General features: G+C 57.3%; 7 protein-coding genes and 1 long non-coding RNA gene across 11 annotated transcripts; 3 read left to right on the top strand and 5 right to left on the bottom strand.

The window, feature by feature from the left end:
- Positions 1-60,314: 60,314 nt before the first annotated feature.
- Positions 60,315-61,531, bottom strand: LOC135460689 (uncharacterized). The gene is made up of 3 exons (XR_010443279.1): positions 61,438-61,531; positions 61,248-61,355; positions 60,315-60,427 (listed from the first exon to the last, which is right to left on the bottom strand). It is a non-coding gene; the product is annotated as an uncharacterized LOC135460689 (long non-coding RNA).
- A 2,481-nt stretch (positions 61,532-64,012) lies between these two features.
- On the bottom strand, positions 64,013-72,825 carry LOC135460683 (mucin-2-like). The gene is made up of 11 exons (XM_064737592.1): positions 72,480-72,825; positions 72,210-72,354; positions 71,540-72,168; positions 69,770-71,459; positions 68,682-69,487; positions 67,143-68,479; positions 66,430-67,007; positions 65,920-66,382; positions 65,344-65,816; positions 64,718-65,302; positions 64,013-64,637 (listed from the first exon to the last, which is right to left on the bottom strand). Exons 1-11 carry the CDS (start codon positions 72,823-72,825, stop codon positions 64,013-64,015), a joined length of 7,677 nt encoding a protein of 2,558 aa, XP_064593662.1.
- A 7,431-nt stretch (positions 72,826-80,256) lies between these two features.
- On the top strand, positions 80,257-89,412 carry ACHE (acetylcholinesterase (Yt blood group)). 2 transcript variants are annotated; one of them, XM_064737605.1, is made up of 5 exons: positions 80,257-80,321; positions 83,807-85,373; positions 86,967-87,133; positions 88,633-88,799; positions 89,126-89,412. In XM_064737605.1, exons 2-4 carry the CDS (start codon positions 83,818-83,820, stop codon positions 88,752-88,754), a joined length of 1,845 nt encoding a protein of 614 aa, XP_064593675.1. In that variant the 5' UTR covers positions 80,257-80,321; positions 83,807-83,817; the 3' UTR covers positions 88,755-88,799; positions 89,126-89,412. The 2 variants fall into 2 exon arrangements, with proteins under 2 accessions (XP_064593675.1, XP_064593674.1); XM_064737604.1 differs by lacking the exon at positions 89,126-89,412 and having other exon boundaries at positions 88,633-89,091.
- A 543-nt stretch (positions 89,413-89,955) lies between these two features.
- On the bottom strand, positions 89,956-93,850 carry CUNH17orf49 (chromosome unknown C17orf49 homolog). 3 transcript variants are annotated; one of them, XM_064737596.1, is made up of 6 exons: positions 93,712-93,850; positions 92,996-93,090; positions 91,060-91,161; positions 90,786-90,955; positions 90,104-90,196; positions 89,956-90,003 (listed from the first exon to the last, which is right to left on the bottom strand). In XM_064737596.1, the coding sequence occupies exons 1-6, from the start codon at positions 93,730-93,732 to the stop codon at positions 89,996-89,998; spliced, it is 489 nt and encodes a 162-aa protein (XP_064593666.1). In that variant the 5' UTR covers positions 93,733-93,850; the 3' UTR covers positions 89,956-89,995. The 3 variants fall into 3 exon arrangements, with proteins under 3 accessions (XP_064593666.1, XP_064593667.1, XP_064593668.1); XM_064737597.1 differs by having other exon boundaries at positions 89,956-90,000; XM_064737598.1 differs by having other exon boundaries at positions 92,996-93,103; positions 93,712-93,849.
- Positions 93,851-94,054: 204 nt separating this feature from the next.
- RNASEK (ribonuclease K) lies at positions 94,055-96,557 on the bottom strand. The gene is made up of 3 exons (XM_064737599.1): positions 96,310-96,557; positions 94,955-95,034; positions 94,055-94,349 (listed from the first exon to the last, which is right to left on the bottom strand). Exons 1-3 carry the CDS (start codon positions 96,385-96,387, stop codon positions 94,211-94,213), a joined length of 297 nt encoding a protein of 98 aa, XP_064593669.1. The 5' UTR covers positions 96,388-96,557; the 3' UTR covers positions 94,055-94,210.
- Positions 96,558-98,229: 1,672 nt separating this feature from the next.
- LOC135460682 (solute carrier family 2, facilitated glucose transporter member 4-like) lies at positions 98,230-110,213 on the top strand. The gene is made up of 11 exons (XM_064737591.1): positions 98,230-98,435; positions 100,457-100,618; positions 101,829-101,989; positions 102,543-102,667; positions 103,060-103,175; positions 103,947-104,106; positions 104,750-104,931; positions 106,315-106,419; positions 106,954-107,049; positions 108,189-108,392; positions 109,791-110,213. The coding sequence occupies exons 1-11, from the start codon at positions 98,397-98,399 to the stop codon at positions 110,001-110,003; spliced, it is 1,563 nt and encodes a 520-aa protein (XP_064593661.1). The 5' UTR covers positions 98,230-98,396; the 3' UTR covers positions 110,004-110,213.
- Positions 110,214-112,179: 1,966 nt separating this feature from the next.
- EIF5A (eukaryotic translation initiation factor 5A) lies at positions 112,180-123,194 on the top strand. The gene is made up of 7 exons (XM_064737607.1): positions 112,180-112,313; positions 115,309-115,480; positions 117,898-118,002; positions 121,184-121,315; positions 122,205-122,272; positions 122,821-122,855; positions 123,005-123,194. The coding sequence occupies exons 2-5, from the start codon at positions 115,316-115,318 to the stop codon at positions 122,265-122,267; spliced, it is 465 nt and encodes a 154-aa protein (XP_064593677.1). The 5' UTR covers positions 112,180-112,313; positions 115,309-115,315; the 3' UTR covers positions 122,268-122,272; positions 122,821-122,855; positions 123,005-123,194.
- Positions 123,195-123,460: 266 nt separating this feature from the next.
- On the bottom strand, positions 123,461-134,381 carry GPS2 (G protein pathway suppressor 2). The gene is made up of 11 exons (XM_064737603.1): positions 134,178-134,381; positions 133,408-133,517; positions 132,448-132,560; positions 130,976-131,052; positions 129,786-129,862; positions 128,028-128,205; positions 125,975-126,067; positions 124,754-124,833; positions 124,244-124,312; positions 123,872-123,961; positions 123,461-123,784 (listed from the first exon to the last, which is right to left on the bottom strand). The coding sequence occupies exons 1-11, from the start codon at positions 134,269-134,271 to the stop codon at positions 123,728-123,730; spliced, it is 1,038 nt and encodes a 345-aa protein (XP_064593673.1). The 5' UTR covers positions 134,272-134,381; the 3' UTR covers positions 123,461-123,727.
- Between the last annotated feature and the right edge of the window lie 2,747 nt (positions 134,382-137,128).

The raw sequence follows: 137,128 nt of genomic DNA, 5'->3' as shown, positions 1-137,128 counted from the left end.
TTTCCTTTTTATTCTTTTTTTTTTCCCCTTTTTTTTACCTCCGGCGCCTTTTTTTGCCCAAACTTGGCCAAATTCGTCCCATTGTGGGGGCGCGGCAGAGGAGTCAAAGGAGAGGAATTTCCTCAGGAACCCAAAATCGCCGTTTTTCCACCCAAAACAGGGGAATTATTCATCATGGGGGTGGAGGACGCGTCTGGTCACGTTCGGCCACGCGTGTGACAAAGGGGGGGACAGACATGGGGACATCCCCTTCCAAAAAATCCCAAAAAACTCAAAAAACTCAAAAAATCCCCAAAAAAATCCCCCCAAAAAACCCAAAAATCCCCCCCCAAAAACCCAAAAAACCCCCCCCAAAAACCCAAAAATCCCCCCCCCCCAAAAACCCCAAACCCCTAAAAAACCCCAAAAACTCAACCCCCCCCCAAAAACTAAAAAAAAAAAAACATAAAACCCCAGAAATTCCCCAAAATGCCCCCCGAAAAACCCCAAAAATCCCCCCCCAAAAAGCCAAAAAAAATCCCCCAAAAACCAAAAATTCCCCCAGAAACTGCCCCAAAATCTCCCCCCAAAACCCCCCAAAATATCCCAGAACTTGCCCCAAAATCTCCCCTAAAAACCAGAAAACCCCAAAAAAATCCCAAACCCCCTAAAATTCCTCCCCAAAACCCCAGAAACCCCCCAAAAAATCCCAGAACCTGCCCCTAAAACCCAAAAAAACCCTTTAAAAATCGCAGAACTGTCCCAAAATCTCCCCAGAACCCCCCAAAAATCTCAGAACCCCCTAAAATTCCTCCCCAAAAACCCGGAAACCCCAAAAAAATCAGGACCCCCCCCCCCAAAAAAGAATCCCAAAATTCCCCCAAAAATCCACAACTCATCCAAAATCCCCAAATTCCTCCTGGGATCCCCCAAAAACCCCATCCAGGACCCCAAAATTGCCTCTGGGACCCCCAAATTCCCTCAGGGACCCCCAGACCCCACCCAGAACCCCCCAAAACCCCTTCAGGGACCCCTCAAACCCCCTCTGGGACCCCAAAATCCTCCCTGGGACCCCAAAAATCCCCCTCGGGACCCTCCCAAATCCACCCAGGACCCCCCCAAACCCCACCCAGGACTCCCCAAATCCCACCCAAGACCCCAAAACCCCACCGAGGACCCCAAAAATCCCCCCAAGCTCCACCCAGGACCCCCAAAATCCTCCCTGGGACCCCCCCAAATCCACCCAGGACCCCCCAAATTCCCCCCCAACAGCCCCCAAACCCCACCCAGGACCCCAAAAATCCCTTCAGGGACCCCCCAAATCCCACCCAGGACCCCAAAATTCCCCCCAAATTCCCACCGAGGACCCCAAAAATCCCCCCCAAACCCCACCCAGGACCCCCCAAACCCTCTCTGGGACCCCAAAATCCTCCCTGGGACCCAAAAATCCCCTCAGGGACCCCCAGACCCGACCCAGGACCCCCCAAACCCCACCCAAGACTCCCCAAATCCCACCCAGGACCCCAAAAATCCCTTCTGGGACCCCCCAAACCCCACCCAGGACCCCAAATCCTTTCTGGGAACCCCCTAAATCCCACCCAGGACCCCAAAAATCCCCTCTGGGACCCCCCAAACCCCACCCAGGACGCCCCCCCACCAGGGCTGACTCATTTTTGGGGTGACTCATTTGGGTTTCGGCTCCTTCCTGTGGGGTCCCCGGGGATGTGGGGGGCGTCACGTCCAGCTCATCCCAAATTCTTCGTGATTCACCCCAAAAACGGCCACCGGGCCCTGGATCCATCCCAAAAACCTCGCTGTGACCCCAAAGCTGGAGGGATTCACCCCAAAAACGGCCACCGAGCCCCGGGAGTGCCACCAGCCCCTCATGGGTCATCCTGACCCCGTGTCCCATGTCCTGACCCCTTGTCCCATGTCCCCATCCCGTGTCCCCTGTCCCTTGTCCCCAGTCCCACATCCTGACCCCGTGTCCCATGTCCTGACCCCTTGTCCCCATCCCGTGTCCCCTGTCCCCTGTCCTACACCCCCACCCCATCTCTCACATCCCCATCCCCTGTCCCTTGTCCCCTGTCCCTTGTCCCCATCCTGTGTCCCTTGTCCCCAGTCCCACATCCTGACCCCATGTCCCACATCCCCATCCTGTGTCCCACCAGGTCCTTGTCCCTTGACCCGTGTCCCCATCCCATGTCCCATGTCCCCATCCCGTGTCCTACTTCCGCACCCCATGTTCCACATCCCCATCCCATGTCCCTTGTCCCCTGTCCCATGTCCCATGTCCCATGTCCCCTGTCCCACACACTGACCCCATGCCCCACATCCCCATCCCGTGTTCTCCCCATGACCCACGTCCCCATCCTCTGTCCTGCCAGGTCCTTGTCCCATGTCCCACATCCTGACCCCATGTCCCCCATCCCGTGTCCCACCATGTCCTTGTCCCTTGTCCCCTGTCCCATGTCCCCATCTCATCACCTATGTCCCCATCCTGTGTCCTTTGTCCCTTGTCCCCCATCCCATGTCCCATGTCCACATCCCGTGTCCCCTGTCCTGCATCCTGACCCCGTGTCCCACCTCCCCATCCTGTGTCCCTTGTCCCGTGTCTCTTGTCCCATGTCCCCATCCTGTGTCCCCTGTCCCCTGTCCCACATCCTGACCTCATGTCCCACACCCCCATCTCATGTCCCACCATGTCCTTGTCCCTTGTCCCTTATCCCCTGTCCCGCGTCCCCATCCCGTGTCCCACCAGGTCCTTGTCCCTTGTCCCTTGTCCCCTGTCCCTTGTCCCCTCTCCCACCCCCCCACCCCGCACGTCCCCACGGGATCAGAGCACGACCTTGGCCACACCTGCACCTTCCCCACCTTGGCCACACCTGCACCTTCCCCACAGTGCTGACACCACAAGGAACCTCCTGAACCTGCCGGGAGTGCCACCACCAGTGTCCCCTCAAGGCCACCTGGCTGCTTGTCCCATGTCCCCATCCCGTGTCCTCTGTCTCCTGTCCCAAATCCTGACCCCGTGCCCCACATCCCCATCCCATGTCCCACGTCCCACACCCTGTGTCCCACCCTGTCCTTGTCCCTTGTCCCACCTCCCCATCCCCTGTCCCCTGTCCCCATCCTGTGTCCCTTGTCCCCTGTCCCACACACTGGCCCTGTGCCTCACATCCCCATCCCGTGTTCTCCCCGTGACCCAGGTCCCCATCCTGTGTCCCACCATGTCCTTGTCCCTTGTCCCCTGTCCCATGTCCCCCATCCCGTGTCCCACCATGTCCTTGTCCCTTGTCCCCTGTCCCACCTCCCCATCCCATGTCCCTTGTCCCACACACTGAGCCTGTGCCCCACATCCCATCCTGTGTCCCACCAGGTCCTTGTCCCTTGTCCCCTGTCCCATGTCCCACATCCTGACCCCATGTCCCCCATCCCGTGTCCCACCATGTCCTTGTCCCTTGTCCCCTATCCCGTGTCCTCATCCCATGCCCCACATTCCCATCCCGTGTCCCATGTCCCCACCCTATGTCCCCATCCCAAGCCCCACCGTGTCCTTGTCCCGTGTCCCACCTCCCCATCTCGTGTCCCATGTCCCCATCCTGCGTTCCATGCCCCCATCCCTTGTCCCCTGTCCCATCTCCCCATGTCCTCTGTCCCCTGTCCCCATCCTGTGTCCCTTGTCCCCTGTCCCACACCCTGACCCCCGTGCCCCACATCTCCATCCCATGTCCCATGTCCCCTGTCCCACACCCTCACCCCGTGCCCCACATCCCCATCCCGTGTTCTCCCCGTGACCCACGTCCCCATCCTGTGTCCCACCAGGTCCTTGTCCCTTGTCCCCTGTCCCACCTCCCCATCCCATGTCCCACCATGTCCTTGTCCCCTGTCCCCTGTCCCATGTCCCATATTCCATGTCCCATGTCCCACACACTGAGCCTGTGCCCCACATCCCCATCCCACATCCCACCAGGTCCTTGTCCCTTGTCCCCTGTCCCATGTCCCACATCCTGACCCCATGTCCCCCATCCCGTGTCCCACCATGTCCTTGTCCCTTGTCCCCCATCCCGTGTCCTCATCCCATGCCCCACATTCCCATCCCATGTCCCATGTCCCCACCCTATGTCCCCATCCCAAGCCCCACCATGTCCTTGTCCCTTGTCCCATGTCCCACATCCTGACCCCATGTCCCACACCCCCATCCTGTGTCCCACCAGGTCCTTGTCCCTTGTCCCTTGACCCTTGTCCCCATCCCATGTCCCTTGTCCCACACACTGAGCCTGTGCCCCACATCCCCATCCTGGGTCCCACCAGGTCCTTGTCCCTTGTCCCCCATCCCATGTCCCCTGTCCCCCATCCCTTGTCCCTTGTCCCCCATCCCATGTCCCCTGTCCCCCATCCCCTGTCCCCTGTCCCCCATCCCCTGTCCCCTGTCCCACACCCTGTGTCCCTTGTCCCCTGTCCCTTGTCCCCTCTCCCACCCCGCACGTCCCCACGGGATCAAAGCACGACCTTGGCCACACCTGGACCTTCCCCACAGTGCTGACACCACAAGGAACCTCCTGAACCTCCTGAACCTGCCGGGAGTGCCACCACCATCTCCCCAAGGCCACCAACCCGGCTGTCCCTTTGCGGTGCCACGTGCCAGGAGCGGGGCGGTGGCACCTGCCTGGCACGTTCCTGGCAGCACCTGCAGCGCCGGTTTCGTTTCTCGCCCTCCTTTTATTGTGACCAAAGGTTCCCTCTGGGTGTCCCCAGTGTCCCCAGTTCCGCCGCGCCCGCCCTCGGGGACGGATCCTCGTGTCCCTCTTGGTGTCCCCAACTCGGGAGTTTGGGGGGACATGGGGCGGCTCTGGGAGCACCTGGCCACGCTCTGCGTCTGCGTCCTGCTGGTCTTCACAGGTGGGACACGGCGGCGTCGGGACCCCTCCCCTCCCCTGGTGGCACTGGGACATTCCCCTGACCCCGTGGTGGCACTGGGACATGTCCCTGATCTGTGGTGGCACTGGGACCCCTCCTGACCCCGTGGTGGCACTGGGACATGTCCCCCACTCCGTAGTGGCACTGGGACCCCTCCCCAGCCCTTGATGGCACTGGGACATGTCCCTGATCTGTGGTGGCACTGGGACCCCTCCCCGTGGTGGCACTGGGCATGTCCCTGATCTGTGGTGGCACTGGGACCCCTCCCCACCCCATGGTGGCACTGGGACATTCCCCTGACCACGTGGTGGCACTGGGACATGTCCCCCACTCCGTAGTGGCACCGGGACCCCTCCCCATGGTGGCACTGGGGCCTGTCCCTGATTTGTGGTGGCACTGGGACCCCTCCCCTGGTGGCACTGGGGCATGTCCCCAACCCGTGGGGACCCCTCCCCTCCCCGGGTGGCATTGGGACCTCTCCTGACCCCATGGTGGCGTTGGGACACTTCCCTCACCCCATGGTGGCACTGGGACACGTCCCCCACCCCAAGGTGGTGGCACTGGGACTTGTCCCCAACCTGTGGGGACCCCTCCCCACCCCATGGTGGCACTGGGACATGTCCCTGATCTGTGGTGGCACTGGGATGCTTCCCTGACCCCGTGGTGTCATTGGGACCCCTCCCCACCTTGTGCCCCCTCTCCCCACCCTGTGGTGGCACTGGGACCCCTCCCCACCCCATGGTGGCACTGGGACCTGTCCCTGACCCCATGGTGGCACTGGGACCCCTCCCCATGGTGGCACTGGGACATGTCCCTGATCTGTGGTGGCACTGGGACCCCTCCCCACCCCGTGGTGGCACTGGGACACGTCCCCCACCCCAAGGTGGTGGCACTGGGACATGTCCCCAACCTGTGGGGACCCCTCCCCACTCCGTGGTGGCACTGGGACCTGTCCCTGACCCCATGGTGGCACTGGGACCCCTTCTCACCCCATGGTGGCATTGGGACATGTCCCCCCACCCCATGAGGGGGTCTTTGGGAGGGTCCAGGGGCCTTTGAGGGGGTCCAGAGGTCTTTGGGGGTCCAGGGGTGTTTGAGTAGGGGATCAATGGATCTTTGGAGATTTGGGATCCATCTGAGGGTCTTGGGAATCCTTGGGGCATATTTGGAGAACCACGGGTGGGATTTTGGGGGGATGTCCATCTTTGGTGGGCGAGGGTCTTTGGGGGTGCGGGGGTCTTTGGGGTGGATCTAGGGGTCTTTGGGGTGGGTCAAAGGATCTTTGGAGTTTTGGGATCCATCTGGGGGTCTTTGGGGGTCCATGAGGGGGTCCAGGTGTCTCTAGGGTGGGGTCCATATCTCCATGGGGCTTTGCAGGTTTTGGTGGTCCATGAGGGTTTAGGAGATGTTGGTGAAATCGGCATGGGCAGGTCCTTCACATTGAGGAGATGGTGGGACGGCCATCTTCAAGGGTGTGGCCATGTCTGTCTGGGGATGACACGGCCACCACTGCTCCAGCAGGGAGGAGAACCGTGGACACCAGCGCCATCAGCAGCTCCGATGCCACCACCACCACCAAAACCAACATGGATGACAGCCAGAATGGAGCCCGATCTCCCACCACCATCTCAACAACCTCACACACCTTGTCCCAAGAAGCAACCACATCACCCACCACCACAGGCACGTCCACCACCACAACCACCACAACCACCACAACCACCACAACCACAACCACCACACCCCCCACAACCACCACAACCACCACAACCACCACAACCACCACAACCACCACAACCACCACACCCCCACAACCACCACAACACCACAACCACCTCATCCCCCACAACCACCTCATCCCCCTCATCCCCCTCATCACCCTCAACCACCTCATCCTCCTCACCCTCCTCATCGTCCTCCACCACCTCAACAACCTCACCCTCCTCATCCCCTCATCGTCCTTAACCAGCTCAACCACCTCATCCCCTCATCGCCCCAAACCACCTCACCCTCCTCATCGTCCTCACCCTCCTCATCGTCCTCACCCTCCTCATCGTCCTCACCCTCCTCATCCTCCTCCTTGCTCTCAACCACCTCAACAACCTCATCGCCCTCACCCACCTCATCCTCCTCATCTTCCTCATCACCCTCAAGCACATCAAGCCCATCAAGCACATCAAGCACCTCATCCACTCCAACAAGCTCAACCGTCTTGACCACCTCAACCACCCAATCCTCCTCATCCTCCTCACCCTCCTCATCCTCCTCATCCCCCTCATCCTCCTCATCCACCTCATCACCCTCAACCACCTCAACCCCCTCCAGCTCATCAGCCACCTCAACCACCACAACCACCTCACCCTCCTCAACCACCTCATCCTCCTCATTGCCCTCAACCACCACAACCACCTCACCCTCCTCATCCTCCTCCTCCCCTCAACGTCAACAACCTCATCCTCCTCATCCTCCTCACCCTCCTCATCCCCCTCATCGCCCTCAACCACCTCACCCTCCTCAACCACCTCATCTTCCTCATCGCCCTCAACCTCCTCATCCTCCGCATCGCCCTCACCCTCCTCAAGCACCTCAACCACTTTAACTCCCTCATCCTCCTTAACCACCTCAACAACCTCACCCTCCTCATCCTCCTCATCCTCCTCATCCCCTCGTCCTCCTCATCCTCCTCGTCACCCTCAACCACCTCACCCTCCTCAACCACCTCACCCTCTATCGCCCTCAACCACCTCATCCTCCTCATTGCCCTCAACCACCTCACCCTCCTCATCACCCTCACCCTCCTCCAGCACCTCAACCACCTCAACCACTTCAACTCCCTCACCTCCCTCATCCTCCTCAACCCCTTCACTCTCCTCACCCTCCTCACCCTCCTCATCGCCCTCAACCACCTCATCCCCCACAACCACCTCATCCTCCTCACCCTCCTCATCCTCCTCCTCCCCCTCAACGTCAACCACCTCATCCCCCTCATCCCGTCATCCCCCTCAACCTCCTCATCGTCCTCCACCACCTCAACAACCTCATCCTCCTCATCCCCTCATCGCAGTCAACCACCTCAACCGCCTCATCCACTCCGACCACCTCACCCTCCTCATCGTCCTCAACCAGCTCAACCACCTCATCCCCTCATCGCCCCAAACCACCTCACCCTCCTCATCCACCTCACCCACCTCATCCTCCTCATCTCTCTCAACCACCTCAACAACCTCATCGCCCTCATCCTCCTCATCCCCTCAACCACCTCATCTTCCTCATCACCCTCAACCACATCAACCACATCAAGCACATCAAGCCCATCAAGCACATCAAGCACCTCATCCACTCCAACAAGCTCAACCGTCTTGACCACCTCAACCACCCAATCCTCCTCATCCTCCTCACCCTCCTCATCCTCCACAACCACTCCAACCACCTCAACCACTCCAACCGGCTCAACCACCTCACCCACCACCTCACCCTCAACCATCTCATCCTCCTCATCGCCCTCACCCTCCTCAACCACTTCAACTCCCTCACCTCCCTCATCCTCCTCAACCACTTCACCCTCCTCAGCCTCCTCACCCTCCTCATCGCCCTCAAGCAGCTCAACCACCTCTTCCTCCTCATCGCCCACAACCACTTCAAAAACCTCATCCTCCTCAACCTCCTCATCCCCCTCATCGCCCCAAACCACCTCACCCTCCTCATCCTCCTCAACCTCCTCATCCTCCGCATTGCCCTCACCCTCCTCAACCACTTCAACTCCCTCACCTCCCTCATCCTCCTCAACCACCTCAACAACCTCACCCTCCTCATCCTCCTCATCACCCTCAACCACCTCACCCTCCTCATCCTCCTCACCCTCCTCATCGTCCTCCACCACCTCAACAACCTCACCCTCCTCATCCTCCTCCTCCCTGTCAACCACCTCAACCACCTCATCCACTCCGACCACCTCACCCTCCTCATCGTCCTCAACCAGCTCAACCACCTCATCCCCCTCATCGCCCCAAACCACCTCACCCTCCTCAACCACCTCACCTCCTCATCCTCTTCATCCCCCTCAACCACCTCATCTTCCTCATTGCCCTCAACCACATCAAGCACATCAAGCACCTCATCCACTCCAACAAGCTCAACCGTCTTGACCACCTCAACCACCCAATCCTCCTCATCCTCCTCACCCTCCTCATCCTCCTCATCCCCCTCACCCTCCTCATCCTCCACAACCACTCCAACCACCTCAACCACTCCAACCGGCTCAAGCACCTCACGCACCACCTCTCCCTCCTCACCCCCTCATCCTCCTCATCACCCTCAACCACCTCAACCACCTCATCCTCCTCATCGCCCTCAACCACCTCACCCTCCTCAACCTCCTCATCCTCCGCATCGCCCTCACCCTCCTCAAGCACATCAAGCACATCAACTCCCTCACCTCCTCATCCTCCTTAACCACCTCAACAACCTCACCCTCCTCATCCTCCTCCTCCCCTCAACGTCAACCACCTCATCCCCCTCATCCCCTCATCACCCTCAACCACCTCATCCTCCTCATCGTCCTCAACCAGCTCAACCACCTCATCCCCCTCATCGCCCCAAACCACCTCACCCTCCTCAACCATCTCAACCACTTCAACTCCCTCACCTCCCTCATCCTCCTCAACCTCCTCAACAACCTCATCCTCCTCACCCTCCTCATCGCCCTCAACCACCTCACCCTCCTCAACCACCTCATCTTCCTCATTGCCCTCAACCACATCAAGCACATCAAGCACATCAAGCACATCAAGCACATCAACCACCTCATCCACTCCAACAAGCTCAACCGTCTTGACCACCTCAACCACCCAATCCTCCTCATCCTCCTCATCCCCCTCACCCTCCTCACCCTCCTCATCCTCCACAACCACTCCAACCGGCTCAACCACCTCACCCTCAGCCCCCTCGCACTCCTCATCCTCCTCATCACCCTCAACCACCTCAACCACCTCCAGCTCATCAACCACCTCAACCACCACAACCACCTCACACTCCTCAACCACTCATCCTCCTCATCGCCCTCACCCTCCTCAACCACTTCAACTCCCTCACCTCCCTCATCCTCCTCAACCACTTCACTCTCCTCACCCTCCTCACCCTCCTCATCGCCCTCAACCACCTCATCCTCCTCACCCTCCTCATCCTCCTCTCCCCCTCAACGTCAACCACCTCATCCCCCTCATCCCCGTCATCCCCCTCAACCTCCTCATCCTCCTCACCCTCCTCATCGTCCTCCACCATCTCAACAACCTCACCCTCCTCATCCTCCTCCTCCCGTCAACCACCTCAACCACCTCATCCACTCTGACCACCTCACCCTCCTCATCGTCCTCAACCAGCTCAACCACCTCATCCCCTCATCGCCCAAACCACCTCACCCTCCTCAACCACCTCACCCTCCTCATCCTCTTCATCCCCTCAACCACCTCATCTTCCTCATTGCCCTCAACCACATCAAGCACATCAAGCACATCAAGCCCATCAAGCACATCAAGCACCTCATCCACTCCAACAAGCTCAACCGTCTTGACCACCTCAACCACCCAATCCTCCTCATCCTCCTCACCCTCCTCATCCTCCTCATCCCCCTCACCCTCCTCATCCTCCACAACCACTCCAACCACCTCAACCACTCCAACCGGCTCAAGCACCTCACCCACCACCTCTCCCTCCTCACCCCCTCATCCTCCTCATCCTCCTCATCACCCTCAACCACCTCAACCCCTCCAGCTCATCAGCCACCTCAACCACCACAACCACCTCACCTCCTCAACCACCTCATCCTCCTCATTGCCCTCAACCACCACAACCACCTCACCCTCCTCACCCCCCTCACCTCCTCATCCTCCTCATCCCCTCACCCTCCTCACCCTCCTCATCCTCCACAACCACTCCAACCGGCTCAACCACCTCACCCTCAGCCCCCTCGCACTCCTCATCCTCCTCATCACCCTCAACCACCTCAACCACCTCCAGCTCATCAACCACCTCAACCACCACAACCACCTCACCCTCCTCAACCACCTCATCCTCCTCATTGCCCTCAACCACCACAACCACCTCACCCTCCTCACCCCCCTCATCCTCCTCATCCTCCTCATCACCCTCAACCACCTCACCCTCCTCATCCTCCTCCTCCCCTCAACGCCAACCACCTCATCCTCCTCACCCTCCTCAACCACCTCATCCTCCTCATTGCCCTCAACCACCTCACCTCCTCACCCCCTCATCCTCCTCATCTCCCTCACCCTCCTCAACCACCTCATCCACTCCAACCACCTCATCCCCCGCAACCACCTCAAAAGCCTCATCCTCCTCAACCTCCTCATCGTCCTCCACCACCTCAACCGCCTCACCCTCCTCATCCTCCTCCTCCCCCTCAACGTCAACCACCTCATCCCCCTCATCCCCTCATCACCCTCAACCACCTCATCCTCCTCACCCTCCTCATCGTCCTCCACCACCTCAACAACCTCATCCTCCTCATCCCCTCATCGCAGTCAACCACCTCAACCACCTCATCCACTCCGACCACCTCACCCTCCTCATCCACCTCACCCACCTCATCCTCCTCATCCTCCTCTTCCCCCTCAACCACCTCATCTTCCTCATCACCCTCAACCACATCAACCACCTCAAGCACATCAAGCACCTCATCCACTCCAACAAGCTCAACCATCTTTACCACCTCAACCACCCAATCCTCCTCATCCTCTTCACCCTCCTCATCCTCCTCATCCTCCACAACCACTCCAACCACCTCAACCACTCCAACCGGCTCAAGCACCTCACCCACCACCTCTCCCTCCTCACCCCCCTCATCCTCCTCATCTCCCTCACCCTCCTCAACCACCTCATCCACTCCAACCACCTCATCCCCTGCAACCACCTCAAAAACCTCATCCTCCTCAACCTCCTCATCCCCCTCATCACCGCAAACCACCTCACCCTCCTCATCCTCCTCACCCTCCTCATCCTCCTCATCCCCCTCATCCCCCTCATCCCCCTCATCGCCCTCAACCACCTCATCCTCCTCACCCTCCTCATCGTCCTCCACCACCTCAACCACCTCATCCTCCTCATCCCCCTCATCGCAGTCAACCACCTCAACCACCTCTGCTACTCCTGCTGTGTCCACCACCTCCACGTCCTCCACCACCTCAGCTGCACCTACTGAATCAACCACGTCCATCACCACCTCGACCTCAACCACGTTGGCCACCCCACTGAGTCCACCACCAGCACCTCAACCACCTCAACTATGACCGCTTCTCCCACCGAATCAACCACATCCACCACCTCCTCAACCTCCTCCACCGAGTCAACCATGTCCACCACCTCGTCCACCTCAGCCGGTCCCACCGAGTCAACCACGTCCACCACCTCAACCACCTCTGCCACTCCCACCGAGTCCACCACCTCCACCTCCTCCACCACCTCAGCTGCACCTACTGAATCAACCACGTCCAGCACCACCTCGACCTCAGCCACGTTGGCCACCCCACTGAGTCCAGCACCAGCACCTCAACCACCTCGGCCTCTCCACCGAATCAACCACATCCACCTTGTCCTCAACATCCTCCACCCCCACCGAGTCAACCACCTCAACCACCTCGGCCGCGCCCACTGAATCAACCACCTCCTCCACCTCCTCGTCCACCTCCACTGACTCCACCACCTCCACCTCCACCTCCACCTCTTCGGCCATGCCCACTGAATCAACCACCTCCACCACCGGGTCCACCACCTCAGCTGCCCCCACCGAGTCCACCACCTCCACCACCACCTCAACCACCTTGGCCACCCCACCGAGTCCACCACCTCCACCACCAGCACCTCAACCACCTCAACCACCTCAGCCATCCCCACCGAGTCCACCAAGTCCACCACCTCCTCAACCACCTTGGCCACCCCACCGAGTCCACCACTTCAGCTGTGCCTACTGAATCAACCACGTCCACCTCAACCTCCACCACTTCAGCCGGTCCCACCGAATCAGCCACGTCCACCACGTCCACCACCTCCTCCACCCCACCGAGTCCACCAGGACCTCAACCACATCAACCACTTTGGCCACTCCCACTGAATCAACCACGTCCACCACCTCAACCACCTCTGCCACTCCCACCGAGTCCACCACCTCCACCTCCTCCACCACCTCAGCTGCACCTACTGAATCAACCACCTCCAGCACCACATCAACCACTTTGGCCACTCCCACTGAATCAACCACGTCCACCACCTCAGCTGCCCCCACTGAGTCCACCACATCCGCTACCAGCACCTCAACCACCTCCACCACTGAGTCCACCCCCACCTTATCCATGATGTCCACCTCAACTTCAACCACCTCTGCTGCACCCACCAAGTCCACCACGTCCATCACCACCTCAAGCACTTCAGCCAGGCCCACTGAATCAACCACGTCCACCTCAACCTCAACCACCTCCACTGCTCCCACCGAGTCCACTACCTCCACAACCGAGTCCACGCCCACTGAGTCCACCACCTCCACCACCAGCACCTCAACCACCTCAGCCGCTCCCACCGAATCAACCACATCCACCACGTCCTCAACGTCCTCCACCGAGTCAACCACGTCCACCACCTCAACCACCTCTGCCACTCCCACCGAGTCCACCACCTCCACCTCCTCCACCACCTCAGCTGCACCTACTGAATCAACCACGTCCATCACCACCTCAACCACCTCAGCCAGGCCCACTGAATCAACCACATCCACCACCTCCTCCACCACCTCAGCCCCATCAACCACCTCCACTAGAACCACCACCATCACAACCAGGACCACCAGTACACCCACCCCACAACGTCACCCACGAGTCCAGGTGAGTCTTCCTCTCTGGTGGCCCTCCATAGCCACGTCCCTTGTCCCCGTCCTCCTCCCAGCATTCTCCAGGTGGCTCCTGGAGTTTTTCCGGGCATTGTCACATCTCCCGTGTCCTCTCCTCCCTCTCCCAGGCCAGTGCCAGAATGGTGGCACCTGGGACGATGGCAAGTGCGTGTGTCCCGACGGCTACCAAGGTGACTTCTGCGAGGAGCTCATCTGCCAGAACGGGGGCACCTGGGCCAACGGCATGTGCCAGTGTCCCCCCAATTTCCAAGGGGACAGGTGCGAGACCGCCAAGGACATCGTGGAGATCAAAAATGGTGAGGAACCACCCCAAGGTTCCGTGAGGAGGCCACCAGACCAGGACCTGGGCTGAGGTCACCTCTGAGGGGTCAGGCAGGGGTTGGAGTGAGGGTATGGCCTGGGAATGGGACCACCATGGAGGGACTGACCCTGGGATGATGCTGGGTCACCACAGAGACACCAACCGAGAAACGGGGTCACCTTGGTGAGTCTGACCTGGGTTTGGGGTCACCATGGAGGGACCAAGGTGGTCACCTGACCAAGGACACCAGGGGTGGGATGGGGACACCAGGGTCTCCTCCTTATGGGTCTCCTCTGCTTGGCCAAGTGACGATGGAGGCGAAGGTGGTGATGAAGACCAAAATCGACCGGGAATTTGATAAGAACCTCAGCAATCAATCTTCAGATGCTTTCCAGAGGTTCAACAACACGTTCCAGAAGCAGGTCAGGACACGGTGGTACCAGGGGTGACCTTGGGGACAACCCCTTGAGGGGGTTACGTGGACCATGACGGGAACCTGGATCTCCTGTGGCTTCTCTTTGCCTTCCAGATGCAGGAGCTTTATAAAGATATCGAGGGCTTCGATTATGTGAACATCACAAATCTGAGGTGAGCCTCCGCTGGTGGCCAGGTGGGGTCCTGACCTTCTCCAGATCTTTGGTGGGGATGGTTTGGGGTGAAGGGACCCATGGGGGTCAGTTTGAGGTGATTCTCTTCAAGCTTGGAGCATCCACATCCTCCAAGCCACGTTGTGTCCATGGAGTTCCTCCAGGACGGTCCAGTCCCGTGTAACTGTGGTGTCCCTCCATACTGGACATCCCACACTGGTCCCAGTTTGGTCCAGAAGCAAGCGCTGCCCTTTCTCCTCACAGCTCCGGCAGCATCGTGGTGGACTATGACGTCATCCTGAAGATCCCCGCCAGCTCCAAGGCCGAGGAGGTGGTGAGCGTCATCTCGGAGAACATCCTCACCACCACCAAAAACTACAACTGCAGCGAGAACTGCACAGGCGACGACTGTGAGTCACCCCCACCATCACCAGGTCCTCGCTGAGGGTGGGTGGCCTTGGTGGTGGTTGCCCACCAGCAGCTCCTCTCTCCACGCCAGGTATGTGCTTCAACACCAACGGCACCTCTATGGTCAGCACCGACGTGCAACCACTGGAAGGAAGTAAGTGAAGCCCATGAGATGTTTGGGTGTCCCTCACCCCTCTGGAGAACCCCAGAACCTGAGCTCTGCTTCTCCACCCTCAGATCTGTGCGACAGAGTCATCCAGGAGGAGTTCAGGAGCTTCTACACGCCGTTCCTGATCGCCGATGGTGTCATCTGCATCACCCGCTGTGATGGACGCCACGCCGAGCCCCTGCCCTGCGTCCACGGCCGCTGCTCGGTGGGACGGCAGGGGCCACAGTGCGAGTAAGGACACGCCCCCCAAAAAATGGGTGGTGGCCCCCAAAAATGGAGGGTGGCATCCAAAATGCCATGGGTGTCACCAGCATGGTGTGCCCACCATGGTGACCTCACAATGGTGACCACCTATGACAACACCACTGCCATGACCATGGTGACCCCATCACTATGATGACCATGGCCATCACCACCATGACTATCATCACCACCATGACCACCACGACCATAGTGACCCCACCACCATGACCACCATGACCCCCATGACCACCATGACCATGGTGACCCCACCACCATGACCCCCATGACCACGGTGACTTCATGACCACCATGACCACCATGACCATGGTGATCCCATGATCATGATGATCCCATGACCACCATGACCATGATGACCCCACCACTATGACCACCATGACCACTATGACCACCATGACCATGGTGACCTCATGACCGTGATGACCCCACCACCCTGCCCACCATGCCCATTCCCACCAGGTGCTCGGACCAGATGGCCTTCTGGTATCAGGACAAAGCCTGCAGTTCCCGCGTCAGCAAGGTCGGCGTGGCCGTGGGCGTTCCGGTGGCCGTCTTGGTCCTGGTCACCATCATCTTCACCATCCTCCTGCTGAGATCTCGGAGGCAGAAGGAGCAGTTCAGGTAAACGTGTCCACCATGGGGTGAGCTGGGTGGTCCCATGGGGGTCTCGGGTCTCATCTCCATGGGTCCCACCACGCAGGATGAAGCTGAGGTCCCGCTCGGAGCTCTACAGCAGCGATGATGGCAACTGGGATGGACCTCAAGGATTTGTCGTGACCAACACGGCAGCCACCTGGGAAGGTAAGGGGCACGGAGGTGGGGATGGAGGTGGAGATTGGGTGGGGGTCTCTGTGGCACCCAGGAGGGTCCATGGCACCTCTTTCTTCCACCCCACAGACATGGAGACCCCCAGCACCAGCAACATCAACCTGGAGAGGGTGGACACCTCGAGGACGGTGGGTGACACATCCCTGATGATGTCCTCCCATTTTTCCCTGTGTTTTATGGTGATGGTGGGACTCCATCATCATCCTCCCATCTGCTTCCTCCCCAGATGCACATCCAGAGACCCACCATGATCCCCTGAGCGAAGCCACCTGAGATCCAGCAGAGACAGGACACAGGGGAAGGGGACAAAGGGACACAGGGACACGAGGGTGACCTGAATCAAGGATGTCCCCCATCCTCTTCCTCCCCACGCAGAAGTTTGCACACAGAACTATTTATAATTAAACACATCCTTAACTTTATTGTCACCCATCCAATTCCTCTTGGGGACACAAGGTGGCTCCGTGACCAAGGCCAGGTCTGGGCTGGGGACAAGGTCCAAACCCAAAGGTCTAGAAAATGAAATGTTGGGAGTGAGGTAATTATTGACCGAGGGGTGGGGAGCCGCCCTTGGGACACCCCGAGCTCGGCCGGTGACGCGTGCGGGAGAAAACGTCCCCACGTCCCCAAGGCTGGAACGGAATGTCACCCTGGAGGTTCTCCACACCTCCTTCCCACGGGGACAAAGGGTGAGGAGGAGGAGGAGGAGGAGGAGGAGGAGGAGGAGGGTGGGGCAGATGTGGCGGCACCAGCCAAGGTGGCACCATCCGTGAATGGGGGACATTGAGGAGGTCTCAAGGTGGCACCACCCTTGGTTGTTGGGGACATTGAGGGGGTCTCAAGGTGGCACCACCCATGGACGGGGTCCCAAGGTGGCACCACCCATGAGTGGAGGGGACATTGAGGGCATCCTAAGGTGGACAATGGACCACCATGACCACACTTCCCACCACCATTATGACCACCACTATGACCACCATGACCTCCATGACCCCCACCACCACCATGACCACCCTGTTGCCCACACCAATCCCTTGACCACCATGACCACTATGACCCCCATGACCACCATGACCACCATGACCACCATGACCCCACCACCCCCATGCCCACCCCAGTCCCATGACCACCATGACCCCACCACCCTCATGCCCACCCCAGTCCCATGACCACCATGACCACCATGACCACCATGACCACCATGACCCCACCACCCCCACCACCTTCTCCCACCCCACAGCTGGAGCAGGAGAACACGTCCCACCCTGGCGTTGGACCTTGGACTTCATCCAATTCCCGCCTCACCCTTCCAGGCTAAAATCAACATTTTCGTCTCCTGGCAACCGGGAACGGGGACAAAGTCCCCAACACCTGGAGGTGTGGCCAGGTGTGGCTCCAAACACACCTGGCAGGTGCTGGAATGCGGTGGGAGTGTCCCCACTTGCAGTAAGGTGGTCATGTTCTCACCTCCAAAACCAGCTCCACAAAGGTGGTGGGAGATGTTTGTCCCCTCCCCAAGCCGTCACTGGGGTTGTCCCAGTACAAACCAGTAAGACCAGAGATGTTTGAGTGGTTTCATTGAGACAGAGAAGGTCCAGCCCCTTTTTTGGGTGGGGGGGAACTTAACCCTTGAATTTGGGGACTCAGGGAGGTGGGGACATGACCTTGGAGATGGGGACATGATCTTGGAGATGGGGACATGAATTTGGAGATGGGGACATGATCTTGGAGATGGGGACATGATCTTGGAGATGGGGACATGATCTTGGAGGTGGGGACATGAACTTGGAGGTGGGGACATGAACTTGGAGGTGGGGACATGATCTTGGAGATGGGGACATGAACTTGGAGGTGGGGACATGACCTTGGAGATGGGGACATGACCTTTCAGGTGGGGTCAGCACCCAAAAGTGCTGCTGGAGGTGAGGTCCTCATGACCTAAAAGTGCTCAGAGGAGGAGGATGAAGGATACAGGAGGAGGATGAAGATGAGGGCAGGAGGTCAAGGAGCCCCCCCAGGAGAAGGTCCAGGTTGTCCTACAGTGCTGGAGGGGTCAACATCTTTCCATGAGGTTGGTGATGGGGATGATGATGATGATGATGATGGTGTTGGTGGAAATCGCGATGATGATGATGATGGTGATGATGGTGATGATGGTGATGATGGTGATGGTGACCATATTGGTCATGATAACAATGATGGTGATGATGGTAATGGTGTGATGGTGGTGATGAAGAAGGTTTTGATGTGGATCACGGTCATGATGATGATGACATTGATGATGATGATGGTGGTGATGAGGTTCTGGTGGTGGAAATCACCGCCCCACCGTATCTCAAAGCTCCTTGAGGAACTTCTCCGGCCGCGGGATTTGGATCTGTTGGGACGTGCCCAAGAAGATCTGGTGGAGAACGGGGTGTCAGGAACATCTGGGGTGTCCCCACTGCCCTGGTCCCACCACGGCGGGAGAGCGGGAGGAACTCACTGGCACTGAGGTGTCCACGGCCTCAAGGTTGACTGAATGGTCATCCTCGAGCTGGACATCTGTGGGACAGGAGGGTTCAGTGGTGGTGTTTGGGGTGGGGATGGGGGCCACCAACCATCCCCACCACCCCTGTGGGGTCACCAGAGACCCCCCACCCACTCCACACCCACCTTGGTTCCGGAAGTTGAAGGTCCCTTGGGGGCTCCACTCTTCACTGATGTTCTCGTACCAATTCTCCATCATCTTCTGCTCAGCCCTGGGGATGGGTCAGGGGGTGTGGGGGGTCACCATCAGCAGGTCCATCCCTGCCTGGACCCCCTCAGCTCCTCCACACCCCCACAAAGAACCAAGGTCGCCCCACTGCCAACCCTCAGGACCTCATTGAGGATGAGGAACATCTTGGAAACCACCAACCCAACGAGTTGTCCCACCACATGAAGACCCCTCCACCCTGTCCCCTCTCACCTGTCGAAGGACCCAGATTTCCGAGCTCGGAAGAGGAAGATGGAGAGGACGATGACCACGACCACCAGGATGGCCACGGCCAAGCCAGGCCCATGGCCACTTTGCTGACCCGTGATGCACAGCGGTCACCTTGGTACCAGTACAGGTGGGTCTCATCACAACTGGTGGGGTGGGACAAGGGAGGTCAACCCAAAGCTGAGACCCCCTAGAAGAAACCCCTCCCACCCCAACCCCATTTCTGCAGCCCCAAGCCCTGCTTGAAGCAAGACTTGAGCTCCACCTCAGGGGGTTTAACCATGGAGGTGAGATCCACCAGAAGGTTTGGATCCACTGTAGAAGAAGACCCTACACTAAACACAATGATTTTTTGACCTCTTGTTCTGCACAGAAAACCTTGGAGGTGGGCCTGGAGTTACACCAGAAGGATTGGATCCAGGTTGGACCAAGACCTTGCTCCAACCCTGATGATTCTTGACCCATTTCCAAGCAGAAAACAGCTTGGACATGAGCATGGAGATCCACCATGTTGGACCAAGACCTTGCTCCAACCCTGATGATTCTTGACCCATTTCCATGAAGGAATCAGCTTGGACATGACCATGGAGATCCACCATGTGGACCAAGACCTTGCTCCAACTCTGATGATTCTTGACCCATTTCCATGCAGGAAACAGCTTGGACGTGACCATGGGGATCCACCACGTGGACCAAGATCCTGATGATTCTTAGCCCACTTCTGTGCAGAAAACAGCTTGGACGTGACCATGGGGATCCACCTGAAGGGTGGGACAGCTTTGGAGGAGGAGGAGGAGTTTCCTTCAGTCCTTACAAGCACTGAGGACCTCCTCGGGTGACGTGGCATGTCCCATGGTTGCAGTTCATGGTGCTGGCCGTGTCCGGCGTGCAGTTGGTCATGCAGAACAACCCAGAGATCGTCAGGTTGGGGTAGTAGAATTCTTGGAGGTCCTCAGATATTTCGCCCCTGCAGTAGGCTGGAGAAAGGACAGAGGTCACCTGGAGGTCCTCTGGAGACCCCAAACCCACCTGGATCCCCACCATCCACTCACTAGCTACATTGAAATCGCCCATGATGGTGGTGATGTTCAGCTGGGAGGAGTTGAAGCACAGGTCACCTGCAAGAGAGGTCGAACAGGTGGAGGACACCATGCCACAAGCCCCTCTCTGGGTTGTCCAGGGTGGTTTGGGCTGGTGGGAAGGTGTCCCCCACCCCACGGACGGCCCTGGTTGTCCCCAGCCCCGCGGTGGGAAGGTCACAAGGTACTACTGGTGCAGTTGAATTCCACTGCCGCCGCCTCGATCTTCTGCTTCAACTCGGCCGTGATGTTCTGGAGTTTCTCCTGGGTCTCGGAGGTCATCTTCAGGGACACGGTGAAGAAGTGCTCCACCACCACGCTGCCATTCCTGGACAGAAACGTCACCGTCCTGATCAGAACCTTCTTTTCCCACGGAATGACCCCAAAATCGCCGTCCTGGTGACCCCGGCGCTCACCTGAGACCGGTCACCACGATGCCCGTGTAGCCCTCGATGGTGGAGTAGACCGGGTCCATCTGGAAGAGAAGATGTCTCCAAGGTGGGATGGTCGGGTCCGTTCCCCTCTCACCCTCCTGGATCTCCCTCATTTTGGGTGTCCCCCCCACCAAAATCCATCCCGGTGGACCTGGAGAACACCAGGCAAGAACTTGGAGAAGTTCTTGGAGAACTTGGGATGCTCCACCAGGTAGATCCTGACCTCGGGTGGGGTCTCGTGTCCCTTTACCTGCTTGATGAATTCCTGGACGAAGCTCTGGTAGGCGGGAGAGCTGCTGTTCTCAAGGTCCTCGGTGAAGTTCCGGTTGGTGACGCGCAGCTCCACCTGCACCGTCGCGTTGGTCTCTGGGAAGGTCCAAAACCACCCCATGAACCAGGTGGGACAGAGAGACCTTCCCGGATAGGTGGGACCCCATAAATCTCCTCCTAAATCCCCTGAATTTGGGGCTTGTTGTGAAGGAACCAGGAGAAATGTCCTCCACCCATCGGAGGAGACCATCGGTGATGCCAGCAAGGACTGTGCCGTGTCCCATGTCACAAAATTCCCACCTGGTCCTCCCAGGTGGAACCTGATCCTGGTTTGGAGCTGGGTCATCACCCACGTCCCCAGAAATTTCCAGGTGGGAACCTCAGGTAGATCCCACCTCACCCTCAGGGGGCAGGACCTGGTGGAACCACCACCTCCTGCCAGATTTTGGGGTTCTGAAAGACCCTGATGGTTTTTGGACCCACTCTTTCCAAGAAGAAAACAGCTTGGAAGTGACCATGGAGATCCACCTCAAGGGTCAGAAATGACCATGGAGATCCACCTGAAGGGTTGGGAATGACCATGGAGGTCCACCTGAAGGGTTGGAAATGACCATGGAGATCCACCTGAAGGGTTGGAAATGACCATGGAGATCCACCTGAAGGGTTGGATCCATGTGGGACAGCTTTGGAAGAGGAGGAGGACCTACAGAGGATGTTGTTTGAGATATGGCCACACCTGGAGAACATCTTGAGATCTTCCTCACCCATCAGATCTCATCCCAGCTTTCTCATCCCAAAAAAGAGATGGAATTCCTACCAGCGTTGGTCTCGATGGTGTTGCTGATGTCTTCACACCTGTCCCCGGTGAAGCCCAGGGGACACTGGCAGTGGCCGTTGACCCAGGTGCCACCATTGCTGCAGATCCCTGGAAGGAGAAGACATGGAGGAGGAACCAGAAGGAACGTGGGAAGGAGCCAGGGAGGAAGGAGGGGTGGGAAGTACCTGGAGTGGTGGGGGAGTGAGGACTGGTGGTCATGGTGGTGGCCATGGTGGTGGTGATGGTGGTTGTAGGTGTGGTGGTGGTGGTGGTTGAAGTCTTGGAGGTGGTGGTCATAAGGGTGGTGTTGGTGGTCCCAGGGGTGGTGGAGTTGGTCCCAGGGAAGGTGGTGGTGGTCTCAGAGATGGTGGTGGTGATCCCAGGGGTGGAGTTGGTCACAGGGATGGTAGTGGTGGTCCCAGATGTGGTGGAGTTGGTCCCAGGGATGGTGGTGGTGGTCCCAGAGATGGTGGTGTTGGTCCCAGGGATGGTGGTGGTGGTCCCAAGGATGGTGGTGGTGGTCCCAGAGATGGTGGTGGTGGTCCCAGTGATGGTGATCCAGGGGTGGTGGTGGTCTCAGGGATGGTGATTGTCCCAGGAATGGTGGTCCCAGATGTGGTGGTGGTGGTCTCAGGGATGGTGGAGTTGGTCCCAGGAACTGTGATGGTGTCAGGGATGGTCGTGGTGGTCCCTTGGATGGTGGTGGTGGTCTCAGGGGTGGAGGTGTTGGCAACAGGTGTGGCGGTGGTCCCAGAGATGGTAGTGGTGGTGGTCTCAGGAATGGTGGTCCCAGGGAAGGTGGTGGTGGTGCCAGAGATGGTGGTGGTGGTCCCAGGGATGGTGGTGGTGGTCCCAGGGGTGGTGGTGGTGGTCCCTGGAGTGGTGGAGTTGGTCCCAGGGATGGAGGTGTTGATCACAGGTATGGTGGTGGTCTCAGGGGTGGTGGTTTCAGAGAATGCCATGGTGGTCCCAGGGGTCACAGTGGTCTCTGGGATGGTGGTGGTGGTCCCAGGGATGGTGGTGGTGGTCCCTGGAGTGGTGGAGTTGGTCCCAGGGATTGTGGTGGTGGTCTCAGAGAAGGTGCTGGTGGTGTCAGGGACTGTGGTGGTCCCAGTGGTCATAGAAATGGTCTCAGGATTGGTGGTCCCAGGGAAGGTCATGGTGGTCTCAGAGAGGGTGGTGGTCTCAGGACTGGTGGTTTCAAGGGTGGTTCTGGAGGTACCAGGGGTCGTGGTTGTCTCAGGCGTGATGGTGCCAGGGAAGGTGGTGGTGGTCTCAGGACTGCTGGAGATCTCAGTGTTGGTGCTGGTGGTCTCAGGACTGGTGTTCCCAGGGAAGGTCATGGTGGTCCCAGGGAAGGTGGTGGTGATCTCAGAATTGGTGAACATAGGGAATGTCAGGGTGGTGGTCTCAGGACTGGTGGTGGTCTCAAGACTGGTCATGGTGGTCTCAGGGGTGTTAGAAATGGTCTCAAGACTGGTGGTGGTCCATGGCTCCCTGGAGGTCTCAGGCTTGGTTATGGTGATGTTAGGGGTTGTAGAAATGGTCTCCAGACTGGTGGTGGTCCATGGGCCACTGGTGGCCACCAGACTGGTGGCCTCAGGGTTGGTTCTGGTGGTCTCAGGGATGGTCGTGGTGGTACCAGGGGTCATGGTGGTCTCAGGGAACGCTGCTGTCTCAGGGCTGGTGTTTGTCCCAGGCGTTGAGGTGCTGGTCCCAGAGAAGGTGCTGGTGGTGTGAGGGACTGTGGTGGTCCCAGTGGCCACAGAAATGGTCTCAGGGCTGGTGGTGGTGCCAGGGATGGCACCGGTGACCTCAGGGAGGGACATTTCAGGGATGGTCATGGTGGTACCAGGGGTGGTGGTGGTGGTCTCAGAACTGGTGGTCTCAGGGATGGTTCTGGTGGTCTCAGGGAACGTTGCTGTCTCAGGGCTGGTGTTTGTCCCAGATGTTCTGGTGGTGGTTCCCGGGAAGGTGGTGGTGGTCTCAGAGAAGGTGGTGGTGCCGCCAGGGATGGTGGTGATGGTCTCAGGACTGGAGGTCCCAGGGAAGATGTTGGTGGTCTCAGAGAGGGTGGTGGCCTCAGGACTGGTGGTTTCAGGGTGGTCGTTGTGGCGCCAGAGACTGAGGTTGTCTCAGGCATGGTGGTGCCAGGAAAGGTGGTGGTGGTCTCAGCACTGCTGGAGATCTCAGGTTTGCTGCTGGTGGTCTCAGGACTGCTGGAGATCCCAGGGAAGGTCATGGTGGTCCCAGGGAAGGTGGTGGTGATCTCAGAATTGGTGAACATAGGGAATGTCATGGTGGTGGTCTCAGTGAGGGTGGTGGTCTCAGGACTGGTGGTGGTCTCAGGGAAGGTGGTGGGGGTCTCAGAGGGGGTGGTTGTCTCAGGCAGGGTGGTTTCAGGGCTGGTCATGCTGGTAGCAGGGGTAGTGGTGGTCTCTGAGATGGTGGTGGTGGTCCCCGGGATGGTCATGGTGGTCTCAGGGGTCGTGGTGGTCTCAGGGAACGTTGCTGTCTCCGGGCTGCTGTTTGTCCCAGGTGTTGAGGTGGTGGTCCCAGAGAAGGTGGTGGTGTGAGGGACTGTGGTGGTCCCAGTGGCCACAGAAATGGTCTCAGGACTGGTGGTGGTGCCAGGGATAGCACCGGTGACCTCAGGGAGGGACATTTCGGGGATGGTCATGGTGGTCCCAGGGAAGGTGGTGGTGGTGTCAGGGACTGTGGTGGCAGCAGGGGTGGTAGAAATGCTCCCAGGACTGGTGGTGGTGGCAGGGATGGTGCTGATGGTCTCGGGACTGGTGGTCCCAGGAGAGATGTTGGTGGTCTCAGAGAGGGTGGTGCTCTCATGACTGGTGGTCTCTTGGATGGTCATGGTGGTCTCAGGGACGGTGGTGATGATGTCAGGGAGGGTGGTCCGAGGGAAGGTGGTGGTGGTCTCAGCACTGCTGGAGATCTCAGTGTTGGTGCTGGTGGTCTCAGGACTGCTGGAGATCCCAGGGAAGGTCATGGTGGTCCCAGGGAAGGTGGGGTGATCTCAGAATTGGTGAACATAGGGAATGTCAGGGTGGTGGTCTCAGGACTGGTGGTGGTCTCAAGACTGGTCATGGTGGTCTCAGGGGTGTTAGAAATGGTCTCAAGACTGGTGGTGGTCCATGGCTCCCTGGAGGTCTCAGGCTTGGTTATGGTGATGTTAGGGGTTGTAGAAATGGTCTCAAGACTGGTGGTGGTCCATGGGCCACTGGTGGCCTCCAGACTGGTGGCCTCAGGGTTGGTTCTGGTGGTCTCAGGGATGGTCGTGGTGGTCTCAGGGAAGGTCATGGTGGTCTCAGGGGTCATGGTGGTCTCAGGGAACGTTGCTGTCTCAGGGCTGGTGTTTGTCCCAGGTGTTGAGGTGGTGGTCTCAGAGAAGATGGTGGTGGTCTCAGTGAAGGTGGAGGTGTCAGGGACTGTGGTGGTGCCAGGGGTGGTAGAAATGGTGTCAGGACTGGTGGAGATCCCAGGAATGGTGCTGGTGGTCTCAGGAAGGGTGGCCTCAGGAAAGGAGGTGGTGGTGCCCGGGGTCCAAGGGAAAGTGGTGGTCATCTCAGGACTGGTGATCCCAGGGAATGTGGTGGTGGTCTCAGAGAGGGTGGTGGTCTCATGACTGGTGGTCTCTTGGACGGTCATGGTGGTTTCAGGGACGGTGGTGATGATGTCAGGGAGGGTGGTGCCAGGGAAGGTGCTGGTGGTCTCAGCACTGCTGGAGATCTCAGTGTTGGTGCTGGTGGTCTCAGGACTGCTGGAGATCCCAGGGAAGGTCATGGTGGTCCCAGGGAAGGTGGTGGTGATCTCAGAATTGGTGAACATAGGGAATGTCATGGCCGTGGTCTCAGTGAGGGTGGTGGTCTCAGAACTGGTGGTTTCAGGGATGGTTGTGATGGTACCAGGGGTCGTGGTTGCCTCAGATGTGGTGGGGGTCTCAGAGAAGGTGGTGGGCATCTCAGGATTGGTGGAGATCCCAGGGTTGGTGATGGTGGCCTCAGGAAGGGTGGTCGCAGGGAAGGTCATGGTGGTCTCAGGGAACGTTGCTGTCTCAGGGCTGGTGTTTGTCCCAGGTGTTCTGGTCATGGTGATCCCAGGGAAGGTCATGCTGGTGTCAGGAGCTGAGGTGGTCCCAGTGGCCACAGAAATGGTGCCAGGGGTGGTGGTGGCCCCAGGAAAGGTGGTGGTGGTATCAGGGATTGCTGTGGTCTCGGGAGTGGTAGAAATGGTCTCAGGAAGAGTGGTGGTCTCAGAACTGGTGGCCCCAGAGAAGGTGGTGGTCTCAGAACTGGTGGTTTCAGGGATGGCGGTCTCAGGGCTGGTGTTTGTCCCAGGTGTTTTCGTGGTGGTCCCAGGGAAGGTGGTGGTGGTCTCAGAGATGGTGGTGGTGGTCCATGGCATTGTGGTGGTCCCAGAGAAGGTGGTGGTGGTGTCAGGAGCTGTGGTGGTCCCAGTGGCCACAGAAATGGTGCCAGGGGTGGTGGTGGCCCCAGGGAAGGTGGTGGTCTCAGAACTGGTGGTTTCAGGGATAGTTGCGATGGCATCAGGGGTCATGGTTGTCTCAGCGGTGGTGGGGGTCTCCGAGAGGGTGGTGGTCTCAGGACTGCTGGAGACCCCAGGGAAGGTGGTGGTGGTCCCAGAATTGGTGAACAAAGGGAATGTCATGGTGGTGGTCTCAGTGAGCATGGTGTTCTCAGAACTGGTGGTGGCCTCAGAGGTCATGGTGGTCTCAGGGATTGCCGTGGTCCCAGGGTTGGTAGAAATGGTCTCAGGGAAGGTGGTGGTGATATCAAAGAAGGTGGTGGTCTCAGGACTGGTGTTTTCAGGGGTGTTTGTGGTGGTACCAGGGGTGGTGGCGGTCTCTTGGATGGTCATGGTGGTCTCAGGGACGGTGGTGATGATGTCAGGGAGGGTGGTCCCAGGGAAGGTGGTGGGGGTCTCAGAATTGGTGAACATCGGGAATGTCATGGCCGTGGTCTCAGGACTGGTGGTCCCAGGGAAGGTCCTGGTGGTGGTCTCAGGGAACGTTGCTGTCTCAGGGCTGGTGTTTGTCCCAGGTGTTCTGCTCATGGTGGTCTCAGAGGAGATGGTGGTCTCAGGGAAGGTGGTGGTGATCTCAGAATTGGTGAACACAGGGAATGTCATGGTGGTGGTCTCAGGACTGGTGGTCCCAGGGAAGGTCACGGTGGTGGTCTCAGGGAACGTTGCTGTCTCAGGGCTGGTGTTTGTCCCAGGTGTTCTGGTCATGGTGGTCCCAGGGAAGGTCATGGTGGTCTCCGAGGAGATGGTGGTCTCATGGAAGGTGGTGGTGATCTCAGAATTGGTGAACACAGGGAATGTCATGGTGGTGGACTCAGAGAGGGTGCTGCTGGTCTCAGGACTCATGGTTTCATGGGGTGTTGTGGTGGTACCAGGGAACGTTGTTGTCTCAGGGGTGGTGGGGGTCTCAGAGAAGGTGGTGGACATCTCAGGACTGGTGGAGATCCCAGGGTTGGTGATGGTGGTCTCAGAACTGGTGGTCCAAGGGAAGGTCATGGTGGTCTCAGGGGTCCTGGTGGTCTCAGGGAACGTTGCTGTCTCAGGGCTGGCGTTTGTCCCAGGTGTTGAGGTGGTGGTCTCAGGGAAGGTGCTGGTGGTCTCAGGGATTGCTGTGGTGCCAGGGGTGGTAGAAATGGTCCCAGGGCTGCTGGAGATCCCAGGGAAGGTGCTGGTGGACTCAGGACTGGTGGTCCCAGGGAAGGTCATGGTGGTCTCAGAGAGGGTGGTGGTCTCATGACTGGTGGTTTCAAGGGTGGTTCTGGAGGTACCAGGGGTCGTGGTTGTCTCAGGCGTGGTGGTGCCAGGGAAGGTGGTGGTGGTCTCAGCACTGCTGGAGATCTCAGTGTTGGTGCTGGTGGTCTCAGGACTGCTGGAGATCCCAGGGAAGGTGGTGGTGATCTGAGGAGTTGAGGTGGTCTCAGGGAAAGTTGCTGTCTCAGGGCTGGTGTTTGTCCCAGGTGTTGAGGTGGTGGTCCCAGGGAAGGTGGTGGTGGTGTGAGGGACTGTGGTGGTGCCGGGGGTGGTAGAAATGCTCTCAGGATTGGTGGTGGTCTCAGGGATGGTGCTGATGGTATCAGAGATGGTGGTGATCTCAGGGAGGGAGATTTCAGGGATGGTCATGGTGGTGCCAGGGGTGGCAGTGGTCTCAGGAAAGGTGGTGGTGGTGCCAGGGAAGGTGGTGGTGATCTCAGAGAAGGAGGTGGTGGTCCATGGCATCGTGGTGGTCCCAGAGAAGGTGCTGGTGGTGTCAGGGACTGTGGTGGTCCCAGTGGCCACAGAAATGGTGCCGGGGCTGGTGGTGGTCCCAGGGAAGGTGGTGGTGGTCTCAGAATTGGTGAACACAGGGAATGTCATGGTGGTGGTCTCAGTGAGCATGGTGGTCTCAGGACTGGTGGTGGCCTCAGTGGTCATGGTGGTCTCAGGGATTGCTGTGGTCCCAGGGTTGGTAGAAATGGTCTCAGGAAGGTGGTGGTGATATCAAAGAAGGTGGTGGCCTCAGGACTGGTGGTTTCAGGGGTGGTTGTGGTTGTGCCATCAGTTGTGGTTGTCTCTGAGATGGTCATGGTGGTCTCAGGGAAGGTGGGGGTGATCTCAGAATTGGTGAACATAGGGAATGTCATGGTGTTGGTCTCAGAGAAGGTGGTGGTGATGTCAGGGACTGTGGTGGTGCCAGGGGTGGTGGAAATGGTCTCAGGGAAGGTGGTGGTCTCAGGATGGTGCTGATGGTTCCAGAGATGGTGGTGATCTCAGGGAGGGAGATTTCAGGGATGGTCATGGTGGTGGCAGGGGTCGTGATGGTCTCTGGGATGGTGGAAATGGTCTCAGGGAAGGTGGTGGTCTCAGAACTGGTGGTCCAAGGGAAGGTCATGGTGGTCTCAGGGGTTGTCATGGTGGTGGTCTCAGAGAGCGTTGGTGTCTCAGGGCTGGTGTTTGTCCCAGGTGTTCTGGTGGTGGTCCCAGGGAAGGTCATGGTGGTCTCAGAGATGGGGTGGTCTCAGGACTGGTGGTCTTAGGGATGGTCATGGTGGCACCAGGGGTCGTGGTTGTCTCAGGTGTGGTGGTGCCAGGGAAGGTGGTGGTGGTCTCAGGACTGCTGGAGATCTCAGTATTGGTGCTGGTGGTCTCAGGACTGGTGGTCCCAGGGAAGGTCATGGTGGTCTCAGGGTCATGGTGGTCTCAGGGAACGTTGCTGTCTCAGGACTGGTGTTTGTCCCAGGTGTTGAGGTGGTGGTCTCAGAGAAGATGGTGGTACCAGGGTGTCAGAAATGGTCTCAAGACTCATGGAGGTCCATGGGCCACTGGTGATCTCAGGACTGGAGGTCTCAGGGATGGTCGTGGACAATTCAGGAATGGTTGTGGTGGTCTCAGGGTGGGAGAAATGGTCTCCAGACTGGTGGTGGTCCATGGGCCACTGGTGGACATCCATTGGTCACTGGTGGGCTCAGAACTGGAGGTCTCGGAGCTGGTCATGGTGGTCTCAGGGATGGTAGACATGGTCTCAAAACCAGTGGAAGTCCATTGGTCACTGGTGGTCTCAGGGATGGTGGTGGTGGTCTCAGGGGTAGTGGAGATGGTCTCCAGATTGGTGGGTGTCCAAGGGTCACTGGTGGTCTCAGGGATGGTGGTGGTGGTGTCAGGGATGCTGGAAATGGTCTCAAGGCTGGTGGACATCCATTGGTCACTGGTGGTATCAACACTGGTGGTCTCAGGGGTGCTGGGGGTGGTCACAGGCATGGTAGAAATGATCTCAGGGCTGGTGGTGGTCCATGGGTCACTGGTGGTCTCAGGACTGGTTCTGGTGGTCTCAGGGGTGGTGGAAATGGTCTCCAGACTGTGGAAGTCCATGGGTCAGTGGTGGTGGCCCATGGGTCATCAGTGGTTTCAGGAATGGTTGTGGTGGTCTCAGGTGTTGTAGAAATGGACTCAGGACTGGTGGATGTCCATGGGTCACTGGTGGTCTCAGGACTGGTGTTCTCAGGAGTGGTCATGGAGATCTCAGGGATGCTCGTGGAGGTCTCAGGGTGGTGGTGGTGGCCTCAGGGGTGGTGGGAATGGTCTCCAGACTGGTGGCCATCCATTGGTCACTGGTGACCTCTGGACTGGTGGTCTCAGCACTGGCCATGGTGGTCTCAGGTGTGGTGGAAATGGACTCCAGACTGGTGGCCGTCCATGGGCCACTGGTGGTCTCAGGGATGGTGGTGGTGGTCTCAGGGGTGGCGGAAATGGTCTCAAGACTCGTGGCTGTCCATGGGTCAGTGGTGGCATCTGGACTGGAGGTCTCAGGGATGGTCGTGGAGGTCTCAGGGATGGCTGTGGTGGTGTCAGGGTTGGTAGAAACGGTCTCAGGACTGGTGGTGGCCCGTGGGTCACTGGTGGCCTCCAGACTGGTGGTCTCAGAGATGGTTCTGGTGGTCTCAGGGTTGGTCGTGGTGGTTCCAAGGGTGTCAGAAATGGTCTCCAGACTGGACGTGGTCCATGGGCCACGGGTGATCTCAGGGCTGGAGGTCTCAGGGATGGTTGTGGTGATCTCAGAACTCGTGGTGGTGCCTGGAATGGTAGTGGTGGGCTGAGAACCGGAGGTCTCAGGGATGGTGGTGGTGGTGTCAAGGATGCTGGAAATGGTCTCAAACCCAGTGGACGTCCATTGGTCACTGGTGGTCTCAGGGATGGTGGTGGTGGTGTCAGGGATGCTGGAAATGGTCTCAAGGCTGGTGGACATCCATTGGTCACTGGTGGTCTCAGCACTGGTGGTCTCAGGGGTGGTGGGGGTGGTCACAGGCATGGTAGAAATGACCTCAGGGCTGGTGGTGGTCCGTGGGTCACTGGTGGTTTCAGGACTGGTGGTCTCAGGGCTGGTTCTGGTGGTCTCAGGGGTGGTGGAAATGCTCTCCAGACTGGTGGAAGTCCATGGGTCAGTGGTGGTGGCCCATGGGTTATCAGTGGTTTCAGGAATGGTGGTGGTGGTCTCAGGTGTTGTAGAAATGGACTCAGGACTGGTGGATGTCCATGGGCCACCGGTGGTCTCAGAACTGGTGGTCTCAGGAGTGGTCATGTAGGTCTCAGGCATGGTGGTTAAGGTGTCAGGGTGGTGGAAATGGTCTCCAGACTGGTGGCCGTCCATGGGCCACTGGTGGTCTCAGGGACGGTCGTGGAGGTCTCAGGGATGGCTGTGGTGGTGTCTGGGTTGGTAGAAACGGTCTCAGGACTGGTGGTGGCCCATGGGTCACTGGTGGCCTCCAGACTGGTGGTCTCAGAGATGGTTCTGGTGGTCTCAGGGTTGGTCGTGGTGGTTCCAAGGGTGTCAGAAATGGTCTCAAGACTCATGGACGTCCATGGGCCACTGGTGGTCTCAGGACTGGAGGTCTCAGGGATGGTCGTGGAGAATTCGGGAATGGTTGTGGTGGTCTCAGGGGTGGGAGAAATGGTCTCCAGACTGGTGGAAGTCCATGGGTGACTAGAAGTCTCAGGGATGGTCATGGTGGTATCTGGGTTGGTAGAAATGGTCTCCAGACTGGACGTGGTCCATGGGCCACTGGTGATCTCAGGGCTGGAGGTCTCAGAGATGGTGGGGTGGTCACAGGCATGGTAGAAATGATCTCAGGGCTGGGGGAGGTCCATGGGTCACTGGTGGTCTCAGGGCTGGTTCTGGTGGTCTCAGGGAAGGTCGTGGTGGTCTCAGGGGTCTTAGAAACCATCTGAGGACTGGTGGAAGTCCACAGGTCACTGGTGGCCTCAGGAGTGGTCACAGCGGAGTCAGGAGTGGTGGAAATGCTCCCAAGACTGCTGGTGGTCCATGGGTCACTGGTGGGCTCAGGACTGGTGGTCTCAGGATGGTGGTGGAGATGCCAGGGAAGGTTGTGGTGGTCTCAAGGGTGGCAGAAATGGTCTCAAGACTGGTGGAAGTCCATGGGTCAGTGGTGGCATCTGGACTGGAGGTCTCAGGGATGCTCGTGGAGGTCTCAGGGGTGGTGGTGGTGGCCTCAGGGTGGTGGAAATGGTCTCCAGACTGGTGGTAGCCCATAGGTCGCTGCTGGTGGTCCAAGGGGCAGTGGTGGTCTCAGGGATGGTCATGGTGGTCTCCAAGGTGGTGGCAATGATCTCAGGAGTGGTGGTGCTCCATGGGTCACTGGTGGCCTCTGCATTGGTGGTCTCAGAGATGTTTGTGGTGGTTGCAAGGGTGTCAGAAGTGCTCTCAAGGCTGGTGGAGATCCATGGGTCACTGGTTGCTCCCGGACTGGTGGTCTCAGGTGTGGTTGTGGAGATCTCAGGGATGGTGGTGGTGGTGTCTGGGTTGGTAGAAAAGGTCTCCAGACTGGTGGAGGTCCATGGGTCACTGGTGGTCTCAGGGATGGTCGTGGTGGTGTCAGCATTGGTGGAAATAGTCTCAAACCTTGTAGAAGTCCACCGGTCACTGGTGGTCTCAGGACTGGTGGTCTCAGGGTTGGTCGTGGTGGTTCCAACGATGTCAGAAATGGTCTCCAGACTGGACGTGGTCCATGGGCCACTGGTGATCTCAGGACTGGAGGTCTCAGAGATGGTTGTGGTGATCTCAGAACTCGTGGTGGTGTCTGGAATGGTAGTGGTGGGCTGAGAACCAGAGGTCTCAGGGATGGTGGTGGTGGTCTCAGGGGTAGTGGAGATGGTCTCCAGATTGGTGGGTGTCCAAGGGTCACTGCTGGTCTCAGGATGGTGGTGGTGGTGTCAGGGATGCTGGAAATGGTCTCAAGGCTGGTGGACATCCATTGGTCATTGGTGGTATCCACACTGGAGGTCTCAGGGGTGGTGGGGGTGGTCACAGGCATGGTAGAAATGATCTCAGGGCTGGGGGAGGTCCATGGGTCACTGGTGGTTTCAGGACTGGTGGTCTCAGGGCTGGTTCTGGTGGTCTCAGGGGTGGTGGAAATGGTCTCGGGACTGGTGGAAGTCCATGGGTCAGTGGTGGTGGCCCATGGGTTATCAGTGGTTTCAGGAATGGTTGTGGTGCTCTCAGGTGTTGTAGAAATGGACTCAGGACTGGTGGATGTCCATGGTCACTGGTGGTCTCAGGACTGGTGGTCTCAGGAGTGGTCATGTAGGTCTCAGGCATGGTGGTGGTGCTGTCAGGGGTGGTGGAAATGGACTCCAGACTGGTGGCCGTCCATGGGCCACTGGTGGTCTCAGGGATGGTCGTGGAGGTCTCAGGGATGGCTGTGGTGGTGTCAGGGTTGGTAGAAACGGTCTCAGGGCTGGTGGTGGCCCGTGGGTCACTGGTGGCCTCCAGACTGGTGGTCTCAGAGATGGTTCTGGTGGTCTCAGGGTTGGTCGTGGTGGTTCCAACGATGTCAGAAATGGTCTCCAGACTGGACGTGGTCCATGGGCCACTGGTGATCCCAGGGCTGGAGGTCTCAGAGATGGTTGTGGTGAGCTCAGAACTCATGGTGGTGTCTGGAATGGTAGTGGTGGTCTGAGACCTGGAGGTCTCAGGGATGGTGGTGGTGGTCTCAGGGGTGGTGGAAATGGTCTCCAGACTGGTGGTGCTCCATGGGTCACTGGTGGCCTCTGGACTGGAGGTCTCAGGGATGGTGGGGGTGGTCACAGGCATGGTAGAAATGATCTCAGGACTGGTGGTGCTCCATTGGTCACTGGTGGTCTCAGGGATGGTCATGGTGGTGTCAGGGGTGTTGGAGATGGTCTCAAGAATCACGGTGGTCCACAGGTCACTGCTGGTCTCAGCACTGGTGGTCTCAGGGTTGGTCGTGGTGGTTCCAACGATGTCAGAAATGGTCTCCAGACTGGACGTGGTCCATGGGCCACTGGTGATCCCAGGGCTGGAGGTCTCAGAGATGGTTGTGGTGAGCTCAGAACTCATGGTGGTGTCTGGAATGGTAGTGGTGGGCTGAGAACCGGAGGTCTCAGGGATGGTGGTGGTGGTCTCAGGGGTAGTGGAGATGGTCTCCAGATTGGTGGGTGTCCAAGGGTCACTGGTGGTCTCAGGGATGGTGGTGGTGGTGTCAGGGATGCTGGAAATGGTCTCAAGGCTGGTGGACATCCATTGGTCACTGGTGGTCTCAGGACTGGTGGTCTCAGGGGTGGTGGGGGTGGTCACAGGCATGGTAGAAATGATCTCAGGGCTTTGGGAGGTCCATGGGTCACTGGTGGTTTCAGGACTGGTGGTCTCAGGGCTGATTCTGGTGGTCTCAGGGTGTGGAAATGGACTCCAGACTGGTGGATGTCCATGGGCCACTGGTGGTCTCAGGGATGGTCGTGGAGGTCTCAGGGATGGCTGTGGTGGTGTCAGGGTTGGTAGAAACGGTCTCAGGACTGGTGGTGGCCCGTGGGTCACTGGTGGCCTCCAGACTGGTGGTCTCAGAGATGGTTCTGGTGGTCTCAGGGTTGGTCGTGGTGGTTCCAAGGGTGTCAGAAATGGTCTCCAGACTGGACGTGGTCCATGGGCCACTGGTGGTCTCAGGACTGGAGGTCTCAGGAATGGTCGTGGAGAATTCAGGAATGGTGGTGGTGGTCTCAGGGGTGGGAGAAATGGTCTCCAGACTGGTGGAAGTCCATGGGTGACTAGAAGTCTCAGGGATGGTCATGGTGGAATCTGGGTTGGTAGAAATTGTCTCCAGACTGGACGTGGTCCATGGGCCACTGGAGGTCTCAGGGATGGTGGGGGTGGTGTCTGGTTTGGTAGAAATGATCTCAGGACTGGTGGTGCTCCATTGGTCACTGGTGGTCTCAGGGCTGGTCATGGCGGTGTCAGGGGTGGTGGAGATGGTCTCAAGACTCATGGTGGCCCAGGTGTCACTGGTGGTCTCAGGACTGGTGGTCTCAGGGATAGTGGTGGAAATGGTATCAAGGCCGGTGGAAGTCCGTTGGTCACTGGTGGTCTCAGGCATGGTCCTGGTGGTCTCAGGGGTGGTGGAAATGGTCTCCAGACTGGTGGCCGTCCATGGGCCACTGGTGGTCTCAGGGATGGTCGTGGAGGTCCCAGGGAAGGTGGTGATGGTCTCAGAGGTGGTGGTGGTGGTCTCAGGTGTGGGGAAATGGTCTCACTACTCATGGTGGTCCATGAGTCACTGGTGGCCTCCAGAATGGTGGTCTCATGGATGGTCGTGGTGATCTCCGAGGTTGTGGAAATGTTCTCAGGACTGCTCGTGGTCCATGGGTCACTGGTGGTCTCAAGACTGGTGGTCCATTGGTCAATGGTGGCATCAGGCCTGGTGGTCTCAGGCATGGTGGTCTCAGGGAGGGTGGTGATGGTCTCAAATCTGGTGGAAGTCCATGGGGCACTGGTGGTCTCAGGGTTGGTAGTGGAGGTCTCAGGGATGGTGGTGGTGGTCTCAGGGGTTGTAGAAATGGTCTCAAGACCACTGGTTGTCCATCGGTCACTGGTGGTCTCAGGACTGGTGGTCTCAGGGATGGTCATGGTGGTCTCAGGGTGGTGGAAATGGTCTCCAGACTGGTGGAAGTCCATGGGCCACTGGAGGTCTCAGAGATGGTCGTGGTGGTGTCAGCGGTGGTAGAAATGGTCTCAAGACTGGTGGTGGCCCATGGGTCACTGGTGGCCTCCAGACTGGTGGCCTCAGGGTTGGTTCTGGTGGTCTCAGGGAATGTCCTGGTGGTCTCAGGGGTCTTAGAAACCATCTGAGGACTGGTGTAAGTCCACAGGTCACTGGTGGCCTCAGGAGTGGTCACAGCGGAGTCAGGAGTGGTGGAAATGCTCCCAAGACTCCTGGTGGTCCATGGGTCACTGGTGGGCTCAGGACTGGAGGTCTCAGGGATGGTGGTGGAGATGCCAGGGAAGGTTGTGGTGGTCTCAAGGGTGGCAGAAATGGTCTCAAGACTGGTGGAAGTCCATGGGTCAGTGGTGGCATCTGGACTGGAGGTCTCAGAGATGCTCGTGGAGGTCTCAGGGGTGATGGTGGTGCTGTCAGGGGTGGTGGAAATGGTCTCCAGACTGGTGGTAGCCCATAGGTCACTGCTGGTGGTCCAAGGGGCAGTGGTGGTCTCAGGGATGGTCATGGTGGTCTCCAAGGTGGTGGAAATGATCTCAGGCCTGGTGGTGCTCCATGGGTCACTGGAGGTCTCAGGATTGGTGGTCTCAGAGATGTTTGTGGTGGTTCCAAGGGTGTCAGAAGTGGTCTCAAGGCTGGTGGAGATCCATGGGTCACTGGTGGCGCCCGGACCGGTGGTCTCAAGTGTGGTTGTGGAGATCTCAGGCATGGTGGTGGTGGTGTCTGGGGTGGCAGAAAAGGTCTCCAGACTGGTGGAAGTCCATGGGTCACTGGAGGTCTCAGGGATGGTCGTGGTGGTGTCTGCATTGGTGGAAATGGTCTCAAACCTTGTAGAAGTCCACCGGTCACTGGTGGTCTCAGGACTGGTGGTCTCAGGACTGGTTGTCCCAGGGATGGTGGTCTCAAGACTGGTGGTGGTGGTCTCAGGGGTGGTAGAAATGGCCTCCAGACTGGTCCATTGGTCACTGGTGGTCTCAGGGATGGTCTTGGTGGTGTCAGGGCTGGTAGAAATGCTCTCAAGACTTGTGCTGGTCCATGGGTCACTGGTGGTGGTCCATGAGGCTCTGGTGGCCTCCAGACTGGTGGTCTCAAGGGTGGTCATGGAGGTCTCAGGTGTGGTTGTGGTGGTCTCAGGCATGGTGGAAATGGTCTCACCACTCACGGTGGTCCATTGGTCACTGGTGGTCTCGGGACTGGAGGTCTCAGGGTTGGTTCTGGCCGTCTCAGGCATGGTCGTGGTGGTCTCCAAGGTGGTAGAAATGGCCTCTAGAGTGGTGGATGTCCATGGGTCACTGGTGGCCTTCAGACTGGAGGTCTCATGTGTGGTTCTGGTGGTCTCAGGGATGGTGGTGGTGGGGTCGGGGGTGGTAGAAATGGTCTCAAGGCTGGTGGTGGTCCATGGGCCACTGGTGGTCTCAGGGATGGTGGTGGTGGTGGTCTCAGGGCTGGTAGAAATGTTCTCAGGACTGGTGGAAATCCATTGGTCACTGGTGGCCTCAGGACTGGTGGTCTCAGGGATGGTTCTGGTGGTCTCAGGGGTGTCAGAAATGGTCTCAGGACTGGTGGTGGTCCATGGGCCACTGGTGATCTCAGTGATGGTCCTGGTGGTCTCAGCGGTGGCTGAAATGTTCTCAGGACTGGTGGCAGTCCATGGGTCACTGGTGGCTCCAGCTTTGGTGGTGCCAGATCTGCTCGTGGTTCCAGGTGTCCTGGTTGCTCCGGTGGCTTCAGCAGCGGTGGTTTCTGTGGAGACAGAGCAGAAGATCCCTATCTCAGGTGGCTTTGGCGTGTCCTGTTGTCCGGGTGTTCATTTGGAGCCTCCTTGGTACCTCCAATGGTTTGGATCCATCCCATCCCACCTGGACCAGGTGGGACCTTTTGGAACCTTCCCTCCGAGCCACAACTCCTCGAGTTTGGGACCTTCCATCTCCTCTTCCTCCTCTTCCTCACCCCGAGGGTGACAAAGTCCCCATTGTCACCCTCTGTCACCCCCGATCTCCTCCGGGTGCACTTATCGACCTTAGGCACCGTTATCAATTTCAAAACCCGTTATCGATTCCAGCTCCTCCTTATCAGCCCTGGGTGCCTCTTATCAGCTCCAAGGCCATCTCTTATCTCTCTCCCTTATGATCTTTGCTTTTATTTCTCCTTTCTCCTCACCTGACACCTGTCCAGGTGAGTTCCCGCCCAGGTGAGCTCCTGATCACCCCCAGAGCCGTGGGACACTTTGCCCTCACCCCCGGGAAAAAATTTCATTTTTAGTGAGGAAAATTGAGATTTTCCTCATTGAAATGAGGGATTTTTCCTCATTAAAATGAGGGATTTTTCTTCATTAAAATGAGGAAATTTTCCCTCATTAAAATGATGATTTTTTCTCTCTTTAAAATGAGGGATTTTCCTTCATTAAAATGAGGATTTTTCCTCATTAAATTCAGGAATTTTCAGTCATTGAAATCAGGAATTTTCCCTCATTAAAATGAGGATTTTTCCTCATTAAATTTAGGAATTTTCCATTATTAAAATGAAGAATTTTTCTTCACTAAAATGAGGATTTTTCCTCATTAAATTCAGGAATTTTCCCTCATTAAAATCAGGATTTTTTCCTTCATTAAAATCAGGAATTTTTCCTCATTAAAATCAGGAATTTTCCTTCATTAAAATGAGGAAATTTTTCTTCATTAAAATCAGGAATTTTCCCTCATTAAAATCAGGAATTTTCCCTCATTAAAATCAGGAATTTTTCCTCATTAAAATGAGGATTTTTCCTCATTAAAATCAGGAATTTTTCCTCATTAAAATCAGGAATTTTCCCTCATTAAAATCAGGAATTTTTTCCACATTAAATTCAGGAATTTTCCCCCATTAAAATCAGGAATTTTTCCTCATTAAAATCAGGAATTTTTCCTCATTAAAATCAGGAATTTTTCCTCATTAAAATCAGGAATTTTTCCTCACTAAAATAAGGAATTTTCCCTCATAAAAATCAGGAATTTTCCCTCATTAAAATCAGGAATTTTCCATCATTTTAATGAAGAATTTTTCTTCATTAAAATGAGGAATTTTTTTCTCATTAAAATGAGGAATTTTCCCTCGTCAAAATCAGGAATTTTGCCTCATTAAAATCCTCTCCTGGGAAATTTTACAGCTTCGTTAAGAAAACACTGACCGAAAAAAAATTGAGTTTTTCCTCATTAAAATGAGGAATTTTTCCTTGTTGAAATGAGGAGTTTTTCTTCATTAAAATGAGGAATTTTTTCTCATCAAAATGAGGAATTTTCCCCCATTAAAATAAGGATTTTTTCCCTCGTTAAAATTCCCTCCTGGGAAATTTCACGGCTTCATGAAAAAAACCCAAATGAACAAAAATTAATGAAGAATTTTTCCTCATTAATCTCCAAATAATAAAAAATTCAATGAGGAAATTTTCCAGGGACCCCTGACCCATTCCCAGAGACCCCTGACCCATTTCCACAGACCCCTGACCCATTTCCATGGATCCCAAACTCATCCCTGTGGATCCTGAGCCATCCCCAGAGACCCCCAACCCATTTCCATGGACCCTAAACCCATTTCCACAGACCCCTGACCCATTTCCAGAGACCCCTGACCCATTCTCAGAGACCCCTGACCCATTCCCAGAGACCCCTGACCCATTTCCATGGACCCCTGACCCATCCCCAGAGACCCCTGACCCATTTCCATGGACCCCTGACCCATTCCCAGAGACCCCTGACCCATTCTCAGGGACCCCTGACCCATTTCCAGAGACCCCTGACCCATTTCCATGGACCCCTGACCCATTTCCAGAGACCCCTGACCCATTCCCAGAGACCCCTGACCCATCCCCAGAGACCCCTGACCCATTTCCTTGGACCCCTGACCCATTTTCATGGACCTCCAACCCGTCCCTGTGGACCCTGACCCATCCCCAGAGACCCCTGACCCATTTCCATGGACCCCTGACCCATTCTCAGAGACCCCTGACCCATTTCCATGGACCCCTGACCCATTCTCAGGGACCCCTGACCCATCCCCAGAGACCCCTGACCCATTTCCACGGACCCCTGACCCATTTCCAGAGACCCCTGACCCATTCCCAGAGACCCCTGACCCATTCTCAGAGACCCCTGACCCATTTCCATGGACCCCACAATGGGATCAGACCCCTGAAAGGGAGATTTCATCCACCCAATGGAGGAGCTGGGGCTGAACCTCCTTTCCACAGGAGATCCCTGCAGAAAACCCCACGAGGAGACAACCTCCAATTCTGCCTTTTTTCCCCCCAAAAAATAAATCCGAGAATGAAAAAATCCAAGAACGAAAAAATCCAAGAATAAAAAAATCCAAGAATAAAAAAAAAAAAATCCAAGAATTCCCAGCCCAACTCACCCGTTCCTCCTTCGGGGATTGAGAGGAGGAGGAGGAGGAGGAGGAAAAAATGGGGACGGAACATGGAAACTTTGATTTTCCCCATCACGGCTCCTCCACCGGCACATTCCTGGCGCAAGGAGAAGGAGAACCTTTGATCCCAGAGCTGGAAAGGGATCAAACCTTCAACCCCGCGTTGGTGACGCTGCCGTGGGGTGGCCAAAGCTCATCCAGGACCTCTCCTGGACATCAGGAACCCCTTGGTGACCCCCTTTGGATCATGGTTGGGTCATGGTTGGGTCATGATTGGTCACTAAAGGGTGACAACCCCCAAACCCCATCCCAAGAGGACCCTCAAGGTGGCCAAAACCAACATCTCAAACCTTTCCAAAATCTCCGTGAGGGAAATTTGGGACCCTCTGGAGATCCCCAAACCCTCAGGACCAACCCCAAACTCTTTGGCCGCTCTTTCCCTGCGTTTCCAGCCGGCGGGCAGGGAACGGCGATTTTTTCCGCCCAGAAAGCAAACATTGGTTTTTTATTATTTATTTATTTTCATTTCCCGGGGGATCTGGGAGGGGTGGGAAGGGCGGGAATCGGAATTTTGGGGGTGGCAGGAGGTCAGAGATTTTTATTGGATTTAAGGGGGTTCCGCCCCGCCGGTGTTTGGCAAAGGGGCGTTGCGTGGGATTTCTTCCTTCTCCGCCGCTTTTGGGTTGGTTTCGGGTCCTGGTTGGGGCTGTCGGGGTTGGGAATTCCATCCGAGCCACCCCTCGGCCCCAAAATCCCAATTGTGACCCCAAATGTCCAATCTCAACCCCAAAACTCCCATCTCGAAGTTCAAAACCCCAAATCGGTGCCCCCCAAACGCCAAATGTGACCCCAAAATCTGACCTGGATTTCCAAAATCCAACCTTGGGTTTTAAAGACTCAGCTGTGTCCTCCAGACCCCCCAAAATTGATCCCAAAACACCAAATTTGACTCCAAAATTCCAATCTCAACCCCAAAACTCTGATCTCAAAGTTGGAAACCCCAAATTGGCGCCCCAAACCCCAAAATCTGACCTGGATTTCCAAAATCCAACCTTGGGTTTTAAAGACTCAGCTGTGTCCTCCAGACCCCCCAAAATTGATCCCAAAATCCCAGTTGTGACCCCAAATCTCCAATCTCAACCCCAAAACTCCGATCTCAAAGTTCAAAACCCCCAAATTGGTGCCCCAAACCCCAAAATCCAACCTGGATTTCCAAAATCCAACTTTGCACTTTAAAGGCTCAATCGTGTCCTCCAGATCCCCAAACTTGATCCCAAAACGCCAACTTTGACCCCAAAACTCCAATGTCAACCTTCAAAACCCCAAATTGATGCCCCAAACCCCAACAGCGACCCCAAAATCTGACCTGGATTTCCAAAATCCAACCTCGGGCTTTAAAGACTCAGCTGTGTCCTCCAGACCCCCCAAAATTGATCCCAAAATCCCAGTTGTGACCCCAAATCTCCAATCTCAACCCCAAAACTCCGATCTCAAAGTTCAAAACCCCCAAATTGGTGTCCCAAAACCCAACAGTGACCCCAAAATCCGACCTGGACTTCCAAAACCCCAATCTTGACCCCCAAAACGCCAATTTTTTCCCCCACAACCTCAATCTTGACCCCCAAAATCCCAATTTTTTCCCCCAAAACCCCAGTCTTAACCACCAAAACCACAGTTTTCCCCCAAAATCCCAATTTTTCCCCCACAACCCCAATCTTGACCCCCAAAATCCCAGTTTTTCCCCCAAAACCCCAATCTTGACCCCCAAAATCCCAGTTTTTCCCCCAAACCCCAATCTTGACTCCCCAAAATCTCAACCCCCTTCCTCTGAGGAACCCCCCCTTTTTTTTGGGGTGATTTTTCAAGAGACACAATAAACGCGTTAATAAATATAATTTCCACGGAAATGACGATTTTCCACCTCCGGCATCGCTCCCAAAGCCGGATCCAACCCCAAACCCCCCCGAGATGTCCTCTCCAAGGAGAATCCCACCCAAAAAATGACCATGGGGGGATCTCTCCTCTCTCACAGAGGATCCCAATTTTGGGGTTTTTTCCCCCAAAAATGAGGGGTCCGATGGCTCCGAGGGTCTTGGGGGGCTCCTTGGTCACCCCCAGGTATGGAGGGGGGGTCACAGAGCTGCTGCACCTTCTGCCACCGCCTGGAAAATGGGGAGGGGGCTGAGGGTTAGGATTTGGGGTCAAAACTGGGGATTTGGGGTCAAAATTGGGGATTTGGGGTGAAAATCGGGGTTTTGAAGGTCAAAATTGGGGATTTGGGGTCAAAATTGTGGTTTGAAGGTCACAGTTGGGGTTTTGAAGTTCAAAATTTGGGGTTTGGGTTGGAATTTGGAGTTTGGGGTTCACAATTGGGAATTTGGGGTCAAGGTTGGAGGTTTTGGGGTCAGAATTATGGATTTGGGGGTCGAGATAGGAGTTTTGGGGTTGTGATGGAGTTTGGGGTTCGCAATTGGGAAGTTGGGGTCAAGGTTGGAGGTTTTGGGGTCAGAATTATGGATTTGGGGGTCAAGGAGCTTTGGGGTTGAGTTTGGAGTTTTGGGGTCACGGTTTGGGTTCTGGAGATCCAAATTGGGGTGGTGAGGTCACACTTGGGGGCTTGGACATTTTGAGGTCACTTTTGGGGTTTTGGGGGTCACAATTTGGGTTTTGGGTTCAAGTTTGGGGTTTGGGGTTCACAATTGGGAATTTGGGGTCAAGGTTGGACATTTTGGGGTCTGAATTATGGATTTGGGGTTGAGTTTGGGGTTTTGAGGTCACGGTTTGGGTTCTGGAGATCCAAATTGGGGTTATGAGGTCACACTTGGGGGCTTGGACATTTTGAGGTCATTTGTTGGGGTTTTGGGGGTCACAATTTGGGTTTTGGGGTCAAAATTTGGGTTCCAGATCAATTTCCAGATCTCCAGCTGGAGTTATGAGGTCACACTTGGGGGCTTGGACATTTTGAGGTCACTTTAGGGGTTTTGGGGGTCACAATTTGGGTTTTGGGGCCAAAATTTGGATTCCAGGTCTCCAGTTTGGGTTCTGGAGATCCAAATTTGGGTTGTGAGGTCATAGCTGGGGCTTGGACATTTTGAGGTCATTTAGGGGTTTTGGGGGTCACAATTCAGATTTTGGGGCCAAAATTTGGATTCCAGCTCAATCTTAGTCTGAAGACCCCCCCCCCAAAACCGACGTCCCCCCATCACCCACCGGCGCCGGCGGCTCGGCCACCTCCGAGCTGGGCTTGTAGGTGTTGTACCCATAGGGACCTGTGAGGATGAAGATGAGGATGAAGATGAGGATGAGGACGATGATGAACCCCACGAGGATTTTGGGGCGTTTTCCCTCTCCGCGAGGGTTTTGGGGCTCACCTTTGCCGGTTCCTCGGCCGTTGACGTGGTAGATGCCGGTGACGCGGCTGTTGCGGCCCCCGTCCGGCCAATTGTCCTCGGTGGTCACTCTGTGGAGCCGGGCAAGGTTCAGGGGGCTGGGGGTGGTGGGTGGTGGTCTCAACCCTCCCACCCAACCCCTTATCAATTCCAGCTGCGCCTTATCAGCTCCAGGTGCCTCTTATCAGCATCAGGTGATCTCTTATCTCTCCCTCTTATCATCTTTGCTTTCGTTTCTCCTTTCTCCTCACCTGACACCTGTCAAGGTGAGTCCCCACCCAGGTGAGCTCCTTGGTCACCCTCAGAGCCGTGGGGACACTTTGCCCTCACAGGAGGGAAAAAAAAATCTCCTTTTTTATGAGGAAAAATTGAGATTTTCCTCATTAAAATCAGGAATTTTTCCTCATCAAACGAGGATTTTTCCCTCATTAAAATGAGGATTTTTTTTCTCTTTAAAATGAGGGATTTTCCTTCATTAAAATGAGGATTTTTCCTCATTAAATTCAGGAATTTTCCCTCATTAAAATCAGGAATTTTCCCTCATTAAAATCAGGAATTTTTCCCTCATTAAAATGAGGAATTTTTCCTCATTAAATTCAGGAATTTTCCCTCATTAAAATCAGGAATTTTCCCTCATTAAAATCAGGATTTTTTCCTCATCAAAATCAGGAATTTTTCCCTCATTAAAATGAGGATTTTTTTCTCGTTAAAATGAGGAATTTTCCTTCATCAAAATCAGGAGTTTTTCCTCATCAAAATCAGGAATTTTCCCTCATTAAAATCAGGAATTTTCCCTCATTAAAATCAGGAATTTTCCCTCATTAAAATCAGGAATTTTCCTTCATTAAAATCAGGAATTTTCCCTCATTAAAATCAGGAATTTTTCCCTTATTAAAATTCCCATCTTGGAAATTTTACGGCTTCTTTAAGAAAACCCCAAACGAACAAAAATAATCCTAAATAAAAAAAAAACCACTTTGCCCCTCATGGAGCAAAGCTGGTGGACACCAAATTTTGGGGTCCCACCACCCCCAAATCCCCTTCCTGCGGTGCCCTCACCTGGCCCCAGGTGATTTCCTCGTCCCGCGGGCCAGGCGGACGGTGAGGACGATGCAGAGGATGAGGAGGATGAGGATGGTCAGGCCCAGCCCCAGCCCCACGCCCAGGCCCAGCCCCAGCTTGCTGATGTGGGTCTGGCAGCGGTCACCGGCCGAGAGGTACCAGGGCAGGTCCGGGCAGCTGCAGGTGACAGGGGACAGGTGACATGTGACATGTGACATGTGACACGTGACATGTGACAGGTCACAGATCATGGGGAGGGTCCTCAGCCCCTCCCAGGATGGGAGGAACCTCCCAGGAACCCACTGGAATCACAGGAGGTCTTCCATCATGACCATGGGTTGGGATTGGGGTTTGAGGTGGTCAAGGGGTTTGGGGGTCCAGGGTTGAGTTTGGAGATCAAGGGTTGAGTTTGGGGGTAAAAGTTGGATTTGGTCATCATTGGTTGGAGTTGGGGGTCAAGGGTTGGGTTTGAGGGTCAAGGGTTGGGTTTGGGGGTCAAGGGTTGGATTTGAGGGCCACAGGTGACAGGTGACAGGTGACAGGTCATGGGGAGGGTCCTCAGCCCCTCCCAGGGTGGGAGGAACCTCCCAGGAACCGGCTGGAATCACAGGAGACTTCCCTGGAGATCCATCACCACGACCATTGGCTGGGATTGCGGTTTGAGGTGGTCAAGGGGTGGTTTGGGGGGTCAAGGATTGAGTTTGGGGGTCAAGGGTTGGGTTTGAGGGCCACAGGTGACATGTAACACGCGACACGTGACATGTGACAGGTCACAGATCATGGGGAGGGTCCTCAGCCCCTCCCAGGGTGGGAGGAACCTCCCAGGAACCCACTGGAATCACAGGAGGCTTCCCTAGAGTTCCACCACCATGACCATGGGTTGGGATTGAGGTTTGAGGTGGTCAAGGAGTTTGGGGGGGCCAAGGGTTAAATTTGGAGGTCAATGGTTGGGTTTGGGGGTCAAGGGTTGAGTTTGGGGGTCAAGGGTTGGGTTTGAAGGGCAGGACTTGACGGGAGCCAAGGGTTGGACCATCGGGGTCAAAGTTTTGGGGTTGAGGTTTTGAGGCCGAAGTTTGGGGTCGAGGTTTTGGGGTCAAAATTTTGGGGCCAAGGTTTTGGGGCCAAAGTTTTGGGTTCTGGTGGGACCTTAACCATCCAACACTGGCGATGCCGAGGCCAAGATCTCCAATTTGGGGTCAAACTTTGCCATTCAACTTCTTCTCCCTTTTTTTACCCATTTGACCCCAACTTCAAGTCCCACCTCAAGGTGTGACCAGTGGGCGTGGCCGGGGGGTGGTGGGCGTGGCCAGGGGGTGGTGGGCGTGGCCAGGGGTGGGCGTGGCCAACTCACAAGCACTGGGGCCCGTCGAGGGTGAGCCGGCAGAGCCCGCGGTGGCAGTCGAAGGCGCCGGGGACGTTGAGGGTGCAGTTGGTGACGCACAGGAGCCCGTTGGCCGTGCGGTACGGGAAATAAAAGCGGCTGAAGTTGGCCGGAGCGTGCGTCCGGCAGAGCTCTGGAGAAGACAAAGCCTGGTCAAGAGTCCACCTGTCCTCGTCCCACCTCCCCAAGGGTCCACACCAAGGGTCCGTCCCAAGAACCATCCCAATTGTCCATCCCAGTGTCCACCCCAAGTGTCCATCCCAAGGGTCCATCCCAGTGTCCATCCCAAGTGTCCATCCCAAGTGTCCATCCCAGTGTCCACCCCAAGTGTCCATCCCAGTGTCCATCCCAAGTGTCCACCCCAAGTGTCCATCCCAGTGTCCACCCCAAGTGTCCACCCCAAGTGTCCATCCCAGTGTCCATCCCAAGTGTCCATCCCAAGTGTCCATCCCAAGGGTCCATCCCAAGTGTCCATCCCAAGTGTCCATCCCAGTGTCCATCCCAAGTGTCCACCAGTGTCCATCCCAAGTGTCCATCCCAGTGTCCATCCCAGTGTCCATCCCAAGTGTCCACACCAAGGGATCCACCAAGGAGACCTGGAACCACCCCAAGTGTCCATCCCAGTGTCCACCCCAAATGTCCATCCCAGTGTCCATCCCAAGTGTCCACACCAAGGGATCCATCAAGGACACCTGGGAATATCCCAAGTGTTCATCCATTTTTCCATCCCAGTGTCCATCCCAAGTGTCCATCCCAGTGTCCATCCCAGTGTTCATCCCAAGTGTCCACCCCAGTGTCCATCCCAAGTTTCCACCCCAGTGTCCATCCCAGTGTCCCTCCAAGTTTCCATCCCAGTGTCCATCCCAGTATCCACCCCATTGTCCATCCCAAGTGTCCACCAGTGTCCACCCCAAGTGTGCACCCCAAGTGTCCATCCCAGTGTCCATCCCAGTGTCCATCCCAGTGTCCACCCCAAGCATCCCCAGATGTCCCCAAGCCTCACCGGTGTCATTGAGCGCCATCGTGGTGGCCCTGGTGGCCCTGGCGGAGGTGGCCGTGAAGCAGAGCCCACCTGGTGGAATGGACATCCCGGGGTGGTCACTGAGGGCCACCAGAGGTGGTGGGGACCATCCCAGGACAGGTTGGGGTCACCTACCGGCCGCGGTGCTGCAGTTGTGGGGCTGGGACGCGGCGTTGGTCACGGCCAGCAGCTCCAGGGCTCGGTGCTCCAGGCTGGCGTTGGTGGGCAGGGGGCGCAGCTGGACGCGGTAACTGACCACCACGCTGCCGCGGCTGGGGGGACACGGGCGGGGATTGGGGGCTTGGGGGTCCTCAGGTGACACATCCCATCCCATCCTGTCCCATGGATCCCATCCTATCCCATCCCATGGATTCTGCTCCATCCCACTCCATGGATCCCATTCCAGATGTTCCTCACCCATCCCAGAGGTTTTTCTCCATCCCATCCCATCCCAATCCCACCCCATGGATCCCATCCCAGATGTTCCTCACCCATCCCAGAATTTCTCCATCCCATCCCACCCCAGTGATCCCATTCCATCCCAGAGGTTCCTCACCCATCCCAGAGGTTTTTCTCCATCTCATCCCATCCCATCCCATCCCATCCCATCCCATCCCATCCCATCCCATCCCATCCCATCCCATCCCATCCCATCCCATGGATCCCTTCCCATCCCACCCCATGGATCCCATCCTAGAGGTTCCTCACCCATCCCAGAGGTTCTTCTCCATCCCATCCCATCTCACTGATCCCATCCCATCCCAGGTGTTCCTCACCCATCCCAGAGGTTCTTCTCCATCCCATCCCATCTCACCCCATAGACCACATCCCCCCCATGGATTCCATCCCACCCCAGATGTTCCTCACCCACCCCAGAGGTTTTTCTCCATCCCACCCCAATCCCACCTCAGGCTCAGGATGTTGATCCCACGGTAGCCGGGGACGTTCCGGTAGATTCCATCCATCTGGGGACAGAGGGACACCGGTCACCCGGGGGGGGTCTCAGGTGGAACATTGGGGTGGAACCTTGGGGTGATCCTGGGGGTCCATTGGGGATGATCGCTTAGGTTGGATCCTCTGGATTGTCTCTTGGGGTGACCTTGGTGGATCCCTTGGGATGGACACTCGGGATGGACACTTGGGATGGTTCCTTGGGGTGGACACTTGGGGTGGACCCTTGGGGTGGTTCCAGGTGTCCTTGGTGGAACCCTTGGGATGGACACTTGGGATGGACACTTGGGGTGATCCTGGGGATCCCTTGGGATGCTCCTGGAGGTCCTCATGGTGGAACCTTGGGGTGATCCTGGGGGTCCCTTGAGATGGGCCCTTGGGATGGACACTTGGGACGGTTCCTTGGGATGGACACTTGGGATGGACCCTTGGGATGGACCCTTGGGGTGGACACTTGAGATGGACCCTTGGGATGGACATTTAGGGTGGTTCCTTGGGATGGACACTCAGGATGGACCCATGGGATGGACCCTTGGGAGGGACACTTGAGATGGACATCTGAGGTGGTTCCTTGGGGTGACCCTGGTGGTCCCCCAAGATGTCTCCACCCCCAGGAGCTCCCACCCATGGTGGTCTCACCGTCCGGCTGAACTCCTCAGCGAATCGCCGGTGGCCTGGGGACGACGTGTCCCTCATGTCCTCTGAGAAGTCCCGGTTGGTGACACGCGCCATCATGGTCACGAAGGGCCCCAGCTCTGCGGGGACAGAGGTGTCCATGACCTGGGGACACCTCGGAGGGGACAGGGGGGTGACAGGTGGGCGTGTCCCACCCCTTACCTGCCGTCAGGTTGATGGTGGTGGCACCGAACTCGCAGCGAGGACCGTCCATGTTGGGGGGGCACAGGCACGCCGTGCCCATCCAGAGCCCCCCGTTCAGGCAGGGGTCTGGGGGGGACATCAGGGGTTGGGGACATCGAGGAGGTCACCAGGACCACCAGTGCCACCCTCACAGTTCCACCAAGTTGGTCCCACCATCATCACACCTCCAGTTTTGGGGGGGAAAGCACAAAAATCCCAATTCTTGGTGTCACCACCACACCCAACCTTGGGGTGACCTCCTGGGTGGGGGGCAAGACCCCAAAATTCCTACGGATTTGGGGAGGGGGTCTTCCCATCCCAGCCAAACCCACCATCCCTGTTCCATGGGACCACCATCCCAGTTCCACCATCAATGTCCCACCAATTTTGGGGCGAAAACCACAAAAATCCCAATTCTTGGTGCCAACGGCCGCACCCAAGCTTGGGGTGACCTCCTGGATGAGGTGTCCCCCTCCCCAAAATCTCCATGGATTGGTGGGGGGGTCTTCCAACCCAAGGCAGATCCACCATTCAATTTCCGCCATCATTGCCCCTCCAATTTTGGGGTGAAAATCATAAAAACCCCAATTCTTGGTGCCGCCCCCCCACCCATCCTTGAGGTCTCCTTCTGGGTGGGACATCTCCTTCCCCAAAATCCCCATGAATTTGGGGAGGGGTCTCCCCACCCAAGGCAGATCCACCATCCCAGTTCCACCAAGTTCTCTCCACCATCATCACACCCCCAATTTTGGGGTGAAAACCACAAAAAACCCCAATTCCTGGGGTGAGGAGCAACACCCCAAAATCCCCATGGATTTTGGGGTGGCCGAGGGGTCTCCCCACCCCACCCCATCCAACCCCACCAACCTCTAGTAGTGGCCACCGTGGTGGTGGTGGTGGTGGTGGTTCTCCTGGTTCTTCTCGTCGCCTCCCTCGTCCGGCGTGGTGTCCTCACCGTGGTGGGTCTGGGGTCTTCACAGCGCTCTCCGGAGAAGCCGGGTGGGCAGAAGCACTGGGTGCCCACGGCGGTGCCCCCGTGGCGGCAGGCGGTGGCCGGGTCCGGGGTGGCGCAGCGGGGTCCGGTTCGGCCGGGCGGGCAGACGCAGCGGTCACCCACGGCCGTGCTGCCGCCGGCGCAGCGGTCAGCGGGGTCGGGGGTCTCGCAGGTGGGGCCGGAGAAGCCGGGGGGACACAGGCAGCGCGTGCGGTTGGCCACGCCGCCGTTGTGGCACACGACTGGGAATGGGGGGACAAGGACGTGGTGGGTGAGGGTCTCACGTTCATCCATGTTGGAGGAGACCCCTGAGAAGGAGACCCCTCCTCCCTAACCCAGGAGACCCCAGAACTTCATCTTCCTCCCCACCTCAGAAGACCACCAGAAGCTCCATGCTCCTCTTCCTCTCCACCCCAGAAGCTCCATCCTCCTCTTCCTCCCCACCCCAGAAGATCCATGGGAAGGACACTCCCATCCCAGGAGACCACCAGGGGCTCCACCCTCCTCTTCTTCACCTCGACCCCAAGAGTTCCATGGGATGGAGACCCCCAACCCAGAAGATCCATGGGACAGAGACCCCCACCCCAGGGGACCCCAGAACCTCCATCCTCCTCTTCCTCCCCACCCCAGGAACTCCATGGGAAGGAGACCCCACCCCAGAATCTCCATCTTCTTCCTCCCCAACCCAGAAGATCCATGGGAAGGAGACCCCCATCCCAGGAGACCCCAGAAGACCCCAGAACCTTCATCCTTTTCCCCCCCACCCCAGAAGACCCTTGGGAAAGAGACCCCCCACCCCAAAAGACTCCAGAATCTCCATCCTCCTCTTCTTCCTCACCTTCACCCCAGGAGATCCCTGGAAAGGAGACCCCAACCCAGAAGATCCTTGGGACAGAGACCCCCATCCCAGGAGACCCCAGAACATCCATCCTCCTCTTCCTCCCCACCCCAGGAGACCCCAGAAGACCCCAGGGAGGAGACCCCACCCCACCCCAGTGACCCCCCAGCTCACTCACTGGCCGGGGGGCTGGCGCCGTGGGGCAGGTAGAGGCAGATGGTGGCCATGGTGGCCATGGTGGGGACGGTGGAGCTGGTGAGAAAGTCCCCGGTGGTCCCGGCAGAGACGTGGGACAGCTCCCCGGTGGCTTCGGTGTCATTGGGCAGGGTGGTGGCCCTGGTGTCACTTTTCAGGGTGGTGGCCCTGGTGTTGTTCTCCACAGTCCTGTTGTGGCCTCCTGTGATGATCGGTGGCATGGCCGTGGTGTCACTTTCCAAGGTGGTGGCCGTGGTGTCACTCTCCGTGATGGTGGCCCTGGTGTTGTTCTCCATGGTCCTCCTGTGGCTCTCCACGGTGGTCACGCTGGTGTCACCATTCAAGGTGGTGGCCCTGGTGGTGTTCCTTGCCATGGTGGTGGCCCTGCTGTGGCTTCCCAGGTGTCCTGGTGGCACCACCATGGTGTCACTTTCCACCGTGGTGGCCACCGGTGTGGCCTCGGTGTCACCTTCTATGGGGGTGGCCTCAGTGTCACCTTCCATGGCCGTGGTGTCACCATCCATGGCCGTGGTCTCCTCCTCCATGGCCGTGGTGTCACCTTCCATGAGGTTTGGCCAAGTGACCGTGGTGTCACCGTCCATGGCCGTGGTCTCACCCTCCATGGTGGTGGCCCTGGAGTGGCTCCTCATGGGCGAGGCGGTGACGTTTCTCATTGGCTGCATCGGCGTGGTGGCCATGGGGACACTTCCCCTGACCCTGGTGGCCCTCAATGTGGTGGTGACCACGTCATGGTCCGTGCTGGCCAAGCCATGACTGACCGTGGTGACCACGTCATGGTCTGTGCCACCATTGACCACTCTGTCCCTTTCTGTGATGGTCACCACACCAGGGTCCGTGCTGGCCACGCCGTGACTGACCGTGACTGGCATGGTCACCACATCATGGTCGGTGCCACCATTGACCACTGTGTCCTCTTCTGTGATGGTCACCACACCAGGGTCCGTGCTGGCCACACCGTGACTGACCGTGACTGGCATGGTCACCACGTCATGGTCCGTGCCACCATTGACCACTGTGTCCTCCTCCGTGATGGTCACCACACCAGGGTCCGTGCTGGCCACCCCATGACTGACCGTGGTCACCACCCCGTGACTGACCGTGGTGGCACTGACCGCTCCGGTGACCGTGCCGTTCCTCCCCACCACGCCACCATGACCGATGACCACAGCGGTGGCATTGCCCTCCACAGTCCTGGCCGTGACCTCCCTGTCCCTCCTCACCGACGCCCCATCCACGGTGCCACCTCGGTGGGCGGTGGCCGTCACCGCGCCGTTTGTCCCCGCGCTGTCACCGACGTACAACGCCCTCCCGGCCGCCGTGGTCACTCCCGCCCTGGTGCACTCACACCGAGGTCCCCAGGCCGTGGGGGGACACCGGCACGTCCCCTGCTCCTCCAAGGTGCCGCCGTTGAGGCACGGCCCGAGCTCCTCCAGCTCCTGGCAGGTGTCCCCGCGGAAGCCGGGCGGGCACACGCACCGCGTCCCAAAGGCGGTGGCCCCGTTGTGGCAGGCGCTGGCGGGGTCGGGGGTCTCGCACCGGGGTCCCCCAAAGCCCGGGGGGCAGTAGCACCATGTCCCCACGGCGGTGCCGCCGTTGTGGCACGAGCTGGAGGGGTCGGGGGTCTCGCACAGGCGGCCGGAGTGGCCGGGGGGACAAACGCAGGTGTCCCCAACCGCGGTGCCACCGTTGGCGCAGGGGGCTGTGAGGGACAGGAGGGGGAGAGGTGAGAATGGGGACATCTCAATTTGGGGAGGGGGCTGCAAGGGACAGGAGGGGGAGAGGTGGGAATGGGGACACCCCAAACTGGGGAGGGGGCTGCAAGGGACAGGAGGGTGTGGGGTGGGAATGGGGACATCTCAAATTGGGGAGGGGGTGTCACCAAATTGGGGAGGGGGCTGCAAGGGACAGGAGGGTGTGGGACGGGAATGGGGACATCCCAAACTGGGGAGGGGGCTGCAAGGGACAGGAGGGTGAGAGGTGGGAATGGGGACATCCCAAACTGGGGAGAGGGCTGCGAGGGACAGGAGGGTGTGGGATGGGAATGGGGACATCCCAAACTGGGGAGGGGGCTGTCCCCAGATTGGGGACCAAATTGAGGAGGGGGCTGCAAGGGACAGGAGGGTGTGGGTTGGGAATGGGGACATCCCAAATTGGGGAGGGGGCTGTCCCCAGACTGGGGAGGGGGCTGCAAGGGACAGGAGGGTGTGGGACGGGAATGGGGACATCTCAAATTGGGGAGGGGGTGTCACCAAATTGGGGAGGGGGCTGCAAGGGACAGGAGGGTTTGGGGTGGGTATGGGGATGTCCCAAATTGGGGAGGGGGCTAGGGCTGTCCCCAAACTGGGAATGGGAACTGGGACTCTGTCCCCAAACTGGGAAAGGGACACAGGAGTCTGGTGGCCCCCAAAAACGCCCATTGGGTGCTCCAAGCCCATCACCAGAAATCCCCAAAAAGACCCAAAAAAACCCCCAAAAACTCCCCAAAAAAAAAGAGAGAATCCTGGAGGCGCCCCATCTCACCTGACAGAGCCCCCGAGGGGACGAAGAGGAGGAGGAAGATGAAGAAGATGAAGATGCCGCCACCCATCTCCATCCTCGGCCGATCCCGGAGCAGCGACTGAGCCGTGTCCGGCGGCCACCGGGACTTTGTGTCCCCAACCCGTCCCGGTCATCGACCGCAAGGTTTGGGCAGCGCCGGTAAATAATTCCCTGAGTCACCAAATTTTATCAAAAACCCCTGGAACCCGGAAAATACAAAAAAAAAAAAATTAATTAATTAAGAGAATAAAAAAAAAAAAGGGGCGTGAGAAGAGCCGGGGACATTCCCCAAGGAATTCCAACTGGCCCGGTCACTCCGGCCCAGCCCTGGCGCCGCGGTTGCTGATAAGATAACGAGGGGAAAGCCGGGGGTGGGCACCGCCTTCGGGGCGGGGCCGGCGTCCCGAAAGTCCTGGAGATGGTGGAGCCGGGAATGGGGGGAGCCTGGGGTGGGTTGGGTTATGTTGAGTTGGGTTGGATTGAGTTGGGTTCGGTTGGGTTTAGTTGGGTTGGGTTGGGTTTAGTTGGGTTGGGTTGAGTTGGGTTGGTTGGGTTGAGTTGGGTTGGGTTGAGTTGGGTTGGGTTGGGTTGAGTTGGGTTGGGTTGGGTTGGGTTGGGTTGGGTTGAGTCACCATGGGCCGACAGCCACGCGTCCCCTTCCAGTCAGGGGAGGGGTTTTGGGGTGGGAGGAGATTTTGGGGTGTCCCCAAGGGGGTCCCCAGTGGGATTTGGGGTGGTTGGGTTGAGTTACGTTGAGTTGGGTTGGGTTGGGTTGAGTTGAGTCATTGTGGGGAGGGGTTTTGGGGTGTCCCCAAGGGGTCCCTGGTGGGTTTTGGGGTGTTTGGGGTGGGGTTTGTTGGGTGGTGTCACCTTCCTGGGATGTCCCCAGTGTGTCCCAGTATGTCCCAGTTTATTCTGGGTGCCAACTCCTCCCAGTATATCCCAGTATGTCCCAGTATCTCCCAGTTTATTCTGGGTGGTATCTGCTCATTGGGGTGTCCCAGTTTGTCCCAGTGCTCCCCAGTATGTCCCAGTTTGTTCTGGATGCCATCTCCTCCCAGTATCTCCCAGTATGTCCCAGTATGTCCCAGTTTATTCTGGGTGCCATCTCCTCCCTGTATCTCCCAGTCTGTCCCAGTATGCCCCAGTTTGTCCCAGTTTGTTCTGGGTGCCGTCTCCTCCCAGTATGTCCCAGTATGTCCCAGTACTTCCCAGTATGTCCCAGTATGTCCCAGTTTATTCTGGATGCCGTCTCCTCCCAGTATCTCCCAGTATCTCCCAGTATGTCCCAGTTTGTTCTGGGTACCAGCTCCTCCCAGTCCCTCCCAGTCCCTCCCAGTCCCTCCCAGTCACCTGGCACCCCCTCCCCACAACCCCAAAAACAAGGGAATTCACACCAATTAAACCAATAAATCAATTATTTATTATCAACACCTTGATTAATTACTATAAATAAATACGGCGGGAAGGGGCAGGAAAAGGGGGCGGGGCTTCTCCCCCTCCCCCACCCCACAAGGGATTTTTAGGGGGGGGGGCTTCAACCCCCCCCTGGGGACCCTCCAGGCTCTGCCCGGTTTGGGGGGAAGTTGGGGTTTCATCACCCCAAATAAATAAATATTGAGGGGTTCCCTCTCCCAAACCCCACAGAAATTCCCAAAATTCCCCAAAATCCACCAAAATCATCCAAATTCCCCCAAAAATTCCCCAAAATTCCCCAAAGTCCCCCCAAGAAACCCCAATCCTGAGGGTCTCGCCCAGCTCCTGACGCGTCCCGCGCGCCGGAGCAAACTGGGAGCTACTGGGAGATACTGGGAGCTGGTCCCATGTGGGTTTGGGGGTCTGTCTTGGGGTTTGGGGGTCTCCAGGTCCAGGTTGAGGTCTCCTGGTTGGGGTTGGGGTCTCCTGGTCCATGTTGGGGTCTCCTGGTCCAAGCTGAGATCCTCTCACTTGGGTTGGGGTCTCCTCATCCATATTGAGGTCCCCTCATTTGGGTCGGGGTCTCCTGGTCCAGGTTGGGGTCTCCTAGTCTAGGTCGAGATCCTCTAACTTGGGTTGGGGTCTCCAGGTCCATGTTGGGGTCTCCTGGTCCAAGCTGAGATGCTCTCACTTGGGTTGGGGTCTCCAGGTCCATGTTGGGTTTGGGGGTCTCATTGGGGTCGGGGTCTCCTGGTCCATGTTGGGGTCTCCTGGTCCAGGTTGGGGTCCGCTCATTCGGGTTGGGGTCTCCAGGTCCAGGTTGAGGTCTCCTGGTTGGGGTTGGGGTCTCCTGGTCCAGGTCGATGTCCCCTCATTGGGGTTGGGGTCTCCTGGTCCATGTTGGGGTCCTCTCATTGGAGTTGAGGTCTCCTGGTCCATGTTGGGGTCTCCTGGTCCATGTTGGGGTCTCCTCATTAGGGTTGGGGTCTCCTGGTCCAGGTTGGGATCTCCTCATTTGGGTTGGGGTCTCCTCATTCATACTGAGGTCCCCTCATTTGGGTCGGGGTCTCCTGGTCCATGTTGGGGTCTCCTGGTCCAGGTCAATGTCCCCTCATTGGGGTTGGGGTCTCCTGGTCCATGTTGGGGTCTCCTGGTCCAGGTCGATGTCCCCTCATCGGGTTGGTGTCCCCTCTTTGGGGTCGGGGTCTCCTCGTGGCGCTCCAGGAGGTCCCACGGGGGGGGGTCAAAGGTCAGGGGTGACCCTTGGCCTTGGGGTCCTCAGCTGGGGGGAGGGGACAGAGTGAGAGGGGGGATTTGGGGTCCCTTTAGGGTCCTGGAAGGGGATTTAGATTCCTTTTGGGTCCTGGAAGGGGATTTGGGGTCTCTTTAGGGTCCTGGAAGGGGATTTGGGGTCCCTTTAGGGTCCTGGCAGGGGATTTGGGGTCATTTTAGGGTCCTGGAAGGGGATTTAGATTCCTTTTTGGGTCCTGGAAGGGGATTTACGGTCATTTTTAGGTCCTGGAAGGGATTTGGGATTCCTTTAAGGTCCTGGAAGTGGATTTGGGATCCCTTTAAGGTCCTGGAAGGGGATTTGGGGTCCCTTTAGGGTCCTGGAAGGGGATTTAGGTTCTTTTAGGGTCCTGGAAGTGAATTTAGGTCCCTTTAGGGTCCTGAAAGGGGTTTCAGGCCCCTTTTGGGTCCTGGAAGGGGATTTAGGTTCCTTTTAGGGTCCTGGAAGGGGATTTGGGGTCTCTTTAAGGTCCTGGAAGGGGATTTAGGTTCTTTTAGGGTCCTGGAAGGGGTTTGGGGTCTTTTTTGGGTCCTGGAAGTGGATTTAGGGTCATTTTTGGGTCCTGGAAGGGGATTTAGGTTCTTTTAGGGTCCTGGAAGGGGTTTGGGGGTCTTTTTTGGGTCCTGGAAGTGGATTCAGGATCCTTTTAGGGTCCTGGCAGGGGTGTCCGTACCTGCAGGAAGGGATCCACGCTCTCCAAGGACGGTCTGAAGGCGGGGGAACCCCCTAAACCCCCCTGGGGGGGTCCCGGGGGTCTCCTCCAGGTCTCGGGGTCCTCGAATTGGGTCTGGGGGCGGCGGGGGGGGGCGGCGACCCCCGGGTTGGGGATGACGGAGCCGCGCGGGGGGGGCCAGGAGAAATCGTCCAGCTCGTACCAAGAACCCCCCAAATAGGGGGGGAGGTCACTGGGGGAGGGGAAAGGGGGGGTGAGAATTGGGAGACCCCTCCCCAAAAATTGCCAAATTGGGAGATACCACCCCAAACTGGAAAAACTGGAGTGGGAGATACCCCCCCCAAACTGGGAGACCCCTCCCCAGTCAGAACCCAAACTGGGAGACTTCCCCCAAACTGGGAGACCCCTCCGCCAAACCCAAACTGGGAGATACCCCCCCAAAACTGGGAGACCCCTCCCCCAAAATCCAAACTGGGAATCCAAACTGGGAGACCCTCCCCAAATTGGGAAACCAAATTGGGATATCCCCCCCCCTCAAACTGGGAGATTCCCCCCAAAATGGGGAACCCAAACTGGGAACCCAAACTGGGAGCCCCCCCCAAACTGGGAGACCCCAAACTGGGAGCCCCTCTCAAACTGGGACCCCAAACTGGGAGCCCAAACTGGGAGCCCCATCCCAAACTGGGAGAACCCAAACTGGGAACTCAAACTGGGAACCCAAACTGGGAGAACCCCCCCAAACTGGGAGCCCCATCCCAAACTGGGAACCCAAACTGGGAACACAAACTGGGACCCCCCCCCAAACTGGGAACCCAAACTGGGAGCCCCCTCAAACTGGGACCCCCCAAACTGGGAGAACCCAAACTGGGAGACTTCCCTCAAACTGGGAACTCAAACTGGGAACCCAAACTGGGAGGCCCCCCAAACTGGGAGACCCCAAACTGGGAGACCCCAAACTGGGAGCCCCCGCTCAAACTGGGAACTCAAACTGGGAACTCAAACTGGGAGCCCCCCCTCAAACTGGGAGAACCCAAACTGGGACCCCCCAAACTGGGAGCCCCATCCCAAACTGGGAGCCCCCCCAAACTGGGACCCCCCAAACTGGGCTCCCCCCCCGTTTGGGTACCTGTGGTAGCTCCGGCGGCGGCGGCAGAGCAGCGCGGCGATGAGGATGAGGCAGGTGAGGAAGAGCAGCGCCACGGCCACGCCCAGCCCGGTGCCCACCTTGCTGACCCGGCCCGAGCACTGCGGGCCCGTGTACCAGAACAGCTCCTGCTCCGGGCAGCTGCCGAGGGGACACCGCCGTTGGGACCTCGTGGTGGGACCCCCAATGGGTGGTGGGACCCCATCATGGACATTGGGAACCCCCCAATGGGTGGTGGGACCCCATCATGGACATTGGGACCTCATGGTGGACATTGGGAACCCATGGTGGGCATTGGGAACCTCCCAATGGGTGGTGGGACCCCATCATGGACATTGGGACCTCATGGTGGACATTGGGAACCCTCCCAAAGGGTGGTGGGACCCCATCATGGACATTGGGACCTCATGGTGGACATTAAAACCTCATGGTAGACATTGGGAACCCATGGCAGACATTGGGACAACCATGGTGGGCGTTGGGACCTCATGGTGGACATTGGGAACCCATGGTGGGCATTGGGAACCCATAATGGACATTGGGACCTCATGGTGGACATTGGGAACCCTCCCAAAGGGTGGTGGGACCCCATCATGGACATTGGGACCTCATGGTGGATGTTGGGAACCCTCCCAAAGGGTGGTGGGACCCCATCATGGACATTGGGAACCCATGGTGGGCATTGGGAACCCATCATGGACATTGGGAACCCATGGTGAACATTGGGAAGCCATGGTGGGCATTGGGACCTCATGGTGGACATTGGGAAGCCATGGTGGGCATTGGGAACCCATAATGGACATTGGGACCTCATGGTGGACATTGGGAACCCTCCCAAAGGGTGGTGGGACCCCATCATGGACATTGGGAACTCATGGTGGGATGTGGGACCCCTTGGTGGGTTCTAGGACCCCATGACAGGTTCTAGGACCCCATGGTGGACAATGTAACCCCATGGTGGGATCCAGGACAGGTTCTGGGACCCCTTGGTGGGATCTGGGACCCCTTGGTGGACATTGTGACCCCATGGTGGGATCTGGGACCCCATGGTGGGATCTGGGACCCCTTGGTGGGATCTGGGACCCCATGGTGGGATCTAGGACAGGTTCTGGGACCCCTTGGTGGGATCTGGGACCCCTTGGTGGCACTCACAAGCACTGCGGTCCCTGCAGGGTGACGTGGCAGCGGCCGTGGTGGCACTCCAGGCTCTGGGGCCGGTTGGGCGTGCAGGAGCTGACGCAGTGCAGGACCCCCGAGGTCACCACCGGCCAGAAGAAGTCACCGTAGCCTGGGGGGGCTCGCTGGTGGCACAGCTCTGCACGGAGGGGACAACGAGGGTGGGTGAGGGACAGGAGAGGGTGGGAGAGGGACAGGAGATGGTGGGTGGTCAGAAGGGTCCATGGGATGGTCAGAAGATCCATGGGATGGTCAGAATGTCCATGGGATGGTCAGGAGGGGACAATGGGGTGGACAGGAGGGTCCATGGGATGGTCAGAAGATCCATGGGATGGTCAGAATGTCCATGGGGTGGTCAGGAGGGGACAATGGGGTGGTCAGGGGGTGGTGGGTGAGGGACAGGAGATGTTGGGTGGACCATGGGGTGGTCAGGAAGGTCCATGGAATGGTAAGAAGGATCCATGGGATGGTCAGGGAGTGGTCAGAAGGTCCATGGGGTGGTCAGGGGTTGGTGGGGTGGTCAGGAGGTCCATGGGATGGTCAGGAGGGGACAATGGGGTGGTCAGGAGGTCCATGGGATGGTCAGGAGGGTCCATGGGATGGTCAGGGGATGGTGGGGTGGTCAGAAGGTCCATGGGGTGGTCAGGAGGGGACAATGGGGTGGTCAGGAAGGTCCATGGGGTGGTCAGGAAGGTCCATGGAATGGTAAGAAGGATCCATGGGATGGTCAGGGAGTGGTCAGAAGGTCCATGGGATGATCAGGAGGGTCCATGGGGTGGTCAGGAGGGGACAATGGGGTGGTCAGAAGGTCCATGGGGTGGTCAGGAGGGGACAATAGGGTGGTCAGAAGGTCCATGGGGTCTCCCAAGGTCTCCACGTCATGCTCACCATCCAGGTCCATCACCTCCCTCATGGCGCTGACCACGGGGTTGTCCCTCAGCACCAGGCACAGCACGGCTGCGGTGGGAGGAGAAGACATCAGGGACCACCACCCTTGGACGGACCCCAGTTGGAGGCCCAGGGGAGGTCCCACCAAGGGGTCCAGGAGGATCTGGGGGGGCTTTAGGAGGTCACCCACAGGTGTTGTGCTGGCACTCGCCCTGGCTGGCCGCCACCTCCCGCAGGTTCTCCACCATCTCCTCCGTGTTCTCCTGGAACCTCTCGGTGATGTTGCTGCTCTGGGCCATGGTGAAGAACACCTGGTGTCCCACCACGATGCTGCCGGACCTTCAGGAGGAGGACACGGGAGGTCACAAGGGGGGTTCTGAGGACATCCCACCCCAGCCCAGCCCTTGGGGGTGGTCAGGGACCTCCTTACTTGAGGCTGGTGATCTTCACGCCTTCATAACCAGCGACGGTCCCATAGATCTTCTTGATCTGCAAGAAGGGCAGAAGGTCACCTCTGTGGTCACCTCTGTGGTCACCTTGGTGGCCGTGGTGGGACACTGTGGTCACCCCAGGTCCTCACCTCCTGCCGGAAGTGGTTCTGGAAGAACAGGAAGGTCTCGGAGTTGGGGTCCTGGAGGTCCTGGGTGTAGTTGAAGTTGGTGAGGGTCACCTCCATGTCCACGGCGGCCATGATGGTCCCAGGGAACCCTGGAGGAGCAATGGGGAGAAGTGGGGTTCATGTGGTGGGGTGGGATGGAGGTGAGGACCTTCAGGATGTCCAGGAACCCCAAGGAGATCAGGACCTCCAAGATGATCAGAACCACCAAGGTGCTGAGAACCCCAAGAAGACCAGGACCTCAAAAAACATCAAAACCCCCAAAACCACCAGGACCACCAAGGAGATCAGGAACCCCCAAGAAGCCCAGGAACACCAAGGTGTTGAGGAACCCCAAGGTGCCCAGAACCTCCAAGGAGCCCAGAACCTCCAAGAAGACCAAGACCCCAAAGACACCAGGACCACCAAAGTGCTGAAGACCCCCAAGAAGACCAAGACCACCAAGATGCCCAGAAGCCTCAAGATGACCAGGACCTCAAAAACATCAAAACCCCCAAAATCATCAGGACCACCAAGAAGACCAGGACCACCAAGAAGACCATGACCCCAAAAACACCAGGAAGGACCACCAAGGTGCCCAGAACCTCCAAGAAGACCAGAAACACCAAGAAGACCAGAACCTCCAAGACCAGAACCTCCAAGGTGCCCAGAAGCACCAAGAAGACCAGAACCCCCAAAATCACCAAAACCTCCAAAACCACCAGGACCTCCAAGGTGCCCAGAACCTCCAAGATGACCAGAACCACCAAGAAGACCAAGACCTCCAAAGACACCAGGACCCTCAAAGTGCTGAGGAACCCCAAGAAGACCAAGACCACCAAGAAGACCAAGACCTCCAAGGTGCCCAGAACCTCCAAGGTGCCCAGGCCCCCATCCCAGGTCCCCCAGGTGCGAGGTGGCCCCACCACTCACGCAGGTTGGTGTCCACGGTGTCGGTGGAGAACTCGCAGCGTGGTCCAGCGTAGGACGGCGAGCAGAGACATCCGGTGGCCATGGGCGTCCCCCCGTTCTCACACAGCCCTGGTGGGACACCATGGGGACATCAGGGACAACCCCGGGGACACCTCCAGGACAAGGTGGAGCTCACCTGGGGAGGACTCACCTGGTGGAGGAGGAACAGTGGTGGAGGTGGTGGAGGTCAGCAAGGTGGTTGTCCATGAGGTGGTGGTGGTGGTGGTCTCTGGGAAGGTCGTGGAGGTCCCTGAGGTCGTGGTGGTCCCTGAGGTGGTGGTGGTGGGCCATGAGGTTGTGGTGGTCTCGGGGAAGGTCGTCGTGGTGGTGGTCACTGAGGTCGTGGGGGTCTCTGGTGTGGTTGTGGTGGTCCCCAAGGTCGTGGTGGTCCCTGAGGTGGTTGTGGTGGTCTCTGGGGTGGTCGTTGTGGCCACTGGTGTGGTCGTAGAGGTCCATGAAGTGGTCGGGAAGACCCTGAGGTGGTCGTGGTGGGCTTAGGGATGGTTGTGGTGGGCACTGGTGAGGTTGTGGAGGTCTCTGAGGTGGTCGTGGTGCTCTTAGGGGTTGTCGTGGTGGTCCATGAGGTGGTGGTGGTCTCCAGGAAGGTCGTGGTGGTCCCTGAGGTGGTCGTGGAGGTCATTGAGGTAGTGGTGGACCCTGAGGAGGTGGTGGAGGTCACTGGGGTGGTCGTGGTGGTCTTAGGGGTGGTCATGGTGGACCCTGAGGTGGTCGTGGAGGTCATTGAGGTTGAGGAGGTCTCTGGGAAGGTCGTGGTGGTCCCTGAGGAGGTGGTGGTGGGCACTGGTGAGGTTGTGGAGCTCCCTGAGGTGGTTGTGGTGGGCCATGAGGTGGTGGTGGTCTCTGGGAAGGTCGTCGTGGTGGTGGTCACTGAGGTCGTGGTGGTCTCAGGGGTGGTTGTGGTGGTCACTGAGGTCATGGAGGTCCCTGAGGTGGTCGTGGTGGTCTCTGGTGTGGTTGTGGAGGTCATTGAGGTCATGGTGGTCCCCGAGGAGGTGGTGGTGGTCACTGGTGCGCTCGTGGAGGACACTGAGGTGGTCGTGGTGGTCCATGAGATGGTTGGGGAGGTCTCTGGGATGGTCGGGGTGGTCGTAGGAGTCATCATGGAGGTCCCTGAAGTTGTGGAGGTCCCTGACGTGGTCGTGGTGGACACAGAGGTGGCTGTGGAGGTCCCTGGGACGGTGGTGGTGGAGCCTACGGAGGTTGTGGACGTCCCTGAGATGGATGTGGTGGTCTGTGGGGTGGTTGTGGTGGCCACTGAGGTCGTGGAGGTCTCTGGAGGGTTGTGGTGGATCCTGAGGTTGTGGTGAGCACTGGTGAGGTTGTGGAGCTCCCTGAGGTGGTCGTGGAGGACATTGAGGTGGTCGTGGTGGTCCATGGGGAGGTTGTGGTGGGCCATGAGGTCGTGGTGGTCTTAGGGGTGGTGGTGGCGGTCACTGGCGGTGTGGTGGTGGTCTCTGGGAAGGTCGTGGAGGTCATTGAGGTCATGGTGGTCCCTGAGGTGGTCGTGGGGGTCTCTGGGGTGGTTGTGGAGGTCCCTGAGGAGGTTGGAGAGGTCCCTGAGGTGGCCATGGTGGTCCCTGAGGAGGTCGTGGAACTCACAGGGGTGGTCGTGAGTGGCCCTGAGGTGGTCGTGGAGGTCTCTGGGGTGGTCGTGGTGGTCCCTGAGGTCGTGGTGGTCTCTGGGAAAGTCGTGGAGGTCCCTGAGGTGGTGGTGGTGGTCCCTGGGGTGGTTGTGGTGGACCCTGAGGTGGTCGTGGAGGTCATTGAGGTCATGGTGGTCCCTGAGGAGGTGACGGAGGTCACTGGTGTGGTCGTAGAGGTCCATGAAGTGGTCGGGGAAGACCCTGAGGTGGTCATGGTGGGCTTAGGGATGGTTGTGGTGGGCACTGGTAAGGTTGTGGAGGTCCCTGAGGTGGTCGTGGTGCTCTTAGGGTTGTCATGGTGGTCCCTGAGGTGGTGGTGGTGGTCTCCAGGAAGGTCGTGGTGGTCCCTGAGGTGGTCGTGGAGGTCTCTGAGGTCGTGGTGGACCCTGAGGAGGTGGTGGAGGTCACTGGTGTGGTCGTGGTGGTCTTAGGGTGGTTATGGTAGACCCTGAGATGGTCATGGAGGTCCCTGAGGGGTCATGGAGGTCATTGAGGATGAGGAGGTCTCTGGAAGGTCGTGGTGGATCCTGAGGTTGTGGTGGGCACTGGTGAGGTTGTGGAGGTCCCTGAGGTGGTCGTGGTGGTCCCTGGGGTGGTTGTGGTGGTCACTGGGGTGGTCGTGGAGGTCTCTGGAGTGGTCGTGCTGGTCTCAGGGATGGTCGTGGTGGTCCTCAAGGTTGTGGAGGTCCCTGTGGTGGTCGTGGAAGTCATTGAGATTGTGGTGGGCACTGGGTGGTCGTGGTGGTCCCTGACATGGTTGGGGTGGTCCCTGAGGTAGTCGTGGAGGTCCCTGAGGTGGTTGTGGTGGTCACTGGGATGGTCGTGGAGGTTCCTGAGGTCATGGTGGTCTTAGGGAGGTCGTGGTGGTCACTGGTGTGACCGTGGGTGTCCCTGAGGAGGTCGTGGAGGTCATTGAGGTGGCCGTGGGGGTCTTAGGGGTGGTCATGGTGGTCCATGGGGAGGTTGTGGTGGGCCATGAGGTCGTGGTGGTCTTAGGGGTGGTGGTGGCGGTCACTGGCGGTGTGGTGGTGGTCCCTGAGGAGGTCGTGGTAGTCATTGAGGTCATGGAGGTCCCTGAGGTGGCCGTGGGGTCTCTGGGTGGGTTGTGGAGGTCCCTGAGGTGGTTGGAGTGGTCCATGAGGTGGCCATGGTGGTCCCTGAGGAGGTCGTGAAGGTCTCTGGTGTGGTCGTGGTGGTCACTGGTGTGACCATGGTGGTCCCTGAGGAGGTCGTGGAACTCACAGGTGTGGTCGTGGGTGGCCCTGAGGAGGTCGTGGTGGTCTCTGGAGGGGTTGTGGAGGTCCCTGAGGTCGTGGTGGTCTCTGGGGTGGTCGTGGGTGTCCCTGAGGAGTTGTGGAGGTCCCTGAGGTTGTGGAGGTCCCTGGGATGGTTGGGGTGGTCGTAGGAGTGGTCATGGAGGTCCCTGAAGTGGTTGAGGTCGCTGATGTGGTCGTGGTGGACACAGAGGTGGCTGTGGAGGTCCCTGGGATGGTGGTGGTGCTCACTGAGGTGGTTGGGGTGGTCACTGGGGTGGGCGTGGAGGTTCCTGAGGTCGTGGTGGTCCCTGGCATGGTCGTAGAGCTCCCTGAGATGGCTGTGGAGGTTCCTGAGGTGGTCATGGTGGAGCCTGAGGAGGTGGTGGACATCACTGAGGTCGTGGTGGTCTCTGAGGTGGTCGTGGTGGACCCTGAGGTGGTTGAGGTGGTCCAGGAGGTGGTTGTGGTGGTCCCTGGGGTGGTCGTGGTGGTCCCTGAGGAGGTGCTGGACATCACTGAGGTCGTGGTGGGCTCTGAGGTGGTCGTGGAGGTCCCTGAGGTGGTTGTGGAGGTCCCTGAGGTGGTCATGGTGGTCTTAGGGGTGGTCATGGTGGTCACTGGTGTGGTCGTGGTGTGGTGGAGGTCACTGGGGTGGTCATGGTGGAGCCTGAGGAGCTGGTGGTGGTCCATGTGCTGGTTGTGGTGGTCTCTGAGGTCGTGGTGGTTTCTGGAGTGATTGTGGTGGTCCCTGAGGAGGCCGTGGAGGTCCCTGGAGTGGTCAGGGTGGTCTTGGGGGTGGTCATGGTGGTCCATGAGGTCGTGGAGGTCTCCATAGGGGTTGTGGTGGAGCCTGAGGAGGTGTTGGTGGTCCATGTGCTGGTTGTGGGTGTCCCCGAGGTGGTCGTGGGGGTCTCTGGGGTGGTCGTGGAGGTCACTGAGGTGGTCGTGGTGGTCCCTGAGGTGGTGGTGGAGGTCCCTGAGGTGGTCGTGGTGGTCTCTGGGGTGGTCGTGGTGGTCCCTGAGGTTGTGGAGGTCCCTGTGATGGTCGTGGTGGAGCCTGAGGAGGTGCTGGATGTCACTGAGGTCGTGGTGGGCTCTGAGGCGGGCAGGGTGGTCCCTGTGGTGGTCGTGGAGAACCCTGAGGAGGTCATGGTGGTCTTAGGGTGGTCGTGGTGGTCACTGGGGTGGTTGTGGGGGTCCCTGAGGAGGTCGTGGGGGTCTCTGGGGTGGTCGTGGAGGTCACTGAGGTGGTCGTGGTGGACCCTGAGGTGGTGGTGGAGGTCTCTGGGGTGGTCGTGGTGGTCCCTGAGGTTGTTGAGGTCCCAGATGTGGTCGTGGTGGAGCCTGAGGAGGTTGTGGACATCACTGAGGTCGTGGAGGTCTCTGAGGTCGTGGCGGACCCTGAGGAAGATGTTGTGGTCACTGGTGTGGTTGTGGTGGACTCCAAGGTGGTCGTGGCGGTTCCTGATGTGGTCGAGGTGGACCATGAGGTGCTTGGGCTGCTCCCTGGGGTGGTCGTGGGGGTCTCTGGGTGGTCGTAGAGCTCCCTGGGGTGGTCGTGGTGGTCCCTGAGGTGGTCGTGGTGGAGCCTGAGGAGCTGGTGGTGGTCTCTGGGGTGGCCACAGAGGTCCCTGAGGTGGTTGAGGTGGAGCCTGAGGAGGTGCTGGACGTCCCTGAGATCGTGGTGGGCTCTGAGGTGGGCAGGGTGGTCACTGGTGAGGTCGTGGAGAAACCTGAGATGGTTGGGGTGGTCCCTGTGGTGGTCGTGGCAGAACCTGAAGAGGTCATGGTGGTCTTAGGAGTGGTCATGGTGGTCCCTGAGGAGGTCGTGGGTGTGGTGGAGGTCACTGGTGTGGCTGTGGAGGCCCCTGAGGTGGACGTGGTGGACCCTGCGGTGGTTGAGGTGGTCCCCAAGGTGGTCATGGAGGTCCCTGAGGTGGTCGTGGTGGTCTCAGGGGTGGCCGTGGTGGCCCCTGAGGTCATTGAGGTCTCAGATGTGGTTGTGGTGGAGCCTGTGTTGGTCGTGGAGATCCCTGAGGTGGTCGGGGTGGTCTTGGGGTGGTCATGGAGGTCCCTGAGATTGTGGTGGTTCCTGTGGTGGTCATGGTGGTCACTGGTGCGGTTGTGGGTGTCCCCAAGGTGGTTGTGGGAGACCCCGAGGTGGTCGTGGTGGTCTCTGAGGTGGTTGTGGTGGTCCCTGGGGTGGTCGTGGTGGACCCTGACGTCATCGTGGAGGTCTCTGAGGTCGTAGAGGATCCTGAGGAGGTTGTGGCGGACTCCAAGGTGGTAGTGGTGGTTCCTGATGTGGTCGAGGTGGACCATGAGGTGGTTGGGCTGCTACCTGGGGGGGTCACGGAGGTCCCTGGGGTGGCAGCGGTGGAGCCTGAGGAGGTGGTGGACGTCACTGAGGTCGTGGTGGGCTCTGAGGTGGTTGTGGAAGACCCTGAGATGGTTGGGGAGGTCCCTGTGGTGGTCGTGGAGGTGCCTGAGGAGGTCATGGTGGTCTTCGGGGTGGTCATGGTGGTCACTGGGGTGGTCATGGGTGTGGTGGAGGTCACTGGTGTGGCTGTGGAGGTCCCTGAGGTGGTCGTGGTGGAACCTGCAGTGGTTGAGGTGGTCCCCAAGGTGGTGGTGGAGCTCCCTGTGGTGGTCGGGGTGGTCTCAGGGGTGGCCGTGGTGGACCCGGCGGTGGTTGAGGTCTCAGATGTGGTTGTGGTGGAGCCTGAAGTGGTCGTGGTGGTCCCTGAGGTGGTCGTGGTGGTCTTAGGGGTGGTCATGGAGGTCCCTGAGGTCGTGGTGGTCTCTGGGGTGGTCGTGGTGATCACTGGTGCGGTTGTGGGTGTCCCCAAGGTGGTTGTGGTGGTCTCTGAGGTGGTTGTGGAGGTCCCTGGGGTGGTCAGGGTGGACACTGCCGTCATCGTGGAGGTCTCTGAGGCCGTGGAGGACCCTGAGGAGGTTGAGGTCCCTGACATGGTCGTGGTGGACTCTGAGGTGGTCGTGGAGGTCCCTGAGGTGGCCATGGTGGACTCTGAGGAGGTGGTGGAGCTCCCTGAGATGGTTGTGGAGGTCTCTGAGGTGGTCGGGGTGGTCTCAGGGGTGGCCGTGGTGGCTCCTGAGGTTGTTGAGGTCCCAGACATGGTCGTGGTGGAGCCTGAGGAGGTCGTGGTGGTCTCTGGGGTGGTCAGGGTGGACACCGATGTCATCGTGGAGGTCTCTGAGGTCGTAGAGGATCCTGAGGAGGTTGTGGTGGACTCCAAGGTGGTCGTGGTGGTTCCTGATGTGGTCAAGGTGGACCATGAGGTGGTTGGGCGGCTCCCTGGGGTGGTCACGGAGGTCCCTGGGGTGGCAGTGGTGGAGCCTGAGGAGGTGGTGGACGTCACTGAAGTCGTGGTGGGCTCTGAGGTGGTTGTGGAAGACCCTGAGATGGTTGGGGAGGTCCCTGTGGTGGTCGTGGAGAACCCTGACGAGGTCATGGTGGTCTTAGGGGTGGTCATGGTGGTCACTGGTGTGGTCGTGGGTGTGGTGGAGGTCACCAGTGTAGCTGTGGAGGTCCCTGAGGTGGGCGTGGTGGACCCTGAGGAGGTGCTGGTGGTCCATGTGCTGGTTGGGGTGGTCCCGGAGGTCGTGGAAATCACTGGGGTGGTCGTGGAGGACCCTGTGTTGGTTGTGGTGGACCTTGAGGTTGTGGAGGTCCCTGAGGTGGTCGTGGAGGTCTCTGGGGTGGTCGGGGTGGTCCCTGTGGTGGTCGTGGTGGTCCCTGAGGTGGTCGTGGTGGTCTCTGGGATGGTCGTGGGCGTCTCTGGTGTGGTCGTGGAGCTCCCTGTGATGGTGGTGGAGGTCTCTGAGGTTGTGGAGGACCCTGAGAAGGTTGTGGAGGTCCCTGAGGAGGTCGTGGTGGTCACTGGGGTGGTTGTGGAGGTCACTGGGGTGGTCGTGGTGGTCTCTGAGGAGGTTGGTGTCATCTCTGGGGTGGTTGTGGAGGACCCTGAGGAGGTTGTGGTGGTCCATGAGGTGGTTGTGGAGGTCTCTGTGTTGGTCGTGGTGGTCACTGGCGTGATTGTGGGGTTCACTGAGGTTGTGGAGGTCTCTGTGGTGGTCGAGATGGTCCCCGTGGTGGTTGTGGTGGTCTCTGAGGTGGTCGTGGAGGACCCTGTGATGGTTGTGGGGGTCTCTCTGTTGGCCGTGGTGGTTCCTGATGTGGTCGAGGTGGTCCATGAGGTGCTTGGGCTGCTCCCTGGGGTGGTCGTGGAGCTCCCTGGGGTTGTGGAGGTCCCTGAGGAGGTTGGGGTTGTCCATGAGGTGCTCATGGGGTCTCTGTGTTGGTCGTGGTGGCCACTGGGGTGGTTGAGGTGGTCTCTGAGGTGGTTGTGGGGTCACTGTGGTGGTTGGGATGGTCTCAGGAGGTGTTGTGGTGGTCACTGAGGTCGTGGAGGTCTCTGAGGAGGTTGGTGTCATCTCTGGGGTGGTCGTGGAGCTCCCTGAGGTCGTGGAGCTCCCTGTGATGGTTGTGGTTGGCTCTGTGATGGTCGTGGAGGTCTCCGGGATGGTGCTCATGGTCCCTGAGGTGCTCGTGGAGGTCCCTGAGGAGGTTGGGGTGGTCCATGAAGTGCTCGTGGAGGTCTCTGTGTTGGTGGTGGTGATCACTGGGGTGGTTGTGGAGGTCTCTGTGTTGGTCGTGGTGGTTCCTGAGGTGGTCGTGGAGGACCCTGTGATGGTCGGGATGGTCCCTGTGGTGGTTGTGGTGGTCTCTGGGGTGGTCATGGAGGTCCCTGAGGTGGTCGTGGAGGTCTCTGTGGTGGTCGGGATGGTCCCTGTGACAGTCGTGGGTGTCCCTGTGGTGGCCGTGGTGGTCACTGGGGTGGTCGTGGTGGTCTCTGAGGTGGTTGTTCCTGACATGGTTGTGGTGGAGCCTGAGGAGGTGGTGGAGGTCACTGAGATCGTGGTGGGCTCTGAGGTGGGCAGGGTGGTCACTGGTGAGGTCGTGGAGGTCCCCGAGATGGTTGGGGAGGTCCCAGACGTGGTCGTGGTGGTTCCTGTGGTGGTCGTGGTGGTCACTGGTGCAGTTGTGGGTGTCCCCAAGGTGGCTGTGGAGGACTCTGAGGTGGTTGTGAAGGTCCCTGGGGTGGTCGTGGTGGACACTGATGGCATCGTGGAGGTCTCTGAGGTTGTGGAGGACCCTGAGGAAGATGTCGTGGTCACCGTGTGGTTGTGGTGGACTCCAAGGTGGTCGTGGAGGTACCTGAGGAGCTGGTGGTGGTCCATGTGCTGGTTGTGGTGGTCCCTGAGGTCGTGGAAACACAGGGGTGGTCGTGGTGGTCACTGGTGCAGTTGTGGGTGTCCCCAAGGTGGTTGTGGTGGAGCCTGAGGTGGTTGTGGAGGTCCCTGGGGTGTTGTGGTGGACATCACTGAGGTCGTGGAGGTCTCTGAGGAGGTGGTGGTGGTCCATGTGCTGGTTGGGTGGTCCCTGAGGTCGTGGAAATCACTGGGTGGTCGTGGTGGACACTGATGGCATCGTGGAGGTCTCTGAGGTCGTGGAGGACCCTGAGGAAGATGTCGTGGTCACCGTGTGGTTGTGGTGGACTCCGAGGTGGTCGTGGTGGTTCCTGATGTGGTCATGGTGGTCCATGAGGTGGTTGTGGTGGACCCTGAGGAGGTTGTGGTGGTTCCTGAGGTGGTTGTGGAGGTCCCTGTGATGGTCGTGGTGGTCCCTGAGGAGGTGGTGGTGGTCTCTGTGTTGGTCGTGGAGGTCCCTGTGGTGGTCGTGGTGGACCCTGAGGAGGTCGTGGTGGTCTCTGGGGTGGTCGTGGTGGTCTCTGGGGTGGTCGTGGGTGTGGTGGAGGTCACTGGTGCGGCTGTGGAGGTCCCTGAGGAGGTGGTGGTGGTCTCTGTGTTGGTCGTGGAGGTCCCTGAGGTCGTGGGGGTCTCTGGGGTGGTCGTGGTGGACGCTGACGTCATCGTGGTGGTGGCTGAGGTTGTGGAGGTCACTGGAGTGGTCATGGAGGTCCCTGAGGTGGTCGTGGTGGACCCTGAGGTCGTTGAGGTCCCAGAAGTGGTCGTGGTGGAGCCTGAGGAGGTCAGGGTGGTCCCTGAGGACGTCGTGGTGGTCACTGGTGCAGTTGTTGGTGTCCCTGAGGAGGTCGTGGTGGAGCCTGAGGAGGTGGTGGTGGTCCATGTGCTGGTCGGGGTGGTCCCTGAGGGCGTGGAGCTCCCTGTGACGGTTGTGGAGGTCTCTGAGGTTGTGGAGGTGCCTGAGGAGGTCGTGGTGGTCACGGGGGTGGTTGTGGGTGTCCTTGAAGTGGTTGCGGAGGACCCTGAGGTTGGGGGGGTCTTAGGAGGGGTCGTGGAGGTCCCTGAGGAGGTTGGGGTGGTCCATGGGGTGCTCGTGGGCGTCTCTGGTGTGGTCGTGGAGCTCCCTGTGATGGTCGTGGAGGTCTCTGAGGTTGTGGAGGACCCTGAGAAGGTTGTGGAGGTGCCTGAGGAGATCGTGGTGGTCACTGGGGTGATTGTGGGTGTCCCTGTGGTGCTCGTGGAGGTCACTGGGGTGGTTGACGTCATCACTGGGGTGGTCATGGAGGTCCCTGAGGTGGGCGTGGTGGAGGTCCCTGAGGAGGTGGTGGTGGTCCATGTGCTGGTTGGGGTGGTCCCTGAGGTCGTGGAAATCACTGGGGTGGTCGTGGTGGTCACTGGTGCAGTTGTGGGTGTCCCCAAGGTGGTTGTGGTGGATCCTGAGGTGGTTGTGGAGGTCTCTGGGGTGGTTGAGGTGGTCACTGAGGTCGTGGAGGTCTCTGAGGTGGTCGTGGTGGTCCATGTGCTGGTTGGGGTGGTCCCTGAGGTCGTGGAAATCACTGGGGTGGTTGTGGTGGACACTGATGGCATCGTGGAGGTCTCTGAGGTCGTGGAGGACCCTGAGAAGGTTGTGGTGGACTCTGAGGTGGTCGTGGTGGTTCCTGATGTGGTTGGGCTGCTTCCTGGGGTGGTCGTGGGGGTCTCTGATGTGGTCGTGGAGCTCCCTGGGGTGGTCACGGAGGTCCCTGGCATGGTCGTGGTGGAGCCTGAGGAGGTGCTGGACGTCACTGAGGTCGTGGTGGGCCCTGAGGTGGTCGGGGTGGTCTCAGGGATGGCCGTGGTGGTCCCTGAGGTCATTGAGGTCCCAGATGTGGTCGTGGTGGACCCTGAGGAGGTCGTGGTGGTCCCTGAGGTTGTGGAGGTCCCTGGGGTGGTCAGGGTGGACACTGATGGCATCGTGGAGGTCTCTGAGGCCGTGGACAACGCTGAGGAAGATGTCGTGGTCACCGGTGCGGTTGTGGTGGACTCTGAGGTGGTCGTGGTGGACCTGAGGAGGTGGTGGTGGTCCATGTGCTGGTCGGGGTGGTCCCTGAGGTCATGGAGGACCCTGAGGACGTTGTGGTGGTCACGGGGGTGGTTGTGGGTGTTCTTGAAGTGGTTGTGGAGGACCCTGAGGTTGGGGTGGTCTTAGGAGGGGTCGTGGAGGACCCTGTGTTGGTCGTGGTGGTCACTGGGGTGGTCGTGGGCATCTCTGGTGTGGTTGTGGAGCTCCCTGTGATGGTTGTGGAGCTCTCTGAGGTGGTTGTGGTGGTCCCTGTGATGGTTGTGGGGTCTCTGAGCTCGTGGAGGACCCTGTGGAGGTTGTGGAGGTGCCTGAGGAGATCGTGGTGGTCACTGGGGAGATTGTGGGGGTCCCTGTGGTGCCTGTGGAGGTCACTGGGGTGGTGGAGCTCCCTGTGATGGTCGTGGTCGTGTCTGAGGTGGTTGTCCCTGACATGGTCGTGGAGGACCCTGAGGAGGTTGTGGTGGTCCCTGAGATTGTGGAGGTCCCTGAGGTGCTCAGGGTGGTCTCTGTGTTGGTCGTGGTTGTTCCTGGTGTGGTCGAGGTGGTCCATGAGGTGCTTGGGCTGCTCCCTGGGGTGGTCATGGGGGTCTCTGGGGTGGTCGTGGAGCTTCCTGATGTGGTCGTGGAGGTCTCTGAGGTGGTCGTGGTGGACCCTGAGGAGGTGGTGGTCTCTGGAGGGGTTGTGGTGGTCACTGGGGTGGTCGTGGTGGTCTCTGGGACGGTTGTGGTGGTCCCTGAGGTGGTCATGGAGGACCCTGAGGAGGTGGTGGTGGTCCATGTGCTGGTTGTGGTGGTCCCTGAGGTCGTGGAAATCACTGGGTGGTCGTGGTGGTCACTGGTGCGGTTGTGGGTGTCCCCAAGGTGGTTGTGGTGGACCCTGAGGAGGTTGTGGAGGTCTCTGGGTGGTTGTGGTGGACATCACTGAGGTCGTGGAGCTCTCTGAGGTGGTGGTGGAGAACCCTGAGGAGGTGGTGGTGGTCCATGTGCTGGTTGGGGTGGTCCCTGAGGTCGTGGAAATCACTGGGGTGGTCGTGGTGGACACTGATGGCATCGTGGAGGTCTCTGAGGTCGTGGAGGACCCTGAGGAAGATGTCGTGGTCACCGGTGTGGTTGTGGTGGACTCTGAGGTGGTTGTGGAGGTCCCTGGGGTGGTCAGGGTGGACACTGATGGCATCGTGGAGGTCTCTGAGGGCGTAGAGGATCCTGAGGAGGTTGTGGTGGACTCCAAGGTGGTCGTGGTGGTTCCTGATGTGGTCGAGGTGGACCATGAGGTGGTTGGGCTGCTCCCTGGGGTGGTCGTGGGGGTCTCTGGAGTGGTTGGGGTGGTCTCAGGAGGTGTTGTGGGTCACTGAGGTTGCGGAGGTCACTGTGGTGGGGGCAGTGGCCTCTGGGGTGGTCGTGGAGCTCCTTGAGGTGCTCGGGATGGTCCCTGTGATGGTTGTGGAGCTCCCTGAGGTGGTCGTGGTGGTCCCTGTGATGGTTGTGGGGGTCCCTGTGATGGTTGTGGGGGTCTCTGTGTTGGCCGTGGTGGTTCCTGATGTGGTCGAGGTGGTCCATGAGGTGCTTGGGCTGCTCCCTGGGGTGGTCGAGGAGCTCCCTGGGTTGTGGAGGTCCCTGAGGAGGTTGGGGTGGTCCATGAGGTGCTCATGGAGGTCTCTGTGTTGGTCGTGGTGGCCACTGGGTGGTCGAGGTGGTCTCAGGAGGTGTTGTGGAGGTCCCTGAGGTCGTGGAGCTCCCTGTGATGGTCGTGGAGGTCTCCGGGATGGTGCTCATGGTCCCTGAGGTGCTCGTGGAGGTCCCTGAGGAGGTTGGGGTGGTCCATGACGTGGTCGTGGTGGTCTCTGTGTTGGTCATGGTGGTTCCCGAGGTGGTCGAGGTGGTCCATGAGGTGGTTGGGCTGCTCCCTGGGGTGGTCGTGGAGGTTCCTGGTGTTGTGGAAGTCCCTGAGGAGGTTGGGGTGGTCCATGAGGTGCTCATGGGGGTCTCTGTGTTGGTCGTGGTGGCCACTGGGGTGGTTGAGGTGGTCTCTGAGGTGGTTGTGGGGTCCCTGGGGTGGTTGGGGTGGTCTCAGGAGGTGTTGTGGAGGTCCCTGAGGTCGTGGAGCTCCCTGTGATGGTCGTGGAGGTCTCCGGGATGGTGCTCATGGTCCCTGGGGTTGTGGAGGTCCCTGAGGAGGTTGGGGTGGTCCATGAGGTGCTCATGGAGGTTTCTGTGTTGGTCGTGGTGGCCACTGTGGTGGTTGGGGAGGTCTCAGGAGGTGTTGTGGTGGTCACTGAGGTCGTGGAGGTCACTGGGTGGTTGATGTCATCTCTGGGGTGGTCGTGGAGGTCCCTGAGGTCGTGGAGCTCCCTGTGATGGTTGTGGGGGTCGCTGAGGTGGTCGTGGTGGTCCCTGTGATGGTTGTGGGGTCTCTCTGTTGGCCGTGGTGGTTCCTGATGTGCTCGAGGTGGTCCATGAGGTGCTTGGGCTGCTCCCTGGGTGGTCGTGGGGGTCTCTGGGGTGTTCAGGGTGGTCTCTGTGATCTTCATGGTGGTCCCATTGGTGTCCATGGTGGTCTCCTGGAGCTCTCCTGGGCTCTGGTTGTCCCCAAGACGGCGGCTGCAGGAGAAGGTCCAGAGTGAGCAGAGACCCCCAAGGTTCTCCCCCGAAATCCGACCTTCCTCCTCCTCCTCCTCCTCCTGCCCCTTGACCCATCCATTGTCACCACATCTCCTCCACCCTCCTTCATCTTCATCCTCCTCATCCTCCTCCTTCTCCAAGACCTTCATCCAAGGTTCCTTCTTCTCCCTGTCCAACCTCCTCCATCATCCTCACCTTCTTCTTCCTCCTCCCCTTCCTCCTCCTCCTCCTCCTCTTCACCTTCCTCCTCATCTTCTCCACCTTCCTTCATCCTCCTCTTCCTCCCAGACCTTCATCCCACCCTCGGCCCTGACCAGCCCAACCTCACCTCGTTGTCTCCACCTTCCTCCTCTTCCTCTTCCTCCCCCGCCTCCGGCCTCTCCCCATCACCTTTCACCTCTTCCTCTTCCTCCTCATCTTCCTCTTCCTCCTCATCTTCCTCTTCCTCCTCCAGGACCTTCAGATCTGAACCCCTCAAACTTCTCCAACCCCAACAACTCCTCCTGCTCTTCATCATCACCCTCCTCCTCCTCACCCTCATCCCCCTGCCCTCTCCAACCTGTCCCCACCATCCTCATCCTCCTCCTCTTCATCCTCTTCCTCCTCTTCTTTACCCTCTTCATCCTCCTCTTCTTCATTCTCCTTTTCCTCATCCTCCTCTTCTTCACCCTCCTCTTCATCTTCATCCCCCTGTCCCCTCCAACCTGTCCCCATCATCCTCCTCCTCTTCTTCTTCCTCCTCCTCCTCCTCCAAGACCTTCAGATCTGAACCTTTCAAACTTCTCCCACCCTAATATTCCTCCTCTTCTTCATCCTCTTCATCCTCCTCATCTTCATCTTCTTCATCCTTCTCTTCATCAACCTCCTCCTCCTTTTCTTCACCCTCTTCATCCTCCTCTTCCTCTTCTTCACCCTCCTTTTCCTCATCGTCCTCTTCTTCACCCTCCTCCTCCTCCTCACCCTCGTCCTCCAAGACCTTCATCCCCCTGTCCCCGCCATCCTCCTCCTCCTCTTCCTCCCCAGTGTTCCCGTGTCCCCCTGTCCATCCTCGCCCATGATGGCCCAGGTGACCATCACCAGGTGACCACCACCAGGTGACCACCACCAGGTGACCACCACCAGGTGACCACCATCAGGACCCTCCCAATGTCCCCTCCCAATGTCCCCCTGTCCATCCTCACCTGTGATGGCGCAGCTCAGGGCCACCAGGTGACCACCACCAGGTGACCACCACCAGGTGACCACCACCAGGACCCTCCCAATGTCCCCCTGTCCCCTCTCGATGTCCCCTCCCAATGTCCCCCTGTCCATCCTCACCTGTGATGGCACAGGTGACCACCACCAGGTCAGGGCCACCAGGACCCTCCCAATGTCCCCTCCCGATGTCCCTGTGTCCCTCTGTCCATCCTCACCTGTGATGGCACAAGTGAGGAACCACCAGGTGACCACCATCAGGACTGTCCCAATGTCCCCCTGTCCTCTCCCAATGTCCCCCTGTCCATCCTCACCTGTGATGGCCACCAGGTGAGGACCACCAGGACCCTCCCGATGTCCCCCTGTCCCCCTGTCCCCCTCACCTGTGATGGCACAAGTGAGGACCACCAGGTGACCACCAGCAGGTGACCACCAGCAGGTGACCACCACCAGGACCGTCCCAACGTCCCCCTGTCCCCCTGACCTGTGATGGCACAAGTGAGGACCACCAGGTGACCACCATCAGGACTGTCCCAACGTCCCCTTGTCCCCCTGTCCCCTCCCAATGTCCCCCTGTCCATCCTCACCTGTGATGGCACAAGTGACCACCACCAGGTGACCACCACCAGGTGACCACCATCAGGACTGTCCCAATGTCCCCCTGTCCCCTCCCAGTGTCCCCCTGTCCATCCTCACCTGTGATGGCCACCAGGTGAGGACCATCAGGACCCTCCCAATGTCCCCCTGTCCCCTGACCTGTGATGGCACAAGTGAGGACCACCAGGTGACCACCAGCAGGTGAGGACCACCAGGACCCTCCCAATGTCCCCCTGTCCCCTCCCGATGTCCCCTCCCAATGTCCCTCTGTCCATCCTCACCTGTGATGGCACAAGTGACCACCACCAGGTGACCACCACCAGGACTGTCCCAACGTCCCCTTGTCCCCCTGTCCTCTCCCAATGTCCCCCTGTCCATCCTCACCTGTGATGGCCACCAGGTGAGGACCACCAGGACCCTCCCAATGTCCCCCTGTCCCCCTCCCCTGTGATGGCACAAGTGACCACCACCAGGTGACCACCACCAGGACTGTCCCAACGTCCCCTTGTCCCCCTGTCCCCTCCCGCTGTCCCCTCACCTGTGATGGCGCAGCTCAGGGCCACCAGCACCGTCCCTCGTGTCCCCCCCATGGCCGCGGCCACGTCCTGTCCCCAAGTGGGGCCGGCGCCAGCGGTGACAGTGACAATATCTGGGGTGGGTGGGGAGGGGGACAGGGGGTGGCCCCGGACCTTTGTCCCCATGCAGGCGGGTGGGTGGGGGGTGGCGGGCGGTGACACACACAGGTGACACGCACAGGTGGCACGCGGGGTGGCACAGGCGGTGACACAGGCGGGTGGCACAGGGGGTGGCACAGGCGGTGACACAGAGCCGGAGAATGCGGCGGCCGCGCCCCGATCGGAGCTTCCTCCATCGGCGGTGTCACCGCACGGGGGGGGACAAAGGGGGGGACAGGGAGGGGACACTGGGGTGGGGACACTGGGGTGGCACCGAGATCCATGGGAACATTGGGGTGGGGACATTGGGGTGGGGACATTGGGGTGGGGACATTGGGGTGGCACCGAGATCCATGGGAACATTGGGATAGGGACATTGGGGTGGCACCGACATCAGTGGGGACACTGGGGTGGCACTGAGATCCATGGGAACATTGGGGTGGGGACATTGGGATGGGGACATTGGGGTGGCACAGAGATCTGTGGGGACATTGGGGTGGGGACATTGGGATGGGGACATTGGGGTGGCACTGAGATCCATGGGGACATTGGGGTGGGGACATTGGGATGGGGACATTGGGGTGGCACTGAGATCAGTGGGGACATTGGGATAGGGACATTGGGGTGGGGACATTGGGGTGGCACCGAGGTCCATGGGAACATGGGCATGGGGACATGGAGGTGACACTGAGATCAGTGGGGACCTTGGGATGGGGACATTGGGGTGGCATCAAGATCCATGGCGACATTGGGGTGGCACCGAGATCAGTGGGGACATTGGGGTGGGGACATTGCGGTGACACCAAGATCCATGGGAACACGGGCATGGGGACATAGAGGTGGGGACATGGAGGTGACACTGAGATCAGTGGGGACATTGGGGTGGCACCAAGATCCATGGGAACATGGGAATGGGGACATTGGGGTGGCACTGAGATCAGTGGGGACATTGGGGTTGAGGACATTGGGGTGACACCAAGATCAGTGGGGACACTGGGGTGGCACCGAGATCCATGGGAACACGGGCATGGGGACATGGAGGTGGGGACATGGAGGTGACACCGAGATCCATGGGAACATTGGGGTGGGGACATTGGGGTGGCACTGAGGTCCATGGGAACATGGGGATGGGGACATGGAGGTGACACCGAGATCAGTGGGGACCTTGGGATGGGGACATTGGGTTGGCATCAAGATCCATGGGAACATTGGGGTGGCACCGAGATCAGTGGGGACACTGGGGTTGGGGACATTGTGGTGACACCAAGATCCATGGGAACACGGGCATGGGGACATAGAGGTGGGGACATGGAGGTGGCATTGAGATCAGTGGGGACATTGGGGTGGCACCGAGGTCCATGGGAACATGGGGATGGGGACACTGGGGTGGCACCGACATCAGTGGGGACACTGGGGTTGGGGACATTGGGGTGGCATCGAGATGGGTGGGGACATTGGGATGACACTGAGATCAGTGGGGACATTGGGGTTGGGGACATTGGGGTGACACCAAGATCAGTGGGGACACTGGGGTGGCACCAAGACCCATGGGCACATGGGGATGGGGACATGGAGGTGGGGACATGGAGGTGACACTGAGATCAGTGGGGACATTGCGATGGGGACATTGGGGTGGCACCAAGATCCATGGGAACATGGGAATGGGGACACTGCAGTGGCACCGACATCAGTGGGGACACTGGAGTTGGGGACATTGGAGTGGCACGAGATCCATGGCAATATCGGGGTGGGGACATTGGGATGGGGACATTGGGGTGACACCAAGACCCATGGGAACATGGGCATGGGGACATGGAGGTGGGGACATGGAGGTGGCACTGAGATCAGTGGGGACATTGGGGTTGAGGACATTGGGGTGACACCAAGATCACTGGGGACACTGGGGTGGCACCAAGATCCATGGGAACATGGGAATGGGGACACTGGGGTGGCACCGACATCAGTGGGGGCACTGGGGTTGGGGACACTGGGGTGGCACCGAGATCTGTGGGGACAATGGGGTGGCACTGAGATCCATGGGAACATGGGAATGGGGACATTGGGGTGGCACCGACATCAGTGGGGACACTGCGGTGGCACCAAGATCCATGGCAACACGGGCATGGGGACATGGAGGTGGGGACATGGAGGTGACACTGAGATCAGTGGGGACATTGGGATGGGGACACTGGGGTGGCACCAAGATCCATGGGGAACATTGGGGTGCGGACACTGGGGTGGCACCGACATCAGTGGGGACACTGGGGTTGGGGACATTGGGGTGGCACCGAGATCCATGGGAACATTGGGGTGGGGACATTGGGGTGGCACCGAGATCTGTGGGGACACTGCGGTGGCACCAAGATCCATGGCAACACGGGCATGGGGACATGGAGGTGGGGACATGGAGGTGGCACTGAGATCCATGGGGACATTGGGATGGGGACATTGGGGTGGCACCAAGATCCATGGGCACACGGGGATGGGGACAGGGAGGTGGCACCGAGATCCTTAAAGTCAGGATGCCCCAGTACCCTCCCAGTTCATCCCAGTCCATCCCAGTTTGCTCCCAGTCGCTCCCAGTCCATCCCAGTTCATTCCCAGTCTCTCCCAGTCCATCCCAGTGCCCTCCCAGTATGTCCCAGTTTATCCCAGTCCCTCCCAGCCCATCCCAGTCCATCCCAGTTCATTCCCAGTACATCCCAATGCCCTCCCAGTATGTCCCAGTCCCTCCCAGTCTATCCCAGTTCATTCCCAGTCCATTCCAGTCCATCCCAGTCCTGTCCCCAGTCTATCCCAGTCCATCCCAGTATATCCCAGTCCATCCCAGTCCATCCCAGTCCATCCCAGTATCTCCCAGTGTCTCCCCAGGGGTTTCCCCCGTGACGTCACCACCCGCGCCAGCCAATGGGGGGAGGGGCGCGTGACCCTTGGCCGGCGGGAGCAGAAAAGGGGGCGGGGCCACACCTGGGGCCAGACGTGGGGCCACGTCATCGGCGGGAACCGCGACACGAGAGGGACACCTGGGGGGGGAGGGGACACACCTGGGGGAGGGGACACACCTGGGGACAGACGGACACACCTGGGGAGGACAGGTGTGGGCGGGAAAATTCCCCCAAAATTCCCAAAAATTGCCCCAAGCTTCCCCCAAAATTCTCCAAAAATTTCCCCAAGATTCCCCTAAAATTACCCCGACCCCTCCCCAAAATTCCCCCAAAATTGCCCCTAAAATTTCCCCTAAAATTCCTCCAAATCCCCCTCAAAATTCTCCCCCAAATTTCCTTAAAAATCCCCAAAATCCGCCCCCCACCCAATCCCCCCAAATTTCCTCCGAAATCCCCCTAAAAAATTTCCCCATAATTTCCCGAAAATTCTCCCAAATCCTCCCCCCCCTCAAAATCCCCTCAAAATTCCCCCAAAATCCCCCCCCCCAAATTCCCCCTGGGTGGGGGTTGGGCAGCGCATCCTCCTCATCCTCCCCCCCCCCCTTTCCCGGCTCGGGGTGGGGGAGGGGCAGCGCTGCCGCAGGAGGGGGAGGGGCCAAAGGAGCCGCCCCTCCCCTCCCCCCCCCCAATTTAAGGCCGCCCCTCCCCCTCCCCCACCCCCACCCCCCCCCCCCCGGTATTTTCCAGACGCCGGAGCCGGAGCGAGGCCGGAGAGAACGCGAGGAGCGCGAGGGGGTCGGTGCCGCCCCTCCCCCCACCCCCGCGACCACCACCCCCCCACCCATCCCCCACCCCCGCGACCCCTCCCCATCCCCCTCCCCCCACCCCCCCTTTGAACGATCTCTCCATCCGATGAGGCCCCATCAGCGCCCCTCCCCCCCCTCACCTACACCTGAGACCCCCCCCCTCATCGCCCCTCCCCCATCCTTGAGACCCCCATCCCATATGGCCCCTCCCCCACCCGAGACCCCCCCATCCTTCCCCCCATTGCCCCTCCCCCCCCACACACACCTGTGACGCCTCCCCCCCCCCCCAATCCGGGCCCCTCCCACATCGCCCCTCCCCCACCCCCGAGACCCCTCCCCATTGCCCCTCCCCCACCCTTGGGACCCCCCCATTGCCCCTCCCCCCCACCTAAGACCCCTCCCCACATCGCCCCTCCCTCCCCTCCCCCCCCGGGTACCATTTTGGGGCGGGGCTGGGTGGGGGGGGAGGGGTCCCTATGGATCTATAGGAATTTGGGGAGGGGTCGCTATAGGGGATTTACTTGGGGAGGGGTCTCTATAGGGCCGGGGAGTCCCTCTGGATATAGAGGATTTGGGGAGGGGTCCCTATAGGGGATTTGAGGAAGGGTCTCTATAGGGCCAGGGGTCTCTATAGGGGATTTGGGGAGGGGTCCCTATGGATCTATAGGGGATTTTGGGGAGGGGTCTCTATGGATCCATGGGGGACTTGGGGGGGGGTTCCTATTTGGGATTTTGGGGAGGGGTCTCTGTAGGGCCGGAGATCCCTATGGATCTATATGGGATTTTGGGGAGGGGTCTCTATGGGACCGGGGGTCTCTATAGAGGATTTGGGGAGGGGGTCCCTATCTATAGGGAATTTTGGGGAGGAGTCCCTATGGATCCTTGGGGGATTTGGGGGGTATTTTGGGGAGGGGTCTCTATTTGGGGAAGGGTCCCTATATGGGTCCTATAGGGGATTTTGGGGAGGGGTCTCTGTAGGGCCGGGGGTCCCTATAGGGGATTTGGGGAGGGGTCCCTATGGATCTATGGGGGATTTGGGGAGGGGTCCCTATTTGGGGAGGGGTCCCTATAGGGGATTTGGGGAGGGGTCCCCATGGATGTCCAGGGTCGGGGTCCCCCCCGTGCCCCCCCCCCCGTGGTCCCCCCCCCCCCCCCCGCCCCTCCCCCATTTCCGTTCGGGATTTTTGTTTCTATTTTGGGATCCAGCACCTGCCCAAAGGGGGGGGGGAGGGGCGGGGGGGAGGGGTCCTGTGGGCGGGGGGAGGGGCGCTGGGATCAACTGGGATAAATTGGGGAGGGTCTCTGGGGTGGGAAGGGTCACTGGGAGAAACTGGGATAAATTGGGGAGGGGTCTCTGGGTGGGCAGGGGGCACTGGGAGGGACTGGGATAAATTGGGGAGGGGTCCCTATGGGGTGGGAGGGGCACTGGGAACAACTGGGATAAACTGGGAGGGACTGGGATAAATTGGGGAGGGGTCTCAGGAGTGGGAAGGGGCACTGGGAACAACTGGGATAAACTGGGATTAATTGGGATAAACTGGGATAAATTGGGGAGGGGTCTCTCTGGGGTGGGAAGGGTCACTGGGATAAACTGGGATAAACTGGGAGGGACTGGGATAAATTGGGGAGGGGTCCCTGGGAGGGACTGGGATCAACTGGGACAAACTGGGGAGGGGTCTCTGGGTGGGCAGGGGGCGCTGGGATCAACTGGGATAAACTGGGGAGGGGTCTCTGGGGTGGGAAGGGGGCACTGGGAGGGATTGGGATAAATTGGGGAAGGGTCCCTGGGAGGGACGGGGATAAACTGGGATAAACTGGGGAGGGGTCTCTGGGTGGGCAGGGAGGCACTGGGAGGGACTGGGATGGACTGGGATAAATTGGGGAGGGGTCTCTGGGTGGGCAGGGGGGCACTGGGATCAACTGGGATAAATTGGGGAGGGGTCTCTGGGGTGGGAAGGGTCACTGGGAACAACTGGGATAAACTGGGATCAACTGGGATAAATTGGGGAGGGGTCTCGAACCCCTCAAAAATGGAACGGGGGGTCACAATGAGGTTGGGGAGGGGGGGGCAAAGAAATTGGGGACCCCTACCCAAAATGGAGACCCCTGCCCCAAATAGAGACACCCCCCCCCCACAAATGGGGGCCACCCCAAATGGGGACCCCTCCCCCAAATCCCACCCAATAGGAGCCCCCCCCCCAAAAGGGGGACCCCCCACCCAATTGGGGACCCCTCCCCACCCACCGGGAACCCCCAAACTTACCCCCCAAATGAGCCCCCTCCTCAAATCCCACCCCAGTTTGGGACCCCTCCCCAAATGGAGACCCCCCCCCCCAAATGCCCACGCAAATTTAGGACCCCTCCCCAAATGGAGACCCCTCCCCAAATCCCACTCTAATTTGGGACCCCCTCCCCAACTCCCTCCCAGTTTGGGACCCCTCCCCAAATGGAGACCCCTCCCCAAATCCCACTCTAATTTGGGACCCCCTCCCCAAACCCCTCCCAATTTGGGACCCCTCCCCAAATGGGGACCCCTCCCCAAATCTCCCCAGTTTGGGACCCCTCCACAATTGGAGACCCCTCCCCCAAATCCCACCCAATTTGGGACCCCTCCCCAACTGCGGACCCCCTCCCCAACTCCCACCCCAAATGGAGACCCCCCCCAATTCCCACTAATTTGGGACCCCCTCCCCAACTCCAACCCCAATTGGGGACCCCTCTCCAAATGGAGACCCCTCCCCAACTTTCCCCCCAAATAAGCCCCCTCCCCAAATGGAGACCCCTCTCCAAATGCAGACCCCTCCCCAACTCCCACCCCAAATGGGGACCTCTCCCCAAATTGAGACCCCCTCCCCAATTCCACCCCCAAATGGAGACCCCTTCCCAAATGGAGACCCCTCCCCAACTCCCACCCAAATTTAGGACCCCTCCCCAAATGGAGACCCCTCCCCAAATGGAGACCCCTTCCCAAATGGAGACCCCTCCCCAACTCCCACCCAATTTAGGACCCCTCCCCAACTGCAGACCCCTTCCCAAATGGAGACCCCTCCCCAACTCCCACCCAAATTTAGGACCCCTCCCCAAATGGAGACCCCTTCCCAAATGGAGACCCCTTCCCAACTCCCACCCAAATTTAGGACCCCTCCCCAAATGGAGACCCCTCCCCAAATGGAGACCCCTCCCCAAATGGAGACCCCTTCCCAACTCCCACCCAAATTTAGGACCCCTCCCCAAATGGAGATCCCCGAAATGCCCACCCAAATTTAGGACCCCTCCCCAAATGGAGACCCCTTCCCAAATGGAGACCCCCCTCCCCAAATGGAGACCCCTCCCCAACTCCCACCCAAATTTAGGACCCCTTCCCAAATGGAGACCCCCTCCCCAAATGGAGACCCCTCCCCAAATGGAGACCCCACCCTCAACAACCCCCAAGCCCCCCCATTAACCCCCCAATTTCTCTCTCTCTCTCCGCAGCCTCCGCCGCCATGGGGGGTCGCCCATCCCCACCGCCCCCCTCCCCCCTCCTCCTCCTCCTCCTCCTCCTCGCCCCCTCCCCAATTTCCCCCGCTGCCGCCGCCGCCCCCGAGGACCTGCTGGTCTCCACCTCCTCGGGCTCCATCCGCGGCTTCCACGTGCCCGCCGGCCCCTCCTCGCTCGCCGCCGCCTTTTTGGGGATCCCCTACGCCGAGCCCCCCTTGGGCCCCCTGCGCTTCGCCCCCCCGCGCCCCGCCCGGCCGTGGGGAGGGGTCCTGGACGCCCTCTCCCACCCGCACGCCTGCTTCCAGCCCGTGGACACCATGTTCCCGGGCTTCGGCGGCTCCGAGATGTGGAACCCCAACCGCGAGATGAGCGAGGACTGCCTGTACCTCAACATCTGGGCGCCGGCGCCGCGCCCCAAAACGCCGGCGCCGGTCCTGGTGTGGATTTACGGCGGCGGCTTCTACAGCGGCGCCGCCTCGCTGGACGTCTACGACGGGCGGTTCCTCGCCGCAGCCGAGGGCGTCCTGGTGGTCTCCATGAATTACCGGGTGGGGGCCTTGGGGTTTTTGGCCTTGCCGGGTCACCCCGAAGCGCCGGGCAACGTCGGCTTGCTGGACCAGCGCCTGGCGCTGCGCTGGGTGCAGGCCAACATCGCGGCGTTCGGCGGCGACCCCGGCGCGGTGACGCTGTTCGGCGAGAGCGCCGGCGCGGCCTCGGTGGGGCTGCACCTGCTCTCGGGGGGCAGCCGGGGCTTGTTCCGCCGCGCCGTGCTGCAGAGCGGCTCCCCCAACGGGCCCTGGGCCACGGTGGGCGCCGCCGAGGGCCGGCGCCGGGCGGCGCGGCTGGGCCGGCTGGTTGGGTGCGGCGGCGCCGGCGCGGGCGGCGCGGTGACCAACGAGACGGAGCTGCTGTCGTGCCTGCGCGCCGCGCCGCCGCCGCAGCTGGTGGAGCACGAGGCGGCCGTGCTGCCCCAGCAGGGCATCTTCCGCTTCGCCTTCGTGCCCGTGGTGGACGGCGAGTTCCTGGCCGACACCCCCGAGGCGCTGCTGGCCGCGCCGGGCCGCGCCGAGGCCGAGGTGCTGCTGGGCGCCGTGCAGGACGAGGGCACCTATTTCCTGGTGTACGGCGTGCCGGGCTTCGGCAAGGACAACGAGAGCCTGATCAGCCGCGAGGAGTTCCTGGGCGGCGTGCGGCTGGGCGTGCCGCAGGCCAACGAGCTGGCGGCCGAGGCCGTGGTGCTGCAGTACACCGACTGGCTGGACCAGGACAACCCGGTGAAGAACCGCGAGGCGCTGGACGACATCGTGGGCGACCACAACGTGGTGTGCCCGCTGATGCACTTCGCCCAGCGCTGGGCCGAGCGCGGCGGCACCGTCTTCGCGTACCTGTTCGATCACCGCGCGTCCAACCTGCTGTGGCCGCCGTGGATGGGCGTCCCGCACGGCTACGAGATCGAGTTCGTGTTCGGGCAGCCGCTCAACCCCGGGCTCAACTACACGGCCGAGGAGGAGGCGCTGAGCCGGCGCATCATGAGATACTGGGGGAACTTCGCCCGCACCGGGTACGGCCCGGGATGGGAGTGGGTTGGGTTGGATGAGTTGGGTTGAGTTGGGCTGGGATTGAGTTGGTTTGGCTTTGGATGGGATTGAGTTGGGTTGGATTGAGTTGGGATGGGTTGGGTTGGGATTGAGTTGGGTTGGGATTGAGTTGAGTTGGACTGGGTTGGGTTGGGATTGAATCACGGCCGAGGAGGAGGCGCTGAGCCGGCGCATCATGAGATACTGGGGGAACTTCGCCCGCACAGGGTACGGCCCGGGATGGGCGTGGGTTGGGTTGGATGAGTTGGGTTGAGTTGGGCTGGGATTGAGTTGGATTGAGTCGGGATGGGTTGGGTTGGGATTGAGTTGGGCTGGGATTGAGTTGTGATCAGTTGGGTTGCATGACCTTGGTTGGGTTGAGTTTGGATGAGTTGAGTTGTGATGAGTTGGGTTGGATGCCCTCAGTTGGGTTGACTTGGATTGAGTTAAGTTGAGTTGGGTTGGTTTGGATGCTCTCAGTTGGGTTGACTTGGATTGAGTTGAGTTGGATGCCCTTGATTGAGTTGGGTTGGACGCTCTTGCCTGGGTTGGGTTGAATTCTGATGAGTTGAGTTGGATACCCTCTCTTGAGTTGAGTTTGGATGAGTTGAGTTGAGTTTGGATGAGTTGAGTTGGATGACCTTGGCTGGGTTAAGTTGGATGCCCTTGCTTGAGTTGGGTTGGGTTGAGTTGGACACCCTTGGCTGGGTTGGGTTGAGTTTGGATGAGTTGGGTTGAGCTGGATGACCTTGGTTGGGTTGAGTTGAGTTGGGATGAGTTGGATGACCTTGGCTGGGTTGACTTGGACACCCTAGGTTGAGTTGAGTTGGACACCCTTGGCTGGTTTGGGTTGAGTTTGGATGAGTTGGATGACCTTGGATGGGTTGAGTTGGGTTGAGTTGGGTTGGACACCCTTGGCTGGGTTGGGTTGAGTTGGATGACCTTGGTTGGGTTGAGTTGAGTTGGACACCCTTGGCTGGGTTGGGTTGAGTTGGGTTGGACACCCTGGGCTGGGTTGGGTTGAGTTTGGATGAGTTGGGTTGAGTTGGGTTGAGTTGGACACCCTTGGCTGGGTTGGGTTGAGTTGGATAACCTTGGCTGAGTTGGGTTGGGTGACCTTGGTTGAGTTGGGTTGGACACTCTGGGCTGGGTTGGGTTGGGTTGGGTTGAGTTGGACACCCTGGGCTGGGTTGGGTTGAGTTGGATGACCTTGGTTGGGTTGAGTTGGGTTGAGTTGGGTTGGGTTGAGTTGGACACCCTGGGCTGGGTTGGGTTGGATGACCTTGGTTGGGTTGGGTTGGGTTGAGTTGGATGACCTTGGTTGGGTTGAGTTGGACACCCTTGGTTGGGTTGGGTTGAGTTTGGATGAGTTTGGATGAGTTGGATGACCTTGGTTGGGTTGAGTTGGGTTGAGTTGGGTTGAGTTGGGTTGGACACCCTGGGCTGGGTTGGGTTGGGTTGAGTTGGGTTGGGTTGGGTTGGGTTGGGTTGGGTTGAGTTGGGTTGGACACCCTGGGCTGGGTTGAGTTGGGTTGAGTTGAGTTGGACACCCTGTGCTGACCCGTCCCTCGCCGCAGTGACCCCAACGAGCCGTCGGAGCGCGAGCGGCGCTGGCCGTCCTACACGGCGTCGGGGCAGAGCTACGCCCGGCTCAACGCGCGGCCGCTCGCCGTGGCCCAGGGCCTGCGCGCCCAGGCCTGCGCCTTCTGGACACGGTTCCTGCCCAAACTGCTCAACGTCACCGGTGAGGGACAGCGGGGACACCGGGGACATTGGGGACATTGGGGACATTGGGGACATTGGGGGGACATTGGGGGCATTGGGGGCATTGGGGACATTGGGGACATTGGGGACATTGGGGACATTGGGGGACATTGGGGGCATTGGGGGCATTGGGGACATTGGGGACACTGGGGACACTGGGGACACTGGGGACACCATGGGGATTGGGGACACCAGGGGGATTTGGGGGACACCGGGGACATTGGGGACATTGAGGGGACATTGGGGAGATTGGTGACAATGGGGGATTTGGGGACACTGGGGACACCAGGGACATTGGGGACAGTGGGGACACAGGGGACATTGGGGACATTTGGGGGGATTTGGGGACATTGGGGACATTGATGGGATGGGAAACATTGGGAGGATTTGGGGACATTGGGGGACATTGGGACATTGGGGACACCACGGGGATTTGGGGGACATTGGGGACATTGGGGACATTGGGGACATTGGGGACATTGAGGGGACATTGGGGGCATTGAGGGGACATTGGGGGCATTGAGGGGACATTGGGGAGATTGGTGACAATGGGGGATTTGGGGACATTTGGGACATTGATGGGATGGGAAACATTGGGAGGATTTGGGGACATTGGGGGAATTAGGGGGATTGGGGACACTTGGGGACATTGGTGGAGACTGGGGACATTGGGGACATTGGGGACATTGGGGGGTTTTGGCAGCATTTGGGTTTTTTGGGTTTTTTGTTGTTTTTTTTTTTTTATTTTCTGGGGGTTTTTGGGGGTTTTGTTTTTTTGGGGATTTTTTTTGGGGCGCCCATGTCAGATTTTGGGGGCTCTGCAGGGCCCATGGAGGAGGTGGAGCTGCAGCCACACCGGGGATTTTGGGTGGTTTTATTGGGGTTTTTGGGGTTTTTTTGTGGGGTTTTTTGGGGTTTTTTTTGGGGGGATTTTTTGAGGTTTTTTTGGGGATTTTTTTGGGGATTTTTTTGGGGTGCCCATGTCAGATTTTGGGGGCTCCGCAGGGCCCATGGAGGAGGTGGAGCGGCAGCCACACCGGGGATTTTGGGTGGTTTTATTGGGGTTTTTGGGTTTTTTTTTTGTGGGTTTTTTTGGGTTTTTTTTTAGGGATTTTTGGGGTTGTTTGGGGATTTTTTTGGGGGATTTTTTTGGGGTGCCCATGTCGGATTTTGGGGGGCTCCGCAGGGCCCATGGAGGAGGCGGAGCGGCAGCCACACCGGGGATTTTGGGTGGTTTTATTGGGGTTTTTGGGGTATTTTTGTGGGGTTTTTTTTAGGGATTTTTTTGGGGGTTTTTTTGGGGTGCCCATGTCGGATTTTGGGGGGCTCCGCAGGGCCCATGGAGGAGGCGGAGCTGCAGCAGCACTGGGAATTTTGGGTGGTTTTATTGGGGTTTTTGGGGTTGTTTTGGGGGTTTTTGTTGGGGATTTTTTGGGGATTTTTTTGGGGTGCCCATGTCAGATTTGGGGGGCTCCGCAGGGCCCATGGAGGAGGCGGAGCGGCAGTGGCGCCTGGAGTTTCACCGCTGGAGCTCGTACATGATGCGCTGGAAGAGCCAATTCGAGCTCTACAGCCGCCAGGAGCGCTGCCAGCCCCTCTAGGGCACCCCAAATCCACCGGGGACACCCCAAAATCCATCCAGGAACCCAAAATCCAGACAGGAATCGCAAATATCCACCTAGGATACCCCAAAATCCATCCAGGAACCCCAAATATCCACCTAGGATACCCCAAAATCCATCCAGGAACCCAAAGAATCCACCCAGAAATCCTAAAAATCCACCCAGGAACCCCAAAACCCAACTGGGGCACCCCAAAATCCATCCAGGAACCCAAAATCCATCCAGGAACCCAAAATCCATCCAGGAACCCAAAAAACCTCACCCAGGAACCCCAAAACCGCCCAGGGCACCCCAAAATCCATCCAGGAACCCCAAAACCGCCCAGGGCACCCCAAAATCCATCCAGGAACACATAATCCATCCAGGAACCCAAAAAACCTCACCCAGGAACCCCAAAACCCAACTGGGGCACCCCAAAATCCATCCAAGAATCCTAAAATCCATCCAGGAATCCCAAATATCCACCCAGGATACCCCAAAATCCAGCCAAGATACCCCAGAATTCATCCAGGAACCCCAAAACCACCCAGGGCATCCCCAAAATCCATCCAGGAATCCCCCAAATCCACCCAGAGCATCCCAAAATTCACCCGAGACCCCAAAAATCCACCCAGGAACCCAAAAAAAACCTCTCCAGGGACACCCCAAAACCCACCCAACACCCCCAAAATGCCCCTGAAACCCCAAAACCGCTCCCAGACCCCCCCCCAAAATCGTCCTCAGGCACCCCAAAAGAGCCCGGGACACCCCAAAAATCGATCCCAAAATTCCCCCCAAAACCCTTCAGGACCCCAAAATTTGGGGGCTCCCCCAGTCTCGTCTTCGGTGTGACCCCAATAAAGGCTCAAACCCAAACCTGACTCATGGGGGGACCCCAAAAAATGGGGGGACAACCCTGAAAATGGGGGGAGAACCCCAAAAAATGGAGGCAAAACCCCAAAAAATGGGAGAAAACCCCCAAATTTTGGGCAGGGGGGGGGACCCCAAAATCGAGGCAGGACCCAAATCACCACACAGACACAAAACTGGGGGGGAGGACCCCAAAATTTTATTGGGGGACACAAAGTGTTGGGGGGGGGGGGTCCCCAAATTTGGGGACGACCCCAAAAATTGGGGTGGGGACCCCAAAATTGAGGGGGATCCCCAAAATTTTGGGGGTTCAGGGAGAAATTTGGGGGTGTTTTGGGGGGGGTCTTGGGGGTCCTTTGGGGGGTCCGACTTCAGGCTGCTGGAAAAAGGGGAAGGGGTGAGGGGGAACCCCCAAATTTTGGGGGAGTCCCCCCCAAATTTTTTGGTTTTTTTTTTTTTTTTTGGGGTGGGGGTCGTACCCTGGTCGAAGTTCAGCTTCTTGGGGGGGGGGTCCCCAAATCCTTCGACGTCCACGAGGTCCCCGGGGGGGTCGGAGTCACTCGGGGGGGGCTCTGGGGGGGACCCCAAAATTAATTTGGGGACCCCAAAATTAACGGGGAGGGCCCAAAGACATCCCAAAATTAATGGGGGAGAACCCAAGGGAACCCCAAAATTAAAGGGGAAGCCCAAAATTAATGTGGGGGGGTTCCCCAAAATTAAAGTGGAGAGACAAAAAAAAAAAAAATCCCAAAATTAAAGGGTGGGATCCCTAAAATTAAAGAATGGGGGAAAAGAGACCTCAAAATTAATGGGGGAAGGGGGGTAAAAAAACACCAAAATTAAAGGGGTTGGGGATCCCAAAATTAATTGGGGGGGGCCTAAAATTAATGGGGGAGGGAAAAGAGACCCCAAAATTGGGGGGGAGTGGGAAATCCCAAAATTAAAAGGGAATATAAACAATGGGGGGAAATTAAATAATATCCAATTAAATAACGGGGAAAAAGAGACCCCGAAATTAATTGGGGGGCGCCCCAAAATTAAAGGGGAGGGACCAAAAAAAAACCAAAATTAAAGGGGAGGGGTCCCCAAAATTAAAGAACGAGAAAAAAGAAATCTCAAAATTAAAGAGGGGGGAACCCCAAAAACCCCAAAATTCCTTACCAGCCACCTTCAGCTTCTTCCCGGGGGGCCCGGGGGGGTCGTGGGGAGCCCCCCCAGATCCGGGGGGGTTTTTTCGGGGTCCCTTTTTGGGGGAGTCGGCGCCGGGCGGGGGCAGGGGGACCCCGCTGTCCTCGTAGGCTTTGCGCTTGGCCGCCGCCTTCAGCTGCGCCCTGAGGGGGGTTTTGGGGAAATTTTGGGGTTTTTTGAGATTTTTGGGATTTTTTTTTGGAGGGGGGACACCCCAAAATTTCCCCCCCCCGGGTCCCCCCCTTACACCGTGCGGTCCTTGATGAGGGCGCTGAGGCGGTTCAGGTCCTCCCCGAATCGCGACACGGCCCCGCGGAGCAGCGCCAGCTCCGGCTCCGTCCAGCGGGACCTGGGGGTTTTTGGGGGGTCCACAGGAAATTTAGGGGGTGCTGGAAGGGTCTCGGGGTGATTTGAGGGGGTTTTGGGGTGATTTGGGGTGATTTGAGGGGGTTTTGGGGTGATTTGAGGGGGTTTTGGGGGGTTCAGGTCCTCCCCGAATCGCGACACGGCCCCGCGGAGCAGCGCCAGCTCCGGCTCCATCCAGCGGGACCTGGGGGGTTTTTGGGGGGACCCCGGAAATTATGGGGAGATTTGAGGGAATCTGGGGGGTCCTGGAAAGGTCTCGGGGTGATTTGAGGGGGTTTTGGGGTGATTTGAGGGGGTTTTGGGGGGTTTGAAATCGTGACACAGCCCCGCGGAGCAGCGAGAACTCCAGCTCCGTCCAGTGAGACTTGGGGAGTTTTGGGGGGACCCCAGAAATTTTCGGGGGGATCTCGGGGAAATTTGGGGGGTTGGATGGAATCTGGGGGATCCTGGAAGGGTCTTGGATTGATTTGAGGGGGTTTTGGGGGATTTGAGGGGATTTGGGGGTGTTTGAAATCGTGACACAGCCCTGCGGAGCAGCGCCAGCTACAGCTCCATCCAGTGAGACTTGGGGGATTTTGGGGGGATCCTGAGAATTTTGGGGGGATTTGAGGGAATTTTGGGGGGTCCTGGTGGAAATTTTGGGAAGTTTTGGGGAGATTTAAAGGGGTTTTGGGGGGTTTCTGGGGGGATTTGGGGGGTTCAGGTCCTCCCCGAATCGGGACACAGCCCCGTGGAGCAGCGCCAGCTACAGCTCCAACCAGTGGGACCTGGGGGATTTTGGGGGCATCCTGAGAATTCTGGGGGGGATCCCCGGGGATTTTGGGGGTCCAAAGGGAATCTGGGGGTCCTGGAGAAGAATTAGGGGGATTTTGGGGGGATTTGAATGGGTTTTGAGGGGATTTTGGGGGGTTTGAAATCGTGACACAGCCCCACGGAGCAGCGAGAACTCCAGCTCCGTCCAGTGAGACTTGGGGAGTTTTGGAGGGGTCCTGGAAATTTTAGGGGGATCTCGGGGATTTTGGGGGGCTGAATGGAATCTGGGGGGTCCTGGTGGAAATTTTGGGCGATTTTGGGGGGATTTGAAGGGGTTTTGGGGGGATTTTGGGGGGTTTGAAATCACAACACGGCCCCACAGAGCAGCGACAACCCCCTCAAAACCTCCCATGGGGACTCCAAATTTCCCCAAAATTACCCCAAAACCGTCCCAGGACCCCCCCAAAACCTCCTCAAATCTCCACTGAGGACCCCAAACTTCACCACAGGGACCCCAAACCCTGCCAGGACCCCCAAGAATCCCCTCAAACCCTCCCCAAATCTGCCCAAATTTCCCCCAGTCCCTCCCAGTTGCCCCAGTTCCCCTCACCCGCGGGGACTCCAAATTTCATCACCGGGACCCCAAATCCCCCCAAATTTCCTCCAAATCTCCCCAGGCCTCCCTCAAATCTCCTTAGAATGGCCCCAAATCCCCCCAAAATTTTCCCCAAATCCCCCCAGGACCCCCCAAAACTTCCTCAAAATCCCCCGGAAGGACCTCAAATGTCACCCAAATATCCCCCAAAACTCCCACAAATCTTCCCCAAATTTCCCCCAAAACCCTCCAGGACCCCCCCAAAACCTCCTCAAATCTCCCCTGGGGACTCCCAAATCCCCCTCAGGACCCTCCAGAGGCCCCCAAATCCCCCCAAAATCTCCCCCCCCCCAAGGACTCCAAATACCCCCAAAACTGCCCCAAACCCCCCCCAAAATTTGCCGAATTTTTCCCAAATTTTCCCCCAACCCCCCAGGACCCCCCAAAATCCCCCCAAATCCCCCCTCACCCCGCGGGGGAGCTGTCGGTCCCCGGGTGCAGCTGCATCGTCAGCTCCCCCAGCCGAGTGAAGGCGGCGCCGGCGGCCGAGAAAATCTCCCCGACCTGGAACGGCAAACTGGGATAAACTGGGATAAACTGGGAGGGACTGGGAAGGGATTGGATGGGACTGGGAGCCCAGACTGGGAGCTGGACTGGGACCAGTAAAACCCCACTGAACCCTAAACTGGGACCAGTACCGGGATCAAGACCTGAACTGGGACCAGTATGAGGATCAGAATCTGAACTGGAGTGACACCTCACTGGGATCCAAACTGGGACAAGTAACAGAATCAGACATGAACTGGGACCAGTAACACCAAACTGGGACCAGTGACCCCACAATGAAACCCAAACTGGGACCAGTACCGGGATCAAGACATGAACTGGAACCAGCAGCAGAGCTGGGATCCAAACTGGGACCAGTGAAATCCCATTTAACCCCAAACTGGGACCAGTATCAAGATCTAAACCCAAACTGGGACCAGTAAACCCCGAACCCCCCGGAACCTTCTACAGCAGCCACTCCCCTATCCGGACCCCTCCAGAGTACGGACCGGAAGTGGCATCGAACCGGAAGCGCCTCCCCCCATTCCCAACCCCTGCCCCACTCCTTATCACATTCCTCAACAACAAAAAAACCCCAAAAATTCCCAAATCCGCCCAAAATTGCCCAAATTCCCTCACTTTAGTGGATGCTGACGTCATGGCCGCCGTCCCCGGCCCCTCCGGCCGCCGCCGCCGCCGCTCCGGCTCCTCGATGATGGCGGCGGGGGGAGGGGGACGCTCTGCCCCGCGCGTCTCGCTGGTACCGCCCTCGCGAAGCCACGCCCATTTCTTCTGGTTGGTCAGCTCCGCCTAAACCCCTCCCACTCCCCCCGCCCATTTCCGCCTCCCGCGGCCGCTCCGCTCCGCCGTCTCGTTGATCCTCAATCTCCAGCACCCCTAAAATCTCCATTTTTCACCCCAACATCGCCGTTTTTTAACCCAAAATCCAACTTTTTTCCCCATAAATCACCTTCGCGATCAATCCACAACAACTCTCTTTATTATCCGAGCCCATCCGCGCTTCTCTGCGGCGCTCAGGGCGGGAAAGAATTGGTCCTCCAAAGGCGGCGGAATGCGGGGTTTTTTTGGGGGTGAAAAACGGGGAATTTTTTGGGGTGAAAAACGGGGATTTTGGGGCTCAGCGCACCATGTACTCCTTGCGCTTGTTGAGGCGGGTCTGGCACAGGGAGAAGCCGCCCAGCAGCGCGTAGAGCCCCGCGGCGATGAAGCAATTGTAGCTGACCTGCTCGTACAGGCGGTAAATGCGCTCGGGACCGCTGAAAAAAGGGGAAATTTAAATATTTTTGGGGTGAAAAATGGAGATTTTGGGGGTTTGGGGGTTTGAGGGGGGGTTTGGGGGGATTTTGGGATTTTTGGGGGGGTTAGGGTTTTAGGATCTCCCTTAAAATCCATAAATTGACCTCAAAATCTCTCCTAAAGTCCCCAAAATTCCACCAAAAATTCCCTCCAAAATCACACCCAGGACCCCCCCAAATCTCCCCAAATTCCTCCCTAAATCTCCCAAAAATCCCCTCAGGACCCCCAAAATCCCCCTCAGGACCCCCCAAAATTCCCCCAAATCCCCTCAGGACTCCCAAAATTCCCACAAATCCTCCCAGGACCCCTCAATTCCCAAAATTCCCCAAATCCCCCCAAAATTCCTCCCCCAAATCCCCTCAAATCCCTCCCAGGACCCCCCAAATCTGCCAAATTTCCCCCAAATTCCACCCAGGATCCCCTAAATCCACGCAGGACTCCCAAAATTACCCAAAATCCCCGCCCAGGACCCCCCAAATCTCCCCCAATTTCCCCTCAGGACCCCCCAAAATCCCCTACAATCCCCCAAAATCCCCCCAGGACCCCCCAAAATCCCGCTCCTCACCCCTTGAAGTCCTCCTCAGTGAAGGGCACGTCCTCGATCAGCACAGCCGAGTGCACGTTGAAAAAAATGCCCAGCAACACCTGGGGGGGAAATTTGGGGGGTTCCTGAGGGGGTTTGGGGGGTCCTGAGGGGATTTGGGGAAGTCTGGGGAGTCCTGAGGGTCCCTCAGGAGGAATTGGGGGAGTTTTTGGGGGTCCTGAAGGGATTTGGGGGTTCCCAGGGGGGATTTTGGGGTCCAAAGGGTCCCTCAGGGGGATTTTGGGGGGGGTCCTGAGAGGATTTGGGGGAAATTTAGGGGAATTTGGGGGTTCTGGGGGTCTCTTAGGGGAATTTGGGGGAAGTTTAGGGGTCCAGATGGGATTTGGGGAGAGTTTGGGGGTCCTGGGGGTTCCTTAGGAGGATTTAGGGAGGTCCTGATGGCATTTAAGGGGAATTTGGGGGGGTCCTGGAGGGATTTGAGGGTCCTGGGTGGGTTTTTGGTGGGGGGGGGGGCTTCAAACCTTCCAAAATGTAGATGAGACCCACCCCCCCAAAAAAAAAACCCCCAAGCCCCTCCCCCACCCCCCAACTTCCCCTCAGCTGCCCCTGAGTCACCCCCGGCCCTTCCCCCACACCCCAAAAACTACAAATTCCCCCCAAATCTCCTTGGGACACCCCAAAACACCCAAAAAAATCCCCCAAAGGGACCCCCAGGAACCCCAAATTGCCCCCAGACCCCTCCAAAAACTCCCCAAGTTTCTTCTCAGTTCTACAAGGATCCCCCCAAAATCCCCCTCAAAACCCCTCAAATCCCCCCCAAAACCCCTCCAAATCCTTCAAATCTCCCCCAAAATCCCCTTTTAACCCTTCAGAACCTCTTCAAACCCCTCAGAATTTCCCCCAAAACCCCTCAAATCTTCCCCAAAATCCCTCCCGCCCCTCACGGCGCCCCCCATCCCCTCACGGCCCCTCAGAACAACCCTCAAACCCCTCAGAATCCCCTCAAAATCCCTTCAAGCCACCCCAAACTCCTCCAAATCCCTCAAATCCCCCCTAAAATCTCTCCTAGAGCCCCAAAATCCCTCAGAATTTCCCCCAAGGCCTCTCCGGGACCCCCAGAATTCCCCCCAGCCGCCCCCATCCCCTCACGGCTCCTCAGAGCCCTTCGGAACCCCCCATCAAACCCTCGGAGTTGCCCCCAAAATCCCTCCAAAGCCCCCTAAAATCCCCTTTTAACCCTTCAGTACCTCTTCAAACTCCTAAGAACCCCCCCAAAATACCCTTTTAACCCTTCAGAACCCTTTCAAACCCCTCTGGGACCCCCCAAAATCCCTCACGCCCCTCACAGCCCCCCCCATCCCCTCACGGCCCCTCACCAGCATCACGACGCCCCAGGCGCTGAGGACGAGCCCACACGCGGCCATTTTGGGCCCGCAGCAGAGCAGCGACACCATGGCGATCCCGGCGAATCCCTCCTGCTGCTTTTTTGGGTTTTTTGAGGGGGGTTATGGGTTTTTTTAAGGGCTTTTTTTCGGATATTTCCGCAAGCGCGCAGCGCCCCTTTCGCTGCTGCGGGGCCGAGCCGGCGCAGCAGACTGAGGCCACGCCCCCTTTGCGGAGCCACGCCCCCTTTGCGTGACCATGCCTTTTACACTTAGCCACGCCCATCACGACAAGCCACGCCCCCTAGAGCGGCACCATTCTCACGCGCGGGGGCGTGTGATTGGTTGTTGGGCGGTTTTGGGGGCGTGGCCGCGTTGTTTGGCCACACCTACCGGGCCCGCGCGTGTCCTCGGCGTCCCCTGGGTGTCCCCTGGGTGTCCCCTAGGTGACCACGCCTTCATCTGACGTCACAAGGGGTGTCCCCCGTGTCCCCCTCCCCCCCCCCGCACAGTAAGAGTCAAATTTCTAAAATTGGGGCGCTGGCCCTTTAAATTCCCCTCCCCCCCACCTCGAGGTCACATTGAGGTGACATCTCGGGGGGGGGGGAGGTTTGGGATAAAAATAGCACCAGGCACGCGCCCGCCCCTCCCCCACCCTCCCTGGGGACGCCCCCAAACAAAACGGGAGTGGGGGGAGGGGAGGTGACGTCATCCCCCCCTCCCAAATTTCCATTTTAGGGCAAAACCGCGGGAATTGGGGGAGGGGTATTGGGGGGGCCGGGGTGGGAATTTGGGGGGTCCCTGGGGGGGGGAAGGGAATTAGGGGGGGTCCTAGGTTGTGGGAGGGGCGGGAATTTGGGGGTCCCATGGATGGGGGAAGGGCAGAAAATTGGGGGTCCTAAAGTGGGGGAGGGGCAGAAAATTGGGGGTCCCTAAGGGTGGGGGAGGGGCTGGGAGGCGAAATTCGGGGGTCTCTGGGGTGGGGGAGGGACGAGAAATGGGGGAGGGGTCACCTCAGGTGGGGGGAGGGGCGGGGTCACCCCAGGCCTTTCCCCTCCCCCCCCCCCCCCACCCAACCCCACACAAGGCAAATGCAGGAAAAAAGGAGGGGGCGTGGCTTCGGCGATGGGGCGTGTCCGAAGTGGGCGTGTCCCTGCCGAGCCCCGCCCCCTCGCCCCCCGCAGCCGCCTCAGACCCCCCGGGACCCCCCAGGAGCCGCCGCCGCCTCCCGGAGCCGCTCTCGGCCCCTCCCCCACCCCCACCCCTCCCCCCACCCCCGCTCCGACCCCTCCCCCACCCCGCGCGAGACCCCTCCCCTAATTAATGACCCCCGCCTGACCTTAATTAACGCTAATTAGGGGCTTGGATAGCTCTAATTAGCTCTTTATTAGCACTAATTAACCTTCTGGTCACCCCCATGGGATCTTCAGACCCTTAATTAACCCTTACTTAATCCTTAATTAACTCCCTGACCCCCTCCGGACACTCCCCGGGCCTTAATTAATACTAATTAATGCTTGATTAGCGGTAATTAACGATTTATTAGCATTATTTATCCGTAATTAACATCCTGGTCACTCCCGACCCCCAATTAACCCCTAATTAATGCTTAATTAGCTCCTTGCTCCCCTCCGGACACTGCCCGGGCCTTAATTAACCAGTAATTAACTCTTAATTAGCCTTAACTAACCTCCTGGCCACACCCACGGGATCCTCCAACCCTTAATTGACCCCTAATTAATCTTTAATTAACTCCTTGCCCTTTCTCCGGGATATCCCCGAGCCTTATTTAATCCTAATTCACCACTAATTACCCTTAATTAACCTTAATTAACCCCCCGTATTCCCCACGCGGGACCCCCCCCCCGCCGATCCTTAATTAACCCCCCGACCTTAATTAACCTCTTATTATTAATTCTTAATTAACCCCCTGCTGCTCTTCCCCGTTCCTTAATTATCGACAAATTTCCGCTTAATTAACCCGTAATTAACCCTCCCGGCAATTCCCTGGGGGTCCCTCATTAACTGCCTCTCTTAATTAATTCACTAATTAATTAATTAATTAATTAATTACAGCCCCCATGCCCAGAGGGTTCCAACAGATCCAGGAGGAGGAGGAGGTACGGAGGGGTTAATTAAGGGTTAATTAAGAGTTAATTAGAGGTCGGTGGGTCCCGGGGTTGGGTCAGGGGCTTAATTAAGGATTAATTAAGAACTAATTCGACCTTTATTAACGGGTCGGGGTGGGGAGGATCTGGAGCATAATTAAGGGTTAATTAGGGGTTAATTAAGATGTAATTAGGAGGGCGGGAGTCCCGGGGAGGATTGGTGGATTAATTAAGCATTAATTAGGGGTTAATTAAGGGTTAATTAGGGGTCGGGGAGGGTCTTGTGGAGGGGAGATCCGGCGGTTAATTAGAGCCTAATTAGAAGTTAATTAGGGGTTAAACAGAAATTATTTAGGGAATAATTTGGGGTTAATTAGGGGTCGGGAAGGGTCTTGTGGGAGTGGGATCTGCCGCTTAATTAGAGACTAATTAGAGGTTAATGAGGGGATTATGAGGGATCGATCTGGGGTTAATTAGGGATTAATTAGGGGTTAATTAAGCGTTAATTAGGGGGGATTCCCCGCCCCTCCCCCTCCCCGTTCTTCCCAGGCCTTTCCCAATTAAGGGGAAATATCGCGACAGGGGGGTGGGGGAGGGGCGGATGTCGCGACAGAGCCTCGTGAGGGGGTGGGGGAGGGGCCGCGAGGGGGCGGGGCGGGGGTGTGAGGGGGGTGGGGGAGGGGTGGGGAACTTTGGCCACGCCCCCCACGCGCGGCCCCTCCCCCACGCACATCCAAGGCTGCCCCTCCCCCACCCCACGGACCCCCCAATTTCCTGATTTTTGGGGGGAGTTTTGGGAGGATTTTTTTGGGAATTTTGGGGAGATTTTTTGAGGGAATTTTTGGGATTTGGGGGAATTTGGGGGGGATTTTAGGGGTGGATTTGAGGACTTTGGAGTCATTTTGGGGGATTTTTGGGTGATTTTGGGGGATTTTTGGATTTTGGGTCATTTTTGGGGAACTTTTTTGTATTTTGTGAGGGAATTTAGGAGGGATTTTTGGGAGAATTTTTTGTATTTTTGAGGGAATTTAGGGGGGATTTTGGGTGGATTTTTTTGTATTTTTGAGGAATTTAGGGGGATTTTTGGGGGAATTTTGGGGGAATTTTTGGGATTTTGGGGTCATTTTCGGTGGGATTTTTTGGTATTTTTGAGGGAATTTAGGGGGGATTTTGGGGGGATTTTTTGTATTTTTGAGGGAATTTAGGGGGATTTTTGGGGGATTTTGGGGGGAATTTTTTTGATTTTTGGGTCATTTTCGGGGCTGGATTTTTTTTGTATTTTTGAGGGAATTTTAGGGGGGATTTTTGGCGGGATTTTTTGGTATTTTTGAAGGAATTTAGGGGGGATTTTTGGGGGAACTTTTTTGTGATTTTGGGGGGAGTTTTCGGGATTTTTGGGTCATTTTTGGCAGGATTTTTTGGTATTTTTGAGGGAATTTATGGGGGATTTTGGGGGGATTTTTTTGTATTTTTGAGGGAATTTAGGGGGATTTTGGGGGGATTTTTTTGTATTTTTGAGGGAATTTAGGGGGGATTTTTGGGGGAATTTTTTTGTATTTTTGAGGGAATTTAGGGGGGATTTTTGGGGGATTTTTTGGTATTTTTGAGGGAATTTAGGGGGGATTTTTGGGGGGATTTTTTTGTATTTTTGAGGGAATTTAGGGCGGATTTTTGGGGGGATTTTTTTGTATTTTTGAGGGAATTTAGGGCGGATTTTTGAGGGAATTTTTGGTATTTTTGAGGGAATTTAGGGGGATTTTTGGGGGATTTTGGGGGGAATTTTTTTGTATTTTTGAGGGAATTTAGGGGGGATTTTTGGGGTGATTTTGGGGGGAATTTTTGGGATTTTGGGGTCATTTTTGGCGGGATTTTTTGGTATTTTTGAGGGAATTTAGGGGGGATTTTTGGGGGGATTTTTTTGTATTTTTGAGGAAATTTAGGGGGGATTTTAGGTGGGATTTTTTGGTATTTTTGAGGGGATTTTTGGGGGATTTTTTGGGGAGGGGTCTCTAATTTTCGGATCCCCCCCCCAGGAGGATGAGGGGGGTCCCGGCTCGTTCCCCGGGCGGGGGTCGCCGCCCCCCTCGCCCCCCCCGGCCCCGCTGACCCCCGCCCTGGCCCTGACGGTGTTCGCGGCCTCGCTGAGCTCGCTCGGCTTCGGCTTCAACATCGGCGTCATCAACGCCCCCCAGAAGGTCCGAGACCCCTCCCCAAATTCTGGAGACCCCTCCCCTAATTCCACAGACCCCTCCCCTAGAGATCCCGCCCCAAATTGGGGTGATTTCCCCCCCCCAAAATTCCGCAGACCCCTCCCCAAATTCGGCAGAATCCCCATGGGAGAGCCTGCCCCAAATTGGGGTAACCCCTTCCGGGGACCCCTCCCCAAATTGGGGTAACCCTTCCCGGAGACCCCTCCCCAAATTGGGGTAACCCCCTCAGAGACCGCTCCCCTAATTACCCAGACCCCTCCCCTAATTGGGGGAGACCCCGCCCCAAATTCCCCTCTCCTAATTGGGGTGATATTCCCAGGAGACTCCGCCCCTAATGGGGGAGGCCCCGCCCCTAATTGGGGGAGACCACTCCCCTAGAGACCCCTCCCCTAATTACCCAGACCCCTCCTGGAGAGACCTCGCCCCAAATTGGGGTGATTTCCCCCCCCCAAATTCCGCTGACCCCTCCCCAAATTAGGCAGAATCCCCCTGGGAGAGCCCGCCCCAAAAGGCTCCCCAAATTGGGATGCCCACTCCAGAGACCCCTCCCCAAATTCGGGTTCCCCCTCCCCAAATTGAAGTGATTTCTCCGCCAGGGGTGCCCCCTCCCCAAATTCGGGTGTTCCCCATCCCCGGAGTACCCCTCCCCAAATTGGGGTTCTCTCTCTATGAATGGGAGCCCCCTCCCCAAATTGGGATGCCCCACCCATAAATGGGTCCCTGGTTGGGAGCCCCCTCCCCAAATTGGGGTTCTCTCTCTATGAATGGGAGCCCCCTCCCCAAATTGGGATGCCCCACCCATAAATGGGTCCCTGGTTGGGAGCCCCCTCCCCAAATTGGGGTTCCCACTCAATGAATGGGTGCTCCCTCCCTAAATTGGGGTTTCTCCTCCTGGAGCCCCCTCCCCAAATTCGGGTGTCCCATTTGGGTTCCCCCCCTCCCCAAATGGGTCCCTGGGTGGGAGCCCCCTCCCCACATTGGGGTCCCTCCCCCCGGAGCCCCCTCCCCAAATGGGTCCCTGGAGTAGGTGCCCCCCCCAGAACCCCCTCCCCAAATTGGGGTGTCCCACCCATAAGGGAGTCCCTGGCTGGGAAACCCCTCCCCAAATGGCTCCCTGGGTGGGAGCCCCCTCCCCAAATTGGGGTCCCTCCCCCCGGAGCCCCCTCCCCAAATTCCCATGCCCCCCATTCCGCAGGTGATCGAGGTTGAGTACAACGCCACCTGGGCCCAGCGCTGGGGGTCGCCGCCCCCTCCCCAAACGCTCTCCCTGCTCTGGGCGCTCTCGGTCGCCATTTTCTCCGTGGGGGGGATGGGCACGGCCCTGGCGGGCGGGGCCATGGCCGAGCGCCTCGGCAGGTGAGGGGCGGGGCTTAAATGGGCGGGGCTTAAAGGGGAGGGGCTTAAAGGGGAGGGGTTGAATGTGGAGTTTGGAGGGGAAAGGGTTAAACGGGAAGGGTTGGAAAGGGAAGGGTTAAAAGCATGAGGGCGGGGCTTAATTGGGTGTGGTTTGTGGACGTGGTTAAATGATGAGAGGAATTGAGGGTGGGGCTTAAAGAGGAGGGAATGGGGTGAGGGCGGGGCTTAATATGCGGGGACTGGAGGGGAAGGGGTTAAAGGGGGAGGGGTTTAAGGAGATGAGGGCGGGGCTTAATGGGATGGGGAAAGTGGGCAGGGCTTAAAGGGGTGGAAGGTGAAGGGTTAAAAAGAGGGTTGGGTGGAGCACTGGGCGGGGCTTAATGGGCTGTGGTTAAGTGGGTGGGGCCTAAAGTGCATTGGTAATGTGGGCGTGGCTTAATGGAGCCTAATTATTGGGGCGGGGCCTAATGGTGTGAGGCACAAATGGGCGGAGTTTCAGAGGTGTGGTCACCCTGTGTGTGGCCACGCCCCCTCCCCTCCCCCTCTCCCCCAGGAAAGGCGCCCTATTGGCCACCAACGGCCTGGCTGTGGTGGGCGGGGCCCTGATGGGCGGGGCCAAGCTTGGCCCCACCTACATCCTCATCATCATCGGCCGCTTCATCGTGGGCGCCTACTCAGGTACGGCCTCGCCTGGGGGCGTGGCTTGGCTCAGGGGGCGTGGCTTGGCTCTGTGTGGGCGTGGCCTGCCTCTGTGTGGGCGTTCATTTTAGGGGTTTTTGGGGTGGATTTTGGGTGGATTTTTGAGATTTTTCGGGGGATTCTGGGGTAGATTTTTGGGGGAATTTTGAGGGAATTTTGAAGGAATTTTCGAGATTTTGGGGGAGATTTTTGAGATAGATTTTGAGGGAAATTTTGGGCGGATTTTTGAGATTTTTGGGGGGATTTTGGGACTCATTTTTAGGGGGATCTTGAGGGTATTCCTGTGGGCCAGCGGGCGTGTCCTGTCTCTGTATCTGTGGGCGTGTCCTCTCTCCGAGGGGGCGTGTCCCGGCTGACCCCGCCCCTTCCAGGGCTGGTCTCGGTGCTGGTTCCGCTCTACGTGGGGGAGGTGGCGCCGCTGCGCCTGCGGGGGGCGCTGGGGACCCTGCACCAGCTCGGCATCGTGCTGGGCATCCTGGTGGCACAGGTGAGGAATTCGAGGCGCCAGGTGGGATTTTGGGGTCCCTGAGGGAAATTTGGGGTTCCGCGGAAATTTGGGGCCTAGGGTGGACGTTGGGTTCAGGGGGGGAATTTGGGTCAAGGGAGAGTTTGGGGTCCTGGGTTGGCAATTTGGGGTCCAGAGGAAATTGGGTTCTGGGGGAATATGGGTTCTGGAGGAGTTGGGGTCAGTGGGAAATTTGGGAATTCTAGAGACAATTTGGTCCAAGTTGAAATTGGGGCTGGGGGGGCGGGCTTGTGGGGGGTCGTTGTGGCGGGCTTTATGGTGGGGCATTGGTGTGAGCTTGGGTGGAATGACAGTGGGGGGCTTGATGGTGGCGGGTTTTGGAGGGTGTGGGTTAGGGAAGGGCGTGGCTTGATGGCGGGCTTTGGTGGAGGTGCCATTGTGGGCGGGTAAAGGAGGATCTTTTGGCGAGAAATCTTGGGTCCTATGGACAGTGGCGGACTCAGGGGTGGGCTTGGCTTTTAGTGGGCGTGGTTTTGAGGGGAGGGCTCATTGCATCTCCTGAGCAGGATCTGGGGGTTCCCGAGGGGATTTTGGGGAGCTCAGGGGAGGATTTGGGGTCCCTGAGGCAACACCTCGCTACACACCCCTCCCCATCGCGATATCACGCAAATCCCCACCCCATATCGCGATATCCCGCCATTTCCAGCCGCATATCGCCCCCTCCCACCCGCCTATCGCGCGATATCCCGCGATACCCCGCGATATCCCGCGACATGGCGGCCTCTCCCGCAGGTGCTGGGGCTGCGGGCGCTGCTGGGGACGCCGAGGGCGTGGCCGGCGCTGCTGGGGGCGGGGCTGCTGCCGGCGGCGCTGCAGCTGCTGCTGCTCCCGCTGTGTCCCGAGAGCCCCCGGTTCCTGCTGGCCCGGGGCCAGCGCGGCCGCGCCCGCCGCGGTGAGTGCGAGCCTTCGGCCTCGCTCCGGGCAACCGGGCTCTTCCTCCTCCTCTTCATCCCTTCCTGATTATTCCTGGTCTTCATCTTCGTGTTCCTCCTCTTCCTCGCTGCTTTTTGTCCTCGTCTGCCTCCTTCATTCTCTTCCTCTTCCTCTTCCTCTTCCTCCTCATCCTCTTCATCAATCCCAATTCTTCCTCCTCACCTTCATCATCCTCCTCCATCCCCTCCTCCTCCACTTTCTCTGTCCCGAATTTTTCTCTTCCTCCTCTTCCTCCTCCTCCTCCTCCTCTTCCTCCCTCCCGATTCTTCCTCCTCTTCACCTTCATTTTCCTCCTCTTCCTCACTGCTTTTTGTCCTCATCTTCCTCCTTCGTTCCCTTCCTCTTCCTCTTCCTCTTCCTCCTCCTCCTCCTCCTCCTCATCCTCACCTTCCTCTTCCTCTTCTACCTCTTTCTCCTCTTCCTCCATCCCCCTCTTCCTCCTCCATCCCCTTCATCCTCCTCTTCCTCTGTCCTGATTCTTCCTCTTCCTCTTCCTCTTCCTTCATCCCCATCCTCTTCCTCCTCCTCCTCCCTTTTGCCTTCCTCCCTCTCCCTGACCCCTCCCCCTTTCACAACAAGCCCCTCCCCCTTTCCCCCCCCAGGCCTCTCGCGATTGGCCGGCCCGGCGGCGGAGGCGGGGCTGGCGGCGCTGGAGGCGGAGCTTGGCCGAGGCCCTGCCCCCAAGGTGGGGCTGCTGGAGCTGTGCCGGAGCCGCCGCTACCGCCAGCCCCTGATCGTCACGCTGGGGCTGCAGCTGGCGCAGCAGCTCTCGGGCATCAACGCGGTAAAAACGGGGCGAAAACATCCAAAAATGGGAAAATCCGTGAAAAAATGGGAAAAAACGGGGAAAAAATGGGAAAAATAGTGAAAAAATGGGGGGAAATGGGCGTGGTTTAAGGGAAATGGGCGTGGCTTAAGGGAAATGGGCGTGGCCATGATCGTCACGCTGCGGCTGCAGCTGTCGGGTATCAACGTGGTAAAAACGGGGCGAAAACACCCGAAAATGGGAAAAATGGCGAAAAAACGGGGAAAAACGGGGAAAAATTGGGAAAAAATGGTGAAAAAATGGTGGGAAATGGGCGTGGTTTAAGGGAAATGGGCGTGGCCATGGTGTCACGCTGGGTCTGCAGCTGGCGCAGCAGCTCTCGGGCATCAACGCGGTAAAAACAGGGTGAAAACAGCTGAAATTTGGGAAAATGGCGAAAAAACAGGGAAAAACGGGGAAAAAATGGGAAAAATAGTGAAAAAATGGGGGAAATGGGCGTGGTTTAAGGGAAATGGGCGTGGCCATGATCGTCACGCTGGGGCTGCAGCTGGCGCAGCAGCTCTCGGGCATCAACGCGGTAAAAACGGGGCGAAAACACCCAAAAATGGGAAAAATGGCGAAAAAACGGGAAAAAATGGGGAAAAATAGTGAAAAATTGGGGGGAAATGGGCGTGGTTTAAGGGAAATGGGCGTGGTTTAAGGGAAATGGGCGTGGTTTAAGGGAAATGGGCGTGGCCATGGTGTCACGCTGGGGCTGCAGCTCTCGGGCATCAACACGGTAAAAATGGGGTGAAAACACCCGAAAATGGGAAAAATGGCGAAAAAACGGGGAAAAACGGGGAAAAATTGGGAAAAATAGTGAAAAAATGGGGGGAAATGGGCGTGGTTTAAGGGAAATGGGCGTGGCCATGGTGTCACGCTGGGGCTGCAGCTCTCGGGCATCGAAGCGGTAAAAATGGGGTGAAAACACCCGAAATTTAGAAAAATGGGAAAAAAACAGGGAAAAATGGGAAAAATAGTGAAAAAATGGGGGGAAATGGGCGTGGTTTAAGGGAAATGGGCGTGGCCATGGTGTCACACTGGGGCTGCAGCTCTCGGGCATCAACGCGGTAAAAACGGGGCGAAAACACCCGAAATTGGGGAAAATGGCGAAAAAACAGGGAAAAACAGGGAAAAATTGTGAAAATATGGGGGAAAATGGGCGTGGTTTAAGGGAAAGGGGTGTGGTCGTGATGTCACCCTGGGGCTGCAGGTCTCAGGCATCAACGCGGTAAAAACAGGGTGAAAAACCCTGAAATTGGGTAAAACAGGGAAAAAATGGGAAAAATGGTGGGAAAATGGGCGCGGTTTAAGGGAAAAGGGGCGTGTCCTCCTTCCGACCACGCCCCTTTCCCAACACAGATCTTCTACTATTCGACGTCCATCTTTGAGGGGGCGGGGCTTCAGGACCCCGCCGTGGGCACCATCGGAACGGGCGTGGTCAACGTGGCGGCCACCGCCCTGTCGGTAAGCCACGCCCACTGCCACGCCCACTGCCACGCCCACCAGGGGTGTCCTGTGGCCTTCTAAGGGCGAGGGCGTGGTCACGAGAGGGTGTGGTCTCATTTGTGGGCATGGTTTTGAGGGGAGTGGCGTCATGGTGGGCGTGGTCACAAGTGGGAGGAGTCTCGACGGGCGTGGTCGCGATGGGGTGTTGTCTTTGTGATGGGCGTGGTCAAATGGGGGAGTGGCCTCGTGGTGGGCGTGGTCACAAGTGGGAGGAGTCTCAATGGGTGTGGATACAACGGGAGGTGTCTCATTGATGGGCGTACACAAAATGGGTGTGGTCTTTTCGGGTGGGCGTGGTCATGATGGGAGTGGTCTCCTGGTGGGCGTGGTCATAGGGACAACCTAACATGATGGGCGTGGTCATGAGGGGGAGGAGCCTCTCAAATGGGCGTGGCCACAACCAGGAAAGGTCCCATAATGGGGTGGGCATCTCATAAGTGGGTGTGGCCTCCCGGTGGGCGTGTCCGCCCTAAGCCCCGCCCCCCGCGGCAGGTGGTGCTGGTGGAGCGGGCGGGGCGCCGCGTGCTGCAGCTCGTGGGGCTGCTGGGAATGATGGGATGCGCCGGGACCCTGGGCGTGGCCCTCAAGGTGAGCACGGGGCACCCCAAAATCCAACACGGGACCCCAAAAATCCCAAAATCCAACTCTGAACCCCAAAAATCCCAAAATCCAACCCTGAAACCACAGACTCACCTGGGCACCCCAAAATCACCTGGGCACCCCAAAATCCAACACGGAACCCCAAAAATCCCAAAATCCAACCCTGAACCCAAAAATTAACCTGGGCACCCCAAAATCCAACACGGGACCCCAAAAATCCCAAAATCCAACCCTGAACCCAAAACTCACCTGGGACCCCAAAAATCCCAAAATCCAACCCTGAAATTTTTACTGAACCCCAAAATCCAACACGGGACCCCAAAAATCCCAAAATCCAACCCTGAACCCAAAACTCACCTGGGCACCCCAAAATCAAACACTGAACCCCAAAAATCCCAAAATCCAACCCTGAACCCAAAACTCACCTGGGCGTGGCCCTCAAGGTGAGCACGGGGCACCCCAAAATCAAACACGGGACCCCAAAAATCCCAAAATCCAACCCTGAAACCACAGACTCACCTGGGCACCCCAAAATCAAACACTGAACCCCAAAAATCCAACCCTGAACCCAAAAATTAACCTGGGCACCCCAAAATCCAACACTGAACCCCAAAAATCCAACCCTGAACCCAAAACTCACCTGGGCACCCCAAAATCAAACACGGGATCCCAAAAATCCCAAAATCCAACCCTGAAACCCCAAAATCACCTGGGACCCCAAAAATCCCAAATCCAACCCCAAAACTCTCCTTGAACCCCAAAAAATCCAACCCTGGACCCCCAAACTCCAACACTTCATCCTCCAAAAATTCCCAAATTTTCTCAATTTCTCCCTTGAAAACCCCAATTTTTCCCCATGTTTCTCCTAAAAGAACCCGAATTTTCACAATTTCTCCCCCCAAAACCCCCAAATTTTCCCCATTTAACTCCAAATAAACCCCAAAAATCGCAAATTTCCCCTATTTTTGCCCTCAAAAGCACCAAAAAAACCCAAAAAAATGCATTAAAAAATCGGAAAAAAATCCGAAAATAATCGAAAAAAAATCGAAAAAAATCCGAAAAAAATCGGAAAAAAATCGGAAAAAAATCGGAAAAAAACCCCAAAAAATCTAATTTTTTTTCCTCAGCTCGGGGGTCCGGTTTGGGGCGCCCTGGCGCTGGGCTCGGCCCTGGCCTTCGTGGGGTTTTTCGCGGTCGGGCCGGGCCCCCTGCCCTGGTTCGTCGGGGCCGAGCTGTTCCCGCCCGGGCCCCGCGGGGCCGCGCTCGCCCTGGCCGGGCTGGTGAACTGGGCGAGCAACACGGCCGTGGCCATGGCCTTCCCCCCGATGCAGGTAAATTTGGGGTGATTTTGGGGTTTTTCGGGGTTTTTATGGGGTTTGGGCGATTTTTGAGGCGTTTTTGGGGGAGTTTTGGGGAGTTTTCTGGGGGTTTATGAGGGTTTTTGGTGGTGAAATGGGGGAAAATTCGGGATTTTTTTTGTGGAGAAATGGGGGAAAATTCGGGGTTTTGGGTGGAGTTGCGGGATTTTGAGGGGGTTTTGGGGTGATTTAGGGGGGTTTTGGGGGTTTTATGGGGTTTGGGCGATTTTTGAGGGGTTTTTGGGGGAGTTTTGGGGGCGTATATGGGGGTTTTGCGGGGGGGAAAATGGGGAAAATTCAGGATTTTTTTGTGGAGAAATGGGGGAAAATTCGGGGTTTTGGGTGGAGTTGCGGGATTTTGGGGGGGTTTTGGGGTGATTTAGGGTTTTTTGGGGCGTTTTATGGGGTTTGGGCGATTTTTGAGGGTTTTGGGGGGGTTTTGGGGGCGTATATGGGGGTTTTGCGTGGTGAAATGGGGGGAAAATTCGGGATTTTTTTTGTGGAGAAATGGGGGAAAATTCGGGGTTTTGGGTGGAGTTGCGGGATTTTGGGGTGATTGATGGGATTTTTGGGGTTTTTTTGGGGGTTTTGGGGAAGGTTTGTGGGATTTTTGGGGAGTTTTGGGGGGGTTTATGAGGGGTTTGGGGGATTTAAGGAGGGATTTTGGGGATGGTTTGGCCAATTTTTTCCCAATTTTTCCCCAATTTTTTCCAAATTTTCCCCATTTTTCCCCAATTTTTCCCCAATTTTTCCCCAAATTTTCCCCAATTTTTTCCCAATTTTTCCCCAATTTTTCCCCAATTTTTTCCCAAATTTTCCCCAATTTTTTCCCCCAATTTTTCCCCAATTTTTCCCCAATTTTCCCCATTTTTTTTCCCCAATTTCTCCCCGTTTTTCTCCCGTTCCAGGACGCCATGGGCCCGCTGGTTTTCCTCCTTTTCGGGGGGCTCCTGGGGGTTTGGGAGGGTTTTGAGGTTGTTTATGGGGATTCTGGGGATTTAATTTCTCCCCATTTTTTCCCTCCAAAAACCCCAATTTTCCCCCAATTTCCCTCCCTCAAAATCCCATTTTTCCCCCCAAAAAATCACAATTTTTTCCCTCCAAAAACCCCAATTTTTTCCCTCCAAAAACCCCAATTTTTCCCAATTTTTTTGCCCTAAAAATCCCATTTTTTCCCCAATTTTTCCCCAACTTTTCCCCAATTTTTTCCCAATTTTTCCCCAATTTTTCCCCAATTTTTTCCCAAATTTTTCCCATTTTTTTCCCATTTTTTCCCCATTTTTTCCCAAATTTTCCCCCATTTTTTCCCAAATTTTCCCCAATTTTTTCCCCTATTTCTCCCTAACTCTCCCCGTTTTTCTCCCGTTCCAGGACGCCATGGGCCCGCTGGTGTTCCTCCTTTTCGGGGGGCTCCTGGGGGGTTTCTCCCTCTTCACCTTCCTGCTGCTGCCCGAGACGCGCGGCCGCCCCTTCCCCGACCCCCGGGACCCCCAGAGCTCCCCCAATTCCGCCCCCCTGGCCCTGCTGGGACCCCCCGAGAAGGACACGGAGCTGCAGAGCCTGGCCGGCCACGAGGAGCCCTGAAAATGGGAAAAAACCCCAAAAATTCAGGTTTTTTGGGGCAAAATCCCAAAAATTTGGGCCAAAAACCCCCAAAATTTGAGGTTTTTAGGGCGATTTTAGTCCGATTTTAGGGCGTCCCCCAGAAAATATTGGCGGATTTTGGCACTTTGGGGGGAGCCCTAAAAATTTGGGAGCGGTTTTGGGGCAAAACCCCAAAAATTCGGGGTTTTTTTGGGGACGAAATCCCAAAATTTTGGGGTTTTTTGGGACAAAATCCCAAAATTTTGGGGTTTTTTGGGGGCGAAATCCCAAAATTTTGCGGGTTTTTTTGGCGATTTTGGGGCGTTCCCCTCAAATATTGGCGGATTTTGGCACTTTGAGGTTGATTTTGGGGGGACCCCTAAAAATTTGGGGGCGGTTTTGGGGCAAAACCCCAAAAATTCGGGGTTTTTTTGTGGCAAAATCCCAAAATTTTGGGGTTTTTTTGCGGCAAAATCCCAAAATTTTGGGGTTTTTTTGGGCCCTTTTAGGCCAATATTGGGGCCCCCCCTGGTCGAGTTTTGGGGTTTTTTTGGGGCATCCCCCCCAAAAATTTTGGGGTTTTTAAGGCAGTTGGGGCCGATTTTGGGGGACCCCAAAAATTTGAGGCTTTTGGGGTCGATTTTGGGGAGAAACCCCAAAAATTCGTGTTTTTTAAAGGCGCTTTGGGGCCGATTTTTGATGGTTTTGGGGCCCTTTTTGGCCAATTTTGGGGGCCTCCCAAATATTTTTGAATTTTGGGTCGATTTTGGGGCTCCCCACCCTCAAATTTAGGGGTTTTTTTGGCATTACCCCAAAATTTTGGAGGTTTTTGGAGCCTTTAGGCAGATTTTAGGGTGTTCCCCCAAAAATTTGGGTTTTAAGGAAGTTTTGCGCCGATTTTTGGGGTTTTGGCCCCTTTTGTGTCAATTTTGGGTCATCCCCCAAATGTTCGTGTTTTTTGGCACTTTGGAGTTGATTTTGAGGGGTCCCCCAAAAATGTGGGGCTTTTTGGGGCAATTTTGGGGCTTCCCAATCCCAATTTTGTGGTTTTTTTTGAGGCGACCCCAAAAATTTGGGTTTTTTAAGGCATTTTGGGGCGATTTTTGGGTTTTTGGGCCCTTTCAGGTTGATTTTGAGGAGTCCTCAAAATTTTTGGGGGGTTTTGGGGTTCCTCCCAAATTTTTTTGGGTGTTTCTTCCTCTATTGTGTTCGGGAGGGATTTTGGGGGGATTTTGGGATTTTTTGGGGTTTTCCCTCCCCGGTTGTAAATAAAGGTGAGAATAAAACAGCGGCGACCCTGAAATTTGGGGGATTTGGGGGAAATTTGTGGAAAATTGGAGAACTTTGGAGGAATTTGGGGAATTTTAGAGAAGTTTGGAGGAATTTTTTGGAAAATTTGGGGAATTTCGGGGGTGGGGGAGGGGCAAAGGGCGGGCCTCCGAATATTTAAATAAGGGGCGTGGCCAGACCCCAAATTTGGGAATTCGACCCCAAAATTGGGGGGAAGGGGAGATTTTTGGGGTGGGGGAGGGGATTTGAGGGGCGGGGCCTCCAAATTTCGGCCCCTTTAAGCGCAGGCCCCGCCCCTTTGAAAGGCCACGCCCTCTTCGCTTCCCATTGGTGGATCCGCGGTAGCGCCGCCTCTGATTGGTCGAGAGCGCCGTGGAGCGCACGCGGGCCAGGAGGGGGCGCCACGTGAGCGCCGGTCGGCGGCGCATGCGCAGTGATAAAACACCCGGCGCGGTGCGTTCGGGGAAATTTACATAAATCTGCATAAATCCCGGCCGCTGGGGATTAGGCGATCTGCGTCATTAAGCTCATTTGCATAACGAGCGCTGCAGGCCGCGTTGCCATGGCAACGACTCTCCCCCGCCCCCCCCCCAAAAGGCGCCTGAGGTGAGTCAGGGCCTCGCCCGCCGCGTGCTCTAAGTCTCGCGAGAACTCGCTGGCGGCGCCGCGTTCCCCTTAGCTAAATCTCGCGACATCACCGCGCTGCGCCGCGCCGATCTCGCGAGACCACGCCAACAGTTGAGGGCGGCAAATCTCGCGTGACCTCGCTGGCGGGGCGTCACCGCCAAGCCTTAACCCCACCCTCCTTCTCCTTACGCATGCGCACACCCCTCACCGCGCCACCCCATCCTCGTGTGCGCATGCGCACCTCCCTCCGCGGCGCGGCCCCACCCTTGCCGCGCATGCTCAGTGCCGCTCCTCTCCCCGCCCCTGGGCGGGCGCGCATGCGCGGTGGGGCCCGGGGGTTGCAGCAGCTCCAGCGCGGCGGCGGTTCGGGCTTCGGGGCTCGCGGGCGCGGGGGTGAGTCCGGGCCCGGCCTCGGGAGGGGTTCCGGGGGGCGGCCTCGCCCTTTGGGGAGGTTGGGAAAAGCTCCGCGACGGCTCCCGATCCTTTCCCGGCGCCGTTTCCCCCTCAGGCCCGGCCTAGGCCGCGCCCGCCCGCCAGGGGGCCGCGTGGCGGCGGCGGCGAGCGCGCGACCCCCCCCGGAACCCCCCCAAAAACGGAATTTGGGGACCCCCCCGAACCCTTAAGGGACCCCCCGAAACTCCTTATAAGGAAATTTGGGGACCCCCCCGGAATTTCCATAGATATAAATTGGGGATCCTCGATTTTCCATATAAGGGAACGGGGGAGCCTCGGGTTTCCATATAAGGAAGTCGGGGACCCCCCTCAATTCCATATAAGGAAGTCGGGGACCCCCCTCAATTCCATATAAGGAAATGGGGGAGCCCCCAATGCCATATAAGGAAATGGGGGACCCCCAAAACTCCTTATAAGGAAATGGGGGACCCTCAAAACTCCTTAAAAGGAAATTGGGGACCCCAAAACTCCTTATAAGGAAATTGGGGGAGGCTCCTTAAAGACAGGGAATCCCCAAAAAACCCCAAAATTGCCCCAAAACCCCCCTGGACACCCCAAAATTTCCCCTCCCCCACCTCCCACGGGGGGATTTTGGGGGGGGGATGGGGAACCCCCAAAATTTGGGGGGGGAGTCCCCACGTGTGTCACCCCCCCACCCACCACGTGACACTTCCCCTCCCCCCACCTGGATGTTGGGGTTCCCCTTCCCCCATTTTTGGATCCTAATTCTCGTTTTTTGGGGTCCCCACCTCCATTTTAGGGGTTCCTTATTTTTGGGGTTCCCTCGTCCCATTTCGGGAGCCCTTTTTTGGGGACCCCACCCCATTTTTGAGCCTTTTTCCACTTTAATCCCAATTTTTGGGGTCCCCCGACTCTCTCTAAGCCCCAAAATTTTCGAGGTTTCCCCTGACCCCCCAAATTTCACTTTCCCCACTTCCTGAACCCCCAAATTTTGGGGTTCCTCATCCTTTTAACCCCTTTTTTTGGGGTCTCCACCCCTTTTTTGGGAAGCCAATTTTGAGCCTCCTTTTCCCACTTTAATCCCAATTTTTCGGCTCCCCCCACCTTCCCCGACCCCCAAATTTCTCCTGCATCTCCCTGACCCCCCAAATTTCACTTTCCCCATTTCCTGTACCCCCAAATTTTGGGATTTCCACCCCCCAACCCCTCTGTTTTTGAATTTCCCCCTCCCTTTTTCCCCTCCTTTTCCCACTTTAATCCCAATTTTTCGGCTCCCCCGACCTTCCCTGACCCCCAAATTTTTCCTGATTCCCCCTGACCCCCAAATTTCAGTTTCCCCACCCTCTAAGCCCCTAAATCCCACCCCCAACCTCTTTTTTTTTTAATTCCCCGCTCCCTTTTTCCCCTCTTTTAATCCCAATTTTTCGGCTCCCCCCACCTTCCCCGACCCCCAAATTTCTCCTGCATCCCCCTGACCCCCCAAATTTCCCTTTCCCCATTTCCTGACCCCCCAAATTTTGGGGTTCCTCATCCTTTTAACCCCTTTTTTTGGAAGCCAATTTTGAGCCTCCTTTTCCCACTTTAATCCCAATTTTTCGGCTCCCCCAACCTTCCCTGATCCCCAAATTTTTCCTGCATCTCCCTGACCCCCAAATTTTGGGTTCCTCATCCTTTTAACCTTCGAAATTTTGGGATTTCAACCTCTTGACCCCTCTTCTTTTGAATTTCCCGCTCCCTTTTTCCCCTCCTTTAATCCCAATTTTTCGGCTCCCCCAACACTCCCTGACCCCCAAATTTCTCCTGCATCCCCCTGACCCCCCAAATTTCACTTTCCCCACCCTCTAAACCCCAAAATTTTGGGGTTCCCCATCCCCTTTTCCCCATTTTTAGGTGTTTCCACCTCCTTTTTCCCCTCCTTTCCCCACTTTAATCCCAATTTTTGGGGTCCCCCGACCTTCCCCGACCCCCAAATTTTTCCTGCTTCCCCCTGACCCCCCAAATTTCACTTTCCCCATTTCCTGACCCCCCAAATTTCAGTTTCCCCACCCTCTAAACCCCTAAATCCCACCCCCAACCCCTCTGTTTTTGAATTTCCCCCTCCCTTTCTCCCTCCTTTAATCCCAATTTTTCGGCTTCCACAACCTTCCCTGACCCCCAAATTTTTCCTGCTTCTCCCTGACCCCCCAAATTTCACTTTCCCCATTTCCTGACCCTCCAAATTTTGGGGTTCCCCACCTCTTTAACCTCCCAAATTTTGGGGTTTCCACTCCCCAACCTCTTTTTTTTTTAATTCCCCGCTCCCTTTTTCCCCTCCTTTTCCCACTTTAATCCCAATTTTTCGGCTCCCCCGACCTTCCCCGACCCCCAAATTTCTCCTGCATCCCCCTGACCCCCCAAATTTCACTTTCCCCACCCTCTAAGCCCCTAAATCCCACCCCCAACCTCTCTTTTTTTTGAATTCCCTGCTCCGTTTTTCCCTTCTTTTAATCCCAATTTTTGGGCTCCCCCGACCTTCCCTGACCCCAAATTTCTCCTGCATCCCCCGACCCCCCAAATTTCACTTTCCCCATTTCCTGACCCCCAAATTTTGGGGTTTCCCCATCCCCTCATGCCCATTTTTAGGTGTTTCCACCTCCTTTTTCCCCTCCTTTTCCCACTTTAATCCCAATTTTTGGGGTCCCCCGACCTTCCCTGACCCCCAAATTTTTCCTGCATCCCCCTGACCCCCCAAATTTCACTTTCCCCACTTCCTGACCCCCCAAATTTCAGTTTCCCCACCCTCTAAGCCCCTAAATCCCACCCCCAACCTCTCTTTTATTTGAATTCCCCGCTCCCTTTTTCCCCTCTTTTAATCCCAATTTTTCGGCTTCCCCAACACTCCCCGACCCCCAAATTTCTCCTGCATCCCCCCGACCCCCCAAATTTCCCTTTCCCCGCCCCAAACCCCGTTTTCATTTTGGGGTTCCGCCCCCAGAGAGGCGATGGCCGACGACCTGGACTTCGAGACGGGCGACGCGGGGGCCTCGGCCACGTTCCCCATGCAGTGCTCGGCGCTGCGCAAGAACGGCTTCGTGGTGCTCAAGGGCCGCCCCTGCAAGATCGTGGAGATGAGCACCTCCAAAACGGGCAAGCACGGCCACGCCAAGGTGGGCACGGGGCGGGGGGACCCCCAAATTCCCCGTGGGGAGGGAGAAATCCCTGAGGAAACCCCAAATTCCTGAGGAAATTCCCGAGGAAATCCCAAATTCCTGAGCCGAGTTAGCGCAGAGTGATCCCAGTTCCTGGAGAGGTTATTGGAGACTTTTATGGGCTCTGATCACCCAAAAATCCCAAAAATTGGGGACTTCTGTAATGCCAAGGCAGCCAAAATCCTGGGATTCCTGGTAAGATCCCAAAATTCCTGGTGGGAAGGGAGAAATTCCTGAGGAAATCCCAAATTCCTGAGCCGAGATAGCGCGGAGTGATCCCGGTTCCTGGAGAGGTTATTGGAGACTTTTATGGGCTATGAGTCCCCAAAACCAGCCCAAAAATCTCAGAAAAATCCCAAAAAATGGGAATTTAGGAATGCCAAGGCAGCCAAAATCCTGGTAAAATTCAAAAATTCCTGCTGGGGAGGGAGAAATTCCTAAGGAAATCCCAAATTCCTGAGCTGAGTTAGCGCAGAGTGATCCCGGTTCCTGGAGGAGTTATTGGAGACTTTTATGGGCTCTGATCACCCAAAACCAGCCCAAAAATCTCAGAAAAAACCCAAAAATTGGGAATTTGGGAATGCCAAGGTAGCCAAAATCCTGGAATTCCTGGTAAAATCCCAAAATTCCTGAGGAAATTCCCGAGGAAATCCCAAATTCCTGAGCTGAGTTAGCAGAGAGTGATCCCGGTTCCTGGAGGAGTTATTGGAGGTTTTTATGGGCTATGAGTCCCCAAAAATCTCAGAAAAATCCCAAAAAAAGGGAATTTAGGAATGCTGGGGTAGCTGAAATGGTAAGAAAATCCCCAAATTCCTGGTGGGAAGGGAGAAATTCCTGAGGAAATCCCAAATTCCTGAGCCGAGTTAGCGCAAAATGATCTCGGTTCCTGGAGAGGTTCTTGGAGGTTTCTATGGGCTTTGATCACCCAAAAATACCCCAAAAAAACACCCAAAAAATCCTAAAATTGGGATTTTTGGAATGCCAGGGTTGCCAGAATCCTGGGAAATCCAGAAATTCCTGGTGGGGAGGGAGAAATTCCTGAGGAAATCCCAAATTCCTGAGCCGAGATAGCGCAAAATGATCTCGGTTTCTGGAGAGGTTATTGGAGACTTTTATGGGCTATGAGTCCCCAAAAATCTCAGAAAAATCCCAAAAAAAGGGAATTTAGGAATGCTGGGGTAGCTGAAATGGTAAGAAAATCCCCAAATTCCTGGTGGGCAGGGAGAAATTCCCGAGGAAATCCCAAATTCCTGAGCCGAGTTAGCGCAAAATGATCTCGGTTCCTGGAGAGGTTATTGGAGACTTTTATGGGCTATGAGTCCCCAAAAATGCCCCAAAAAGCACCCAAAAAATCTTAAAATTGAGTTTTGGAATGCCAGGGTAGCCAGAATCCTGGGAAATCCAGAAATTCCTGGTGGGGAGGGAGAAATCCCCAAGGAAACCCCAAATTCCTGAGCTGAGTTAGCGCAGAGTGAATGTGTTCTATAAGGAGGCTCTGATTCCCCAAAACCAGCCCAAAAATCTCAGAAAAATCCCAAAAAATGGGAATTTAGGAATGCCAAGGCAGCCAAAATCCTGGAATTCCTGGTAAAATCCCAAAATTCCTGAGGAAATTCCCAAGGAAATCCCAAATTCCTGAGCTGAGTCCGTCCCAATTGACTGCGGTCACACAGAGCCTTCCCTGGGCTCTGATTGGTCCAAAAATGCCCCAAAAATTGTTCCCCCCCCTCCCAGTTCCCTCCCAGTAATCCCAGTTCCATTCCAATACCCTTAAACCCCATCCCAGTATAAACCAGTGACCCCAAACCCCTCCCAGTCCCTCCCAGTTTGTCCCAGTCCCTCCCAGTAACCCCAGTACAGCTCTCCCAGTTTGTCCCAGTGCTCCCAGTTCCCTCCCAGTCCCTCCCAATCCCCCCAGTAACCCCAGTTCCCCCTAATGACCCCCAGTTCCCTCCCAGTATAAACCAGTAACCCCAGTACAGCTCTCCCAGTTTGTCCCAGTGCTCCCAGTTCCCTCCCAGTTCCCTCCCAGTTTATCCCAGTTTGTCCCAGTCCCTCCCAGTTTCCTTCCAATACCCTTAAACCCCATCCCAGTATAAACCAGTAACCCCAAATCCCCCTCCCAGTATAACCCAGTTCCCTCCCAGTTCATCCCAGTTCCCTCCCAGTCCCTCCCAGTTTGTCCCAGTCCCTCCCAGTTCCATTCCAATACCCTTAAACCCCGTCCCAGTATAAACCAGTGACCCCAAACCCCCCTCCCAGTCCCTCCCAGTCCCTCCCAGTCCATCCCAGTTTGTCCCAGTTCCCTCCCAGTCCCTCCCAGTCCCTCCCAGTCCATCCCAGTCTCTCCCAGTATAACCCAGTTCCCCCCCCAGGTGCACCTGGTGGGCATCGACATCTTCACGGGCAAGAAGTACGAGGACATCTGTCCGTCCACCCACAACATGGATGTACCCAACATCAAACGGAACGACTTCCAGGTAACACACCTGTGACACACCTGTACAGGTAACACACCTGGGACACACCTGTACACACCTGTACACACCTGTACACACCTGTCCCTCTGTCTGTCCACCGACAACATGGATGTACCCAACATCAAACGGAACGACTTCCAGGTGAGAGATACACCTGTGCACACCTGTACACACCTGTACACACATATACACACCTGGGACACACCTGTGATACACCTGTGACACACCTGTGACACACCTGGGACACACCTGTACATACCTGGGACACACCTGGGACACGCCTGTACATACCTGAGATACACCTGTGACACACCTGTACACACCTGAGATACACCTGTACACACCTGTCCGTCTGTCCGTCCACCCACAACATGGACGTACCCAACATCAAACGGAACGACTTCCAGGTAACACACCTGTACAGGTAACACACCTGGGACACACCTGTACACACCTGGGACACACCTGTACACACCTGGGACACACCTGTACACACCTGTACACACATGTACACACCTGGGACACACCTGTGATACACCTGTACACACCTGTACACACCTGTACATACCTCTGACACACCTGTACACACCTGGGACACACCTGTACACACCTGTCCGTCTGTCCGTCCACCCACAACATGGATGTACCTAACATCAAATGGAACGACTTCCAGGTGAGAGACACACCTGTGACACACCTGTACAGGTAACACACCTGTACACACCTGGGACACGCCTGTACACACCTGTGACACACCTGTACACACCTGTACACACCTGAGATACACCTGTACACACCTGTCCCTCTGTCTGTCCACCCACAACATGGACGTGCCCAACATCAAACGGAACGACTTCCAGGTGAGGGTCACACCTGTACAGGTAACACACCTGTACACACCTGTACACACCTGTGACACACCTGAGATACACCTGTACACACCTGTCCATCTGTCTGTCCACCCACAACATGGATGTACCCAACATCAAACGGAACGACTTCCAGGTAACACACCTGTACAGGTGACACACCTGTGACACACCTGTACACACCTGTACACACCTGAGACACACCTGTACACACCTGTACACACCTGTGACACACCTGTACACACCTGTACATACCTGAGATACACCTGTACACACCTGAGATACACCTGTACACACCTGTCCATCTGTCCGTCCACCCACAACATGGATGTACCCAACGTCAAACGGAACGACTTTCAGGTAACACACCTGTGACACACCTGTACACACCCGTACAGGTAACACACCCGTACAGGTAACAGACCTGTACATACCTGTAACACACCTGTTCACAGCTGCACACATCTCGGGTCCACCTGTACAGGTAACACGCCTGTACATACCTGTAACACACCTGTGACACACCTGTACAGGTAACGCCTGAGGATCCACCTGTTCCTCCCTGTTCTTCCCTGCCTGCTGTACATTGGTGCTGATGGGTTACCTGTGCCTTCACCTGTCCCTACCTGTGTGTGTTACCTGTGTCTGTACCTGTGTGTGTTACCTGTCCATACCTGTGTTACCTGTCCCTGTGTGTGTTACCTGTCCATACCTGTGTTACCTGTCCCTTCCTGTGTGTGTTACCTGTGCCTTCACCTGTCCCTTCCTGTGTGTGTTACCTGTGCCTTCACCTGTCCCTACCTGTGTGTGTTACCTGTCCATACCTGTGTGTGTTACCTGTCCATTCCTGTGTGTGTTACCTGTCCATTCCTGTGTGTGTTACCTGTCCATTCCTGTGTGTATTACCTGTCCGTACCTGTGTGTGTTACTTGTCCATACCTGTGGGTCTCACCTGTCCATACCTGTGTGTGTTACCTGTCCATTCTTGTGTTACCTGTCCCTACCTGTGTGTGTTACCTGTCCATAGCTGTGTGTGTTACCTGTCCGTACCTGTGTGTTACCTGTGTCTGTACCTGTGTTACCTGTCCGTACCTGTGTGTGTTACCTGTCCATACCTGTGTGTGTTACCTGTCCCGTCCTGTGTGTGTTACCTGTGTGTTCAGGTGTATCTCACCTGTGTGTACCTGTATCTCTCACCTGTAGCTCATTGGCATCCAGGACGGGTACCTGTGTGTGTAACACAGGTTACCTGTGTGTTCAGGTGTATCTCACCTGTATCTCTCACCTGTAGCTCATCGGCATCCAGGACGGGTACCTGTGTGTGTTACCTGTGTGTTCAGGTGTATCTCACCTGTCTCTCACCTGTAGCTCATCGGCATCCAGGACGGGTACCTGTGTGTGTTACCTGTGTCCATACCTGTCTCTCACCTGTCCATACCTGTGTGTTTCACAGCTCATCGGCATCCAGGACGGGTACCTGTCAGTGATAAAGGGTTACCTGTCTCTCACCTGTATCTCACCTGTTCCATACCTGTTCCACAGCTCATTGGGATCCAGGACGGGTACCTGTGTGTGTTACATGTGTCCATACCTGTCTCTCACCTGTATCTCACCTGTCCCACAGCTCATCGGCATCCAGGATGGGTACCTGTGTGTTACATGTGTCCATACCTGTCTCTCACCTGTATCTCACCTGTTCCATACCTGTCCCACAGCTCATCGGGATCCAGGACGGGTACCTGTGTGTCTGTAGGTTACCTGTGTGTACCTGTCTCACCTGTCCATACCTGTCTCTCACCTGTCCCACAGCTCATCGGCATCCAGGACGGGTACCTGTGTGTCTGTAGGTTACCTGTATCTCACCTGTCTCTCTCACCTGTAGCTCATCGGCATCCAGGACGGGTACCTGTGTGTGTTACCTGTGTGTTCAGGTGTATCTCACCTGTGTGTACCTGTGTGTCCCACAGCTCATCGGCATCCAGGACGGGTACCTGTCACTGATGAAGGGTTACCTGTGTCCATACCTGTCTCTCACCTGTCCCACAGCTCATCGGCATCCAGGACGGGTACCTGTGTGTGTTACCTGTGTGTTCAGGTGTATCTCACCTGTATCTCTCACCTGTCCCACAGCTCATCGGCATCCAGGACGGGTACCTGTGTGTGTAACACAGGTTACCTGTGTGTTCAGGTGTATCTCACCTGTCTCTCACCTGTCTCTCACCTGTAGCTCATCGGCATCCAGGACGGGTACCTGTGTGTGTTACCTGTCCATACCTGTATCTCACCTGTGTGTACCTGTCTCTCACCTGTAGCTCATCGGCATCCAGGACGGGTACCTGTCGCTGCTCCAGGACAGCGGGGAGGTGCGGGAGGATCTGCGGCTGCCGGAGGGGGAGCTGGGCCGGGAGATCGAGCAGAAATACGACTGCGGCGAGGAGATCCTGGTACTGGTTATACTGGTTATACTGGGATGGGTTATACTGGTTATACTGGGTTATATTGGGTTATACTGGGATGGGTTATACTGGGGGAGCTGGGCCGGGAGATCGAGCAGAAATACGACTGTGGCGAGGAGATCCTGGTACTGGTTATACTGGTTATACTGGGATGGGTTATATTGGTTATACTGGGATGGGTTATACTGGTTTGTACTGGGGGAGCTGGGCCGGGAGATCGAGCAGAAATACGACTGCGGCGAGGAGATCCTGGTACGTACTGGGAATACTGGTTTATACTGGTTTATACTGGGATGGGTTATATTGGGATGGTTATACTGGGTTATACTGGTTATACTGGGTTATACTGGGATGGGTTATACTGGTTATACTGGGGGAGCTGGGCCGGGAGATCGAGCAGAAATTACGACTGTGGCGAGGAGATCCTGGTACACTGGGAATACTGGGATGGGTTATACTGGGATGGTTATACTGGGTTATACTGGGATGGGTTATATTGGGATGGGTTATACTGGTTATACTGTGTTATACTGGGTTATACTGGGATGGGTTATACTGGTCTATACTGGTCTGTACTGGGGGAGCTGGGCCAGGACATCGAGCAGAAATACGACAGCGGTGAGGAGATCCTGGCACATACTGGGAATACTGGGTTATACTGGTTTATACTGGGATGGACTGGGAGGGACTGGGGGCACTGCAGGGACTGGGTTATACTGGAGCAGCTGAGTTATACTGGTCCATACTGGTTTATACTGGTCCATACTGATCTATACTGGTTTATACTGGTCCATACTGGTTTCTGTTGGTCCATACTGGTCCGTACTGGTTTATACTGGTCCGTACTGGTCCATCCTGGTTTCTCCCTGCTCCCCAGATCACGGTGCTGTCGGCGATGACCGAGGAAGCCGCTGTCGCGATCAAAGCCATGGCCAAATAGGGCAGGTGGGCGGGGCCACGCCAAATATGGCAAAGGGGCGGGGCTTGGGATGAATATGGGGAAAGGGGGTGGGGCTGAAACCAAATATGGTAAAAGAGGCGGGGCTTGGGTCATAAAAGGGAAAAGGGGTGGAGCTGCACCAAGTAAGGAAGTGAGGGGGTGGGATAAGGCAAATTAAGGGAAAGGGGCGGGGATTAGCATGTAAAGCAGGTGGGGGCGGGGTCTTGGTGTGCCTGTTTTGGGTCTGGGGTCCTGCTCAAGGTCCTCATTTATGGTTGGGGGCGTGTCAGGGGGGGTGTCCCCATTTTGGGTCTGGGGGGTGTCACTGTGGGGGTCCCCATTTGGGTCTGGGGTCCCGTTTGGGTGCCCATTTTGGGATTTTGGTGTCGCTGTTTTGGGTCTGGGGTCCCCATTTTGAGTTCCCCGTTTTGGGTCTGGGGGGGTCACTGGTGGTGGGGGGGTCCCTGTTTTGGGGGTTGGGTTCTCCCCGTTTATTTTGGGTCTGGGGTCCGGTTCCGGTCCCAGCCCCTCCCCCCCCCGTTTCTCTCCTCAGGCGGCGCCGCCGGGGTCGGGCCGGGCCCCTCCCCCACCTGCAGCAGCCGCGGGGGGGGGGAGGGGGAGGTGGGGGAGGGGCGCGAGGGGGGCGGAGCCACCCGGAGAGGGGGGAGGGGCCACAACTCAGTGTGGGCGGGGCTGGAGGGGTCCCCCCGCCCCTCCCCCCCTCAAACCCCTCCCCCTTTTCACCCCCCCCTGCGGTGGGGGAGGGGCGCCCCTCCAGGGAGGGGGAGGGGTGGCCCCAGGCTCCTCCCCCTTCTCTCTCTTGGCTCCTCCCCTTTTTTTGCCCCTCCTCCTTTTTCGCCCCCCCCCACCTCGTTGGGGCCTCGCCGGATGGGAAATAAATAAATAAATAAATAAATAATTAAAGGGGCGGGGTCGTTAATGAACGGCGTTAATTGGGGAGGGGGAGGGGCCGGGAAAAGGGGCGGGGCCTCAGGACAGAGTGACCAATGAAGTGACCAAGAGAGTGACCAATGGGATGAGTGACCACAGACAGTGACCAATGGAGTGACCGATGGACAGAGTGACCACAGAGTGACCACAGAGTGACCGATGGACAGAGTGACCCCTCCTGTGGTCGTTCCCCTCCCCCACCCCTCCGGCCATGTCCAAACCCAAAATTTTTATTGTTTTGTTTTATATTGATAACTTTTATTTCACTGCTCCAATTCCACCACCATCAATCCATTCACTACTCCATTAATTAATTAATTAATTGCTCCATTAATTAATTAATCCATTCATTACATCTCCAATCACCTGGGGTGGGGGAGGGGTCACCGCCTCCTCCCCTCCCCCCAAATTCTCTTTAAAATCCCCTCCCCCTCCATGACGTCACCCCGCTGGGGGTGTGCGCTGCCATGACGTCACGCAGAAGGTGGGCGTGGCCTGGTGTGACGTCATCACTTGTGGTAGAAGCGCTGGCCCTGCCCGTGGGGGAGGAAGGGGCCGTGCCGGGCCTGGGGGGGGGGGAGGGGTAAATGTGAGGGGGGGGCGGGACTTAAAGGGGGAGGGGCTTAAGGGGAGGGGAGGGGCGGAGCACTCACGTGTGGGGGCGGGGCCTGCGGGGCGGAGCCGTGGGCGGGGAAACTTCCGGGGGAGGCGGCGCGGGGGGGGGCGGGGAACGGCAGCGCCGGCTGGGGGGGGGGAGGGGAGAGGTGGGGGTGGGGCTGGGGGGGGAGGGGCACAGGCCCCGCCCATCACCCCCCCCACACACACACACTCCATTAAAATTAAACACAAAAATTTTGGGGTAAAAATCCACAAATTTCCTTCTCCTCCACAACCAGCCCTGCCCCCCCCCCCCACTCAGCCCCCCCTAAATTCCCCCATTCCCCTCCCCCACCCCAAATCCCTGCTCCTATTTCTCCTCCCCACCCCCTTAGCCCCTCCCCCTTTCCACAGCCCCGCCCCCTGACCTTGGCGTTGCCCTGGATGGCCACGGGCAGTTGGGGGCTGGGCAGGAGGGCGGGGCCGGGGTGCAGCGCCTGAGGGGGGGTGGGGGAGGGGTCAGGGGGTGGGGACCCCCCCTTTGCCCCGCCCCCTCACCTTCCAAACCCGCCCCCTCCCCCCCTCCCCAATTCCTCTTTTGTTGCCCCTCCCCCACCTCGCTAAATCCTGATTGGCTGTTGACTCCGCCCCATTTTCCCGGCCACACCCCCTTTCCATGGTCCCTCCCTCTTTTCTATGGCTCCTCCCCCTTTCCTAGGGCTCCACCCCCTCATGAACTTGCTGAACCCTGATTGGCTGTTGCCCCGCCCTTTCCATATGGCCCCTCCCCTTTTCCTAAGGCCCCGCCCCACTCACAAGCTCGCTGAAACCTGATTGGCCCTATTTCCATAAGCTCCGCCCCTTTCCCTTAGCCCTGCCCCACTCACAGGCCTGCTAAACCCTGATTGGCCCCCTCCCCGAGGCCCCGCCCCACTCACGGGCTCGCTGAAGCCTGATTGGCTGTTGGCGTGCTCCAGCTGCTTCTGCAGCGGCAGCGACGAACTGGGGGGGAGGAACCCTGGGGGGAGGGGAGGGGACGGATGGGCGGGGACACCCGGGGGTGCCCCAGGTACCCACAGGTGTGCCCAGGTACCCTCAGGTGTGCCCAGGTACCCTCAGGTACCCTCAGGTACCCACAGATGTGCCCAGGTGTGCCCAGGTGTGCCTCAGGTACCCCCAGGTGTGCCCAGGTGTGTCCCAGGTAACCCCCAGGTGTGTTCCCAGTACCCCCAGGTGTGCCCAGGTACCCACAGGTACCCACAGGTGTGCCCAGGTGTGCCCAGATACCCTCAGGTGTGTCCCAGGGGTACCCCAGGTGTGCCCCAGGTACCCCCTGGGTGTGCCCAGGTGTGCTCCAGGTATCCTCCCAGGTGCCCAGGTACCCTTAGGTGTGCCCACGTTTGTCACAGGTACCCCCAGGTGTGCCCAGGTACCCCCAGGTGCCTCTAGGTGTGTCTCAGATGTGCCCAGGTGTGTTTAGGGTGTGTTTAGCCATGCCCAGGTGCCCCCAGGTGTGCCCAGGTGTGTTTAGCCATGCCCAGGTGTGTTTAGGGTGTGTTCAGCCATGCCCAGGTGCCCCCCCCCATCTGTGCCCAGGTGTATTTTGGCTGTGCCCTCACCTGGCTGAGCAGGGGGGAAGTGTCTCCAGGTGTGTTTAGTGTGCCCCCAGGTGTGTTTGGCTGTGCCCAGGTGCCCCAGGTGTGTTTTGCCATGCCCAGCCGTGCCCAGGTCTATTTGGCTGTGCCGAGGTGTGCCCCAGGTGTACCCAGCCGTGCCCAGGTGCCTCCAGGTGTGCCCAGGTGTGCCCCCCGTGCCCTCACCTGGCTGAGCAGGGGGGAAGTGCCCCCAGGTGTGCCCCAGGTGTATTTTGGCTGTGCCCAGGTGTGCCCCCAGGTGCCCCAGGTGTGTTGGCTGTGCCCAGGTGTGCCCAGCCATGCCAAGGTGCCTCCTAGGTGTGTTTAGCATGCCCAGGTGCCCCCAGCCGTGCCCAGGTGTATTTTGGCCGTGCCCAGGTGCCCCCAGCCGTGCCCAGGTGTATTTTGGCCGTGCCCAGGTGTGTTTAGTTGTGCCCAGGTGTATTTTGGCCGTGCCCAGGTGTGCCCCCAGGTGCCCCCAGCCGTGCCCAGGTGTGCCCAGGTGTATTTTGGCCGTGCCCTCACCTGGCTGTGCGGGGGGGAAGTGCCCGTGCAGGCCGAAGGCGCCCCCTGGCGGCTGCTGGGGCAGGAACGGCAGCGCCGGGAACGCGGCGGGGGCTGGGAGAGACCGGAACGGAGCGGAATGGAGCGGTATGGACCAGTATGGACCGGTATGGACCAGTATGGACCGGTATGGACCGGTATGGACCGGTATGGACCAGCAACTCCCAGTGCTCCCAGTCCCTCCCAGTCCCCCCAGTCCTTCCCACTCCCTCCCAGTCTTTCCCAGTATAACCCAATCGCCCCCAAACCCCACCCAGTCCCTCCCAGTATATCCCAGTATATCCCGGTATCCCCAGTTTATCCCCAGTCCCTCCCAGTATATCCCCAGTATCCCCAGTCCCTCCCAGTATCCCCTCCCAGTATCCCCAGTATATCCCAGTCCCTCCCAGTCCCTCCCAGTATCCCCAGTATCCCCAGTATATCCCAGTATCCCCAGTCTGTCCCAATCCCTCCCAATCCCTCCCAGTACATCCCAGTATATCCCCAGTACATCCCAGTCCCTCCAGTATCCCCAGTCCTCCAGTCCCTCCAGTATCCCCAGTATCCCCTCCAATCCCTCCCAGTATATCCCAGTATATCCCAGTATATCCCAGTATCCCCAGTCCCTCCCAGTATCCCAGTCCCTCCCAGTCTCCCCAGTATTCCCAGTCCCTCCCAGTATCCGTCCCAGTATCCCCAGTATATCCCAGTATCCCCAGTCTGTCCCAATCCCTCCCAGTCCCTCCCAGTACATCCCAGTATATCCCCAGTACATCCCAGTCCCTCCCAGTATCCCCAGTCCCCCCAATCCCCTCCCAGTGCCCTCCAGTCCCTCCCAGTATCCCCTCCCAGTATCCCCAGTCCCTCCCAGTCCCTCCCAGTCCCTCCCAGTCCCTCCCAGTCCATCCCAGTCCCTCCCAGTATCCCCAGTTTGATCCCAGTCCCTCCCAGTATCCCCAGTCCCTGCCAGTATCCCCAGTCCCTCCCAGTCCATCCCAGTCCCTCCCAGTATATCCCAGTATCCCCAGTATCCCCTCCCAGTATCCCCAGTCTGTCCCAATCCCTCCCAGTCCCTCCCAGTACATCCCAGTATATCCCCAGTACATCCCAGTCCCTCCCAGTATCCCCAGTCCCCCCAATCCCCTCCCAGTGCCCCCCAGTCCCTCCCAGTATATCCCAGTATCCCCAGTATCCCAAATCCCTCCCAGTGTCCCCAGTCCCTCCCAGTATCCCCAGTATATCCCAGTCCCTCCCAGTATCCCCAGTGTCCCCAATCCCTCCCAGTGTCCCCAGTATATCCCAGTATCCCCAGTCCCTCCCAGTATCCCCAGTCCCTCCCAGTCCCTCCCAGTATCCCCTCCCAGTATCCCCAGTATATCCAGTCCTCCCAGTCCCTCCCAGTCCCTCCCAGTATCCCCAGTATATCCCAGTATCCCCAGTATCCCCGCCCAGTCCCTCCAGTATATCCCAGTATCCCCAGTATCCCCTCCCAGTATCCCCAGTATCCCCAGTCCCTCCCAGTATCCCCAGTCTCCCCAGTCCCTCCCAGTATATCCCAGTACCGTCCCAGTATCCCCAGTTTGGTTCCCAGTCCCTCCCAGTATATCCCAGTATCCCCAGTATATCCCCAGTCCCTCCCAGTCCCTCCCAGTATATCCCAGTCTGTCCCAGTATCCCCAGTTTATCCCAGTATCCCCAGTCTGTCCCAATCCCTCCCAGTCCCCCCAGTATCCCCAGTATATCCCCAGTACATCCCAGTCCCTCCCAATATCCCCAGTACCCCCAATCCCCACCCAGTCCCCCAGTATCCCCAGTATCCCCAGTATATCCCCAGTCCCTCCCAGTATCCCCAGTCCATCCCAGTATCCCCAGTATCCCCTCCCAGTATCCCCAGTCCCTCCCAGTATCCCCAGTCTCCCCAGTATCCCCAGTACCTCCCAGTCCCTCCCAGTCCATCCCAGTCCCTCCCAGTACCCCCAGCCCCTCCCAGTATCCCCAGTATCCCCAGTATATCCCAGTATCCCCAGTGCCTCACCCCGCAGCTGTTGGGCTCCTCCGTAGGCCGGGGGGGGTTGGGCGGGGGGGAAGGGCGGGGGCGGGGCCGGACTTTGCCCCACCCCGAAGGGGGCGGGGCCAGGCCCCCCCTGGGCCCCCCCAAAAGCTCCGGGGTCTCCCCCGGCCCCAAAGGGGGGCTGGGCCCCGAAATGGCGGGGCTGCAAATGGGGAGGGGGCGTCAGCAACTGGGGAGGGGTCCCAACCCCCCCAAAATCCACCCCAGACCCCCAAATCCCCCCAAAATTCACCCCAGACCCCCCAAAATTCACCAAATTCCTCCCCAAATCCCCCCAGAACCCCCAAATCCACTTCAAATCTCCCCAAAATCCCCCCAATTCCCCCTAAATTCCCCCCAGACCCCCCAAATTCCCCTCAAATCTCCCCCAAAACCCCAAAAATCCCCCAAAACCCAAAGAAATCACCCCAAAATCCCCCCAATTCCCCCAAATCTTCCCAAAATCTCCTCAAAATGCCCCAAATTTCCCAAAATCCCCCCAAGTCCCAGTTTTCCCCCAAAATCCCCCTCAAATCCTCCCAAAATCCCCCCAAAACCCCCCAAAATCCCCCCAAATCTTCCCAAAATCCCCAAATCCCCCAAATCCCCCAAAATCTCCCCAAAATCCCTCCAAAATCCCCCCAAATCCCCCAAATCCCCAATTTTCCCCCAAATTCCCCCCAAGACCCCTAAATCCCCCAAAATCTGAACAAATCCCCCCAATCTTCCCCAAATCCCACTCAAACCCTCAAAATCCCCCTCAATTCCCCCCAAATCCCCCAAATCTCCCCAAATCCCACCAAAATCCCCCCCCAGACCCCCCAAAATCCCCCTAATTCCTCCCCCAATCCCTTCAAATCCCCTCAATTCCCCATAAATCCCCCAAAATCTCCTCAAATCTCCCCCAATCTTCCCCAAATCCCCCCAAAATTTCCCAAAATCTCCTCAAAATGCCCCCAAATCTTCCCCGAATCCCCCAAAATCCCCCCAAAATCACCCTCAATTCCCCCAAAATCCCCCTCAAATCCCCCAAGACCCCCTAAAATCCCCCAAATTCTGAACAAATCCCCCCAATCTTCCCAAATCCCCACTCAAACCCCCAAAATCCCCCTCAATTCCCCCATAAATCCCCCAAAATCCCCCAAATCCCCCCAAATCTTCCCAAAATCCCCTCAAATCCCCCAAAACCAGACCCCCCAAAATCCCCTAATTCCTCCCCAATCCCCTCAAATCCCCCCAATTCCCCCAAATCCCCCAAAAATCTCAAAAAATCCCCCCAAATCTTCCCAAAATCTCCCCAAAATCTCCTCAATTCCCCATAAATCCCCCAAATCTCAAAAAATTCCCCAAATCCCCCAAAATCCCCCCAAGACCCCTAAATCCCCCAAAATCTGAATAAATCCCCCCCAATCTTCCCCAAATCCCCACTCAAACCCCCCAAAATCCCCTCAATTCCCCCATAAATCCCCCAAAATCCCCCCCAAACCCCCAAATCCCCCTCAATTCCCCCAAAATCCCCCCAAAACCCCTCAAAATTCCCCCAAAATCCCCCAAATTTCCCAAAATCCCCCCAAAATCCCCCAAAATCCCCCCAAATCTTCCAAACCCCCAAATCTTCCCAAAATCCCCCCAAGACCCCCTAAATCCCCCAAAATCCCCCAAATCCCTCAAAATCCCCCTCAATCCCCCAAGCCCCCAAAATCCCCCCCAATCCCCCCAAGCCCCCCAAGCCCCCAGACTCACGCTGATCACGGGGGGCCCGAACATTTGCTTGGCCCTCTCGGCCCCGATGAGCCCCGAGCGAGGCCCCCCCGGGCTGCCTGTGGGGGACCCCAAAATCACCAAAATCAACCCCAAAATCACATCAAAGTCACCCCAAAAACCACCCCTAAAATTACATCCAAATCACCCCAAAATTACCTCCAAATCCCCCCAAAATTATCTCAAAATCCCCCCAAAATTACCTCAAAATCCCCCCCAAAATTACCTCAAAATTAACTCAAATATCACCCTCGAAATCACCCGAAAATTGGCAATAAATTACCCAAAATCACCCCAAAATTGGAGCAGAATTACCCCAAAATCCCCCCAAAATTCACCCCAAAAGCAGCCACAGAGCCCTCTGGGACCCCCAAACCCCCCAGGACCCCCAAATCCCCCAAAACCCCTTCAGGACCCCCAAACCCCTTCAGGATCTCCCAAATTTCCCCCAGGACCCTCAAACCCCCCAGGACCACCCCCAAATTCTCCCAAACCCTCTCAGGACCCCCAAACTCCCCCAAACCCTTTCAGGACCCCCCAAATCCCCCCAGGACCCCCCAAACCCACCCAATTTTCCCCCCAGGACCCCCAAATCCCCTCCAAATCCCTTCAGGACCCCCCAAATCCTCCCAAACCCTTTCAGGACCCCCCAAATCCCTCCCAGGATCCCCCAAACCCCCCCCCAGGACCCCCAAATCCCACCAAACCCCTTCCAGGACCCCCCCAAATCCCCCAATTTTCCCCAAACTCTTCCAGGACCCCCCAAACCCTTTCAGGACCCCCAAATCACCCGAGGACCCCCAAACCCACCCAATTTTCCCCCCAGGACCCCCAAATCCCCCCAAAACCCCTTCAGGACCCCCCAAATCCTCCCAAACCCTCTCAGGACCCCCCAAACCCTTCAGGATCCCCCCAAATCCCCCCCTAGGACCCCCAAATCCCTCCAAATCCCACAGGACCCCCCCAAATCCTCCCCAGACCCTCTCAGGACTCCTCCAAATCCCAGCAAATCCCCCAGGACCCCCAAATCCCCCCAAATCCAGTAAATCCCCTCAGGACCCCCCAAATCCCCTCCCCAGGACCCCCAAATCTCCCCCAAACCCCTCCAGGACCCCCCCAATCCCCCCAATTTTCCCCCAAACCCTTTCAGGACCCCCCAAATCCCCCCATACCTGTCATGCCCAGCAGGTGAGCCCCCGGCACCCCCAAACCCTGCGGGTAGGCGGCCGCGGTCAGCGTGGTCAGGTCACTGCAGGATGGGGAAAATCACAAAAATCACCCCAAAAACAGCAAAAATCACCCCAAAATCACCCCAAAAACAGCCAAAATCACCCCAAAACCAGGAAAAATGACCCCAAAAATGCCCAAAATCACCCCAAAATTGCCCTAAATCACCCCAAAACCACCCCAAACCCTGCGGGTAGGCGGCCGCGGTCAGCGTGGTCAGGTCACTGCAGGATGGGGAAAAATCACAAAAATCACCCCAAAAACAGCAAAAATCACCCCAAAATCACCCCAAAATAGGCAAAAACACCCCAAAATCAGGAAAAATCACCCCAAAACCAGCAAAAATCACCCCAAAATGCCAAAAATCACCCCAAAATTGCCCTAAATCACCCCAGAAATGACCCCAAAACCACCCCAAACCCTGCAGGTAGGCGGCCGCTGGCAGCGTGGTCAGGTCACTGTGGGAATGGAGGGAAAACACCCAAAAATGCCAAAAATTACCCCAAAAATACCCCAAAATCACCCAAAAACCAGCAAAAATCACCCCAAAACTGCCCAAATCACTCTGAAATCAGCCAAAATCACCCCAAAATTGCCAAAAATCACCCCAGAAATCACCCCAAAACCACCCAAACCCTGCGGGTAGGCGGCCGCTGGCAGAGTGGTCAGGTCACTGCAGGATGGGGAAAAATCACAAAAATCACCCCAAAAATACCCCAAAATAGGCAAAAACACCCCAAAACCACACAGATCATCCCAAAAATACCCTAAACAGTCAAAATCACCCCAAAACAGCCCAAAAACCACCCCAAAACCACTCAATCACCCCCAAAATGACCCCAAAACTCCCCAAAATCACCCAAAAATCACCCCCAAAACAGCAAAAATCACCCCCCCCAAACTGCCCAAATCACCCCAAAACCACCTCAAATAACCCCAACCCCAAATTTCCATTTTTCCCCCTAAATTCCCATTTCTTCCAAATTTCCTCCCCAAAATTTTTCCCCATTTTTTCTCATTTTTCCAATTTTTTTCTCCCAAAATTCCTTTTTTTTTCTTCATTTTCCACACAATTTCCCATTTTTCCCCTCCAAATTCCCTATTTTTCCCCAAAACTCTAATTTTTCCCCCCAAATTTCCCCAAAACTCCCAATTTTCCCAAATCTCCCCTTTCTTTCCCCTATTTTCTCCCAAATTCCCATTTTTTCTCTAAAAATTCCTTTTTTTTCTCTCAAAATTTCCATTTCCCCCCTAAAATTCCCATTTTCTCCAAATCCCCCCAAAACTCCTCTTTCCCCCCCATTTTTTCTCCCAAATTTCCATTTTTCCCCCATTTTTTCCTCTCAAAATTCTTTTTTTTTTCTCCCAAAATTCCCTTTTTTCCTCAATTTTTCCCCATTTTTTTCCCAAATCCCACCTCTGCTCCTTGCGCCGCCGTTTCTCCTCCTCGTGCAGAACCTTCTTGAGCTGCAGGAAGAGCTGGTGCTTCTCCTCCTGCAGGGCCCCGAGCTTCTCCTGCAGCTTCAGCAGCTGAAATTGGGGGCAAAAAATACAAATTTGGGAAAAAAACGGGAAAAAAATGGGAATTTTGGTGAAAAAACGGTGATTTTTGGTGAAAAAATGGGAATTTTAGGGGTAAAAATGGGATTTTTGAGGGGTTTTTGGGCTGCTTTTTGGGGAACTTTTTGGCTGATTTTTTCTTTAATTTCTGAGCTGATTTTTTACATTTTTCTGGGGAATTTTGGGCTGATTTTGGGCTGATTTTTTTTTATTTTTTGGGGGATATTTGAGCTGATTTTTTGGGGATTTTGGGCTGATTTTTGGGTGAATTTTGGGCTGATTTTTGCGATTTTTGTGTAGATTTTTTGGGAGATTTTTGGGCAGATTTTTTTTTTATTTTTGGGGGAATTCTGGGCTGATTTTTTGGGGGATTTTGAAGCTGATTTTTTTGTGATTTTGAGCTGATTCTGGGGTGAATTTTGGGCTGATTTTTTGGTGAATTTTTGCTATTTTTGTGCTAATTTTTTGGATTTTTTGGGGGATTTTTGGGCTGATTTTTTCCATATTTTGGGGTGAATTTTGGGCTGATTTTGGGCTGATTTGGGGTGAATTTTTGCTATTTTTTGTGCTAATTTTTTGGATTTTTCTGGGGATATTTGGGCTGATTTTTTCCATATTTTGGGGTGAATTTTGGGCTGATTTTTTGGATATTTTGGGGTGAATTTTGGGCTGATTTTTTGGATATTTTGGGCTGATTTTTTGGATATTTTGGGGTGAATTTTGGGCTGATTTTTTGGATATTTTGGGGGATTTTTTGGGCTGATTTTTTGGATATTTGGGGCAGATTTTGGGGTGAATTTTGGTGGTTTTTGCCCACCTGCTCGCGGGTCTCCTCCAGGCTCATCCTCTCCTCCAGCTCCTTGCGCCGGCGCCGCTCCTGCTCCTCCCGAACCTTCTGCTCCATCATCTTGTCCACCTCCTCCTCCTCTGCCAGGGGTCACTCAGGGTCACCAAGGGGTCACTCAGGGTCACCAAGGGTCAGGGGGTCACTCAGGGTCACTCATTCAGGGTCACTCATTGGTCACTGGAGGTTTTTGGGGGTCCCAGCTCTGCCCTGACCCCACCCCCTTCCCCAAGGGGGCGTGGCCTGGGCATTGGGGGGCTGTTGCCATGGAAACGTTGCAGGGGTGTGGCCTGTTACCATGGGAACACCCCCGGGGGCGTGGCCTCCCCACAGAAACGGCGCCAACCGAGGCCCCGTTGCCATGGAGACGCTGAAGGGGCGTGGCCTGTTGCTATGGATCCTCCCCGGGGCCTGCTCGCGTTGCCATGGAAACCGCGCCCCAGCCCCCGAGGCCTCGTCCCCTCACGGAGCCCTCGGGGCTCCCCCGAACCCCCCCGGGGCTCCCTCGGAACCCACCGGGGCTGCCCCAACCCCCGGGACCCTCCGGGATCCCCCGGCCCCTCAGGGACCCTCCGGGACTCTCCGGGACTCCCCTAACCCGCGGGACCCTCCGGGTCTCACCCCGGCCCTCAGGGACCCCCTCGGGACCTTGCGGGGCTCCCCGCGGGACTCTCCGGGACTCCCCCATCCCTCAGGGACTCTCCGGCCCTCAGCCCCCCCCGGGACCGTCCCGCAGCCCTCACCCTGCCGCTTGCGCTCCCGCTCCACCATGACGTGGCGGTGCAGAGCCCGCGCCATGGCCGAGCTCAGCTTCGGCCGCTCCAGCAGCGCCGGCATCGTGGCAGGAACGATGGCGGCCGCGGGGCCGGGCCGGGCCGAGGGGAAGGGAGAGGGGCTGAGGGGAGCGAGCGGGGCTGAGGGGAAGGAGAAGGGCCGAGAGGAGGGAGCGGGGCCGGGCCGGGCCGGGCCAAGGGGAGCGAGCGGGGCCGGGCTGAGGGCAGCGGGGCTGAGGGGAGCGAGCCGGGCTGAGGGGAGCGAGCGGGGCTGAGGGGAAGGGAACCGGGCCGGGCCGAGAGGACCAAGCGGAGCCGGGCCGGACCGAGCCGGGCCGGGCTGAGGGGAAAGGATCCGAGCGGGGCCGGGCCGAGGCCGCGGTTCCGCTTCCGGAGCGGCGGGAACGGGAAAGACTTCCCTCAGAGCGAGGCCACGCCCCCTTCCGGTGGGAACGAGGCTAAACCACGCCCCGAAATGCGCCGTGAGGCGAAGCCACGCCTCCTATGGTAGGAACGAGGCTAAACCACGCCCCGAGATGCGCCGGGAAGTAAAACCACGCCTACTCAAGCGGGAACGAGGCTAAACCGCGCCCCAAACGTTTTGTGAGGCAAAACCACGCCCCTTGTTGCTGGAAATGAGGCTAAACCACGCCCCCTTTGTGGGAACGAGATTAAACCACGCCCCGAATTCCTTCTAAGGAAAAGCCACGCCCTTTGCATGTAAACGAGGCTGAACACGCCCATTATGTCCTTGTGAGGGGAAGCCACGCCCCATTTTTAGAAATGAGGCTAAACCACGCCCCGATTACCATATAAGGAAAAACCAGACTTTTTTTGGTTTTTTTAGGCAAAAATCGATGTAAAACCACGCCCGAATTACCATATAAGGATAAACCACGCCCCCTCAGGATGAAACCGAGGCTAAACCGTGCCCCGATTTCCTTAAAAAGTTAAACCACGCCTTGAAAATTAAATAAAGAGGAACCACGCCCCCTTTTGCTCCATCAGGCTCCTCCCCCAAGCCCCGGGGGAACCCCCGGGGAATCCCCGACCCCTCCCCCACCCCGGGACCCCCCCCCCCACCAAATTTCCCGCCCCTCCCCAAAAGAGAACTTGAATTTTTAAATTTTGGGGATTTTTTTTTTTCACGGTTTTTATTTTGGGGAGGGGGGAGGAGGAGAAAAGCGGGGGAGGGGCGCGACCCCCCCCCCTCCCCTCCCCCACCCTCGCAGCAGCTTTAAATAAAAATTCTTTTTTAAAAAATAAAACAAAAAAAAAAAAAAAAAAAAAAAAAAACTCGACCGGAAACCCCCAAAAAACCCCAAAACCCCCCCCCCAAAAAAATTCCCCTCCCCCACCCCCGGATTCACATTTGGGGCAATAAATAAAGGGGGGGGGAGGGGCGGGGGGAGGGGCTGTGCAGTGGGGGAGGGGGGGGCGAGTGCTGTGACCCCTCCCCCCCCCAAAAAAAATGGGGTGAAACCCCAAAAATGGATCAGGGACCCCAAAATTGGGGGGATTTTGCGGGGGGTCCCAAATTTTGGGGGGATTTCCTCAATTTTGGGGGGATTTCCTCAATTTTAGGGGGGTCCAAATTTTTTTGGGGGGGGATCCTCAAGTCCAGGGTGGGGTCTCCAAATTTTTCCTCAATTTTTTTGGGGGTTCCCCATCCCTGGGGATTTTCCTTCCTTGGAAAAATTGCCAGTTTTTGGGGTGAAATTTTCAATTTTTTTGTGGAGAAATTCCCAAATTTTTGGGGGGAAATTCCCAAATTTTTTGGGGTAAAATTCCCAATTTTTAGGGTGAAATCTCTAATTTTTTGGGGTGAAAATTCCCAAATTTTTGGGGGGAAATTCCCAAATTTTTTGGGGTGAAAATTCCCAAATTTTTGGAGGGAAATTCCCAAATTTTTGGGGGGAAATTCCCAAATTTTATGGGGGGAAATCCTCAATTTTCTGGGAGAAATTCCCAGTTTTTGAGGGGAAGAATTCCTCATTTTTTGGAGCAATTTCCCCAATTTTTTGCAGAAATTCCCTCGTTTTCCTTGAAGGAATTCTCTCATTTTTTTGGAGAAATTTCCCATTTTTGGGGTGACAATTCTCCCAAATTTCTGGGGTGATTCTCCCATTTTTGGGGGTGATAATTCCCCCATTTCTGGGTGATAATTCACCCATATTTTGGAGAAGCTCCCCCATTTTTGGGGTGATTTCTCCCATTTTTTGGGGTGATTTCCCCCAAATTTCCTGGGTGATGTCCCCCATTTTTGAGGCAATTTTCCCTCATATTTTGGGAATAATTCTCCCATTTTTGGGGTGACTTCCCCCAATTTTTGAGACAACTTTCCCCCATATTTTTGGGGATAATTCCCCCCATATTTGGGATTATTCCCCCCATTTTTGAGGCAATTTCCTCCCATATTTTTGGGGATAATTCCCCGATATTCTGGGGATAATTTCCCCAATTTTTAGGTCAGTTTCCCCCCATTTTTGAGGCAATTTCTCCATGTTTGAGGGCTATTTCCCCAATATTTCTGGGGTTATTCTCCCATATTTTGGGGGTTATTTCCCCCATATTTTGGGGCTGATCTCCCCATTTTTGGGGCGATTTCCCCCCATATTTTTGAGGCAATTTCTCCATATTTTCTGGGGTTATTCTCCCATATTTTGGGGGTGATTTCCCCCCATATTTTTGAGGCAATTCCCCCCCTATTTCCGGGGCTATTTCCCCCACATTTTGGGGCGGATCTCCCCGTTTTTGGGGTGATTTCCCCCCATATTTTTGAGGCAATTTCTCCATATTTTGGGGGCTATTTCCCCCACATTTTGAGGCAATTTCCCCCCTATTTCCGGGGTGACTCCCCCCATATTTTGGGACGATTTCCCCCCATATTTTTGAGGCAATTCTCCCATATTTTGGGGGCT

The sequence above is a fragment of the Zonotrichia leucophrys genome, unplaced genomic scaffold, assembly GCF_028769735.1.
Source record: "Zonotrichia leucophrys gambelii isolate GWCS_2022_RI unplaced genomic scaffold, RI_Zleu_2.0 Scaffold_88_184519, whole genome shotgun sequence".
In the NCBI taxonomy this organism is placed as follows: Eukaryota; Metazoa; Chordata; class Aves; order Passeriformes; family Passerellidae; genus Zonotrichia; species Zonotrichia leucophrys.
The sequence above is the reverse complement of the archived record's forward strand: the minus strand, read 5'-3'. Positions and strand labels throughout refer to the sequence as shown.

Excerpts from the sequence above, each read along its gene's own strand:
- LOC135460683 (XM_064737592.1), bottom strand. The coding sequence starts at position 72,825 with ATGGTCCACCTCGACCACATCAGGAACCACCACGACCACCTTGGAGTC. Across the intron at positions 65,303-65,343 it reads ACCACCATGACCTCCTCAGG|AGCCCACCACGACCTCAGTG; the intron begins GTTCTCCACGAC and ends TGCCCGCCTCAG. Across the intron at positions 64,638-64,717 it reads CCCACCACGACCTCAGTGAT|GGTCCACCACGACCACCTCA; the intron begins GTCCAGCACCTC and ends CAACCACCTCAG.
- ACHE (XM_064737605.1), top strand. The coding sequence starts at position 83,818 with ATGGGGGGTCGCCCATCCCCACCGCCCCCCTCCCCCCTCCTCCTCCTC. Across the intron at positions 85,374-86,966 it reads GGGAACTTCGCCCGCACCGG|TGACCCCAACGAGCCGTCGG; the intron begins GTACGGCCCGGG and ends CCCTCGCCGCAG. Across the intron at positions 87,134-88,632 it reads CAAACTGCTCAACGTCACCG|GGCCCATGGAGGAGGCGGAG; the intron begins GTGAGGGACAGC and ends GGGGCTCCGCAG.
- CUNH17orf49 (XM_064737596.1), bottom strand. The coding sequence starts at position 93,732 with ATGACGTCAGCATCCACTAAA. Across the intron at positions 91,162-92,995 it reads ACCGACAGCTCCCCCGCGGG|GTCCCGCTGGACGGAGCCGG; the intron begins GTGAGGGGGGAT and ends AAAAACCCCCAG. Across the intron at positions 90,197-90,785 it reads GAAGAAGCTGAAGGTGGCTG|AGCCCCCCCCGAGTGACTCC; the intron begins GTAAGGAATTTT and ends GGTCCCCCCCAG.
- RNASEK (XM_064737599.1), bottom strand. The coding sequence starts at position 96,387 with ATGGTGTCGCTGCTCTGCTGCGGGCCCAAAATGGCCGCGTGTGGGCTC. Across the intron at positions 95,035-96,309 it reads CCTGGGGCGTCGTGATGCTG|GTGTTGCTGGGCATTTTTTT; the intron begins GTGAGGGGCCGT and ends TTTCCCCCCCAG. Across the intron at positions 94,350-94,954 it reads ACTGAGGAGGACTTCAAGGG|CGGTCCCGAGCGCATTTACC; the intron begins GTGAGGAGCGGG and ends CCCTTTTTTCAG.
- LOC135460682 (XM_064737591.1), top strand. The coding sequence starts at position 98,397 with ATGCCCAGAGGGTTCCAACAGATCCAGGAGGAGGAGGAG. Across the intron at positions 100,619-101,828 it reads TCATCAACGCCCCCCAGAAG|GTGATCGAGGTTGAGTACAA; the intron begins GTCCGAGACCCC and ends CCCATTCCGCAG. Across the intron at positions 107,050-108,188 it reads CCCTGGGCGTGGCCCTCAAG|CTCGGGGGTCCGGTTTGGGG; the intron begins GTGAGCACGGGG and ends TTTTTTCCTCAG.
- EIF5A (XM_064737607.1), top strand. The coding sequence starts at position 115,316 with ATGGCCGACGACCTGGACTTCGAGACGGGCGACGCGGGGGCCTCGGCC. Across the intron at positions 115,481-117,897 it reads GCAAGCACGGCCACGCCAAG|GTGCACCTGGTGGGCATCGA; the intron begins GTGGGCACGGGG and ends TTCCCCCCCCAG. Across the intron at positions 121,316-122,204 it reads ACTGCGGCGAGGAGATCCTG|ATCACGGTGCTGTCGGCGAT; the intron begins GTACTGGTTATA and ends CCTGCTCCCCAG.
- GPS2 (XM_064737603.1), bottom strand. The coding sequence starts at position 134,271 with ATGCCGGCGCTGCTGGAGCGGCCGAAGCTGAGCTCGGCCATGGCGCGG. Across the intron at positions 133,518-134,177 it reads GCGGGAGCGCAAGCGGCAGG|AGGAGGAGGAGGTGGACAAG; the intron begins GTGAGGGCTGCG and ends GACCCCTGGCAG. Across the intron at positions 128,206-129,785 it reads TCGGGCCCCCCGTGATCAGC|CCCCGCCATTTCGGGGCCCA; the intron begins GTGAGTCTGGGG and ends CCCCATTTGCAG.